Source organism: Hetaerina americana, unplaced genomic scaffold (assembly GCF_022747635.1).
Source record: "Hetaerina americana unplaced genomic scaffold, ioHetAmer1.1.p SCAF_12, whole genome shotgun sequence".
Taxonomy (NCBI): Eukaryota; Metazoa; Arthropoda; class Insecta; order Odonata; family Calopterygidae; genus Hetaerina; species Hetaerina americana.
The window spans coordinates 17,460,923-17,605,101 of NW_027286292.1; the positions used below are offsets into that span (position 1 = coordinate 17,460,923).

The 144,179-nt window shown below is 36.9% G+C and overlaps 1 protein-coding gene across 4 annotated transcripts; it reads left to right on the plus strand.

The window, feature by feature from the left end:
* The first annotated feature begins 8,411 nt into the window (after positions 1-8,411).
* Positions 8,412-99,997, plus strand: LOC139685880 (ligand of Numb protein X 2-like). Of its 4 annotated transcripts, XM_071583007.1 has the most exons (11): positions 8,412-8,611; positions 55,387-55,493; positions 70,399-70,521; positions 77,355-77,457; positions 78,120-78,328; positions 79,095-79,448; positions 86,126-86,248; positions 86,752-86,939; positions 97,806-97,964; positions 99,076-99,216; positions 99,583-99,997. In XM_071583007.1, exons 1-10 carry the CDS (start codon positions 8,503-8,505, stop codon positions 99,209-99,211), a joined length of 1,611 nt encoding a protein of 536 aa, XP_071439108.1. In that variant the 5' UTR covers positions 8,412-8,502; the 3' UTR covers positions 99,212-99,216; positions 99,583-99,997. The 4 variants fall into 4 exon arrangements, 3 of the variants coding, with proteins under 3 accessions (XP_071439108.1, XP_071439107.1, XP_071439109.1); XR_011700237.1 differs by lacking the exons at positions 99,076-99,216; positions 99,583-99,997 and adding an exon at positions 90,304-90,567 and having other exon boundaries at positions 97,806-97,905; XM_071583006.1 differs by having other exon boundaries at positions 99,076-99,997.
* The last annotated feature ends 44,182 nt before the right edge of the window (positions 99,998-144,179 follow it).

Below are 144,179 nucleotides of genomic sequence, written 5' to 3' on the forward strand. Positions count from 1 at the left end.
GCAAATATCTGTAGAGTAGCAATTTTAAGTCTATGATCAGATAACCACTCATTCCTTTATCACAATTTGTACGGGACTTATAATTGCTAAAGTACCTAGGAAATAATTGGGGAACTCACTTTTGAACATTTTTCTTTTAATATTCCAATTTTCACATTTTTTATGAAATGTGAAAAGCCATTGCAAGTAACAAAGTTTCTTTAAAATTTCTAAAATTCGTGTCTTCCACTTCAATATGCTCTCTGGATTAGAGCTCAAAAAAGACTGATTAAATTAAGTTACAAGTCGAGTATTTAGGTTTGCCAAATTTTTACTTTTATATAGTTATTCCGGTTCCTTTCTTGTATTAGAAGTAAACGAGTACACCAAGAGAGTTGAGGAAAATAGAAGGGCTATTTTAGTGAAAACCAAATCGCATTAAAAATAAAATTACAAATAAAACTACTTTTATATCAAATAATATTTAGAACTGAATACATAGAAATTCTTAATACGATATAAGAGTGAATCTACCCAATTAATTTCACAGAAAAAAAAGATTAAATATGTATCATTATATAATATATATAGCATATAATTCAAAGAACAAATTATATCAAAAGAAGCAACTTATAGCGGTTGATGAAAATCATCTATCAAAAAAAATCATAAAAACCTGAAGTTTATTTATATTATTCTCCTATGAACTTGTCCACAGGGCGGAGCCAGAGAAAAGAGGAGATTATTTACCATAGAAATTTGGTGCCAGATAAGATTGTTGAAAATTGATTGGGCACATCAAACGACTGTTGGGAAGGTCTCTCCAAGGGTTGATGTAGAATTTAATTGATATCTAACAAAATAAGAAAAAAAGTCTATTTGGTTACATTCGGAAGAACATCATTTATTGCTTACCATGCCTGAACATACCAGGCCTAAACATAAAAGGAAAAAATAGCGTAAATAGCAGAGTAACCAAATAAGGAGCTCTTAATGCATAAAGTTCATTAATAACGTCAGTTCAAAGAACTATTTACATATAATGTGGTGGCGGATTATTATATAGTTGGTTCGCGGGTTACATAGATCCTTTGATTTGTTTCGCGAGAAAGAATATCTGAACAATCTAAAATACTTTATACTAAAATTATTTTGGTGCAACCTCGATTTTTGCCGGGAAACATCTTCAGTTGAGTTACAGCATTATCTACCACTCAAATACTTAGTTTTTGGGGTGGTGGAAATGTGGGTAGGCAGGTAGGTGGATGTTGACATTAGAGGAGAAAAGTTGGTCGGTCAGTGCAGTGGAGACTTAGTGGAGTCTGGGTAAAGTTTGTCGAGTATTACGATAATGGACCGAGTAAGGGTGCATTTGCGAGGCTCGGCGGGAAGTTGGCCGTAGTAACGGAGTAGGGTTGATTTTTTTTTAACATTTCCTTGAAAATGTTTTTGACACCTGTTTGGAGGGCCATAGTAAATTATTAAGGTTCTGTTTACATCTTTAATGGAATCTTGCATACATAATATATCTTTGGAGAATTTCATATTTTTAATATCGAAGGAAATGAGCTAAAATACTGATAGTCTACACACAGTTGGTACTTTATTGAGGCGGCTGCAGAGACGTCTAATTACCGTGGAATGACTAATCAAGTGATATATCCTGAGAAAAAATTACATAGCGTAGTAAGTTATAGTTTTATAGCAATTTTGCGTTGTTTTGTTTCAAGAAGCCGTCGATTGAAATAACTCACAGTATGGTGAAGATAGCGGCTTGCCGTGTGACTAAGTTTCTTCATTTGAAAGGATAAAGTTCCCAGCAAATTCAAAATGAAATGATGACTGTTTATGTAAATGACCTGATCGTCATATGACAAAATTATGAGATATAAAAGAAATTTTAAAACTGGTCACAAATCTCTCAAAGACAATTCAATAAAGTGAAGACACATAGTGCCATAGTGTAGAAAGTGAAGGTTTTTCATCCTATTAGAGCGAAGAGCAACCATCCAAATTATCATAATTGAGACTGTTCTTAGTTATGCCAGTGTGTCAAAATTATACGTGCAGAACCAAATATTTATAAGGTGTCAACACACTGGGTTCCTAAAACATTGACTCGTTTTCAGAAACAAATATGGAGCGACCTGTCAAGTGGGATGTTGAATCTTTTTGGAGAAAGGCTAAAAGAATTTTTGCTGCCTGATTACAATGGATGAATCTTGGATCTACCGATATGATCATCACAGAAATATAAGATAGCACGTGATGGAGAGCCACTTTTATTCCCCCAAGGAGGCTAAGCTGCAGAAGTCTGCAGGGAGGGTCAGGCCGTCTCTTTTTGGGATTGCCGTGGAGTCATCTCGACCTGGAGAAGGCTCAGACCATCACAGTAGCCTACTACTACACTCTGCTGACCCCTTGTGTGACGTTCTGAATAATAAAAGGCGGGTTATGATTACCAAAGTATCTGTCTTCTTGCCAACAATGGACCTTCTCACTCTTCTCGAGGTGCGGAATCACATCGATGCTGCTTTAAAATATTGACGTTACTGCCCTATTCTCCCTGTTTTGACCTAAGAAGCGTTTTCTCATTCCCTAAACTCATTACTGTATGGGAAGATTAGAAAATTGACAGCCCAAATGACGTATTTTAAGAGGTGGAAAAATTGTTTTCGATGCAGTCTGCTGAGTGTTAGCATTACGGAAAATTCAAGAAACAAAAAAAAACAACTATAGACGTTAACTATGTAGAGTATTCTTAAGCATAAAAATAAAAATGAAGTTTTTAACTCGGTTACATTTTAATAATAATTTAGACTATACGATTCCCCTCACTTGCGGAACTGTATTTTGCAGAATTTTTTTTCTTCTTAGATTCGGTTTTTGAAGACAATGGAGTCTTTTTAGCCCAAAACTAAACAATCGAAATTGCAATTTACTGAGGGCCAAATACACACATTACATTTATCAAGTAACTACATCATGGCCATTAGCGGCAGTATAGGCATCTTACCAGTAACCTACAAACCCCATCCCTACATTTTCACGCAAACAAATCTTATCAATCACAACAATCGAATCTCAATCTTCACCGATGTAAAAATAATTGATAATTGAAAGAAAATGTTCGTTCATTAATGCAGGAAATGCATTGGTACGCGTTTTAAATTATTCAGAAAATAAAATGTGGACGATTTCACTAAATAGTCAGTCTCAAGGTTAATTTTTGGTTTTGTATATTAGAAACGTATGACATCTTTGATTACTAATGTCATTAGTAGTTATTAATATAATATTTCATTTTCTTTAATGTTACTCTTTATCATCTTCATGTGGAAATGGTAGTTCTCCAGATAAAACCCGTTGTAATTTGGAACAAGTATCCAACGCTATTAAAACTCCTAGAGCAGAATCAATATTAGATATAAACGTTATTTAAAATTACTGCGAGAAAAAGAAAATCCTGATGATGTGCTGTAGAAATAAAACTATGAACCACTTGAGTCAGGAAAATTACAGACAAAAGTAAACTTTTAGATAAGTACAGAACACCTGACTTTGCAAAAAATTACGAAGGATTTTTTTATGATATCACATTACTATGCTAAATTGAACCACCATGAAAAAAGTAAGTGAAGTACGATAAACTGACTGAAGAGTGACTGAGTCGAGTATTTTTTCCCCCGAAGACACATTATTATAACAAAATCCATATTTATCATTTGAAGAGCTACTTGCTACGTGTCCACTCGAATGCACCGAATATTGCATGATGTACATAAACATGCATTTATGTAGAATATATATTTTATGCGATGAAAATATGCAATGCATATTTCAGTGAATATTTTTACATAAAGGGATGGTTTGCTAACAATCCAGACTCACCCCCCGGTGGCAGCTTTCGGGGTGTATGTAGCCCAAAAATCCCTTCTGTGTACGTTTTATCTCTGGATTCAGAGTGGATTAATTCCATGTTTCACTTTCTAGAACGTAATAATGGATACACACATTATTATCTTTTCTATTTCTTCACATCAACTGAAAGGTAAAATAAAGTAGGGCAGAAAGCCTCTTCGAGAAACGTTGGTGCGACAAAATATTCCTCGGCTGATGAGTTTGCGACCCCTCGCAACAAATAATGTGTATTTGCAATGAGATCGTGAAAAGTGAACGACAGGAGTTGAATCGCATTAAGGCTCTGGCATGGACGCATCTGCCTCAAGGGGAACCCGCAATATCTTTCTAATATGTCCATCCTATAAGGTAAGAGTGTCTCCAAAGTAGTTTTATGTCTTACCGTTTCTGAGTTACCTTATTTTATCCCTTACTTTTTATAATTGGTGCCATTCATTTTTCCCCAACGTACCATTACTAAATATTTCCTCGTATGAAATCACTTAAGGTTCTGCTAATTAAAGTTCCTTATTTGATTATTTTTTTGTGATCCACGTAATAATATATTTAAGACCCCACTGGGCTGGAATTTCACATTTTGTTTCCCTTTTGAGCTTTCTGTGGCTCTTCTTTGAAGTTAAAAGAGCTTCTGGGTCTCCATAAATTTTCTTACGCTTTAAAATACAGAAACTTCTACTATATTAAAGGCATCTTGAAAGGGTAACGCCACAAAAAATTGTCTTGAATACGGACCTAAGGGCAAACAGTCGTTAAAAATATCGTAAAAACTCCAAAAAAGCATACAAGTATATTCAGCCGCTACTGAAATATCCATTGCACTACAATTTTTATGACCTCTAATGGGACACCTTCCTACTGAAAATGTCACTGCATACCTTAGATCGGAGAATTCCTGTGCACAAGTATTACACCGCTGTCAATGTAAAAGGAAAAGCGGGTGTAGCATGTTCTGTAGCTCACTCGGTAAAATCTTTAAGGTTGGAACTACGCCTGGCATCAATTTCTTTAATAATTTCCATATTAAAAGATTCCCTGAGCAGAAACGCACGCATTACGTATATATTTAATTATAGTTTCTGAAATTATCACCAGTGACCATCTTGCTAAGAGGAACTAAGTTTTTGATAAAAATGAATGAAAAAACACATTCATGCTCTAACCATAATCGACACGGCTGGGGGTAAATCGCTTTATAATCTTTTTTAGGCTGTATGCTCTAAATCTTTATCTTAGACATTAGTCCTGGAAGTCTCCTTTTTATTGGTTTTCTTATACTATAGATCATGCTGGTCCACATTTGTAGTGAGACACGAGGAAATTAAGAAAGAACATATGGTAGTCAATTTTCAATGCCTAGGCAATATTGATGCTTCAAACAACATAAGGGTGAAATTAATGGCAGAATTATACTGATCTTTTCATTAGTTATTTCGAAGCTAGCATGCGAATAAATCTAATAAATGCTGTTATTAAAGGCGTTAATTTACATACCCAGAAGTTAAAACGATTTCTTTTTATAATAATTGTTTGTTTATAGCCAAGTATAAGTAGTGGACCTCATTTTTAATATCTAAATAATGTCCTTTAATGACGGGGTAGAGTTACTTTTAAATTTTGTCATCTGCCATCTATCTACCGTACACGGTTGATTTCCTAAATGCGTTGCACCTTTTGATAAAAACACATCATAGATGCTTACTGTATTACATAACTATTCCTATTTCTGCCCATCTTTTAGAAAAAGTTTGAATTATAAGCTTCGAAAATTCGAGCAAATGTGAAATTAAATAATTGTTTTTCTTGCATGTGTTTCGTGAATTTTCACTATGGTACGATTGTGCGAGTGTATTCGTGTGTTTAAGATGTCGTTTCGTGACTCGCTGTCCCATTCCAATTGATGATGCTTAGACACTTTAATATCTAGTCAAACCTTTTACTTAATTAAATGTATATTTTGAAAAAATAATAGGGATATAAACACGAGTAAATTTGGAAATAGGACATGAAATAAAAGCAAAAGAGAAAGGCGAAAAAATTCAGGAGTTAATTGAGGAATTTTAGAATTGCTCCTGAAAAAGGGGGAAGACCATTAGCTTATACTTACAGGTACTTACCTGTAATTATCTATTATTTTACTTTCCCGTTCCGCCAGTTTTCTGATTCGAAATTATTTTCGGACTGGTTACCTTAAATTTTTCTATTTCCCCTCGTATATGTATCTTGAACACACATGGCAATAGACTGCGTTCGGTGTTTCCCACTTCAATTGTCCCTCGATTTATTCAGTACCAAAATCGTAATCCTCAAAGTTATGCCAAAATTGTCCACTATTACACTTGAGCTTAGGCTTGATGAACTCAATTCCCAGTATGCAGGGGATGAGCCCATTTCGTCCACCTCGCTCACACCTTTCATTAGGCGGACATTTTTAACTATGGTACAGTACTCCAATGAATCTATCTATCTGTACCCTACAGCTTCACCCTTCATATAATCGTTCCAATTCGCATTTCACATGTCATAGTTTTCACTTTATTCTCCAGAGTGTCTCTTTATTTCTTTATTCAATATACTTTAATTCTTTTTTATCATGAGCTTTTAATTTTCAATGCTTTGTGCATAGAGAAGAGTATTGCCAAACCTTGTTTCTTTTGCGTAATTACAACTATTTCGTCCGGAAAACATTAAATTATCCAGGTGTATTCTTACTCGGCCTTTCATCTTTCCCTCGAACTTCTTGATTGCCCTCTCAATTTAAACGTAGATATTTGGCCGAGTATGTACAATTTTAACGGTTCTTATGTGTTGAATGTTAGTTTCTTTGTGGATAGCAGAGTTAGTTTTTCAGTTGCTCTTGCAACGGCTTTCCGACATGGAAATATATCGATAGGTATACACACGTACATGCTACTTATATGAACTAGGTTTAGACATGAATGTCTCTATTCAATTGCATTGACGAATAAATTAAAGTATTTCCACCTAATTAGCAAGTAATCGGTGGAATATTTACTACTAAGACAACTCAGATATCTTTTCAAACTTTTCGTGAATATTCCTGCAAAATAAGAGATCGAAATGGATACATGCGACATGCGATGAATGCGAAATATATTATAATTATATATCAATGAAGTTAAGAGACATATGAAAGAGTGCAAAATTTGGCATTAATGTGAGAAATTCTTTTTAGTTGGACATTTTCGTCACATTTTTGCCACCATCTCTCAGTAAATTTCATCAATTGAATAAATGATTAAGAGTTATTTGTCGATTTCTTTCTCTCAATCGTTTTAATTAAAAAACAAGTTATAATACAAGATCTTTTATTCATAAATATTTCTTCAGCACACCCACATAGGGACAAGAATTAACGTATATTGCAATCACCATACTAGGATTAGCGAAAATTTAAGGGTCGAGGACAGCAAAAAAAAGGATTTTTAAAAGTTCAATTTTGTCGCTGAATGTGAATAAAATTCGAAACCGAACACGCTTTAAATTTTAAATTTTTAATTCGATTAATAATATTATAATAGCTGTTAACTTTACCCCGTATGTTTTATCCAAATGAGCATTTTTGCTTGAAGGGTAAAACTTAATGACACTTCGTGAAGTGTAAGTCTAATGATCTTGTTTTATCCCCCCCTCAAGTATATTCATGTTGTTCTTCTGAATCCAAGGGAAAATAAAGAAGCGAGCGAGCGTACAAAATAATTCCCTCCTTTATCCCGTACTGGTGATTAAACGCACAATATTATTAATGCATACGTCAGCATTAAGCCGGCAGCAAGGCCCCTTTCCAATCCTGCCATTAGTTCATTAATGTCCTTCCGAGGAAGGCGAGGCTCCTTTCCCGTTCGATGCTTTATACGTATTTTAGAAGCCAGAGCAGTGTTTCGCACATTTAATGAGATTGAGTTTGAAATTCAAATGCTGGAGCCGTCGTAGTTGTCCTCTCCTTCCTTCTCCGACTCAACCTCTTCCGACCCCACCCTCTCCAACCCTCGCACTCACAATCAACGACCCCACTCCCCCTACCCTGCCCACCCGCACACCTGCCGCTCACATATCCGCACACCCGAGAGTTTCAAATACACGTGCTATTCACTCGAAGGGAATGACAATCGGGCCGGCTCTCTCCCTATATCTCCTTCCCTCTACCCCCTCCCCCGCATTCTTCCACCCTCCCTCCCTTGCCTCCAGCCCGCACGCTGCGAGGCGTCGGGGCGCATGTGCCGCTGGAGTGGGGATGCGGACCCTCCGGCGGGAGGGGGCGAGGCGGGGGGAAGGGTGAGTGTACCGAGTCTCTCAGCATCCATCGATCCCATCGCCTCAGTCCTCGTGGCTCGGTGGTCGCGTCAGCTGCAGCCAGACGCCTTCGCCGAAACATCCCGACGCCACCCTCCCCGCCCTCCACCGTTGCCACCGCACTCGCCGCCCCTCTGTCCGTTCCCCACCCCGCGAGTCCCCTTCCACGTCAGGCTACCCCCCCCCTCTACACACACAAACACATCTACGAACGCCCGAACGACTCCCTCCCCTTCAGTCAGGAAGCATGGACGTGCCGTGAAGGCGCTCTTGGCGTGGACTCTGCGGAGAATGACAGCGGTCGCCATGTACCTCTCGGATGCTCCGTATTGGGCGAGGTCCCCGCGGGAAGGTCAGTGGGGGCAGCGGAAACAGCTGGCCATCAACGTCATCAGTGACGGTGAGTCAAGTCGCGCACGCGGCACGCCGAGTTTTGTTTATGTTCTTTCGCTTTTTCTGTCCGTCGACGGTTGGCCGCGAGGCGCGCGTTATTATTTTTTCGGTCGCGTGCCTCGCTCCCGACGCCACCCAACCTATTCACCATCGACCATCAAAAGAACCGAGCGTCTGCTTGCGAAGAGAGCGAACTGAAATTGATCCTACGGTATATCTTACTCGCGGGTGCATCGGACACGAAAAGGAACCACTGTATCGTGTCCTGTCTTTTACCCTCGGCAGTGACAGCGCACATTTTTGCATGCTTCCGGGCCTCCGCTTCGTCTTCGCTCCTAAATTTGTTATATTATGACAGTCTTGTTGTTTTGGACAGTTTTTTTAACAAACTATTTTCACATCTCGAAGAATCATCGTTTCTAGATCTGTGACTTCCCTATCAGATTTTAACAACTTTCAAAATTCTATGTACTCCCGGGTCGTATATATTCGTACCATCTATTTCTATAGCGATGAAGATTAACAACGCTATACTAAAGGAATTTCCTAACAGTAATTGGCCCTTTTATTGGTAAAATAGGCAAATATTTAAAATTTATTGTCATGACGAAATCAGGTTCTGAAAAATATTCAAGCTGGCACGAGGCATATTGTTTTTGGGATTTTAAACACCACCTTTATCAGAACCTTAGCAAAATGATTTGTTCGTGGTGACGCATTGTTTCAAAGTAGACAAGAGTCATTTGCTATTTCATCGAGAGATAAAACGTAGCTCTGCACAGCAACATCGTCTGTTTTACGACAGGGCCATAAGATTGCCTTCGCTGCCCCAACTCTACTTACCCTCTATCCCCCTTCGGCAAACTCACTCAACCCAAGCCAGGCTTACGGCACCCTCTCCCCTGCCCCAAAAAATTCCCAACACGCCCTCCCACAGTTCCTCCTCTTGGCTGACTCCCACACCCTCCTTTTACTCCCTGCGTCTCCCTTGATCCCTGAGCCCCCTAAGATTATTCCCCCTTACCAAAATTCCTTTCGGTATTCATACACGAATATCGCATTAAATTGGCGGATTATGGTCAAGAGCGGTCGGGCCGCCAAGAAGGTTGGCGCTGGGAGCCATTGATGCCAAAAGTTAGGGGTTTTCACTTAGCAGCGACAATGAATAGGCTCGTTTATGGGAATTTAAAGGATTAATTTTCGTGCTTTAGTTTAAGTTCATATGGGACCCGTTTGGCTTCGTTCACGCGCCCAAACTCCGGAGTCACTAAGCTCTTGAGGCGTTGGTAGTAGTGAATTTTGAATGAGCGGTCGAGTACTGCTCGCGTCATTAGTTATATTCCAAAAATATTTCAATTCACTGTCGGGAAATTGTTGGGAGTAGTCTTGATAAAACAAAATTTTGCAAATTTCGTTTTAATATGTTACTTTTACCTCGATTTTGATGCGTGATTTTTCAATATTTGAAGTAGCAATAGCCAGAATAAATTTTCAGTCAAGGGTTTAAAAATCAAAGTTCCGACAACATTGGGTGCTAATAATGTCATAACTGTGAAAGCCATAAATCTAGAAAAAATAATTTTCAATAGTATAAAGCATGTTATTCATACAAGATGCGAGATACTATTATAGAGTGAACTCTATTAAAATCATTTTTTGGCACATTTTTTTGTTACTTCAAATTTCTATTCAACTGATTTCTATAACATATTTCGGAGTTGAGATGGATCGTTTTCAAAACCTTGCCAAATATAACTCATGTGATATTATTCGCACAAATGTTAAAACTTTATTTGTGTCATTTTGTGAAATCCAAGGCAGGTCACGTAGGGAAAACGCCGCCAGCAGTGGAGCGAATATGCGGCGATTTCGGACAGCGGTTCACTAGAATTCAATGCACTCCGATTAAGGGTAGGATTAGGATGGAAAACTTGCGGAGCTGATCAGAATCAGTGAAGCAAAAGAAAATAACTATTATTCATATTTAAATGCGGCACTGTGATTCCATATACACTCCCGTGTTTTTATGTACTCCTAGTTTCCACGGCCAATAGAAGGAGATTAGGTTGCACACATAGCGTAAAAAGCTAATCTGTCGGCATTCGATGAGTTTTTTGGGATCACTGGACTGTAGACTTGGTTTACTCTCGAATGAAAGTATAATTTCTCATTGTGTCGTACTTCAATTCTTTGTTCTTTTTTGCTTTCCATGAGGTCTCGCGAATTGGATTACGTGGCACCAGGATTGCCTCTGAAATACTAAAGAGCCGCGTGAATGTATTGTGGTCGAGCGTTGGTTTACCACGTTCGGTAATAATTGAAATAGGGTATGGAGAGCAAAGAGAAATTGGTATGGGTTGCCGTAAATTTGATCGATGTAGCACTTCTGTTCAAAAGCGACCAATTTCTTTAGTGGAGAGGTTTGCGCACACACCATTATAGCAGCCAAAAAAATGATGCCACCTTTATCTCAAGTTACGCAATATGATCCAAAAGAATAAATCACAGTGACAATAGGATATAATTGACGTTCTATGCAGTATTTAATGATTATTATTCCTTTCATTTTGTAAGTTAAGTTATTAAGTACACTTTATCATAAAGTGAATCGGATCCTAAATTAATGGCAAATGATTTTCATTTTCCATTCAGTTAGTAAGCAAACATAGTGTATATACATTCAGTAAGTATGTTTAGTCAAAATACTTTTATTTTGATCAAATATCCTGCGAAACATGTATCTTTACATGTAATAAAAACTAAGGTTTCCTTTTTTTATCAGTTCTATTCATCAAAGCGTTTCCAATATTATTGCAAATATTAATTATTATGATTTTCCTTGGACTTTCTATTAAATATTTCCTTCATCTGTTCGAATATTTTCACAAACTGGCTGTTTTTTAGGTTGACTAAGGCTAACTCAATAATTACCTTGAAAAAAATGTTTCATTTCATTATCGAAAAAAGCATTTGTATCCCCCAGAGCACATACATGAGTCACTCCTCAAAATCCACTCGAGTGCATTTCTACCGCTCTTTCAGCACAGAACTGGCAATTTCACGCCTATTTTAGAATGAACGATATATCACCATGATTGTTTCTGTAGCAATTAATCTATATTAATGTGTTACCATTCTCTTTCATTTTCACGCTGATTAAAACATAATTTAATATATAAAAATATGAGCTAAAGAAAAGAGATAACATGTTAATAAATGTTTTTAATATGTTGTAAACTCTGGATAGTTGTGGTTCTGCCAACTTAAGAATAAAATGAGCTCGGAAAAACTCATGAACTGATCTTTATTTCATACCCTATAAATAGCGAATTCGATTTGACTATTATGGCATTACGGTTTCCCAGTTTTATTGTTAAAATATTCAATTTTTTGAAGTCAAATTAAAAATTACGATAAAATAGTGATATTGTGCATAGAATTGTATACTTAAAGCCAGATATGCACCAAAAATTTTTGTCCTGCAATGATGGATACTAATTGGTTCGTAATATAGCAAATAACTATTGAGTAAAAATACTGGCGTTCAATGTTTATTTGACACATTGTTGAAAACAATATGGTGAGTAAACTTATAGTCTATATGATTATTTCAGCAAGTAATAGCGCCGGGCTATTTTTTGCCTAACATAGGGAACTTCAAACTGCATCAACGCATTACGCCGAAATCCGCCACAAGGCCGTGTGACAGGGAGTGGTAGAGAACCAGACAAACACAATTATTAACCCTCGCATAGATTTAAATAAAAATTTGCTCATATTCAGATAGGGTTGTCTAAATATGTAATAACATGCTTTATATAATTTGATTTAATCGGCATTTCCGGACTAATTCATCCGTACCGCTAAAACTGGCTTAAATTCGTATCATAACCCTATTAGGACATGCTGGCAGTTTCTCAGCAACGGTGTCCTCAGTGACCACGCGATATTGCTGGAAAGAGAAATACCATTTGAATGCGGAGAGTTCTGAATCCATATTTCTTTCCCTCTTTGGATTTCTATAGGCAGACCCCTCTCCTCCCCAAATATGCCTAGCACTTCCTCGTTTGTTTTCCTTTCTGTCTACTTCACCTTTCCTATCCTTATCCAAGGTATCCTCCCGCCTAGGTAGATTTTCATCCGTCTAGGGCTTGGTTGTGTTTAATTGTCTGCAATTTGATGTCTGTAATGCAAGGGTTACGTGGAAGAAGGGACTATTAGTCTCAACCTCGCCCAATTAAATCGATAAATAAATAAATAAATATATATCTCCCTCGTTTGCTTAACATTTTCCCCTCTAATACAGTCTTCAACATCCAACTACCGATCAATAAACCTCTCATCCCATTTTCCTGCCTCCGAAGGATTTCTCCCAACAAACCCCTCTCTTCGCCCACCATACCAAGTACTTCCTCATTTGTTCCCTTCTCTGTCCATTTCACCTTCTCCATTTTTCTCCGCACCAACATTTCAAAAGCCTCTAATCTACGTCTATCCTCCTGCTTCAATGACTACGTTTCCGCGCCGTACATAGCTACGCTCTATAACAAGGTTTTCACGAGTCTTTTCTTAATATCCTTACTCAACGCCCCTGTCATCAAATCCCTCCTCCTTTTGAAAGCCTCTGTGCCTAGCGGAATTCTTCTCCTTACGTCCCTACTACTTTGACCGCGCTGGTCCAAAACACTTCCGAGATTCGTAAACTTCTACCTGCTCTAGTTTTTGCCTTCCTAAGTTAATATTTCGTTTAGCCTCTTTCTTTCTGGAAAATCGCATAACCTTTGTTTTATTAATATTGATTGTCATCCCATATCTATCGCACTGAATTTCCAATTTACTCGGAAATGCTTGCTACCCCTTGGCTGACTGACAAACTAGAGCCTGGTCATCAGCGAACTGATTTTACGCATTCCCCGCCGACTTTGATTCCTACCTCCTGTTCTTCCCATGCCTCTTTAATCATTTCCTCCACAAATACGTTGAACAACAACGGTGATAATGGGCAACCCTACCCTTACACGTCTTCCTAACACTGCCCCTCCGGACTCCCCGTTCCCCCCTCCCACCTGAGCAGTCTGAGACATGTACAGGTTGCGGATTAGCCTCCTTTCCCTCCAATCTATTCCTATTTTCTTTAATATTAATATTAGTTTTTACCAATTCACTCTAACAAACGCTTTTTCGAAATCTACGAAACATGCAAATACCTCCTGGTTGTATTCTATATTCCTCTCGATTAATAATCTCATTACTGCAATGGCATCACGGGTGCCTCTACCCTTCCTAAATCCAAAATAACCATCGCCTAAGTAATCATTTGCCCTTATCTCTATCCTTTTGTTGATGATCCTGAGAACAACCTTAGCTGCGAGGGATATCAAACTTATTGTTCTGTAGACCTCCCATGATATAGTCTTTACCTTTTTCGGAATAGGAACTAACACTGATCTTACAAAGTCTTCCGACCAGATTCCTTCCTCTTATATACTACGAATCAATCCATATAGACTCTTCCTAAACCTTTTAGTAGTTCCGCGGGGATGTTATCCACCCCCACGGTCTTATTTAGTTTCATCTCCCTTAATGCCGTTTCTATCTTATCGTCGAGCTCGAGTATGCCTATGCTACCTATAGACCTTAGCTATCTTTCTCAACATCATTTTCCTCTTCTATGTCTAACATTGTTGGTCTAAGTTCTTTACTTGAGAGTTATACCGATGTATATATATATATATATATATATATATATATATATATATATATATATATATATATATATATATATATACCATATAGGAGAGGAGGTGAAAATTATGTACAAATTTAGAGAGCGCAAAAAAACAAGTACTTATATCGGATATCGGGCAAAAGTACATTAAAGGACAATTCTTTCAAAAGTTTCACAATCATATACTTATTTTTCAACATAGTCACCGTCAAGGGTAATATAATTCTCCCAACGTGTAACAAGGTTTTTCATTCCATCACTGAAAACTCCTCTGACTTTTCTCGAATCCAGGACTTGACAGCTGCCTTCACCTCATCGTCCAAGTTGTAATTATTACCATTGATGTCCCTCTTGAGTTTAGGAAAAAAATCGGAGAAATAAGGAGGGTGTGGAATTGGTTCAAATTTTAGGTTTCGCAAAAGGTGTGGGCGAGCCTTGTCACTTTGCAAGATTATTGGCACCAGGCTACCTTTTACACGAGAGACTTCTTCCTTAGATTTTCCAATATGGGTTGCGACACGCTTTTGAGTATTTTTCTGGTCATTTTGCATCAAATCTTCGACGAGTTTGCTATGTTTATCGCCTATGGCAGTGATCGAACGTCCGCTGCGTGTTTTATCATCATATTTGGCTTTTCCAGGCTCGCAACCACGAAATTTTACTACCCATCGATTTACAGTAGATGGCATTGCCACCATAAATAGACTCAAAATGACAATGAATCTCAGTAGGAGTCGCTGTTTCAGCAGTTAAAAATTGGAAAACAGAACGCTGCTTAACTCACGTTGATATAGCACTAGTATACGTCTCCATACTTCCGCTTTTCGAAATACACTGGACAAATGAAACAACCTCAAACCTGCACCTACATGTTAAGGGAGAATGTTACTTCTACATGCCGCCAGGAGTTCTTCAAAATGTAATTTTCTTTGCGGTCTACAAGCATGTGCGAATTAGTTTTCAGCCTACCCTCGTATGTATATATGTATGTATATATAAATATATATAAAATTATAATATACCTTTAAATGTAATATAACACTCGCTGAAGTGTTCCCAGTTTCTCTGATTCTTTGAGAAAAATTAATGTTGTTGTAGACCTCGGTTTTAATATAACTTAGAAAATATTCCTATTAAATGATAACATCCCAATGCTAGGTTAAGTAGAAATATATATTAATCAAAAGAAAAACTCACTTATGATGAACACAAATTAAAGTTTGCATTTGGAAGAATGTCCAAAGCAGTGTAATTTAGAATTTTGTTTACCCAAGTTGCTTATTTTTGTAGCTTCATTGGCAATATTGGAGTAAATAAATCAGATTTGGCGGTGGCGAAGGTGGCTCTTTGGCGATGATGGCAATGAAAAGCAACGATGAATACCGGTGGATGTCTATTGGTCAATTACGTAAGGTAGCAATTGTGTATAGCCCGCCACGCAATGTTCTTTTGAAGGCATAAAAAGATTAGGGGCTTGGAGAACAATTTTGCCGTTTTTTGGTCCTTGAAAATAAACATAGGATAACTATTTCTCAAATTTTAAGTTGCACATCCTACATTGGCCATTCATGAAATTTCAAAAATTGGAAATTAATGAATAATTATCAATTTATGTGATTGGATAAAGGTTATTTTCCTTGTAAATATGCATGATGTATATTGATTGTGAGTGATGACGCTATTCTCCGTAGTACCATCATTTGTAATTTCGGACTCAGCCAAGAATCATTAATCAAAAGAGTTTCATCAGTCGTCAGAAATGCCCTTTCGCATGCCTTTGTAACAGTGGAGACGTACGCCAAATGGTTCGCCAAACAGATAAAAAGCCTTAATTTATATTCTAACATGATGCAACTTCTAATTTATCTTATCCCCGGTATAAAATACTTCTACGGGTTTACAGAAAATTATACAGGGCGTAAAATTTAATTGCCTTGGCGTCTTCAGCATTTTCTTTGGAATTCAGAGACAGCCGCGGGTGTGAGATGACATGAACTCGTTGAAGATGCTACGCCTGTGTAAATGCCTAGCAGAGGAACATGTATCCAACAAATAACATATTTATCACGCTGGTATGCATTTCGCTCTAATGAGTTTTAGCTCGTCCCTGAGTGAGGAATTAGCTCATCCCTCCGGAAAACTATCCACAATGAATGCCGAACTTAAATTGTGACCTCGCATTGTGCAAAGCCTTCGTAAATTGGATTAATTAATGCCCGAAGCAACGTCACTGGAACTCGTTGTAGCTGCTGCGATAGTGGAAGCATTGGGAAATGAGCTAAAGACTATTATTAATGCTTAATAACACTGAAGAAATGTTCACTACAGATTTTGGACACCTATATAATCGTTATAATTATCTAGTGTGAATGCAGTAAATTTAGAGTCACAGTTTCTTTGCGTTTTTGTTATTTTACAGCAGAGTGTTCAAACATAGAATGTAACATATCAAGCATATAAATGGAACAATTTTAAGTTGAATCTACCTTTAGCGAATAGAATTAAACTAAATTTTAACATTGAAGAATGGCATCGATTGATAGTTTGCAAATTAAGCCTGTTCACAACTTATATTTTAGTATAAGTACGTAAGTACATATACTCGTGAAGCCGCATTTATCTAATTTTGTTTGCTAGCGTTTGCTACAGTGTACTTTTCATTCTTCTTTCATGCTTGATCCCAAATACCTCACAATTTTTGCGAGCTTAGGGCTTTCGTTTCGCCTGCTGCTTTTTAATTAGACAAAATATGTAAACTATTCGAATAAAACTAGGAGTGGATGAATACGCCATTAAAAGATCTCGAAGAAATTTATCAGTAAATATTCTTTGCGAAATTTGCCCAGTGTAAGCCAATTGCGATATTTAGATTAGTAATACTCGAATACTCCCCTTCTTATATTTTGCTTTCGCTTAAGAGGAAAGTTTTTTTCTAGAGCCACACTAAGACTTTTTTTCACTCTCATCATTAATTTATGGATGTATTTATCCCATTTAGTCCAAAATTGAAGAAACCTCTTTTCTGCAGCTGAATATAAGCTCCTGAATGTATCCTATTTAATCTCTTTTGGTATCCCAGGCGTTTATAGTCTTCCTGGCCTAACCCAGAGTCATCTTGTATTGACGTCACACTTTGACATACAAGTCAAACGCCCAGCTGTACCCTTCACAATACATTCAGTTGAACTAAATTGTGCTCAGCAAATATCTTCCTACTAGGAATAAATGTTGCCCTTTTTATCAATATGTAACGAATTATAAAGTAAGCTAACATATTTACGAAATGAATGCAAATTCCTATGTACATAAATGTATTACAATTTATATAAATACTGTTAAAAAGATTATATTGTAATAGAACTCCGCCTAACTCAGCTACTATTTTATTTGCAGACTCAGCTAAGTATAAATATGAATCCAGAAGGAATAAACTACCCTAATAATCCCTTGTCATTATTACATTCTTTCTCATAAATTACTAAATAAGGTTTATGTTCTGTCTCTGGATCTGTCAAATGCAAAAATGTTGTCAGTCACATATTATTGAAATATTTCGTTATGATAGTCACCTGAAAATTGTTCAGTATTTATATAATTTCAGTCTTCATGCTTTCTTCATCCTACTTATTCCAATCTTAGTTCTGCTAAGGAATTATGCCACTACACGCTAAAAAGACATTTGCAAAACTTATGGTCAGCTTCATCATTTGGCATTTGAACATCTGGAGGGAATGTTTTGAGTGGGAATTAAGTTAACGACGTAACTCAGTGAAACAGCTTCATAATTACAAGTATTAAATTACTAATTTATTTATATTATTTATTCCACATTAAAATGTTATCATGCACTCCAGGTTTCAGCAAAACTGTCATTTGCAATACCTCTGTACATCATTCTGAAAATATTGCACAGGAAAGAAACGTCTGCCGTGAAACAAATTTTTTACTGTGGAACGATTAGGTATATTTGGCTCATTTAAATGGAGAATTTGAACAATGAGTTAGTTCTATATGATACCTTTTTCGATTGCATTCAAATTATTACTTTGAATTATCTTTTTATGTGTAAAAATTCTGGAGTCGCTTCAATAAAACCAACTCTTTTCAATAAATTTGAAAAAAGAATCAAAAAAACATTTAGTATCATTATGAGTCTGTAATATTTCAATTATTTACTAATTTTCAATTTATTTTTATGATTAAGGTTAAATAATTTAGTAATGAGAGGCTGGTGAATAAACCTAAAAAAAGTGATCGCGAATATTTTGTTACGTTTTCATACTCTTTTACATTTTTATATGCTCACGAGGGGGTCTCATTCTTAGATATTCTCCTCATAGTTACCATCCATAGTTATATATTTCCTCCAACGTTTCTTGACCTTTCAAAGGCCATCAGTGTAACACACAGCATATTGCGTGAAAAGAAATTGTTCCACCTCTCTAATGGCGTCATTCGTGTCGTCAAATTTTCAAACTTAACAATGTTTTTTTAAGTTCGAGGAATATGAAAATGTTGCATGGGGCAAGATCGGGAGAGTAGGGCGGATATGGCAAAATTTCAGAGCCTTGATTGTAGGTCGCTTAATATTTTAAAATTCCACATATAGCTGAGATATTACATAAACGGAAAAGTTAATTTACCGTAAATCCGCTTCAAAATTTGATAATTCTAAACGTGATCATTAAACGTAAATATTAAATGACTTTTATCGCACGAATGGGCTTCTGATGTCTAAGCTTCGGCCTCTGGGAAAAAATATCACTAGTGGTTCTAAGAAGCCGAACCTGAAAGCTCGAGTAATATTAGCTATATTTGGCAGCATCTTGCGACTATGTGAACATTTAGTCGCGCATCGCATCCTGATTTTATAGATGCACCATTGGTTTAAGTGAAACCACATTCCAATAAAGCTGTCATGTTTCACACTTCGGTTTAATTAGGCTGCGTCGAGGCTGGCCACAGACAGTAAATTTCACTTTACACAATTAGGAAAATGTTGTGTGTTTATTGTAATTTCCTCTGCTTTTCAATTTTTATAAGTACAACCTAATGTGAGTTGAGTTCAAGGACACTATTTGATGACTTATTTCCTGGAATTCTAATGATATTGGACCACCAGTAAGGTAATCTTCATGTTTGACATTTAATTCTTCCTTATCTGATTCTTGTGCCCAACTATATGAAACACAGATAGAATTAAGTCTTTGCTACTCTCCGGTCATTATTTATCTACTTTCTGTTCATTAATGTATGTAATATTTAGAAGATTTAGGACATTTGGTGGGCTGGAAGTCAAGAGTATATTGAACATTTCACATGAAAATTTTAGGTGATCTTTAAAGTTCGAGTTAAGTAGGTATAATCAGCAAGTAGATTTACTTGTCTTTAATCCCAGTTTTAAAACTACAATATTTCTGAATAGTAGATAAGATTTTGAAATCAACGCCGAATTTAAAATCCTGTTTGTCGTTTTCAGTTGCGATGTTTGACCTGGAGATCTAGTAATTATATCGTAGAACCGATGTTGTCTGGTCCTCTATATGATGCGCATCTGTAACTCTTTTTGACTGACTTTTAATTGAGCAACACACACTTCGTAAACGGTTATGAATAATATACTGGTGTGCATAATTTTAACTGCAATAAGCAGGCCATTTCCGATTTTATTTAAGCTATCGTTTCTATAAACTGAGGATTGTGGAAACTATTTAATTTAAGATTTTTTTAACCGTCTTTCAGCCCTAGCAATTGTTTTTGCACCTATGCTTTGGATTAATCGGTAAAAATCAGCTTTAAGCTTTAAACTTCGTCAGTTAACTAATTCTACTAGTAGTGTTTATTTAAAATTTTCAATAGAAAAAACTTGGAGGAAACTAGGAGTATTAAAATACACCCGATGACTTTCGATTTCATTTCTGTTGCATTCACATTGGCCATAAATGTGACTTTTTGGAAATTGTATGGCCGTGAGAGAAGCAGTCGTCACCAGAAAAATGACGTAGGTTAAGTACATGTACTGTTGCGTATTAACGCATGGATTTCAAAAATGTTACTGTAGGGTACTCGTTATCTCATAAATTCATCTATTCTACTCTTAGAGCTACAAATGGTAAACGTGTACATGATTTTATGATGACTTTTAAAACTTACCTTGAAAACATTATATTGTAAATTATTCACTGTAGTGCAATATTATGTAATTATTTTTCTGCAAAATGGTAAAAACAATGAACTTAACGCAAAAAGCAAACTATTCGGCATGCAAATCTCTTAAATGTCCTTTTGATGAAAGATTGATCTGGACTTGAAAGCCAAAGGCAAAATGCCTTGATCTTTTCCTGCTCAGATCTCATCGATGAATACCCTTTCTCTTTTCCTTCTTTTTTCCTCCATTTTTTTCAGTCGAAGGAAACGCATCTATCTCAATCCGTGTGTATAGTTAAGGGATTTATATTGGTGAGCGACCGACTAATCAGATAATAGGCGTGCTTCTTCTGAGTTCCGTAATTGGGGATGTCCTCATTAATGGAAGAGAGAGTAGAATTCTTGTGCTTATGACAGCCTTGTAATTTATTACCCTTCGCAATCAGTTGCATTGTTTGGCTGACCATTTAAGGCGTAGCAAAACTTATAATGAACAACACAAAGCAACTTGTTATCCATGCTTGCCTTCCGTCGGGCGGACAATTCTTGTGTTTCAAAATAATTATTTCAAGAGAAATTTATTTTCAACAGTATTGTCACTGAAAATACAACTCCTCCGTGACGGACGATTACTACCTTTCCTCTAATCCGTCACTCTGGCCCCGTACTCAAATCTATTTCTACGTTACAAGGAACCAGTGATATTAGAATGCAACATCTAGCTACGCTGAATATCAATTCTACATCTACATTTTACCCCGCAAGCCGCCGTAAGGGCGTGTGGCGGGGGGTGTTAGGTCAACACCCGTAAAATAGGATATCACCTCATGTAAAAGCAACATATTTTTGCACACCTATGCCCAAAATGGCGAATAATTTCATTTAAACCTTTTTATCATTTTCGTATGAAAATGCATAATATTATCAACTAACATACACATGCACATTAGAATGTATCCAATAAAAATTTATCCAATGCAATTTAGAATTGAAATTTAAGAAGGGTAATTTCCACTACCTCATGGAGATGAAACTCATGATCTCCGCCCACAAGGGCAAAGGTTGGGAATGTGACACACCACTGCCGGCTACGGAATCGTCCCCCAAAAGATTGAGGCTCTATTGCGCTCTCATTGCACTTATGGGCATGTCACTCGCAGGCCTAGCTCCAATTCCTGAAGTCTACATATGTGGTTATGGGTGAAGAGGCTTGATGAATGTAGTTTTGCACAAATTCTGTACCCATTTTCAGCTACGGTTTATGTCAAATATTTTAAAATTTTAGCGTGAAAATCTATTACTAGAAGAAAATGTAACTAAACTTAATAATATCAATATTTTAATATCATTGAATAGGTGGAATTGATATAGGCCATTCTTCTTCTTAACCCTTAAATATAACATTGAAGAAAATGAAGAAAATCAAACTCTGTAAGAAAACTCACCTAGATGGGAAATGACCCTGCGACATCATGGCTGGAAAGCGAGAACGTGACCCCATTGCTACAGGGATCGGCTATAACTTTGGGAATCACAGAATTATAATCTTAAATTTGTATTGAATATTCGACACAGGGTAAAAAGTAACTGGTAATCATAAATAACAAAAAGGTGGAACTATTATTCTAGGTTATCTACGATAACCAAGTGAAATGTTAATGCGACTTCTCAAAGGTATATTAATTTACATGTCACACATACGCTAAAATTCTACTGCAAAAGATCCCAAAATTTCGGAAACTATAAAACAAAAAGTTAGAGCGATGGATATAATTGTAAATAATGCTATTACTTGCTTATATTTTTCAATAGAAATAGTTAAAAATTGTTACCCTGTATAGTTTTTTTAATATCATCATACATGTTACGTTTAGACATTTTTAAACTTCGGATGTTTTCCTGGGAAACTGGGTACATCTTCAGGGCTTTGGGCAATTTCAACTTTAATGGAATATTGAATTATTCTATGAATTCATAGATATTTTGCAAGGTGATTGATGATTGAGTCAAATCATATCTGATTTTTGAGAGGCAAAGAATAGAATGTATTTGTAAAATATTTTTTAATTATTATGAATTATAAATAAATGACATTTGTGATGAAATTACGGCAAATGTGAAAGTTTTGGAAAAGAATACTGGATTAATATTGATTTCCTCCCTTAGATGAAAACTAATCTGCCGAAATATTCATTTATTTTACGCACGTCGCTAGAGCGATTCTGTTTATTTCATAGGTCTATTTGAGTCTTGAGATTTGAAACTGAATGACATACTATTTTTTTCTTATCGATTAAAAAAACTGATACATTTAACTGCTTTTGATCAAAATTAGTGAATTAATTACTAGTCCACAATTTTACAAATAATACTTTTTACAAAATCATTATTGATCAGTGCACGACGCATACGCGTGCAAGGGTAGCAATGGCTTGGTAAAACGGTAGGAAAACATAATGAAATCAAATCAATACAACATGCACTATTTTTCCAGACTCCCAAATGTGTCCTATATATTTTCTGAAGCATCTGATATGACGTTATCATCGCTAATGAAGTCCAATTGTAAAAGTTAAATGCATTTCACAAAATATATCTGCAATATATCTACAATTTATCGAATAACCTTTGATTTGGCGTCATTTTATGGTGAGAAGTACGAGTGACATTTTAAACTCATATTTTTGCCAGATTTTTCTGCTGGATTTTGAAGAAATTCTCGTGGGAATTTAAAATCTCTCTGAAAGTACTTGGTCGAGGAGACTTTTTAAAAGTAAAAAAAGAGGTGCATTTTCAAGTGTGGTGCCGAAACGGGTACCACGGGTGGATTATCATGCAGACGAGCAATTCGCTGTACTTTACTTTGCGGTCGGTGAGAAAACTCATCGGTGGTCCACGTAATGCTCCCTCAAGCTAGAGTCGTCTCCCGTAATCCTGAAAATCTGCCTTCCGAACGTTTCCCAGGTCCATTAAAGCCCACGTCCATTTTCCTCGTTCACAATCGACCCGGCATCGTAGGGTAAAAAGGACCTTGTTACTCGATCTAATGTCCCGTTTCATCCCACAGTCTCGGATCCTCCCTCGATCCCTTTGGACCCCCGCACACGGTCTGAATATATCCTTGTCCTCCCTGCATCCGCCCCCACGTATTCCTTTTAGGTCACGGCTTTAACGAATTTATCGTATAAAAATCTCGCTAATATTTTGTAACCCATTCAATTGCTGCAGTTACCAACCTTCTCCAACACATAACGAAATTGACAACAAATGATCATAAGCCATGAGGTCTAACACAAGCATAAGTAACGAAAGTAGAGTATTTAGTATCCATTGCAAAAATATCTTTACTACACTTCAAATCAAGCATGATACACATAATAAGGCATCAAATTTAGAACATGCGAGATAAGTAATAATGATTTTATTCAGATTCGGATTTGCCCTTGACGATTAACCATATGCATGCAGATATAACCATAAACACAGTAATCTACCCAAAGATCGGTTTGGTAAGTAATTTTAGAGTTCACCCAGTACTAAACCCAACGGCGTATGAAATTCGCACATGAGGGCGGAGGGCCAGATCCTTCCCCTGTGCCGGTTGTTGTTTCTCAGGAAGTTCTGCTACCCAAAAAAATACACAAAAAGGTCACTCACACGTTATTTCTTGGTCATTTCGGCGGAATTCTGCTCCGTCTTCATCGGAAGATATAGAAGTAATGACTTTCTGTCATTCTATTATATTCTGTCCAATTTATCATATATATATATATATATATATATATATATATATATATAATACCTCTTTACCAAACCAAATAACTTCGAAAAAGTCTTTCTGCCAAGTTGTTCCGTTTATGAAATCATATTTGGCAGGGCTTTGTAGGAAAAGAGAAATTGGCCGAAAGTACAGTATTCTATCCTGCTAATTTTATTCCTTATTTTTTTATTGTCCCGATAATTATAAATAAAAGTATTTATTTAATAACGAGATTTTTGAAAGCATAACGATATTTGTTGGTCGAAAACCAAATGCTCACCTGCTGTAATTGAAATATCAAACATACAGACAACAGAATATCTAGCCTACGAGCTATGCATTAATACTCGAGGTTTTTATTCTAATTCCGAAACCCAATATAATGCCAGGGACGCCACACAACTTGAGAGTTATGTACCAGCGTCAGCCCCAGGCTGGGTTGGCTAGATAAGACGAGAGATGACGCAGGCGCCTCCTTAAATCATGCTTTCGAAGTAAGGGTTGGATAAATTCTTTCCCAGTGCCACGTATGGCTTGTTCGATAAATATGGATCTCTGTAATTTATGCCCATGACCTTTTTGCCCGATATCCTCCAGAAGCGCCAGCCAGGGTTGAACAACGGAGCTCGCCATCTGAAGGCGAGTGCCGTACCCATCTTGCTACGGAGACACCCACAAATGCATACGTATGCAAAACGGAAACACTCACGGGCATACTGAACCCAGCAACCGGGTAGGGACTGCGATGATAAAATCATTTATCGGCTGCAGCAAAGCGAGTCTAATTTACAGTCCACTTGGTCTTTCCCTTGCCTACCGTTAGCATTCCTTTAATGGTTTAATGGTTTAATCAATCAGATCAAAAAACTAACAGCTGCCGAAATTCTATGGCACCTTCAACCAAATGTGGTGTTTCAAGGTTTCATTTTCGGAAACCATGGGCACAGTCAATATGTACACGTTTATGTAGACATTTGTGGTAGGTGATGACCACGAGTTTACAAATCGCCAGCTAAAAGGTTGTTGTTGGATTTTTATAGCTTTTATTTGCAATTTTACAGAGTATTCATTTAAACCAAGTAACTTATGTATATGTGAACGCTCTTTTTGAGTGAAATTAAGATTTCGATTTCCTTTTTCAAGTTGATTTTCCACCACAACAGCCATAAAAAGAGCACATACTGGTATACAGCAGAAACGCTATAGTATTTTTTGAATCAAGACGATATGAATCAAGAAATAAACAATTATTTATGACTCTTGGGGAAACCCTCTATAGGCTTGAAAAACTGAGGAAGAAAAACCAATTTGAAAGGAAGAATGATTGAAAAATCTGCGAGTAATCCCAAACAATGGAAACACCAGAAAGTAATAGAGAATCGTTGGAATGAAACATATTATTAACCTAGCAATGAACAATCAAAAATTTCCTAAAATTTCCGTTGTGAGTTTCCTGAAAGGTAGACCCATCACGTAAATAGGAGACAATTGAAACCCTAACTTGCCCTCATTGCTCAGGCCAAGCGCCTCCAAGGCCCTATTGGTCCTGTCCTGTCTCTACTCTTCAGAAAGGATTATAACGGGGATTCACAGATTAAAAATGTGAAAGTCTATTCCTTAGAATCAATGGGAGTCTCTGTAAAGTTCGGAATTGCGAAGATTCGAAAGCGGAACACTTCTATGCCTTAAAGTTTGGTATAATGGACCATTTAATATATTTCAGCAAATACATCGATAAACATTTTCCTTTTGACAGATGGAAGTTTCATTTCATATATTTTTAGCTGAGAATTCATATTATAAAATCATTGAATTTTCTGGGATAAATTAATTAGTCTAATCTTTCAAAACTTGCATTGAGCTTGAAAACAATGTACAAACTAAGTGCCGGAGGAGGTGGAAAATACATGCATTTGTGCACACGGGAAAGGATTATGGAAGTCCCAGTAAAGTTCAACATTCTTCGAACTCGATCCGATTGAATGAGATAATTCATTATATCCTTCCCAATGGGTCACCACTTTATCTTGGTAGAGAGGTTTATGTTCCTGTGCCCCTGATATCTATACTGGCAGAAGGTCCTGAGAGAACCACTCAACTTAGTCAAATGGTAGGGACGGGAAAAGAGAGTCCCCTGGTCGTCAGGGATGGAGCTTGGGTGCAGAGCTAAAAACCCCGCTCTTCATAGAACTTGATTCTCAAATGGAAGTAAAATAACAGCTATTTTTCACAGAACTACATATTTGGTGCAGGTAGTATCAACGTATTGGTGTCGTCTTCAGGTACCAAATTGAATGTTTTGTGAAAAACCACTAGCATAAAATCTTTCATTCAAAAATGATTGCCACGTAGCCCAGCCTGATACCATCGAGTTCACAAGAACTTCTTAGTTAGGAAACCTTTAAGAGAAAGTCTCGAAGCAGGAAAGTATCTGCTGATGATGAATCTGGCAATTTCTCATGTACCCTAACAGGGAATGTATTTCTGACCATGGTAACTTATAATATAGAAACCTTGCTGAAAGAAGGGAAACTGGCAGAGATTACTTAGGAGGTACTGAGGTATGGATGGATATGAATGCGAAGTGGCGATGAAAAAATAGATAAAAGGACCACTCCATGTTTTGCATCAGGTGTGAAATACGAACTGGACAGCGTGGAACAGGTCTTATAATCAGTGGTGGAGTGAAACATTGCTGCCTTCAGTTTGAGCTACAGAGAGGTAGAAATATAAATTAAGGTCAGAAGATAATCTAGAAACATGTCTGCTATTTCGGCTTATGCACCCAAAGAGGGTACCGCTAACGGAGAAATGAATAAACTCTTTAATAGGTTAGACAATGAATGTAGCCAAAATAAATGTTATATGTTAATTCTACTTGGATACTTCATTGCAAAAAATGATAGAGCAGATTTCGCACAAATAATAGCAGGAAAACACTCTATACATACATGATGAAACAAAGGAAAAAGGAAAGATGTCCGGCCAGTTGGCAGAATACAATGAGCTGATAATTGAAACCACCTGTTTTGAACATAAGGATGTACATCAAATAACCTAAGGATTGCCAGTCGTTGGAGTAGATTAGGGAAAACTGTAACGATTATAGCTTGTCACCCAGTACCAGGAGATAGTAGTGGGAAATTAGAAGAAAGGTCACAGGCCATGACTTAGAATAATTAAGTCGCTAGAGAAAGGTTAAGAATAAAATTATCATAGAAAAGGCTGCAAAAGGTAACATAGGTAGTAAAAAAGCCGATTGACTAAAGAATGGTGAGATGAGTGTAGAATAATTATAGAAACGGAGAATAATGAGAGAAATTGCAGGACTCAGAGGAGGGCAAAGCAATACATTGAGAATCATAAAGGAAGTAAGAGAAAATAAGTCAGATCATTGCAAAGGAAGAAAAAATAAAGAACCACATGAATAACATTGAAAAGCTAAACACTCAGAGCATTAGTTGATAGTATTACCAGGCAACCAAATGAGTGACAACCGAGTTCTAGCCTAGGACTGGCGCATTTTGCGTAAAATGAGAAGATAATTTTGGTGGAGAAAAGGTTTTTGGGAAGACGGCCTGAGTGTTTCACAAAACATTTAAATTTAAAAGAAGGGTATGAGGAGAGTAAAGGGACCAGTGTATATGAATGTAGACCCAAAAATTATGTAACCATCCTTAGAGTAGTTAGAGCCAGCTGTGAAACAACAGAGAGATGGGAGAGCTTCAGGACAGGATCAAATTATAGTTTTACTACTAGAGTGTGAAGAAAACTTGTAAACCAGGGGCCTGCACAGACTGGTAAGTTAAATATGGGGATACGCAAAATAAATGCCGAGGAATTAAAGACGTTTGTCAGCTGCCCTATTTACAGAAAGGAGATAAACTGCTTCTAAACTTCAGTAACTAGAGGAGTTATTTATTGCTTATTTTTCTATAATTTACAATTGTAGAATGATCTTCATCATATATAATGTACAAAGAGTTGAGACAATCAATATAACGTACAAATGCAGACAATCTTTATCATATACCATAGTGATATGATCTTCATAATATACAATAGTAGGATACATTAAAAATGCAAATACCATGGAATACTCATTCTAGTCCTGCTAAATAAGTCAGTTCTGGCTTGGCAACAGGTGCCACATTATTAACCGTAATTTACAATACCTTTCCTAGTATACTAGAGAGAAAACTAAGCATAAATTCAGAGTAATTTCTTGGAGAGTACCGATGTGGCTCTAATCTAGAATGAAGTACAAGTGATCAAACTGTGAGACTAGAAAGTCTATAAAGAAATGCTACTACATGAATACAATATTGACCGACATATGCTGTTTATTGACTTCCTGTAAACATTTGATACCAAAAATAGGCATAATTTATCATAAAGATAACATGCATAGAGCAGAACTCATTTCTTCAAAACGTACTACGGCTATTTTCGTTTATATTGCAGTTTTCTTTAAAAACAAGTAATTATAAACACCACCGTTACACCTCAGGTTATTTTCAGGCTGGCTCATCCACCATATTATTAAAATAAATGCGAATGAATATTTACCAAGAAAATGTCTTGGCTGAATTAAGGAATATTCATTTTTTCCCAAAGTGAAACTAAAAATTAGGCATATCGCCTTATCAAATTTAAATTAAGCCTTTGTCTTTATTGATCAGAGAAATAGCAACAAGTACGATTATAAATTCTTGTAAAAATTGCAATAATATGGTCTGTATAACAAAGGGAATAAAATATGAACCTTATGTAAACAAGGTTTCTGAATGTGTATAAAATAATTTTATTCTGTGTAGGATACACAGCACAAATGCTGGAACGATTTTAAAGAAATGATTGGAGTAATTTACTATCGTAAATAATTTTAGGAAATCTTTTGTTCAGGAATACTTGAAAAAATTACATGTTAGAGGCATCGGAATTGGTTTCAAATAAAGAGAGGAAGTCGATAGCATAGGGGGGCATATAAATCTTGCACAAAATTTGGAGTGTGGATGGATATGGGCTTGAGAGTACCTACGGCCTATGGAGAGGAAGAAGCTAAATGTAGAAATGAATTAAGAACCGAAGTTAATGCAGCATTTTTTTACTTCTTAAATCTTATCGTGGCTGGATGAAATCCTCCACCCTGAATGCTTCTGAAATTATTGCACAATATATATGGTATAATAAAAGCGCTCAATCTTGTGTAACATCTTTTTTATATAAATACAAATCAATAGTAAAACGAGATTTTTTTCGTATAATTCTATGTAAATATTCAATATCTACCTGTGTCAAAGCATTCATTTAAAGTAAAAAATCACAACACCCATTAAATGAAATAAATAATTCATTAAAATATAATAGGCATATATCTAAGAAAGCATTATTAAAAAATTAGAAAAAATAATAGTTAATAGCTGTTAATGTATGATGTGCACGTACAAAAACAATTAAATTCATGGATAGACAATATTATTAAGCGACCCGGGATACCTTTGATTTACACGGAAACTTAAATATGTTTTAAATATAGAAATTATTATATTAACTTTTCTCCAGTTTCCGGCTAGAATACATTGGAATACTATGGCTTGTTTAATCTATCATATTTTCTTTTAGGGAAGATATATTTATACATAGAAGTTTTTTTTGAAACTATAAATACACAATGGAAATCAACTTAGCAATATATTTTGATCTAACCGAATAAGTCAACTGATGTATTAGTATGTAGGTTAAAGATGTATTGTAGGTTAAATTTTTGCTATTATTGACGCTCATACTTCGTCTTACCATACGTGGATTATATAAAATCTGTAGGCTTTTTTTTAATTTTCGGTGCTGATTTGATCATGGCCTTTGCATTTTTGTTTTAAGTAACGCAGTTTAATTGGATATATGTGTGTTTTGTGAACAGAATTACTGGATTTTATTTTAAGATTTATGGTTTTAATTATTCCATTTCTTTTTAAACCCGCTCGTGAAATTTCAGATTATGCATATTTGTATTGAAAACACAATGCTATTATAAACTTCCTACACTCAACAAACATTTGCCCCTGAGACGAAAAATATTTTTCAGTGGTATCCCGATCCCTACTTGAGGTGCTTTGTGGAGAGCACTTTGTGTGAGTACGACCTTCATCTGGCAGGACGTTAAATTGCGGACCCCTTGGCGCCTTTCGACAAGAGTAGGCTAATGCCGACGTAAGGTTCCTCTCCACCCACCCTTTCCCATTCATTCTTAATGGCCTAAATGACCTAAGATGTCGGCCGCCTCCCCTTAAGGCTACCTACCTACGAACATTTACTGCTTACCGAAATGTTTCCAACTACGTAGTTCCCTACCTATTTTATAATCGTAAAACGAGACAAACCTTTTATCATTATTTCAATTCAACATTAGCTTGCTAAGACAAAATGGCAACGAATACCGCGAAACGCACGTACGTCCACTATCTTCAGGGAATTAGAATTAGAAGGGTTTTGTAACTCAATTGAATTTCATCTAAAAAAGGGCTGTAGAGTGGATTAATTTGATAGTTCTAGCCTATTTCCTGCCTTAAATGTTCCTTCTCTTTATTTTATTAAGCTGCAGCTTCTAGATAATAACATTCTTAACTCATAAACTTTTGTTTCGAATACAAATAGGTGTGTACCAAAGCTTTAGCCATACGTAAACTAAATTGATCTCTAAAATTTATATGCACCTGCTTCATCTGTAAATTATCTACCAAGCCAATTTATTTTGTCCAAATCCGTACGTTTAAGGTTTATGTCAACATTTGATAAATGATGTCTGCGATTTCTCTCGGATTTAAATCATTTTAGGGTTGGATTTGGGCGGTTGGAGACGTTTCATATTTACTGTTTGATTTTCCTAACGGGTTCTCGAATTTCCAGATCTGCTAATAAATTGCTCCGATTCAACGGTGATTTTGTGGAAGCGCTGGATTTCTGTATTTGTACGAAAAGAAATAAAAATGATTTGCAGATTATTTTTCTAGATTCAAATTCGGTCAATATATTCAGTGAGTCATATTTTACGAAATCTCGGACTGAATATGAGCAGGATTAAGTAATGTGTTATTTATTGAGAACGAAAAATTTCAAATAATCTTGCTTTTCGAACATTAACTACCACGAATATTCTTCCACCACATAGTGACGAATTCTGTACAGATTGAATCTGCAAGAGGGGTTAGTCAATATTCCTGAGGATCTTATTAAAGATTTAGGAAAGTGTGTAAGGAAAATTCTATGGACTGATTGGTAGCCGTTATAAGAAGCAATATGGCCGCAAGACTTCGTCAGATCAGCGTTAGTTCCTATTCTAAAAGAAGTAAAGCCCATATAAGGAAAGAACTTCAGAACAATAAGTTTGATTTCGCCCGCACCATAAGTATTTCTCAGGATCATCAACAAGAGGATAGAGAGCAGGGTAAATGATTACTTATGGATGATATATTTGAGTTTAGGAAGTGGATTGGCATGTGTAGCAATTGCAGTAATGAGGTCACTAATATGGCGGAACACAAAATACAATCAGGATAGTGAACTTGCTTTTTTGTAGATTCCGAAAAACGAATCATAGAGTGAATTAGGGAAAATTAATGAAAGTGTTCCTTAAAATAAATCTAGGTTTGAGGGATAGGAGACTCAACCACAACCTGTTTATGTCTCAGATAGCTAAGGTGCGAGTTTCTGATGGTGAGTCCGGATGGGCAATATTAGGAAGAGTAGTAAGGTAGGGGAGTCCGTTATTATCTGCGAAGTTTATGTGGAGGAAATGGTTAAAGAGGCTTGGGAATACTGAATGTCAGTGGAGAGTTCTTAAAACCAGTTTTTCTAATGATCAAGCTTCAGCATACCTAACAGCCAAGGGGTAGCAGAAACTAATGATTTCATTGTTAATTCAACGTGATAGATATAAGATGGGGATAAATAAAAGGGAAATAAAGTTTATGCGCTTTTTCATAAAGGGAAATGCTAAGGTAATCTTTAACATTAAATACCAAACACTAGAGAATTTGGAACAGTATACGTAACTGTGTTACGAAGTTTTCTGAAGCAAAACGGTCAAAGTAGTAGGTTCATGAGGAGAAGAATTACTTCAGGCAAAGAAGTTTCACAAGTGTGTGGGGATTGATGACGATGTTGAGTAAGGGTGTTTAGAACAGCCTCGTTAAAACTTTAATCTGGAGCGTAGTTTTGTGCGGCGAGGAAGCATAGTCATTGCAAACGGTTGATAGGCAAAGATTGGAGGCTTTTAAAATATGGGTTTGAAGAAGGGTGAAGTGGACTGAAAGTAGAGCAAATGATGAAATACAAACAATGATGTGGGAGGAAAGAGGGTTTTTGGGAGAAATCATAACGAGGCAGTAATGATGGATACTGAGCATTTTGATTGGCAATCGGATGTTGAATGCTGTGATGCAGGGGAAAATGTTAGGCAAGAGAAGAAGGGGCAGGAACAAGATAGGGATGTTGGATGGAAGGAAGGGAGGAAGGAAGTATACGGATTTGAATAGGGACTTATTGTAGTGTATGGGGATTCGGTATTTTTTGTTAGTATCATCGAAACATGTATAGTAGGACGCGATATCATGTCCATATTGTTATGCCGTTTATGTTTACTTACGATAACGGAAGAAATGTTCAAATCTTCTGTGCATTCTTCAGTCACATCAGAGTACATATTTACAATCAAAGTTTGGAGTAAATCAAGTATCAAAGATATACTTAAATTTCTCTTTATTGAAACAATATCTAGCTTTCCGCTATGATATTGGCAAAGAACAAGATATTAATGATATTTAAAAGTAAATCATACTCATTTTATGCAGGCATTAACTATTTTTTAATTGAAATATGATATCCGTTTCCCTTAGTGATAATTCTCAATGCTTTATCCGGATTAATTTTTATAACACTGGTAAAAATACAAATGACTGCATAAATCCATACTTAAATAACAATATTTTTGTATCGCTTTTAAAATTATTTTAGGAATATTAAAGGACTGGTTTTCAACTTCAAACCTTTGAAAAGGCAAGTCAAGGAAGTTAGTCCAATGGATATTTTAGTTTAAACGTTTCATATGAAAAATAAATCCCACGTTTAAACGCATACCTAATGTTGGGATATTGAGTTCAAGTACAATTGTAAACAGGCTACAAAACTGTACATCGATTATATTGCCTCTACTAACAAAACAAAACCTGATATCCTACACAGCAATAAGTCCCTCTCCAATTCCGCATTATTTTTTTCCCTTAAAGCCGTCCATCATGCCTATTACTTCCTTCCCCTTACTCATTTACCTAAAATTCTCCCCTGTACCTCAATCTTCAACACCCCATATTCAATCAGAATTTTCAGCATCCATCTTTCCTGCTTCCACTTCTTTCTCCCAAAAATCCCCTCTCTTTTACCACAATGCCGACTTTAAGGGTAAAAAGTTTACACAGTGAAATAGAGAACACATCTCCCCGAATTTCTCTTCCCTTCCCATTTCCACCAGCCTTCGCCAAAAAACCGGTCCCCTAATCCCCCTGCTACTCCAAATTGAACCTGTTCACTCGACCGCGGGCTGTACTCTTTTACTCTTGTCTTCCACTTTTCAAATTCTCTCTCCGTTTGGTGGTCACCTAGTTGACCGAAATATCAGTTAAGAGTTCTTAAAAAAATTATGTAATTGTAATTCAATTGAGTGTCACCAAAGAAAAGTGCTGTAAATTGGCTTCATTTCATAATTCCAGCGGATATTTTCCTACCTAAATCATTCCTTCTCTCTGACTTATAAGCAGGCTTAACTTATTGGCTTTAGGGCGGACACCTTACAAATCCCAATTTCCATAGTTTTGAGGACATCTTTTCTTGGTTCTATGAATCTTAAAAATCCTGGGGTAAATAATTGAGGTTGATTCCCGATTACTTCCTCGATAGTGTTTTGAATGTCACTCCCAGATGACATAAAAAACTCTTCATCAACAACAACATTTAGAAGAGCACTTCACAAGTTCATCTTCCTCAGGTACTTAACTTAACCAGTATACCCTCCCTCATTCCACTCACCTGCTATACAGATCACTGTGTCTACTTTTTTTTCTGCTTTTTTGTTTTGTCATCGCAAGCGGTAGGAGTTTGCATCATTATTTTTAGAAATATTACGCTTCTCATTACTCCGCATGTGTTGTCAATGTATTTAATTTCTCGATTTCAATTTCAGTAATTTAATAATATGTATACTATGTAAAAATGATTGCTACAATTTAAATGTATCTTTCCTCTAATCAATAGGGTTATCGCAGGTTTTTCACACCCCCCTTCTCATCGTGGGCGTTTTTCCTGCGTGGGTTTTTACTAGTTGAGCAATGCCACGCTCTCCCTAGTTTTTCCCTCAAACCTCATTCTTTGCTTAGACTTTCCTTATTTTATTGTTCTCTATCTTCACTGTCATTTTAATTTGAGTATGTGTGTATGTGTAGGTATATTCTTAATTTATATATGTATATGTATGTATGTATGGGTGTATATGTGCGTAATTATGTATGTATTTATGTATGTGTATGCATACATTTATGCATGTGTATGCATACATGTATGTATGTATATGTGTAGGTATGTGTATGCATATATGTATGTATGTGTGTATGTGTGTGTGAATATATGTATACTTTTCGATGTGCAAATCTGTGCTAAATGAATTTATCTCTGTCTATATGTATTTATGTGTACATATGAATGTAACTATAAGTTTAATGCCTGATATAATATGTATACGACGATGGATTAAATGGAAGAAGAGACCATTTGGTCTCCATTTCGCCCAAATAAAGACCTCAATCTATCTATCTATCATCACACAATGAACACCCCACTGGGGCCATACACCTTTGCAGCTACCTCACTTAGGAACAGATGCTGTTTACTACCTTTCATTTTGCTCCTATCGTTTAACCTATGGCTAACCCTATCACCAGCCATTATCGTTACTCCCGTGAGCACAGCTCTTAAATTATCCGTGGAAAGTGGTATCCGAGGGAATATTTTTTAATAGGGTGAATTTTTAATTAAATATGTCATTTTAAACTGTAGATATTTTTTAAGAATAAGTATTTAAATTTTAAATTGTTAAATTTCCTCTGATTAAATGCCATTTATGTCCATCCTAGACTCTTCCTTGCTTTATTCCCGGAAATATCTGGCATATTCATTTTTCAAACTAAGCTATATTAATACTCTTTGGAAGTGAAATAATTTTACATGAAGATTTATTACAAGAAGAACTTTTTCTCTTAAATTGGGTTTCCGGTTTTTGGATATTCATCTTTTCCGGAAAATAATAAGAAATGTAATCTGACATCGCAGCCATATGGTACTTCTTGTCTCCCTGTGATCTAAAAAGTCAGCTTTAACTTTAATTAGGATGAAATTTTCAATTTTAGAAAATTCATTTTCCTCGAGGTTGATGTGACATATTTATGTAGTCGAAGCGTGGATAAGCGAAGAGAGTTTTTTCCGAAAGGAAATTTTTATCAAATGAATAATTTTCTTGTGATAAAACTTTGGTATTTAAATGACATATGATAAGGCACAGGTCCAATTATCATGAATCTCTTTAGTGAACTTTTCTTTGATTTTCAGACAGTGAAATTAAATGTTAGTTTTTTCTTATTTTAGATGTTGCATTGGACAAATATCTAAAAAAAACTGTCAAAATTTTATCTTACCAAAAAATGTAAAAAATATATACGAGACATCTTGGGTTAACCTAATTTATTCATTGAACATTTAGTTACTCCTTTTTTTCACGATCTAATAAAACCCATTACATCTGAATATGAGTATTTAAAATTTTTAAGTTTTTCTGGTATTTGGAGCTTATTTTTCTTCAGCATATATATATATAATTCACAATGCCCAAATATTTTACTGAGTTTCTAAATATACATGTATGCTGTCAAAAATAACTTTAATAGTGAAATATTCATTTGATTAGTACTTAGAAACGATAATTATACATTTCCGATATTTACCTCTAATGGTATTATTATATCACTAGTCAATTCTTCTTATTAATAACATTGTTTCTCATCAATGGCAGAATTTATTCACAATTGTTTCAGTTAAAAAACTTTAAAGTTCTCTAAAAATTCGAAATGGATTCGTCGGTAGTAGTAAATTCTATCAAGTAGGAGTAACATCAAGTTTCATGTCAGTGTAGAACCTCCCAATCTCTACAGCGTAACGAAACCAGTAACTGGCAATCAGTCTTCTGCACGTAGGTCAAGTTGATGGCGTGGTCGCACGCTCGACAATGTAGGTAGAAAGGCAATGAAAAACGCCTTAAAAGATACTTTTGATTAGCGATATCTAAGGCTAGGTTTTTATCTTTTAACATATGAAGAGAATGTAGGTAAACCTTTAAAAAACTATCAGCCAGAACAGGCTGGGTAACATCAAAATGGCATGGATTAGATGAACTATAAAAAAATGCATTAGAAGGAGTCAAAGAATGTTGAGGAAGGAAAAGAATGGAAATTTTATAAGAAATGGGCGAAGTTTAGCTGAAGAAGGACAGGAGAAGGTATGTATGATTCAAGAAAAATCTTTGTAGTGAAGATTTTAAGTTATGGCATATTAGTTGAGGCTCATTAATGTAGCGGTGCTTTGTCCTAGTATCCTTTATTTACCGCATTTAATCAATAGGCTTTTATAAACAGTAAAAATAGTCTTCTCCCTAAGCAATATTTAATTATGTTAAGAAAATATAAATAATATAAATCTGCAGAGTTAAGACATGAGATTTCCAGGCTTTATCTTGATGTGGCTTCATTTCGTAGGGTTCTATTTAAGATACCTTCATTCATTGTCGAATGTACTCCCCTCTATCACTGTCTTAAGTATGCCATCGCCTATCAAAATTTTCTACATCCGTCATTCCTGCCTTCTTTGGATTTCTCCCAAGAATGCTATCTCCTCTACCATATTGCCCACTACTCCGTTTGATTTCCTATCAGCTCATTTTACCTTTTCCACCTTTCTCCACCCCTACATTTAAAAAGCTTCCAGTCTACGCATTTAACGTTTATTTGATGACTATGCCTCAGCGCTGTACAACACAACTCTTCGTATGAATATTTAAACAAGCCTTTTCCTAACGTCTTTACTTAATGTCCCCATCATCAATTCTCTGTTTATTTCCCTTATGCTTCATTTGATAGCAACAAACGTACTGAAAATAGGCGACAACATAAAATCTCATGAAAATAAAAACCACTGAGTAGTAGACGCTAAATTTTCCCCCTGTGGAATCAGAAATATGAAACATTATAAAAATATTTTCTTATATAAAAATGGTTACTATAATGTGTAGAGCATCAAGTGCGTGATTAACAAAACACTGTGGAGAGGTGGAATTGCTTACTTGACAACGCCCATTCAGCATTCAGTATGTTCATTCCAAGTAAATGTTTAATTATACCAAGGGACCAAGTCGGGACAACGCGTATGTAAATTCCAAAGTCATTAATATGGGAGAGATTAAATTCACGTCAAAATGAAAAACATACAGAATGATATCGCTGACGATGAATGGAATTTCACGATAGTAAGACACAGGGGGTGAATTCGAAAAAGGAGTTTCAAAAAGAGTGAAGCGAATTCAAAAAGAACAATATAATTAAATATTTTAACGAGAAGCAAAAAGTATTTTGGTCAAAGAAGATAGTCATTAATTAATTCACCAAGAAAAGATAAAAACGGACGGGTAACCATCAGTTAATAAAAGGCCAATATATTGAATGCCTTCTTCGAAAACATTTTAACCTAATTTTCACCAAATGCCTCCGAAAGCGCATATGATCATATCGGCCAACCGAAGCCCGGAATCGAACGTTCACATGCACAAATAAATCAAGAGTCGGCTATTTCTTTGCCTACTTGTCTATGCTTGGTAATATCTCATTTGTACCTACCTGTTTCTTCCGGAATTTTTCCTGCCTATTACGTTATTCATGATGTTTAAATAAGGTGATATTATAGGTAATTTTGTATTTTTTGTTTTGTATTAATCTCTTCTATTTCCCTGCTACAACGTTCTAATTTCCACTAAGTTCTTCCCCCTGCAGTTCTTTCAGTAATTTCTCTAATTGATTGTTTCCAATACTTCATCCTCCCGGTGGAAGATTACGAAGATTACGAAGATTACCAATAGATTTGTCCGGGCATTTTCAGTTTTGCAAATGGATATGCGTCACCCATCTCCTTGGTGTTTACCACCCACTTCCCCAGTTACATATTTATTATTTCGATTAGCCCACATATCCTCTCCTTACCCCAAAATTATTTACTCTTCTACCAATGCTCAAGTAATACCATAGACTTTCCATCTCACCTACATATCCATCTGTCAACACTTCCTTTCTCTGTTGAAACCCTCTAATTACTGAGTACTTTGTATATTCCTTCCAACGCATTTAACCGCAGAATCACTATTTATCCTTTCCAGGGCATTCAGCTCCCTTTTGCAGGATTTTTGTGTGATAGTGACCGCAGAGACCTGACCCATCTGCCAAGCTGGAAAACTTGGGCTTAGTTTCGTTGTTGTTAAGATTCATTATTTTTTTATTTCACCATCATATCTAAGGAAAAATAGGTTAGCTGGCTTTCCGATACCTTCGTCCACAGTGCTTTTATGTCACACCCTCACTTGCAATAGCAATCTCTTGGGGTAGACGCATTTTCAGTCACCTCACTGAGGCATATATTTCAAAGACACACCGCTAAAAATTCAAAACACTCGAGTCAGCATGTATTTGGCTCCTTGGAGCCGGCTCGAATGTAAGGCTGAACCTTGCCCACTATGGGGTACACTCTTCTCCTTCACATCAACCCCTTTCGATGAGCCGCAATCCCTCCCTTTCCCTCCCACGTCACGACCCCTTTCGCTCCCTCATCACGACCCGTTACCACAGGTCGTGATGAGGGAGCTTAGCAGCATTCCGGAGACCGCCTTCGCCAGAAGGCATGAGAGATGTGGAAAACACGAGGGCAGCGGTAAGTGGACGCACTAGGCTGCTATTTCGAAGACATTTGAGTGACGGTATCAATTCTGGGCATCAGTTTTTTTATTCGAATCAGTCCTGCCACTTTTGCGACAGACCTTGTATTAGGTACGCTTCACGGATGGGAATTACAATTCAAACTCTGAAGCAGAATACCGATGATCAACAATCATACAGAAAACACGTAATAATGGACACTAATGCGTATTCCGAAATTTTCGCTGGCAAGATCGGCTTATTCTGCAGGTAAAAGGAACTGAGACTGAAGGCTGTAGGAAAAGAGGACGATAAATGAAATGGGAAGTTAGGGAAAGGTTTTGGAGGGGAAGGATCGGAAGTATGGGATTGATATGGAAGGTTTTGAAAGAGGCAGGGGAATGAAATTATCTGGAGGGAGGGGTGATTAATGTCTGATATTAATCCCTGGCTCATTCCAGAAGTCGAGGAAGGAAAAGCCTGTTCTACTCTCTGGAGTTTGAGTGGATTGTCGTGGGAGGGTGGGATACTAGATTAGCGACATTTCAGCATTTGTCAAAGGAAGAGTGTTTGTGGGAGAATTTTTTGGAATTGGAAGCATAGGCAGGGTAATCTTATAGTAAGATTCATGGTGGTTATTAATCCTAATATTTTATGGGTTTAGTGCACTGCCTCGTTCAATTATTCCCTGCCTTTTCCATTTTTAATAACCCATTATCACGACCATGACTGCATTTCAGGTGGCGGGCACTATTTCGAATGAACCTTTGTGAATGATTTCATTCTATGTACTATACTTTTACATAATTTTTTTTCATTGCCTTTTTTTAAAGTTAAATAGGGAATCTTTACAATAATATGGTACATTATGTATCCAGCTGATCAAATTGATAATAAGGAGTGATCCATGTTGCTCAGTTAGAACTGCATTTTGTTCTCAATTTATATTTCCATGTTAGTAATTACTTCCGTGAACTTCACGCAACTATTTTTTAGAAGATACGACGAAATTACTCGACATTAGCAAATTTGTCTGCGCATTTCTACTACTTTTCAAGATACAATTAATATTTTTTCACTGTATGATAATTTACCTAATTATTATCTTTTTTGTATCGTGTTGGTGTAAGTAATTTCAGATTTTGGAGAGGTAAACTTATTAATAATTTTTTAGGCATATGACAATGTGAACTAGACCAGTGCCAGCAGGCGTCTTTGCTCAAGATCTTTGCTATTTTATAGTTTTGGCTGTAATATTAAAAAAAGGATAGTTATTTATAATATAATCAGGATAAGTTGGCGATGAATTAAAACGCTTACCTTAAACAAAGTATAAAGGACATTATTAAGCCTAATTTTTAGATATTGCGCCGTGTCATCTATGCTGTGCTTATACTTTATGAAATTGCAAGTGTGCATAAACCGTATTTACAAAAAATTTGGGGGACTGAATAATTGAAAAAACTTCGAAATAACGAAGAGCTAATAGCCGTAAAGCAGCATAACCAAAGGGTCATTTCCCCTCTTTGGAGATGAGGCTGAGCTGTGTCCCAATAAATGTCAGTTTGATGCTAGCTAATTTCCTCCTTGACTGATCACTCTCAGCACCACTGCAGTCGGAAGCGATTCCGAAGTTTTGTTTCCGAGAAAGGGGTATATCCTCTGACAGGCAATATTTAAACAAATGACGCCTGCTGAAATTAAACTGAGTGGACTTACTCATGGAGTGCTTAATTTGAGATTACTTGTTTTATTTCCCTCGTGAGAAGCGTATTCGAAGGTTTATTCTATTGAAACAATTCGATTGGAACTCTTTAAAAAGTTTATACATTGATACCCACATGTAGTAACGATAGCGCTGAAATAATTCATTGTGCTTTACTATGGCAGAGGGATAGTGCATTTAGTCCTATAACTTATTAGCTTTTATCAGAGAATACGTTAAATATACATGAACACACACACATACATATATGTATATATATATTAATATTAATGTGTTTAGGCCATCAAACACCGATTTTTAAAAAAGATCCAATTTGAAGTGCTGAACCAAGCTAAAATTAAGGGCAGTATCTAAGGTATAGATATTTAATTAACTGAAATAATGCAAATTGGTTGTAAAAATACTAATGGATTTTAGCTGCATTTATTGAAGATAAGTGGATAAATTCGGCAAAGACTACAGGACCTGTATTCATGAAAAGTAAATATAATAGGTAAAATTGCCAAAGCTATTTTGTAGTGGGTGTGGGGGCAATAACCTTTTATCATAAATATGAAAATGACTTAGTTCATATTAAATATTTCAAATAAAATTACCTTATTTTAGTATCTTTCAAAATATTGGCACTTCCCTGCCCTTTTCGAGCCTGGCAAAGGATTTCATCCTTGGTTTTCCTGTGCACCCTCCAGATGTGCTTTCTTTTCGTAATTAGTTTTTCAATCTTGCTTACCTTATTTAGGCATTGTTTAGTTCTTTAATTAAAACTTTCTATAATGAATATAAATATATAGTTACCCCATAATCCAGATGTGACCCCACCAATGGGTAATCACAAAAATCCTTTTTTTTCTAATTAAATTTTATCACCAACAGTCTATTGAAACGAAGCTCACTGAAAGCATACCAACCAACTTCTCAATGGTTGTGCATATTAACAGTTTGGAGGCAGGAGTGAAACCCCAGTTCTTGAATTGCTCCACGCTGCGGAACACGATCCCGTCCTTCCTACAGGCGAATAGGGGCAAATTGTTAGGTGAAGTGAGGGAAGAGGTACCTGGATTAGGTAGGGTAAGTGAAGTCAAGAGAAAGTATTGCCATTAATTTCTCCATAGAGAGATATGGCGCCATGATCTTGTTAGTAGAGTTGTTTATAGGCAACTTGATTCTGCTGATAAAATACTTGGACTCATTGCAGTCATGATCATATTGGTGGAGTATGTTTTTGGTACTCAGACTTTCCGAATTCATTTCTTCATGCTGCACATTGAAGACGATGTATTCCAGTACATCCTACAGTCCTAATTAATATCTTAAGCAACTGAACTCCCACTCAAATGAATTGAATTACGAGTATCTATGCAGCGATTAAGTGATTAGGACGGACGATTTTTAATGGGTTATATTTCAAAAGAATGCTAAGATGTTCCGACAACAACTCACTTCATGATCTATTTAGATCATAGACGATTACTTACCGTTAAAGATACACGATCAATTATATATGCATGGCGACTTCTGTTATTAAAAACTAAAGACTTAGGCGAGATATGAGAGCGAGGGAGAGAGATATGAGAGAAGAGCGAGGGAGATATGAGAATATATTTTTTGATCAGATTTTAGACAATTTTTCGCTTCGACCATAATTAAATATTTCGTCTCAGATGAGCGATATGGCATGGAAGATGTGAGAATTACTGATTAAAATAGATGGTACCTTAATGTATTACTACCAATGGTGGCGTGTGGCCTGTCAATTTAGAAAATCACATTATCCTGTAGATGTATGTAAGCTTAATGAGTTAAAATCAGCAATTTCCGATAACTATGAATTTTTTGGAGTATTGTTGTTGTATTTTTTTAACACTGCAATATCTGTGATAGTAAATTGAAAAACAGGAGTAAAAGTATTTATGTCTATCTTTGCGTGAGACCGTCAAGTCAAGCTCCGTTCTGTTTAATGTAAAGGACTGGACGGCTTCGCCAAAACTTTTAAATGAGTTAGTCTATCCTATCGTAAGTTATGGCCTGCAAAAAGGTTGAAAACAACGTGCCCTAATAAAAGATGTAACCTTTCCGAATACTTCAAATCTTGTGTTTTGGCAAACCTTAGAGTAGAATATCGTTATGAACAGGAATGTGTATGATTTTTTAAGGAGCTTGATGAAACGATAGGTGTCATTTCTGGTCTATAAGTTCTGGGGTGTCACAGTAAACTCATTTACCAAAAATGTTTTTAATAATTTTCAAGTTCAACTCAACTCGAAATAATTTACTGGTATGGGTTCCAATTCCTAAATATATTTTTAAATCGCCTGACAACAGCCTATCATTAGCCCGAGCATATACATCAATGTAAATTCCATCTGTGTCTTCAGAAGGTACTGCCGTTACACTTGATAATTAATCCGATATATGGATCGGTAAACTCTCTTTACGACAGCGTAAAGAGAGTTTTCAGACATTTTGAAATGAGTTTTTAGAGCACCTGCACTAAAGGTATCAACCCACCAAACGAACCTCCTCAATCACTCGGAGAAAGCAGGAGTAACGTACGCAACGGTGCCCAAATAAAGGAATAGACCGTCAGCTCCTTAGTATCAAGGTCAAGAAACCACCATGCCTGGAAGAAATATCTGCGAGAATATTACAGTAAATTGCTGAAGATATTGCCCGTTTTTATAAAGTGATTTTCTTAATTTGATAGAAGAACGCCCAGTACCTCGCCAAAAGAGAATTGTTAAAACTGCTACGATAAGAAGAAAAGTGTACCTGGTCTTTTCGAGTAATTAGGCTGGGAGCAAGGTTTAGAATGCATGAAAGTCAGTATAACACAAAGGGAATTAAAATCGCTCACCCTATTTACATAGGTTACCCTACAAGGATAAGTGAGATGACTCCAGTACAAATTAGATGTATAGGTTGGTTCTTTCAATGAACAATTAGGAACAATAATACTTAGAAATTAAGGACACCGAAATGTAGGAACATCTAATTACAAATGAAGACAACATTAAACGCTTTGTAGGCATCTACAATAGTCAATTTGTAGGTACATGTGCTTGTGTAAATATGTTAATCGTTCTATATGATTTAGCAGGTGTATAAGTTTAAATAAATTTTGTATAAATCAATTTGCCAGTTTCGGTCACATTAGGGTATGTTCTATGTGCTTTGCATGTAGTTATATTTTTTACGGGTACTGTCGCCCCCGCAGGAGCTTGCGGGATGTTGTGAAGATGTATATCTTTATTTGAGAAAATTTACAATAAGTTACTTGGAAAAATAGAAGTTTAGTTACATGTTTTCCCTTGGTTAATATTGATGCAAGAGAGTGTAATATTTTTAGAGAAAGGAAAGTTAAAGTCGACATAAGATTTCACTACACTATACCATCACTGCACAAGTTAATCTTTTACGTATTGCAATAATTGTGTGTAATAATTTCAATGAATCGAGTTATAGCTATAGATAAATGGATTAAAAGGATATTTGGAAGTAAATTAAAGTAGTACTTGGGATTGCAGTTTGGAAAATAGCTACCGATTATTGTAATAGTATATTGCTCTATGTTGTGTACATGTGCCAAAACCGATTGGGGAGTTGGATTTAGAAAACTTTCTCGAATAAATTTTTTTTTCCACAAAACTATTTTGACTCTGCATCCTTTGTGAACTACTTGCCCTCATATAGATATTGTTCACTAACTAATACTAGAATTAATACGATTATTGAAATGTTCGCAGTGAATTTAATTAGAACTGAAGTTGGATAATCACCTAAAAAGGGGTGAATTTAGCTAATTACCTAAAGCTGAAGTATGAGTAGTGTGCAGCATCGCAAAATGTGTTAATGGATAACCTGGACTTGCACGACGGAGTTATAGATTACATATATGTATACGCTATGGGGGAAATCTGCATATTTCCTTGACTGAATGCGATTTCGATCGCGTTCTAGTGTAAAGAAACATAATTATCTGTATAACTGCAAATATTTCATTTTGAGTTAATTTTTCCCATTTAAATTGATTTATTAAGCTCATAACTAACAGAAATATTTATTCACAAGGAGATAAATTACACTCTGTAGAATAGTCGGTAGTACTGAAAGGGAAGCACTACTAAGTCTGAAACGATAAACTTACGAGGCTATCATTTTAAGTATCAAATAACTTTTGTATCTGTCGCCACATGTGAAGAAACTCATTTAAGTACAGCATCTTGATTATCGAGCAAAAATGTTTCATGATTGAAGATACGGTACGGCGTAAGTTGATGTTGTAGTGCTTAGTATTAAAATTGATCAGTAAAATATAAATGTTTAATGTTTAAGGAGATGGATCTGTGAAATGCATTCGTTTAGCAACAGACCAGAGATAGATGAGGTGTACTAAAAGCAAACCTTTTCCAATTCTACGAGTTCAATCTCATGGATTTTTTAAGAATTTACTGAAGGATCCACGAACCTTAGAATTTAGTGAATATGTATATTCACCCACTCTAGCATAACCATTATCAGTAGGTTTTTGAGTTTATTGCAGTGTATTCAGTTGTGTGAACCGAGGCCGCCTACTCTAAACGTCTGGGTAGATTTAAGCTCTATTGAGAATAACCTTTCCCAGTGGATTTGGAGAGGTTCCGAGGAAGTGAACAACACAAATTAGGGTGAAGGGAAAAAATTGGAGCAGGACCGCAATCATGCAAATACACTCCCTCGACCATTCACTACCACAACAACCGTACGCGAAAAGTAGAAGTGGTCGCTTTCGTTATCTCGGCCTGACTTTCACGTCCGGAGTGAGCGTCCACCACTCTCGTCCAACTGGCAAAAATGATTGAAAGCAGCGAACAAAAGAAAGACGACGTGAGGTAAGACAATAACTTTAAGCTACGTATCAAAAAGTTAAAATAGATACATGCACCATGCACCAGGGGAACATCAAATCTTTCAAGCCGTCAGGTTCATTCATAACTACCAGCAAGAAATTGGTGAACGATACCGTTCTCGCGTCGAACCGTCGCGTTGAAAAATAGACGCCAGATAAAAACCATGCTTATTCTGCAATTCCTTCTACAAATTTGCGCACACCTTGCCTCCATTTCGCCCTCGAACCCAGCATTTCTCAAATAACCTTGTCTAACGGAGATAAAGGGGACATGAATGCCAGTGACCGCGCACTTTTCCCCCTGTCCTCGGACCTTCTGTTTGCGTGTCCATTGGGGTCTTGAAAGGCTTCCTCAATAGTAATGTCAATGACCTTCTCCCCCCCTCGCGAGGTCTTCAAAGAGACAGACTAATTTGTTTATCTGAAGAATCCGAATGCAGCATGGCAGCAGCCTGGAGATTGAGCAAATTCCAATCCAACCGTCATAGTATTGGAGCGTAAAAAATGAAGACACTTTACAATCTATGCCTCACACGTGCACACAAGCTCTCCTTAGAATTCATAAGTAGGCTGGAAATCATTTCCATCATGGCCAAGGACCTATGCGCAGGTGTGGTCACACCCGACCACAAGATCCCTCTACCCAGAGGGGCCTTGCTCCCAACTAGTGAGACAGTAGTTTATCAAGTGGCGACTAAAAGGGATAGTGAATGTCATAGCAACTCAGAAAACTAGTTTGTGCAAGGTTAATTTAGAAATTCCTCAGATAAGAAAAACAACTAGTCCCAAACTTTTACATAAAAAGTGTGCAAAAATTCTAAGTCCTTAGGAGAGAAATTGGCTAACAAAGAAAATCTGACTACAGAATAGTTGCATTACCTTTTATAATGAACCATCAAAAAATGGTAAATTTCTTTCATTGCAGAAATCGATTTGTTGCCATTCGTTCTAGTGAACAACGGCAACTGGCAAAGCGATCTTAGGCAAAATTCTTTTGTGTGCAAATAATAAGTCGTGTGTCGATAAAAATTTGCTCTCACACATACATTCAGGAGTAAAAATAAAAGCACACATGCCGATATACAAGTGTTGAATAAAAAGGAAAAGACAAAGTTTCGGAAAAAAGATTTATTTCAAATATTGCTACAATGCCTCGAAATTCTTCAATATATATCCCTTGAGCGTCAACACAAGTTTTACAGCGCTTTTTCCACGACTTGAAGGATCCCTGGTAGGCGGATTCCGGAAGGTACTTAAGGGTACGCGTAGAATTGTCTTTAACGGCACTTAGGGTCACATGGGTGGTATCTTTTGGAGGGAGGATTTCACTTTTGGGAATAGAAAGTAGTCTGCTGGTGCCAATTCTGGTCTGTAAGAGGGTTTGAAAATCGTCACGACGCCGTTGCAGAAGATCTTCGCAAGCAGATACGCGACTAAGCTTTTTATCAATGCCAATACGATTTGCGATCATGCGCACACTTAACCGGTCTGAATTCACCACTTCACGCACACGCTGTCGTCGGTTCTTGGCATTGACGGCCTGCCAGGGTGAGGCTCGTCCTACACAATCCCTCGGTCATCTTTAAAGACCTTTTGTCACATAAAAACTGCAGTGTGTGACATGTTTTCATCTATGAACACTTGGAAAATCATGCCGAACGTCCCCGTACCCGAATTCCCCAATCATCCATAAAATTTGATGGCGTACCGCAGTGAAATCGTTCGCTGCATTTTGCGCTGGCACTGAGTCGATTAGTGCGTGTTGAAGGTGTAATCCCTCACCACCCATCCTGTGCGGTGCGAGCGGGCTGTAATGCACAGTCATGTCAGGAAAAAATTGTTTTTGATACTTTTTATGCTAACCTTTTAACGTATGTTTTATGAATTTGACGGAGGAGCTAATTTTTATCATCCCATAAATAGTTGTGTGCATATTCTTTCATCAGATATATGTATATTTTTAAATAAAATTACTTCAATTGTTGGGTAAAATTATTAAGAACATAAGAAACCCTAAGGGCCATGCCATAAGTCTAGTTCTCATAATTGTGCGTAAATTATAGCTATTCATAATTGCCCATATTTTTCTCGCGCAGATTTACACTTGTGTGTACAAACATGGAGCTAGTTGCATGGAGTAATAGCACTAATATTTCATATTAAATTAAAAGAGAGTTGAATTTTCAAATAATCTGCATAACCGCATAACAACTCCCTGGTACGCGTTACTAAGGCAAAGGAAAATGTTTGTTTGAAGTCAGGCTCATGTTAATCATAATATCTAATGCTTATAATTTTAGCCAATAACAGTTCAGTGATAACTTTTCGAGCATTTTTTAATCAATTTTATTAAGCAAAAATACCTTAGTTTTAAAAACACCGACTATTCACCGTAATTGTGAAATTCTACATTTGCGTCACTTTCCGCGCCGTCCGAATATGTAGCCCATCTGACATATTAACCTGGTGTATCACGTTGTTTATTCCAAATATCTCGCTTCTCTATCTCAGCGCTTCACCTTTAACGGCGACCACTGCGCCGGCTCTCGTTTCCTCAACAGTCGCAGTCTTTTCATCTCTCGCGCCAGTTTCCTCATTCGTATATTCATTCATAAATACGAACTCCAATCTATATTTACTCTAATAAAAGTGAATCACAGTGGAAATCATTAAAATGATATTCCCACATTTCACTCATTTTATTTTATACGGCGAGATATCTTACGATCAGAGTTCCCCACGCTACCCAATCCCCTGATTTCTCCCTCACTTGCCATTTCCTCCAATGTCCAAAACAATTTCCTGCTCCCGTCCAAAATTATTTCTTTACCCTTCGGGTTCCGCCGGTGAAATGAATGATTGCCTTCACTCCGTTTCTCTTCGGAACCTATTCATCTGTGCTCACATTCCACAATTTAATTCCCTTTTGCTGATTCCTGGCAAAATCAATACATTGTACTCCCCCGTATTTTATCATCTCCTTTCATTCCACCTCATATTTCCTGGTATAATTTAGACAGCCGTTTATACCGTTTGTTCTTTTGAACGCTAATTCACAATCGATTGTTCCCAATGTCTTCCAACAAAAGTATTCACTGTTTTCCAAACACTTTGTTCACTTACGTGTCTTCACGCTTTCATGCCTTTCTTTGACATCCATCCATTGCCATTAATACTTAGTTGTCATTCGGAGCCTTTTACTTCCTTACTACTCAAATTATAGTAATTCATCCAGAGATTCATCACCCAGACGTATCCAAACTCGTCACTCTTTCAAGTGATCATCCCGATTTAGGCCCTTTTACATTTGGCCCACCATATTTTATAAAGTTTTCTGTATCAAAACATTGCCTAGAGCATTGAATATTAAAAAATCAAGAACAACTGTAAACGTATTATGACCTCATTTGTTTTCATACGGGATCCGGCACTTTGGTAAACACTCGTTAAAAATGCGATAGTCCGTGAAGGGTGTGCCAATAGCAGTCTTAGTGTCAGCTATTTCTTGTATTTTTGAATAGTTTCGCTGCGCTTGTAATGATGCAAATTTCATTGTAATAAGTTTTTTGATTGCAATTTTTGGAATTTTTAAACGTAGGGTTTTCTTATAATGAACCTTTGGATGGAAGGAAGATTTAAATCTCCTCGTTTTTGATTCAGGTGATCTAAGCTACATGTAAAGTGAAAAATCATGACCACAGTAATTAACCCGAAGGTCTGTTTGGTAGGCGATGGTCTATCCAATAATAATCCCGACGGCGTGCGAAATTCACACATCAGGCTAGGGGTGCTAGTTCCTTTTCCTATGTTTTCCCAGGAAGATCTGGCGCTCGCAATCACAATTCTTTGATTCCCCAGAGAGGCATGCTCGGGAATCGAACCCTGGCCCTCCGAGCAGTGGTCAAACGCTCTGCCCATGAACCCCCGCGTCCTAATGCATATATAACGAGCGATCCTAATAATTCCTTATTTCCATAATTATCTCCGGTTTAATCTGACTTACTTTATCTCGCTTTCTCTTTTTGTGTTTGGATGATTGCCTGTCCTACCTCCCTTAGTGACCTATTCCAATAGCATTTTTTATCATCGCAAAGAAATCTATTATGAACTAAATTCAACTAATTCAATATAATTGTCTCTAATGGATCGTGTAATTTTCTCAACATAACAAAATTACAGCTGCCACATGGTAGCACGTTTACCTACAACAAACTTCCCCTTAACCTAGGTCAAAAGTAAAATGAGTTACGTTTTATGAAACCCCCTAAAGGCTTGAAATGCTCGCGGCACCCATGCATTTTATAACTTTCTGACTTGAATCACTTTATCTGAGATATGCTGGGTCTCCTGTTTAATTTCCTTCATCGGAATTTCATCAAGTAACTCTATATAATTTTGAAGTTCAATAATGCTAATCCGAATCCTGTCACTTAATGAGTAGAATTAATTAGAAAATTATTTCGCCAGAGGCCTTCCCTAGTTCAGTGTTATTTTCCATCCCAAAAATAACAAGACTTCCCTCTGTCAGGACTATATAAATGAAAGTTTGATTTCACTGGCAGCTAAGGTAGTAATTAGGATAACAATTATAGATAAAGTGGGCTCATGATTATTCAGGGAAAAATGAGAATTTTTTTCAGGAAGTTGATGAATGAACGTTAAAATTTGCAATAATCAGGTCCCTAATAGAAAAAAAATAAAAATTGCTGGAATAAAATTGATTAAAAACTGCTACGGTAAGAGAATTAAGGGGATGCCCAAGGAAATTAGTTGAGAGTCACTTACATCTCAAAAAGAACTGGTAGGACTTTTAGAAAAGTAGAATTAGAAGCAGCAGTCTTATAATAGTTACAAAAATTTGGATGGTGATTTTTTTACTCATCACCGTATACATGGTGATTAACATGAAAGTAAGGACTGCGTAGATAGCGTCCTAATCTTTAACGATTTAGAACTATAATCAGAGAGGCGTAAAGAATGGGGTATACTCGTAGAATGACAGGAAATGTGCAGCGCTGAGTTATAATATAAAAATTATAATAAAAACATAAATTATGGGTTGTGAAAAACAGAAAAATAAAAGGAATGTGTGAGACTACCGACGAAGGAAGGAAATAAATAATGTAACAGGTGAAGGATCAGATGAACAACTCGTGAGTAAGGCGGCAAAATCTCTACCTCCATGGATAAGAGCTCAAATAAGAGACCTAATAGAGACAAGAATGTAAAGAATCCGAAAAAAGGAACTCAGTAAACCCTTATAAAACGTTTCGCAACCCAGTCATATAAGGGCGCAAGAAGGCGAAAGATGAGTGCACAGAAGCATGCTGCGCAGAAATCAATAAAAATATTTAGAGGTGAAACTGCTTATACACCGGTGAATAGTGAAACCCTCAATGACTTAAATGCTAATAGAAATATACCAGTAGAAGATGAAGACCTTAAGAAGAGATATAACAAATGCATTGAAGTATAATGCCAAGCAGTTAAAAGTGTGTTAAATAAAGAAGTAGACGAACGGGGCCGAGAAATACTGAGAAGCATGTTCGAAATAGCAGTGAAAGAACTGAAGAACATTAAGGCCTCAGGAGTGGATAGAATAGACGAAGAACTAATCAAGCCATTCGGGGTAAAACCAGATGATACCCTTCTTTAGAATTATCATAGATGACCACGACAGTGAAGAACTATCAGAGGACTTCAAGAAGACTACATCTGCATAATACCCCGTAAGCTGCCGCAAAGACGCAAGGCTGGAGGTGTTAGGTCACCACCCGTAAAAAGGAACAAAACCACATGCAAAAACAACACATACATGCAAAACTATACCCTCTGTGGCGCACACTCTCATGCAAAAATCTCTTTATCCCACACGTATGCAAACCTATACGCAATAAACCAACAAACAATTTCACCCCAGGATGCAGCATGAAATCCATCCAGCAACGCGCAAAACAGAATATGGAAAGTAAGAAAGCGAAATTCCACTACCACAAGAAATTGCAGCATAAATCGCTCTCCTCGCCAAAGACAAAGGTAGGGAATGTGACCCAACACTGAAGGTAGCGGGAGGGTACCCCCTTGGAGAGGGACAAGGGTTGGAAGAAGAAACTTACGGACGGACGGACAAAGCAGGTCAAGCAATACTGTTAATAGCACTACATTATTTAATGGTACTCTAATGCAGTCATCCGGAAAGAAAGGGTTTCGACAGCAACACCCACGAGGTTAGTGAAAGTGCATGCAATTTAGTAGACCTAATTATTCCCTAGACACTGAGGCTGGCAAGTGGAATTATTGCTATCTGTAACCCTGCATTTACTATCCTGTATTTTCCGTGGGAAGAAGGGTTCCTTGAGTCTCCTAGTTCTGGCATCTATTTCCCTAATTTTGTACACATGATCCAAGCGACCAATATATATTGGAGTGCGAATAATTTGCGAGACCTTGGTGCTGAAACATGCGGATCTGAATTTATTTAGTGAGTTCAACCTAGCATTTACTCGTCTTTACTATGATGATGGTAAGGGGGAAGAAGCCAAGAAATAGTAAATTCCAATAGCACAGAACATTTAACCTGATATCATACGCTTACAAATAGCTACTCGGGTTAGTTGCAGAAGAAAAGAAGGAAAAATTGAAGAACGCCGCTTGGAAAACCAATTTTAAATCATGAAATATCGAGGAACAAGAGAGGTAACACTCAGTTTATGGGTACTGGCAAAAAACATTGTTAATTTAAACAAGACACTATATATGTCATTTGTGGACTTAAAGAAGGCCTTCGAAAACGTTGGATTAAAACGTGTTTGTAACACTAATGGCGTTGAAATAAACTATAATGACAGAAATATCTACGTCCAAAAGAATCAGGTGACAACCATGCAAATAAAAAGTGACAGGAAAGTGTAAGCAAATAACACAGTAGATTCAGACCAGGAAGCATCCTCTCACCAGTACTATCCAATGCATATGTGGATGGGGCAATTAAATAAACACGAGGATGATCTGATTCGTAGATGACATCGCAGTAGTTGCAGGAACCGGGGAAGAAGTTCTGATTGTCAAGGATCAAATATTTCGTTAGCAATAATAGGAAGGCCAGTATAATCCTTTGTGTATACGAATGAGGCTGAAAGCAAATGACGTCATTCGCGGAGTGAACGTATGATAAGTGGAACCCTCCAGGTACCTGGGTAGGAGCGTAACTTAGTATTGGAGAAGTTTCACCGATGCTAAGCAAAGAATGGATCAACCTAAGAAGCCGTTCATTGAGCAGTAAAACTACAACGATCATAAAAAATTAGGTTGCCATCAAGGATGCAGTTTACCGAAATGTCCCAAAACGTGGAACATGGAAAAATGGACTAGCAAAGATTTAAACATAATGTTGGAGGTGAATGCTAAAGATTTAATGAACAGATAATATGACAAACTAAGAAAGTAATAGAAGAGCAAAGGGTGAAAGGGCATTATTTCCACCTAAACTAGTACATAAAAGAATCCAAGAAATGAACTTGAGGAAGCCCTTCACAAGTGGTTGTGTAGCCAAGTCATACGAGAGTGTCAGGAGGCCAAGTATAAGTGGATAGAATGCTTCTGCGAGGAAACCAATTGCAACACAAGGAAGGGAAACAGTAAAACTGCTTATAAATTGGTGAAGACACAAATCTCAGTAAGAAAAACAAAATCCCACAAAGGCCGAGATGCTAATGGAAAGATACTGACAGAAGATGAAGACTTTGGGAAGAGATGAAGGAATTGAAGGAAAGATCCCGCAAAGAAGGTCAAGAGACGAGTACATAGGGCAAAATGAGAAGGGCGTACAGGGTTCGTCCGGAAAATAAGTGTACTGACTCCCGCTCCAGGCGCGCCCAGCACCGCTCTGACGGGCTGCGATTGGAGGGGGGTATGTTGGCAAGCGACGCTGAAAAAGGCAGTCGGCTCTGAGCTGTGGTGTAGTGAGGAGCTCTGTTAACGCGAACCTCCACGCTCGACCCACGTCACGGAACGCGATGCCGAAGCAGCGTTATTCCATCAAATTTGCGGTAAAGCTTGGGAAATCGTCTACCGAAACTGTCGGTATGATTAACCAGGCTTACGGGGAGTCAGCCATGTCCAGAAACATGATCTTTCGGTGGCACAAGATGTTCGTGGAGGGCAGAGAAGAGGTCGACGACGAGTCTTCGAGAGGTTCCCGATGATGCCTTCGCGGGAGCGTTCCAGGAATGGGAACGCCGCTGGAACAAGTGTATCGACTCACAAGGGTCCTATTTTGAGGAATATTAGCTTAAGATATGTAAAAGTGTAATAAATTTTTTTTCCTGAGCTCAGTACACTTATTTTCCGGACGAACCCTGTAAAACATAGAACCTAACCTAAATGAACGAACACTAAATAGAGAATAATGCAAGGTTGCAGTAAACGAATGTTAGGATTGAAATACTGATGATGATACTAATAACGATTTTTTAACATGACTATTATTTATTTAAGAATCTGTGGATGGAAAAGTCCTCAGAAATAGTTTACGAATTATTTTAAAACGGGTGGTTATATTTCACAAATTTAAAAATTAATGAAGATGTTTTATAATTTAGTAATATCTGTATTTCATAAATTCACCTTGCATTTGATTGAGGTTATTTTGGCAGTGGTATGATTCCGAAACGAAATTGTAATCCAAGCTTTGCTCGTTCTTAACTCCTTTCCCGGAATTCGCGTTTCATTTGTAATGAAAATGATATCAACATTTATTTTCTCTTATATATCATTTAAAAGATACTATTTAATCAGGTTAAATTATCCCCCAGTGAAACATGTGAGTTTGTTTGTCATGTGGGCTAGAACTCAGCGGTATCAACCATCGTAAATTCCTGGATACCTAGTAAATTTACTCTGTACGCATTAACTTCTTGAATCTGTAATTATTTATTGGCATGAAAAGTAGAAAAAAACCATGAATTTTATTAAATGTCTTATCTTTAAATGCCGCCCCATGAAATAAAAATGTTCAGTACATAGGGGTGCTCTCATGCAACCAAAAAAACCGGACGTACGTAAGCAGACTTCATCTTTTGGAAACTTTTCGTATTGGAAAAGTATAGGCTCTCCACCTGTAATTTTCACTGTGGTTAAAAAATATTTAGTTTTCTCTATTTCTATATAGCATATAGAAAATAATAAGCCAACAACTGCTGCCTTGTGTTCTTCGAAATATTTACCATTATTTCCACCGTCAGTGTTCTCTTGATGACCAGCTTCAGCTTATTCTTCTGCAAAAATGTCATTTTCATTACCCGATATAATTAAATTAACAAAATCAAGAAGCTTTAGGTCCCTTGTGTATTGATTTAAGTTTAAAAGATGTTAAACCATGTATCCTGATATTTAACTCTATAAATTCGCATGAGTGACCCGTAACTGAAGAAATGCGCATGAGTGTACCCGTAAATAAATAATAGGCATTCTATCTCGTTGCAGGAATTACAAGACTTCCAGTACTGGAGGGTGAAGTTTCGCACATTGAAATACCAAGAATTTCAAGTTATTTGGGGATCACCATTGTAGGAGGAGCTGATACCGCACTCGTGAGTAAATACATTTAATCACTGATAGTTGCTAATTATTTTCCATTGAAGTGAACTAAACTACATTATCTAACTATTAAGAGTATAAACTCCCCAATGTTTAGAATAAATAAATAAATAAAAATACGTATGGAAAAAGTTGTTAAATGTCTAATATTTCTCTAATAAAATTCTCGTTCACAATATTTACCATATAATCATTAAAATATGCTAAAAGTGATTACATTTAAGAAATTTTTGAATGAATTTTTTGTCTTTTGTCTTTTTTGCTAGCGCTATCTCGTTTCTCCGATTAAATTATTGTTCATTTCTGTGAGGCTTTCCTTTAAAATATATACGTATGTATACACGTGTACATAAATATGTATACTATAAATAAATATGTCTGGCCTTCTGGCAAAAATTCATAATGCACTACACCGTTGTAATCCATGAAAACCGTCAGCATTGCCTTCTTTTTTGACTGAAAACGACGTGGTTTTTTGGTCTCGGCTCATTTGGTGAACGCCATTCACTTGCCTGATGTCTGGATTGCGTGTCGTACTCATAAACCCACGTCTCGTCTCCAGTAATGATCCTTTTGATGAATGTGGGATCGGATTCAGCCTCGCAAATCATGTCTTTTGCGACGTCAACACGGTCTCTTTTTTGCATGAAATTGAGGTCTTTTGGCATGCTACACGACGGAAACCCAAATCATTAACCACAATGTCTTGGGCGGATCCATAGGCAATGTTCAAGTCCTCCGCTATTTCTCTGATGGTTAATTTGCGGTTATTGACCAACATTTCTTTTACTTTATCAATTTTTTCACCGACTTTCGATGTCGATGGTCTGCCACTGCGTTCATCATCTTCGATTGACTCACGACCACTTCTGAACCGCTCGTGCCACTGGTAAACGACCGTTTTTTTTAGAGAATCGTTGCCGAAACACTTTTCCAACATTTCCAACGTCCGTGCGCCACTAAATCCGTTTTTTACGCAAAATTTAATACAAGTTCGTTGTGGCAAATTTAAATCCATTTCTGCAATTGTAAAAAATCGCCAACACACACAGAGATAGATGTACTCTTGGCTACGTAACTATGTCAAGTTATGACACTAAGATTTAAAGGGAATATCAACAACAGATGTACCAATTTAACAAAAAAAACAGAACTCAAATCGGAACGATGGGAGCGCCACACGGTGGTTATTCCGGGAACTTTTTGATCAAGGTAGTATGTATGTATAATCCTAAACACTCACACTGGCTATAGAGTTTTGTTGAAGAAGCTTCATCGGAACCCATTGTTTAAACTTTGCTTCACAAACAAGTATGCATAAGTTTTAAATTAAATATCATCCTATATATTCACAACAAAATTTTGCTGTACTTAAAATACATTTAAATACACGCACAACTAATATCGTTTGGTTATTTTTAAAACCATTAAAATTACTCTATTAAATTAAACATATGGACATTTCCATCATAAAATATAGACATTCACACAATTTTATCTAATTCCTTTACCATTTTTACTCTACTTCAGGATGTCCTCGGGAATAGGTTAAATTCTTGGGAAATGTTAGCAAAAAAATGTGCGTAGACGGAGTTGCACGCATGAAATTACGCAAACAAGAGTATTCTAAAATAACTTTTGCGTAGTCACCTTGAGAAAAAAATTTAAGCTGGGTGGACATGCTGTAACCATTTCACTCTTGTGGTTATTAACCACGAAAGTAGCATGTTTTTTCAATTGAATTGTGAAATTAATTAAAATTGACCCGCGGATATTAACCTTAAATTTGGGAGATGTTCACTGTTTAGATTAAAATAATAAACGAGACCCATTTTCGAATAATCGCTAAATCAAATTAATTTTCCTGAAAGGTTAATATTTTTCAGAAATTTTTCTTCAAAAATTCTTCGAAAGGCGCAAAGTTTACGTGTCATAATATAAAGAGTTCTGACTCACTTCATTAATGAAAGCCCTCATTTCTTATGATATTTTCATCGCATAGACACGGTGAACTATTCACACGGGAAGCTATACCTGCACAGACGCACATGAACACGTATGAATAAGCTTGCATGCACAAGCACAAAAGCAAACCCAACACATTAATTCAATAACGAGAGGATTTTGGATTTTAGAGAAGTTTATTGATTTACGTTGATGATTTAATAGAGAGTATGCCTCTACAGTGGTTACCCACGCCTGCAAGCTACCTTTTGTTGTTCATCCCTCACTCATCTTCGACCGCTCTTTTGTATACTATTTCATAAACAAAGCCATGTTTGGGAAAACGCGCTCTACTCCATGATGAAAATTCCTCTCATTCCAGCCGTTAATGGATTAATTTTTCATAAAAATTGTATGCAGAAGGAATTTTGGTAATAAGCCCCGAGGCTATATAACGGTGGTAATAACGAACAATTTGCGCATTTTAGGCCTTTTGAAAATTCATCGGGTATCTAGAGCCCTAGCACTAATTTCGATCCTTCCTGAGATCTAGTGAAAGGAGGGGCATTTTATTTTATCTCATCAAAATACGTATGGATTAGATAGATAATATTTATAGATTTACAAAAACTAACCATGGTTTTTTCCTCTTGTATCCCTTCTGTGCGGTGATAAACACTGACAATACAGTGGCCTATTTTGTATTAATGGCCATAATATCACCGAATCGTCGTAAAGAAAAAACATGCGTCTCAACATTAAAATAGTCTATCTCGTAGTTTTAAATCGTTTTGCCTGCTTGAGTTGTTGGCTCTTTCAACCATTGTGCGTATGAAAAACCATAGAAGAAATTACTCATTTAGGAATTAAATATGACCAGCTAAGCTTGTAGTTTTTTTTCAATCCGAAGTCACGGAGCTTAGAGAATTGGGTAATGTCTTTATACAATTAAAGAACTTTCGGAAAAGAGGTCCAAGTAAGGAGATTTTTTAATTTATAGAACACTTTAATTTTTAGCGAGGGATTGGACTCCTAAAACTCTATCCATTATTGGACCATATTGAAACCAATAAAGGGAATAAAATTCATACTCTTAAATTAATAAAGTACTCTTCCATCAAGTTCGAAATCATAATAAGTTCTAGTTGAACCATACGACGGTTTTCCTCGAACTAGCCATGATTTCCCTTGTATTTGAAAAAAGTGCTCTGGATAAAGGAAATCCAGAATTCCCTATGATGACATATTTAAGGCTTGCGCAAAAAATATTTCATGCAACCCTCTCACGTAGAATGGAAAAATATGATTAAGGGGATGTTCAATGTGCTGTCAATTTATAAAAAAATAAATAACAAAACTCGAGCACCATGTACTTCCTATGCTTCGGATTTTGCGAGTATTCCAGTAAGTCAGGGCGTATCAATACCACCAAAACGATGGCATTGGTTCGCCCTCTCTCGCCAAAGACCCCTCATCACCATGTTGAAGTGCTACGCTATTCATTTTTTTCAAATATGGAATGAATGGCAAATGGAATATGCGAGCTGCAGACGCGTTATTTACGGGTTGTGAAAGGGAAAGGTGATCTTGTTTTTCAATACAGTCGGATATCCTCCCTCGCTTATCTAAAAGTCTAAGTGCCCATTGTCACTTTCCATATTTCCCTTTTTCTTTATGATTCCTCCCACTCTTCATCGTTGGTGATGAGCTCCTCTTTCCAATCTGAAATTTCCAAGTCAATTTTACTTCTCAATGGCTCATTCTCGTGGAAAGCCGATTACCCTCTTTGCCAGAAATTCGGATGATCTCTCGTTTTTCATCATTTATATCTTTCTTCTTCCCCGTGTATTGATCATCAAATAGTTTTCATGGCCACGATGTAAATCGGAATGGAAAGGCATAGCTTGATTGATAAAACAATGAAGAGAGCGCAATCCAGAATATTTCAAGAGATTGCTCGCACAAACACAAACACACAAATATATATTTAAGCGGAAAGATCTGGTGTTCAAGTCCCAGTCAAGGAAATATTTTTCCGGTTGTGATATGTTTGATTTCCCCTTCCCCACCTCTCCTGTGTTCATCCTTTCCATGTGTTCCTATCCCTTTTCCTTATATCTATTTCAATGTGAATGAATTTATGTATAGTCATATATATATATATATATATATATATATATATATATATATATATATATATATATATATATATATATATATATGTGTGTGTGTGTGTGTGGGTCGTGGGTCGCGGTAGTCCAGTGGGTAGAGCGTTGGGCTGCTGACCAGAGGGTCCCGGGTTCGATTCCCGGGCAAGGCACTCTGGGCACCTTCAGTTCCACCCAAGTGGAACTTCCAGCTAAGTGGTTTTTCGGGTACCAGGTCTTCCTGGGAAACCATAACCGGTACAGGGAAAGGAACGGGCTCCCCTACCCTGATGTGTGAATTTTCACACGCCGTATAGGGATTAGTACTGGGTGATCTCTACCATCACCTACTAAATCGACCTTCGGGTTGATTACTGTGTTTATAGTTATATATATATATGGTTTATATATATATATATACATAAACCATAAACACAGTAATCTACCCGAAGGACAGCACCAACCAAACGGCAATGGATTACAGCTCATATAAGATTCCTCACATAGAAAAGAAGAAATACAAGAATTCTAGAAATGAACTTGAGGAAGCCCTTCACAAGAAGTTGTGTAGCCAAGTCATACGAGAGTTTAAGGAGGCCAAGTATAAGGGGATAGAATGCTTATGCGAGGAAACCAATTGCAACATAAGGAAGAGAAACAGTGATATTGCTTATAAACTGGTGTAGACACAATTCGGAGTAAGAAAAACAAAATCCCACAACGGCCGTGATGCTAATGGAAAGATACTGACAGAAGATACAGACATTAGAAAGAGATCGAAGGAATACGTTGAACATCTCTATCAAGGGCCCGAACCACTTGAAGGTGATTAACTTAAAGAAGAAAGCGTGATGAAATAAGGCGAACACGGCCCGGAGATACTGAGAAGTGAATTCGACCAAGCCATAAGAGATCTCAAGGACAACAAAGCCCCGGGAGTTGATAAAATAAACGAAAAAGTTTTCAAAGTACTCGGGACCAATGCAAAGGATACCCTTTTTAAATTAATGAAAGACATCAACGACAGTTGAAGACTACCTGAGGACATGGAGGAGAGTGTAATGATTACAATACCGAAGACACCTATAACAGATAAATGCGAAGAACACAGAATATTGAGCCTGACCTCTCACGCATCAAAAATACTTACTCGGATAATTAGCCGACAAATAGAAGGAATGGTAGAAAAGAGCCTCTCGGAAAACCAATTCGTATTCAGGAAAAACTGAGGAGCAAGAGAAAGAATATTGGCCGAAAAATTGATATTCAGCTTGAGAGTACTGGCCGAAAAATTTATCCCTGCAAACAAGTCATTATATAATACTAAGAGCGCTTGAAATAGACTACAGCGACAGAAGAATATACCATCACCTCTACAAGAATCAGGTAACAACCTTGCTAATGAAAAATGGAAGCAAAATAGAAGCCAAAATAAACAAATGAGTTCGACAAGGGCGCAACCTCTCGCAAGCATTATTTAACGTACATATATCTAGAAGAGGCAATAAAGGAAGCACAAGCATTGGGCATCAAAGGAGCCAACGTGAATGGCGAAGAAATTTACATGCTGCGGTTCGCAGACGACATCGTAGTAGTAGCAGAGACGCGAGAGGCCCCGCAAGCACACCTGATTACTGTGGGCCAAGTACTTCGGGAATATAATATGAGCCTCAAAAAGAAGAGAACGGAAATCCTTGTTTGCTGAAGAGAAAAGCTAAATCCAGATATCACGATTTGGGGAGTGAAACCAGAGCAGGTGAAAACATTCATCTATTTGGGCAGATTATGACTTGGGAGGGAATAAGCTCGACCGACATCAAGCGAAGAATAGCCCAGGTAAAGAAGGTGGTCATTGAGAAGAGGCAACTAAGTCAAATGTTCGAGTGGAGCCTGGAACTCTATGGATCGGAGACATGGAATATTGGAAAAGTGGACCGAAGAAGAACAGAAGCATTTGAAACATGGTGCTGGAGGAGAATGCTTAAGATTTAATGGACCGACAAAGTGAGGAACGATGAAGTACACAGAAGAGCAGAGGAGGAAAGGACCATGTGGAGAGCTCTACGGCAAAGAAGAACTAGATGGATTTGGCATGATTTGAGGCGCAATGGATTAGGTGGAAACATAATAGAAGGAAAAATTGCCCAAAAGATCCCGCGAGGAAGGTCAAGAGACGAGTACATAGGGCAAAATAAGGACGTAAAACAGAAACTTTCAGAGGGTGAGGGAAAGAACACTAAATAGGGAAAAATGGAGAGCTGCAGTAAACCAATATTAGGATTGAAATACTGATGATGATACATATACATATTGTAGGCTACCAAAGCAGCAAAATTTAGGAATAGGTCGTAGTTGTTAAATAACACACATATAATTTTGGTCGTTTATTAATGATAGCGTTAATGGGGATGACAGTATGATTTTTTAACTTGCAGATGAAAAAAGTAATGCTAGTAGCAACAGCTACAGGTATAAATAAAATGAATCGTGGCTAGTCAATGTGCCGTTAATAAAATAAAATGACTAGTCAATGTGCCGTTTCCGCAAGGACGATTTGAACTCTTTAGAAAATTCCTCTTATAATTTAGGAATAAAGAAATCTCATAATCGGGCGGTTCAATAATTAAGTCTGGGATAATACGTCATCAAGGCAATGGAGAAAATGTGACGGAAACGACTGGGTATTCATAGTGAGAATCAGCTTTTTAAATAATAACGTTTTAAATAATGAATTCGGTGGTGATTGGGTTTGGATTAATATGATGCGTAATTAGTTGTATATCCTCATGCATCATCTGTGGTTTACCTGTGCATGTCAAAAAACCAATGGAAAGGATTTGGGGATGGAAAACAAGATAAATGCGGTTGGAAATCCTTATCTCGTCCCGTACCGATTTAATATAGACTTGTGTCAACGAGTTACCGTTTAGTCCAGGTGCAATTTTCAACAATTTAAAACTGGCTTTAAATTAGATACAAAAATTAGTATTTAATAATTTCCCGACCAAGGTGTAAAAGAATTGTCTGTAAATTTCTCGAGGAGACAATAGGCCATACGCATTCTTCTGCAAAGAAAAAGTAATTTTTACTTGGTGAATTTCATTCATAATAAACTGAACTGAAATATCTTTTTCATAATTAATGAATTAAACTAATATATTTTATCCTTTCTGTTTAAAATCAATCCTATTCTCATAAAGAATAATCGTCTATAATCATACTTTCAACGTTTTTCGCTAATTGGGTAAGCTTTTTATCATTTGAAATTAAATATTAAATTGACTTAAATTTTTATTGATCATTATTTTTAATTTTTTTTATAACCGCACTCATCTAATTTACTATGAATACGCTCTCAAAAATACATTTAATTCAAATTATGAACGCAAATATCTAAAACATTAAATACGTTCAGAGAAAATTAGTAAACTTACTATGGTATTACTCAGGTCATCATTGTTCCATTTTTTTCATGGAATCGACATTAAAACCCTGAAAATAAAGGCAGTTAGGTGGTATGAAAGAATTAAATTATATGGAGACCCCTGGGGAACCAAAGCTTAATTGTTCACGCTTTCTATAGTTAACTCCGCATCAAATATTTCAAGTTCTAGCAATGTATAAGAAAAATTAAAAATATCTTTAAATTAAGTAATTTAAAGGCAAGTCTGAGAGCAAAATCTTGATCTGAATTCATATTCAATTCGTCTCTATTCTAATTAATTGTCTTATTGTAATTAACCATAAGACTATAATTTCACTAGACACAAATTAACTCGATTGCTACAACTTGAGAACAGAAAGTGATAGAATCTTCTAGGTGATGACATTCATGAGTAAAATTAAATAACAATCTGTGTCCGTAACAGCGACAAACTTTCTTAAATAGATAAATGAGAAAAGTAGTGATTCTTTGGTGATAGAAAATTATAGAGTCACCTTTGGAGGAATATCTTTTCTTACTGAATTCAATGGAGAAAATCATTAAAAATTTGGCAAGAGCAATAAAGTCTCCATCAACTACCACGATTAGATTCCGGCAGAAGTTAGTCACAATTTCAGAATTATACTAGCATCAGAATTTTATCATCTAAACACACTTATTATATCGACCACCATGTTAGTCTGATACAAATACATTCCTCTGAAAAATAGCTGAGACAGGAGTTTAATTTTATTTAAGCCTAACACCAAATATTGCATTCAACAGTAACTTTTTTCATAGGTATATATATATAAGTCCCCTAAATACGGTTTAAGAAGCATGTCAGTTAGGTTATTTGGTTTGTCGCCGTAATTTTAATTCAAGTTTTGTTTGAAAATAAATGTGGTGACACATGGGCATATAGAGGAGATAAATAGTATTCGTATTCTACTGGTTAAGGCAGGTTTAAAGAAACGTATTCAGCACGACGATCAGCGATACCTTTCCTTGCCCCACCTAACAAAACACAACCTGACATCCGATAGCATATTAAACCCATCTTCAGTTCTGCATGCATATTGCTTAACTCAAACACTCTTGTATAGCTTTGATTATTTTTCTCCGCAGTCCAATATTTGCCTTAAACCTTTTCCCCTTACCTCACTGCCATCTCTTCCTACTGCCGCTTTTCAGTCTTTCATTGCTATCATCTGATCCCCTACAGAAACAGTCACATTTATTTCCTTTAGTTGATTGGATACTCTGTCCACTTGGTCCCCCTTTGATTGCTTCATGTCATGTTGATCTGAACAATGGCAAAGTTTGTTGGTTCGGGTTTTACTTCCACTAAAAACATTCTATCACCCTGTTAATTTCGTTTTGCTAGGATTTTGTGAGATGACGACCGTGTAAGCCTTGAGCCCTCGCTGCTGGAGAAACAACACATGGCCCAACAGGCCTAATTCCGTAGTTTCCAGGAGTCATACTCAAATGTCTGCGTACTCAAGTTCTTTCATGGGATAAATAATTGAGGTGGCTTCCCGTTTCCTTCCTCAATAGTGTTTTTAACGTGACGGCAACACTGAAATGGTCCCCTCACTGGGGTAAATCACCTTTCCACCCGCCTCACCGAAGAAGTGACACTTCGTGGGCTACCTTTCTTCGGGCTCCTAATCTTTTATCTCTTTGGTATATTAGCCCTTTAAGGAGTCCTATCATCAAACAGCTAACATCCCACCCTTGAAATAGGAGACATTTTTATTGCTTCCGACAGCACAGCTGTAGAGGTGTTCAGAATACCCTAACCCTTTCATAATTTCAAAGTCGAAGTGCATGGGAGAGGGTATATAGGATCTATTATGAGGACCAAAACAATATTTTGAGTGGAAAAATTACGCGAATGGGACTTCTAATATTTGTAAGTTTTATGAATGCATCGTGTGAGCGTTAATAAAACTCTCTCACTGCTTAACTCTCACTCTAAACTTAAGTCTCACTGCAACCGTTGGCATGAGTGCATCGGTAATTTTAAGTCCTTGATGTTGATTATGGGCATTGTCTTATCATTGTTGAACAAGAAAGAGAAGAGTAGTTCGAGATGGAAATAATATTTCGAAGTCATCCTAAATTGGCGCCACCTGTCATCCTCAGAACTCCGAGAGTCACGGTATCGAACAGAACGCCTAAAAAACTAGAGTGCAGGTCCTAGGGTACTTTGAAGAGGGGATTAACAATTTTATCATGAAAATATTTTGAGAACATTTACATTCAAATTGTCTATTATTCTTCGCCCTCAGTCTGGCGTACTCAGCATTGTACCCTTCTTGTAGATTTCAGCATCCTATTATTGCCTCTTACAGCCTTCTACATTCTCTCAAAATGCCTTGGAAGTCCTTCCAAAAACCTCACTTCCTTAATTGCGTAACCTTTCTTCGTTTGTTTTCCTTTCTCTATCTTCTGTTCTAAATAATACTCACTACCTAAGGCTCAAACAATTAACTTACTTTTCTAACATACTTTCTACCACCGTCAATATCTTTGTTTCATGCACTTAAAGGCCTCCAAATCAGCCTCAAGCCATCCATTGCTCCAACTTTAAAAGTTCTCAATATTCAATTAACCCAAATTCAAGAAACTCTCCAACAAAAACAATTTGACAAATAAATAAATAAATAAAAAAAAATATATATATATATATATATATATATATATATATATATATATATATATATATATTAATAGGGTAAGGAAATGGCCCCCCTACCCTGATGTATGAATTTCACACGCCGTCGGGCTTAGTACTGGGTGAACTCCTCATCACCTACCAAACCGACCTCCGGTTTAATTACTGTGTTTATGGTTTTTCTATATTAATAAAATGACCGTCTACCATTATGCGCAAAGAGTTTAAGAAATGAATGCCCTTCTATGGTTCTAGCAGGGTATTCTTCTAGAACCCTAGAATAATGCTTCTCTGCCTTTTTGCATCTGTTCCTTCAGAACTGACGCACAGGGTCCGTACAATAAGTATCGTGACTGGTTCGCTGTAGCCTAAACGGAGTGGTGGATGGGGGTTCGTCCGGTCGGCTCGGTAGAGGGGTCCCCCACCACTCAGGTTGACTTTAGTTCAGTCGCCTCCGGGCATACGTTGAGACAGGAGGTGGATTTTTGTGACGCGTGATTGTTTGTGGGGGATCGGGAATGGTGCGGAGGCTATCGTACTGGCTTACCACCCAGAGGGCCCAGGTTCAAATTCCGGCGGTGTTGAATATTTTTCAGAGGTATCTCGATCCCTACCCGAGATGCTTTGTGGTGGGCACTTTGGGTGAGTACGCCGTCCGTCGGATGGGACGTTAAGCTACGGACCCCTTGGCGCCTTTTGTAAAGAGTAGGCTAATGCCGACGCCGGGTTTCTCTCCACCCTTCATCCTTTCCTGTCCATCCCCTATGGCGCAAATATCCTCAGCTGTCGGTCGCCTCCCATAAATACTACTACTACTACTGTTGTTTGTGGTGTCGTCGCGCCAGCATGGAGCACACCGCCAAGCAATACTACGCTGTGAAGTTCTGCGTTAAACTCGGGAAATCCCCCTCGGAGACCCTTGAACTCATTAAACAGGCTTATGGGGATGATGCCTTTGGCCGCACAAGAGTTTTTGAGTGGTACAAAATGTTTACGGAAGGCCGGGAGCTCGTCGAAGACGAGCACCTCGTCGGATGCCCGACGACCGCTCGAACCGATGCTCTGATGTCCAAAGTGAAAAATGTTTTTGACTCTGGCAGGCGTTTAATCATCGCCCTTAACAGTGAAGAGACCGACCTTTCAGTCAGAACCATCCACATTATTGTAACAGGGGATCTTGCCATGAGGAAGTGTGCGCGAAGCTGGTGCCGAAAGTCTTGAGCGAGGAACAAAAACTGTCGCGAGTGGAAATTTCGCAAGAAATTTTGGACTGCGTCCAGGAAGATGAAAAGTTTCTCGACAACGTTATTACCTCAAAGGATAGCTCAAAAGTAGCTCAAATGATATCGGTTCGACTCCATTGAGGCGGTTCAAGCGGCGACGACAAAGGTTCTCAACAGTATTCCGGAAACCGACTTCCAGCGGGCTTTTGACGAATGGAAGACGCGACCACTCTAAGTTTATCGATGCAGGAGGAATGTATTTTGAAGATTATTAAGCAATTGTAACGATAATTCCAACAAATTTTGATGCTTTGAACCAGTACTTATACGTATTGTACGGACCCTGTATATAATGGACCTTGAGGTAACGTTCAATTCACAAGTTCCTCGGCTATGACAGACTTATGAGGAATAAGAGAGCCCTCACATTGGCGTTACATCTATTTCCACCTATTAAACGTATTCGTATAGTAAGAAATTGATGGAAATTTTCTCTATGTAATCGAGTAGAAAAGAAATAGCATCCGTTAGTTTAAACGGTCAATATGACTATTCCATTTTTTACATTTATTAATAACATGCAAAACACATTTTTCGAAGTATACATGATGGAAATTCCTATTTTTAATAAAACAAAAGTGACCTGTGAATTAATAGTGTTTTCCATGATTAGTATAATGAAAATTTGAATTTATTCAACATTCGTGGGCTAAATTTATCATATAACTCTTCAACCAAGTGCTCCATGAATTCTGTAGGTCATTTGCAGAACCCAGTCCATACAATTCTGTGGTAGCCGGGAGTTGAAAACCAGAGTTAAGAAATTAAAATGTAACAACTTTAATACCATTTACGAGGGCTGTCTAGAAATAACTTACGTTTTGAAATAAATTATGAATCTAGTGGCAAAACAAACTTTTATCATAAACATTTGTAAGGTACATTTTAAAACTATTTTTCCACATTTTCGCAATTCAAATTGAGACATTTTTATATTTTACACTTTCAGGCTTCACTTCATGGAATTTTTTGATGCTTGACTTTGTATCAATGAAATTATGCGCCCATCTCTCCCCTCTAATTTCTGGAAAACTGACCTCGAGGGTAAATAAATCCAGAGGTTCAACGTTCTCCGTTGCATCTACGCCATGACCAGACCCTATGCGCGGTCATAACCAAGGCACTACCGTTTTTCCGTTTTGTTTTCTCTTTCCTCGACCACCAACTTTCACTTCCGAAAAATTCATTAACCACACCCCATTTCCCTCATTTTTCAACCCCCTCCCCACCCGATTTATTTCCGTCCCCCATCGCCTTCCCCTCCCTCAGAATTACTACAATTTCACTACCTATAGGTCACCTATTTCCGCGAAATGATGGTTTAACCTATAATTTCCCAGGAAATTCTGGTGACCGAAATAATCGCACAGTTTCGGTGAAGCTGAACGTGCCCAGAAAGGCGCGGGGGTTGGACTCCAGGCCCTGCGATTGCCAATTAAACGCTTCATCCACTGGATTATATTGAAGTTCAGAGCTCAATCCATCAAAAAGCAAAGAATACTTTCTCTTGGGTAATCTCCTTCACCGCAGAAGGGTCACAAAATATTTGTCGGAAAGAGAGTGTATAATTTATTGACCTCACCCTTCCAAGATTCGGTATCTATTCATAGTAACTAATTTAGTAAAATCATGAGTAGCCTAATTAGCCCCTAATTCTGTCTTCATTTCAAAAAGAATATCCTGCATACATTTTAAGGTGAATTGACGGTTAAGGTGATTTGCCGCAGTCTTAGATGCCGATACGATGAACCTCTCACAAAATTCATATTAAAATATAGTGACATACACCACTTAACTACTATGGTCAGACTTCTTATTTGTTTAAGTAGTGCTTCAAGCCAGGGTACTTGGTAGCTGTGGAAGAAGGAAAGTAGAAATCAACTGCGATCAATTTGGAACACTTATAAATGTAAATGCGGCATCGCGCAGTATTTGACCACGTAATTCCAAAAGAGTTGAGTTCTGCATCCAATATGTAGACAAGTATTCAAAAGCGAGTTATCGTACTTTTGTGTCATCTAATCGTTTACTTTGAGTTGATAATTATTTACTCTTAAATAACAGATGCTGGGAAAGTATTTGTTACATATCCCAAGCCTAAGGAGATCGAGATCAGGGTCCGTACAATAAGTATCGTGGCTGGTTCGCTGTAGCCTTAACGGAGTGGTGGATGGGGGTTCGACCGGTCGGCTCGGTAGAGGGGTCCCCCACTACTCAGGTGGACTTTGGTTCAGTCGCCTCCGGGCATACGTTGAGACAGGAGGTGGATTTTTGTGACGCGTGATTGTTTGTGGGGGATCGGGAATGGTGCGGAGGCTATCGTACTGGCTTACCACCCAGAGGGCCCGGGTTCGAATTCCGGCGTTGTTGAAAATTTTTCAGAGGTATCTCGATCCCTACTTGAGATGCTTTGTGGAGGGCACTTTTGGTGACTACGCCGTCCGTCGGATGGGACGTTAAGCTACGAACCCTTTGGCACCTTTTGTAAAGAGTAGGCTAATGCCGACGCCGGGTTTCTCTCCACCCTTCATCCTTTCCTGTCCATCCCCTATGGCGCAAATGACCTCAGCTGTCGGTCGCCTCCCCTAAATACTACTACTATCCCAAGCCTAAATTATTTGTAGCACGCTGCATTTGTGGAATTAATTTATATTTAGTTTCTCAAAGAGATAAACGATATTAGCTATACATTTATCTCATTCCCATATCAAATTTTGTATAATCACATGTACATTTAGCTAGCAAATTACTAATTGTTGAGTAACAAGTAGTCTGTAGCCCTTGTAGTTCCAACGGACAGTGGAACGTATAAGAACTGTGAACAGTTAATACGTAATTGTGTTTATGGTACATAATTAAGTACATGGTGCATAATTGTCAAAAAAAGATTTTTAATCCATTTAGTGCCATGTAGTTTAATTGCTGTTCAAGGGGGTATTGTAAAATTTAATTGATAGCTAAAAAGTTATTAAGATTGAAACTTAATTTTTACTTGTTATTCTTAATAATTCTCGAAATTGTCACTGTCTAGAGTTATACATTTCTACTAGCGTTTCTTGGTCTTTCGAAGACCAACATTTTATAGCTCAGTAAATTGCGTTGAAATACATTTTTCTGCCTCATAAATGCGGTAATTTTTGTTGGCAAATCTCCGACCCTGCAATGGTTTTTGAGTTCTTATAAGAAAAAGTATGACCAATTATGGATTATATACGAGCTTCGGATTATACCCTTAAACACGAAAATATTTGTAAATCTGTTAAAAATAACAGCCTATGTGTATCAAAAGAACGAAAATATTCAGGGTTAAAACGTTTTTTGTAGCATTCCTAATTACATTATAATCACTGAGTTCAGCTATTTATTTGATTTGTTTTAATTACATTTAATGGTGATGCATTATTTTTGTTACTCTAGCGATGCATAGTTGTGCAAGATGTGTATCCAGAGGGACTTATTGGGCAAGATGGAAGACTAAGACCTGGAGATCAGCTGGTAGAGATTAATGGTGCTGACATGACCAATACATCACATTACCAGGTATTTACTAACAGTCTGATTCATTTTTTATTCCAAGAATTTATCAGAATAAATGCATTTTACTTTTTACTCGTCCATTTGATAATATGTGTGCATGAGGTTAAGTGAATGAAGAATTTGCCAACACCAGCAAGACAAACTCGGGAGTTGTTATGAACATATCATTGGAAAGCATGGAATATTCGCTGTACAATCCTGACTTACGTCCAGCGATTTTCATCGGTTTGGGTTCCGAAAACATAATTGGGGGGCCAATTTGATGAAAATGATGATGCCGTTGGCCATTGAGGGTACTCGTTCTTTGCGACAGAAAACAAAATACTTCCTTGCTGCCGGTGATCAAGGACATGTTAAGAGGTGGAAAACAAACCGATTTTATTTGTAGAATATGAATAAAAGGAAAATAAATTTCAGGATGTCACTTAAAGCATTATAGCTTCTATCCAGTTCTGATAGTTTATTAATATACCCTCATATTTCTCATGAAATAAATAAAAAATATGATTTTCACTTTTTGTTATATAGTAAAAAATATTTAGAGTTCGCAGAGAATAAAAAAAAGTTTGATTTTTTCTCAAGAATTCTATAAAATTAAAAACATTTATCAAATATGTCAAATAATATGACACTCTTTAGAAGTAAATCCAAAAGAAATCTGTGGTTAAAATATTTTCAATTACATTTTCGGTGTATTCCTAAATATATATATATATATATATATATATATATATATATATATATATATATATACATACATATTTTATGTGTGTGTGTGTGTGTGTACATGTATGTCGCGGTAGTCCAGTGGGTGGAGCGTTGGACGACTGACCGGAGGGTCCCTGGTTCGATTCCCGAGGAAGTCCCTAAGCACCTGCAGCTCCACCCAAGCTATGTGATTTTTCGGGTGGCAGATCTTCCTGGGAATCAATAACCAGCATAGGGAAAGGCACTGGCCCTACCCTGATGTGTGATTTTCACACGCTGTCAGGCTAAGCACTGGGTGAACAACTCTAACAACACCTACCAAACCGACCTTAGGGTTGATTACTGTGTTTATGGTTGAAATATATACATATATATATATATAAACCATATATATATGGTTTATATATATAGAAATATATATTGTATATTATATGTTATACATATATATATATATATATATATATATATATATATATACATATGCATATATATATATATATATAATATTATATTATACATATTATTAGGTAATCGACCGGTTAAGGTAGGTATTTGGATGGACACAGCTACTAAATAAATATTCTGTGACTGCTCACAAAACGCACTACTCTACATCAGGTCCCTCATCATCTGTAAGTACTTTCTTCCTCCCCGCATCTCGTCCAACATCCCTATCCTGTTCCTTCCCTTTCCTCTTTGCCTAACATTCTCCCCTCTGTTACAGTCTTCAACATCCCACCGCCGGTCAATACACCCTTCATCAACTTTTCCTGCCTCCATAGGATTTCTCCCAACAAACCCCTCTCTTCGCCCACTATACTAAGTACTTCCTCATTTGTTTTCTTCACGGTCCATTTCACCTTCTCCATTCTTCTCCAAACCCACATTTCAAAAGCCTCCAGTCTACGTCTATCCTCCTGCTTCAAAGGCCACGTTTCCGCACCGCACATAGCTACCCTTCATTTACATTTTTTTACGAGTCTTTTCTTAATATCCTTACTCAACGTCCCTATCATCAACTCCCTCCTCCTTACGAAAGCCTCTTTGCCTACCGCAATTCTTCTCCTTACGTCCCTACTACTTTGACCGTGTTGGTCCAAAACACTACCGAGATTCATAAACTGTTCTACCTGCTCTAGTTTTTGCCCTAAAATTTTAATGTTTAGCTTAGCCTTTTTCTTTCTAGAAAATCGCATAACCTTTGTTTTATTAATATTGATTTTCATCCCATACCTGTCGCACTGAATTTCCAATTCAATCAGCAATGCTTGCAAACCCATGGCTGACTGACAAACTAAAGCTTGATCATCAGCAAACCTAATTGATTTTACGAATTCCCCGCCCACTTTCATTCCTACCTCCAGTTCTTCCCATGCCTATTTAATCATTTCCTCTACATACAGGTTGAACAGCAACGGTGATAATGGGCAACCCTGCCGTACAACTCTTCCTAACACTGCCCATCCCGACCTCCTGTTCCCCCCTCGCACCTCAGCAGTCTGAGACATGTACAGGTTGCGGATTAGCCTCCTATCCCTCCAATCTATTCCTATTTTCTGCAATATACTCATTATTTTCCCCAATTCACTCTATCAAACGAAATCTACGAAACAATATATATATATATACACATATATATATATATATATATACACATATATATATATATATATATATATATATATATATATATATATATATATATATATATATATATATATATATATTGGATATATATATATATAATATATATATCCAATATATATATATATATATATAATATATATATCCAATATATATATATATATATATATATATATAGATCCAACCTAAATTATTTATCCTATGACTTATGTGGTAAACAGTAATGAGAAAATCAGTCCTTAGGACTACGGGACTTGGTCAAATTGGTCTTGTGTCGCTTCTGGCAGCTGGGAAGGCAAGACTTACGAGGTTTTCATATCAGGGAAACCTTACTAGGCAAAACCGCCAGCATCAGAAAAGAATATGCAGAAGAAGAAAACCGAATTAGTTGGAATAGGAACTTGGAATGTTAGGACAATGTTGAGGACAGAAAAATTAAATACTATTAAGCGAGAGCTGTAAAAAAAGGAAATACAATTATTTTAGGTATATGTGAAGTGAGATGGAATGATAGAGGGGATTACTGGAATGATAGTAGTAGAGTATTATTCAGCGGAGAGGGCTAGAGTCAACGATGGGTTTCCATGATATTAAATTAAACGTTAGGAAGAAGCGTAGTCAACATAGCCTATGCAACAGATACTAGAATATTACTAGTAGAAATAAAAGCAGAAAAGACGAAATTGGTAATTATTCAGGCATACATGTCACCAAGTAGCATAAGAGGAAGAAGTCGATGCGGTATGCGATCAGTTAGACGACATAATCGCGTGGGTTCCTGCATGGAAACTTTTGGTCGTGATTGGCGATTAGAATGCGACGGAAGGAGTAAGAAAAGATGGTGAAGAGATGGGGACTATGGTGTAGGTACGAGAAATGACTAGGGGGAGAAAGAAATTCATTTCTGCGGGAGACAGTGGGTCGTCATCACCAGCACTTGGTTAGGATACAACAAAATGTGTAGGTATACATGAAGAATGCCAGGTTACTCAGAATGGAATTTGTTAGATATTATTATGGGTAGCACAGATATAGGAGGAGAGTGATCTATTCGCACAGTTTCCGGCAGTCAGAGTCCGCATACCGGTGAGTCATCCGCCGTGCAAATAGGAACTCTGATTACAATTTAGTACTCATAAAGTATAGTGTCCGATTCAGAAAGATAAGGCATGGGCGGCAGGTTAGGAAATAGAATTTAGAGGTATTCACTGGATTGATAAGGAAGGAGTATCGACAGGCTGTAGAGAAAATCATGAATGAGAAAACAGACAGGAGTATTATCGCGGAAAAATGGAAATAATTCAAAAATGGGTTTTCAAAAGCCGCAAAATCAATTATAAGAACTGTTAATAGGAAAAAAACGAAGAAACCATAGATCACGGATGAGTTGATTGGAAAGCTAGATGAGAGAAGAAAATGGAAGAATGTAGACACAGTCAAGCAGAAGGAAGTAACAAAAAGTTTAGGAAGGGGAGAGGCACCCGTGATGCCATTACAGTAATGAGATCACTAATCGAGAGGAATATAGAAAACAATCAGGACGTATTGGCCAGTTTCATAGATTTCGCATAGGCGTTTGATAGAGTGAATTGGGAATAACTAACGACTATATTGCAGAAAATAGGAATATATTAAAGAGCCAGGTGGCTAATACGCAACCTGTAAATGTCTCAGACTGCTCAAATGGACGTATGGATGACGGAGAATCCGAATGGGCAGTGGTAGGAATATGTGTAGAGTAGGGTTGCCCATTGTCATAAGTGCAGTTTGACGTGTATGCGGAGGAAATGATTAAAGAGGCATGGGAAGAGCTGGAGGTAGGAACGAAAGTCGGGAGGGAATTCGTAAAACCAGTGAGGTTTGCTCATGACCAAGCTCTAGTTTGTCAGTTAGCCAAGAGGTTGCGAGCATTTCTGAGTGAATTGGAAATTCAGTGCGATATATATGGGATGAGAATCAATAAAAATAATACATAGTATATTCGATTTACCAGAAAGAGTAAGGCTAAGCTTAACATTAAGCTAGGAGAGCGAAAACTAGAGCAGGTAAAACAGTTGACGTATCTCGAAAGTGTTTTGGACCAAAATGTTCTAAGTAGTAGGGACGTAAGGGGAAGAATGGTGCTAGGCAAAGAGGCTTTCATAAGGAGGAGGGAGTTGACAGGGACTTTGAGTAGATAGTTTAAGGAAATACTCGTCAAAACTTTGATATGGTTTATATATATATATATATATATATATATATATATATATATATATATATATATATATATAACTATATATATACGGTGCATAACTATATATATATATATATAGTTATGTACCGCGCGGAAACATGGTCACTGAAGCAGGAGGATGCACGTAAATTGAAGACTTTTGAAAAGTAAGTGTGGAAGAGGATGGCGAAGGTGAAGTGAGCAGAAAGGATAGGATATGAGGAAGTGCTGGGTATGGCGCGCAAGGAGAGGAGATTGTTGGGAGAAATAATAAGAAGGCTTAAAAAATGGTTGAAGAGCGCATTGATCAGCCGTGGGATGTTGAAGACTGATAAAGAAAGGAGAATGTCAGGCAAACGAGGAAAGGGCAGGAATAGGATAGGTATATTAAATGGGATAAAGGGAGGACGTATACAGATGTGAAAAGGGGTATGTTGCAGATAAGAATGTTAGGTTGAGTTTTGTTAATAAAATAAAAAGTATTTGTGTGCATGTATATATTCATATACGTGTATATAAATGGTGAGGCAACATAACTTCCTTTTCTGAAGGGGTTTTACTTTATAAAATATAAAATGTATATACCTGTATACACAAACACACGAGAGTAATTTGAAAAGTTCTCGGAATGAAATAGTTATTAACGAGTTAGTCTAGTAAAAGTTTTTATGTTTCAAAAAACTAATGCACTTGGTCCAGCAATGTCCCTTCGTCTTGATCACACTTTGACCATTAGATTCCTTCAGGAAATTACTCGTCTACTTTGGCTCTTAGTTCTTTGTTTGAATATAATCTTCGACCACGGAGGAAAATGTTGAGCTTGGGGAAAAGATGGAAAACTGATAGAGCCAAATCAGGCAATTGATGCGGGCGTGGCAACAATTTGTATCTTAGTTCACGTATTTTTGCAATATCAACCGGGCCTTTTTCTGTGTATCTTTCTGTAGTTGGTCCAGGAGGTTAGCGCAATATTTTTCAGTGGGAAGATAATCTATCAGCAGAATCCATTCTCAGAAGCCTTAACCTATCAATTTTCCGGCCAACAGCTTTGCCTTTGCTTTCTTTGGTGGTTTTGAATCAACATATTTCCACTGCTTTGACTAACGTTTTCTCTCTGGGGTATTGTGGAGGCAAGTTTCATCAGTGATTATAGACCGGCGCAGAAAATCTTTTTAGTTGCCCTAAAAACGGAAAAAACATTGTTGGGAAATTTCCATTTTGATGATTTTGTGATTCTGCGTTAAGAGTCCTGCCAGCAGATAATTTTCTCATATCCAACTCCACTGTGAAAATGTGTTAAACCCGTTCAGATAACATCCCTGCAGCTTCAGCTATTTCTTATACTTTCAGTTAACCATCCTTCATGACCATTTGATGCACTTTTTCGTTAATTTCTCGGTTAGTGGTACATTTTAGCCGACCACTACGTGGAACATCATCTAGGATGTCTAGAACAGACTCAAACTCGTTTGACCCTTTGGCAACAGTTGAATATGAAGGAGCAGAGTACCCCAGATTGTTCTGAAAGTTGACATGAATTTCCTTTGCTTTCATAAATTTCATTACGAAGTATTAAATCATTGTTCGAATCTCAATTTTTTACATATTCACAAATTACTACGCGTTAACAACTATAGAGAGGCGTCCGAACCACAGATCTCTTCTCCGAGGGCTGACGTGTTACGTCTTTACTCATTGAGGATTACTATTATTACGCGGGGAACTCGTTGCTCTAGGGCTGGTGGTGATTCTAAGAACCTTTCAAACTATCCTCGCATTAGAAAATGCATTTTTTACTAAAGTAATAATCATCAGCTTAATATTGTCTTCAGATAACTATGAAATTTCTAACTCTAATAAATGTTTTGGCAGTATTAATAATCAAATATTTTCATTAAATACACTTTTGATATATTAGAGATTTTAGGTGATATATCCTGCGCTCTATTCATTCATTATGCCAAAGAGAGGACTTAATAACTATACTAAAGATCACTAGGAAAAAAGCTGCTTTTTAAACCTAATAGATAAAACATATTCTTCATTTTTTATGATATGGTTAAGAAACGTGGGCTAATAATCCTAATTAATCAACAGATTCTTAGTTGCTCTTAATTTAATTCCCCAATCTGGAGACATCTCTGGGGAAGTATAAATAAGCATTATTCCATTTATGAAACAATATTTCCGGCATTTATTTTATTTAACCAATACTTTTAGCATTAATAATAACCCTAATTAAATCTCGTTAATGATGCCTTTTTTTCAGGCTTGTCAATCCCTGAGAAAAATCACACCAGTTCTTCGATTAGGCGTGTATCGGGAAAAAGTTGAAGCGTACAATACTCGTTCATCAGGAATTTACATAGAAGGTAATAACTCCTATTTAATATCATGATCGTACAGTACGTGACTCCATTATTTTTGTGGAATGAGTCTCCAATCTCCTAAAAATTTGTGAAAGTTTTAATCATGAAGTATTTTCTTTGATTTTTTTTATTTTCTTGGGGTAATTCCTCAGGGGTAAGTGCTGAATATGAATACATATTTATTTTTGTCGCATATTTATTTTATTGCATTACCATTATTTTTGTAAAACTAACACGGAAATTACTTTCTAAATATTCTTCGTGTTATCCTGAACGTTGTAAGGCTTTTAATGTTATAGTATTTTCCATAGTATGTGGTTATAATATAAAAAAATATAATTTCTTATTCCTTCTCGTCTCAAGCAAACAATGGTCAATATGCTGCCAGAAAACTCACTATCTATCCGTAGAAAATGGAAACATTGAACAGCTAGACAATTGTGTACTCAAATAGCTTGAATATTCAAGAAAATACCTCCAGTATAGTATTTGAGTTTCATATTGAATAACTGAACAATTGAAATATTTTTTATGAAACCGCAGTTGAAAATAAATTCTATTCTTTAAGATAAAAATCCATTAATATCTAGTATTTAAGTATTGAGTTATTTGGAAAGTGTATTGCATGTCTAATTAACTTTTGTCTTGGCACTGACTTTTTAAAGAAATCCACACCGTGCAATTAGAGGGAAATGCTGGAGGTCATATGGGCATTAGAGTTTGTGACTCATTGTTAGATGAGCCAGCTTTGTTCATTGCTGAAGTAATGGATCCCAGGCTTCATCCTCTCATACAACCGTATGACCGAGTCCTGTCAATTAATGGTCAAGATACTTGTGATACCAGTGCTCAACTTGCAACCCAAAGAATCCAGGTATATCCAATTATTCTTATACTCACACCTATGAGAGGGTATCTCACTTCAGATGCATCCTAAGCAACACTAATAAACTATATTTTTCATCCATTGTATAATCGGAATATTTTAGTATCCTAGCTGCTACTTACTCGTACTTATAAATAAATAATATATATATATATATATATATATATATATATATATATATATATATGTATATATATATATATATATTTATATTTATATACATATATATATATATATATATATATATATATATATATATATATATATATATATATATATATATATATATAAGTACGAGTAAGTACCAGCTAGGATACTAAAATAATATATATATATATATATATATATATATATATATATATATATATATATATATATATATATATATATATATATATATATATAAGTACGAGTAAGTACCAGCTAGGATACTAAAATAATATATATATATATATTATTTATTTATTTATTTATTTATATAATTTAGCCAGTAAGATAATTGAATGATAATGATATTGATTGATTATTGAATCATAATGAGCATCAAACCCCTGTCCATCTATCTAGAATACCCCTATCCATTTGCAAAATTAATGATTGTAACATTGCTAAATTTTTTACATATCTTCCGCGTTAACGTAAAAGGTGTTGCTACAATTTTTGTTTTTATAGATATATAATTATAATATAAATAAGGAAAATTATAATTTTTACTGTGAAAAATAAATCAATTAAATTTATTCATTCGCTTCAGGAGGCAGAAAGTGTGACTTTGGTGGTTTCAAGGAAGAGATTGGATACAGAAGATAGTTTTGGTGCAAATTTAAAAAATAAAGGCAATGACAATTTACTCATAAAAGAAGAAACTAGTACCTTTAAGAAATGCAACGAAATACTAAGATCCAGTGATGGAATTCATTCAAAAAAGACTTCACATTTTCATTTGACACCATCACACTCAGTTCTTTCGCATGAATTTTCGAAGAACCACCACCACTTAGCATTTAAAAATCCATCATGCAATGGCAATGATATAGTATTTGATGCTAATGGTGTAATAAAACTGGATGAATCAAACCTTAAGCAAAGGACTGTGATAATCAGTAAGGTAGGTGTATTTTAAGTACATTTTCAAAGAGAGGTTTTTGAGCACAAAATGTCTTTCGCAAGCATATTAAGATGATACTCAGTGACAAACTATGCATGCACTTTCGATATCAGATGTTTTTCATGGTGTACAATGCATATTATACTAGCAGATTTGGGAAGGGTTTTAATCACCGAAACGGAGAAGCAGTCATCAAAAGATTGACTGTAGGAAGCAGTGTGAGTAGGGATGGAATAATTAAGGAAGGTGGGAAATTTGGTGGAATATCGGTGGTTATTCATGCGGAGGGAAAGTGTGGTCGTGCATTCGTCCACGTACAGGGAAGGGCAGAAGTTACAGAAGAGGCGATGCATAATATTTTTTGAGGTACAATTTACGACCGGTTGGCAGATGGTACTAAGTGACAATCTGCTAGTGTAATAGAGGTGAGAACCCGCCAGATGGTGCATGTCTGGGTGACCCAGTCATTTAAACCGCCCGGGCTGAACCAAGCCCACTCAATGCATCATATGGCTGCCTACATATCCCCTCCCACCCCTTGTTCATTTCCTATTAGTCCCTTACCTCTCCTTCCCTCACCTCTCCCCGCACATGTCCTCTCCGCTCTTCCCTGAGAATGCCAATCTGAAGACGATGGCCGAGCCGTCGAAACGTCTAAACAACATATTGTGAGTGCCCTCTCTTTGTGTCTCTATGGTTTAAAAATCTACATCTGAATATATATATATATATATATATATATATATATATATATATATATATATATCCCTCCCCGGACTACAACCTTGACGTGGTGGAAGGGCTTGTGCGTTCCGATGACCCCTAGAGCTGTGCTGGCGGGAGTAATAATAAATGCTCCTGGTAGGGTCACCAATGCCAGATAGTTCGAAGGTTAAGAGCCAGACGAAAGGTAGTCCACGCAGCGTCTGTTCCTCAGTGAGGCGGCTGCAATGGCGTCTGACCCCAGTGGGGTGGCCAGTAAGTGATGGTGTAACGTTAAAAACACTATTGAGGAAGGCAACGGGAAACCACCTCAATTATCATTCCCAAGAAAAATATGATGGACAATAGAGATATTTTGATTCCTGGCAACTACGGGGCTCCACCCAATCGGCCGTGTGCCGTGCCCGGCAGCTGGGAAGGCAAGGCTTCCGCGGTCGTCACCCACGAAACCCTTGCAAGGAAAAACCAGCAGGACAGAAGACGCAGGAGAAGAAGACCAAATTAGTTAGAATAGGAACGTGGAATGTTAGGACAATGATGAAGACAGGGAAATTGGAGAATGTTAAGCGAGAGATGGAAAGGGGAAATATCGATATTTTAGGTATATGCGAGGTGAGATGGAAGGATACCGGGGATTACTGGAGTGATAATTATAGAATAATATACAGCGGCGGCGACGAGAGCACCGGAGGGGTTGCCATAATATTCAATAAAGAGGTAGGAAGAAGCGTAGTCAACATAGAGCAGTTAACGGATAGAATACTACTAGTAGAGATAAAAGCAGAACCGACGAACTTAGTTATTATTCAGGTATACATGCCACCGAGCAACCATAAGGAAGAAGAGGTCGATAGGATATACGATCAGTTAGAGGACATAATAGCGTGTGTTCCCACAGGGAAACATTTGATAGTGATGGGGGATTGGAATGCGACGGTAGGTGAAGTAAGAGATGGTGATGAGGTCGAGGTCTACGGTTTAGGCACGAGGAATGACCGCGGGGAGAAAGCAGTTGAGGTCTGCAGGAGACAAGGGCTAGTCATCACCAACACCTGGTTTAGACACCACAAAAGACGCAGGTAGATATGGAAAATGCCAGGTGACTCAGAAAGGTATCAGATAGATTATATCCTGGTTAGACACAGGTTTAGGAACAGTGTGATAAATTCGCAAATCTTCCCGGGAGCGGATGCGGACTCTGACCACAATTTAGTTGTTATGAAATGTAGCGTCCGTTTCAAAAAGACAAGGCAGGGACGGCGAGTTAGAAAATGGAATGTAGAAGCATTAAATGGTTTGAAAGGAAGGAATGCAAACAGGCGGTAAAGGAAATCATTGAGGATGATAAAGAGCTAAGTACTATCGAAGAAAAATGGGAAAGTTTCAAGAAACGGTTGTCTAAACCCGCAAAAGACACTATTGGAACGGTTAACGCTAAAAGGACTAGGAAACCATGGATCACGGATGAGATGATTACAAAGGTGGATGAGCGGCGAAAATGGAAGAATTTAAATACAGAGTTAGGCAAAATGAAGTACAAATAATTGAACAATAAATTGAGGCGGGCAACAAATAAGGCAAAAGAAGCATGGTGGAAGACGCAGTGCGAGGATATGGAAAGTCTGCAGAGGAAGGGTGAAATCGGTGCGCTGTACAGCAAAGTTAAATCGTTATCGGGAAGTAAGAGGAGGAAGATCTATGCTAACAGTTAAAGATAAGGCGGGTAAGGTAATAGTTGACGCAGGAAAGATCCAAGAGAGATGGAAAGAGTATATAGAAGAACTGTATAGTAAAGAACTTAGACCAACAAAGTTGGACATTGAAAACGAATATGAAGATAGCTCTAGTCCAGGCATACTGGACAACGAGATAGAAAGGGCATTAAGGGAGATGAAACTAAATAAGGCCGTGGGGGTCGATAACATTTCCGCGGAACTTTTAAAAGGCTTAGCAAAATTTGGGAGGAAGAGGCTATATGGGCTGATTCGTGGTATCTATGAGGAAGCAATCTGGCCGGAAGACTTTGTGAGATCAGTTTTAGTTCCTATTCCGAAAAAGGTAAAGACTACATCATGTGAGGACTACAGGACAATAAGTTTGATATCCCACGCAGCTAAAGTTGTTCTCAGTATCATAAACAAAAGAATAGAGAGTTGGGCAAATGATTACTTAGGGGATGATCAGTTTGGGTTTAGGAAGGGGAGAGGTACGCGTGATGCCATTGCAGTAATGAGATTATTAATCGAGAGGAATATAGGATACGACCAGGAGGTATTTGCCTTTTCGATATTAGATTTCGAAAAAGCGTCCGATAGAGTGAATTGGGAAAACCTAATGAGTATATTGAAAAAAATAGGAATAGATTGGAAGAAAAGGAGGCTAATCCGCAACCTGTTCATGTTTCAGGCTGCTCAGGATGGGGAACGGGGAGTCCGGATGGGCAGTGTTAGGAAAAGGTGTAAGGCAGGGTTGCCCATTATCACCGTTGCTGTTCAACCTGTATGCAGAGGAAATGATTAAAGAGGCATGGGAAGAACTGGAGGTAGGAATGAAAGTGGGTGGGGGTTCGTAATATAAGTTAGGTTTGCTGATGACCAAGCTTTAGTTTTTCAGACAGCCAAAGGGTTGAAAGCATTTCTGGGTGAATTGGAAATTCAGTGCGACAGGTATGGGATGAAAATCAATATTAACAAAACAAAGGTTATGCGATTATCTAGAAAGAAAAAGGCTAAGATAAACATTAAAATAGGAGGGAAAAAACTAGAGCAGGTAGAACAGTTTACGTATCTCGGTAGTGTTTTGGACCAACACGGTCAAAGTAGTAGGGACGTAAGGAGAAGAATTGCGCTGGGCAAAGAGGCTTTCACAAGCAGTAGGGAGTTGATGACAGGGACGTTGAGTAGGGATATTAAGAAAAGACTCGTAAAAACTTTGATATGGAGCGAAGTTATGTACGTCGCGGAAACGTGGTCATTGAAGCAGGAGGATAGACGTAGACTGGAGGCTTTTGAAATGTGGGTGTGAAGAAGAATGGAGGTGAAATGGACAGAGAAGAAAACAAATGAGGAAGTACTTGGAATGGTGGGCGAAGGGAGGGGTTTGTTGGGGGAAAACCTATGGAGGCAGGAAAGTGGATGAAGGGGGTATTGACCGGCAGTGGGATGTTGAAGACTGTAACAGAGGGGAGAATGTTAGGCAAACGAGGAAAGGGAAGGAACAGGATAGGGATGTTGGACAGGATGAAGGGAGGAAGATAGTAGTCAGAGATGAAGAGGGACCTGATGTAGAGTGGGATGTTGTGTTTCGCTGGAGGTCACAAATTGTTGAGTTAGTAATTTTGTCCATCCAAAAACCTACCTTAACCGGTAGATTACCTAATAATAATAAATTATATATATATATATATATATATATATATATATATATATATATATATATATATGTATGTATATATATTTATGTATATATATATATATATCATATTGGGTCGCGGTAGTCCAGTGGTTAGAGCGCTGGAGTGCTGATCGGAGGGGCCCGGATTCATTTCCCGGGCATGGCACTCTGGGAACCTGCAGCTCCATTCAAGCTATGTGATTTTTTGGGTACCAGAGCTTCCTGGGAAACCATAACCGGCACAGGGAAAGGAACTGGCCCCCTTACCCTGACGCGTGAATTTCACATGCCGCCGGGCTTAGTACTGAGTGAACTCTACCATCACCTACCCAACCGACTTGTGGGTTGATTTTTGTGTTTATGGTTTCTATATATATTATAAAATCATAAACATCATAATTCACCTAGCCCGGAAAGGTCAGTTTGACAGGTGAGGTTAGATTTTACCTGCTAATAAGGCTGATGGGATGTCAAATGAGAGGGATTCACAGAATTTCCTGGAAAGTTATTCCTAAAAATATTCCCAAATTAATCATTAAAGTATGCAACTTAGTACATTTAGATATATCTCACTTGTGCTGCTGCAGAAAAACGTATGCACCTTGGACTAACAGGGTTTTCATCCCTCTCCAAGTCCTTGTATCCCTCCTGACAATCTTGAAAGGACATAGAAAATGTTTACCTTTTATTTCATTAATATTTAAATAATAACAGAAAAAAAGCTTTGCATAAAAAGTTAAAATTAGAATAACCTCGTGGGATCTAGATATAAAAGATTGCCACAGAGTATGGCATTTAAACTTGAAGTCATAAAATGTGTTCAGAACAGAGGAACTTGACAGCTGAAAGACATTATGAATTTGAGAAGAAGATACGAGAATGGAGTAAGCAGAAGATGGATCAAGTAAAAGCAGATATGAGTTTCAAGCTGTACATTTAATTACTCCTAAATGGCAAAAGATTGGGGAGCATGATGTACCTCAATTATGTATCACAAGGAGGATAGGTTTGCTGTTTAAACAAAAATGATTTTCATCAGGCAAAAATTATCAATAGATTGTTTATGGTCAATTTTCTGGGACAACATCATGTTTCAAGAGTTTCATGGTGAGAAATAACCTGTGTATACATACCAGAGCTACAAAAGCACTAAAACTGCCACTGGAATATTAATGTAGGATTATAAGGCACCCAACTCATTATGTCATCCTGAAAGGAATAATGAAATAGCAATCAATTACTGATTGATTTCATAACTGTGGATTTTTCAATGGTCTAGATGGAATTGATGATGTGATTTGCATGAGAAAAGTTACAACCCAGGTGTAAATACTTGCAGAAAAGATTAAGCATCTGTGATGATAAATTTCTGCATTTCTATATGGAATAAATGTTTATGCATATGCTATTTTTTAATGCAACAACTTCAGTTCCTAAACATTAAGGGTTGACACCAAAACACTTTCATGCTCTCCTGTCTGATCCCAGCATTTTCATAAAGTTTAAGCTGAAAAAAACGGATTACATCTTATGCAATGGTCTCATTCTTAAGGAAATAAAGTATTTGGTTCTTTAATAGTAAATATTTGGGGATGTACAGCTTGATTGACGATTTAATTTATTTTAAGCAGTAATTTTTATGAAAGGCAACCAACAGCTAAGGTCATTTGCGCCATTAGAGATGGATGGGAAAGGAAGGGTGGAGAGAAACCTGGTGTCAGTATTAGCCTACTATTGTCTAAAGGTGACAAGGGGACCATAATTTAACGTCCCATCCAATGGACGTCATACTCACTCAAAGAGCTCTCCACAAAGCACCCCAAGTAGGGATCAGCATACCCGTTAAATATTTATTGTCTCCAGGATTTGAACCCAGGCCCTCTCAGTGGGAAGCCTGTATATTAACCAATGCACTATCCTGATTCCCTTATTTTTACACCTGCATGTTGAGCATAACTTAGAGTCCTAATATGGAAAAAAGTAATTGGAGTCCTAATATGAAAATTACATTCTATTAGATTATAAACTGTAATAAAAAACAAAATTTTGCTAAATTTAAATTTCCTTGTAACTTTGTGCCTCAGGATCCAAGCTTAATTCATGCCAATAATAAAAACACAAGTCAGAGGAAGACATGCTGGTTATAATATTTGCCTAATAAAGCAACTGAGTTTTGCATTTTAGGTCATATGGCTATCAATAATTTTTAAAAAACCTATTTTATTTTATGCTCAAAATTTGATACACCATGATGGAGAGTTCAGAAATTACAATTTAATGTTTGAAAGTCACAACCTAATATTGAGGAATGGGACCTTCATATGTGCATTCAATTTTGTATGTACCAATAACAACATTGCTAGTAACCTCAGCTTTTTCTGCTGTGACATTCTGGTAACATTGCATTAGTGTTTTCTGCCACAAGAGGATATTGTTATCATCAGACTATTCATTTAGTTTTCAGGAATTGTGCATGCATCTATAGATTAAAAACTATACCGATAAAATTGATAATTAATGCATTCAAAAATTGTTTATTTCTTCTAAAACCCTCTTTTTAGAGTGTGAACGAAAGCCTTGGAATGAGAATTGGAGGAGGAATGGGTAGCAGTGAAGGCAATATACCAATTTATATTGCTAATATTCATCCTCAAGGCTGTGTTGGAAGGACACAAGAGATTCTGGTGAGTATATGAGCCAATTCAATTCAATTGATACCATCAATGCTTGAACAAAAATTGAATTGGTTGTGATTAAATGCAATTCGATGATTATTTCACCGATCTTTATGAACTTAAAAATAAGTTCAATATTTCAGTTAAAAAGGCCTAAGCTCCTGAATTTTTAGAAAAATTTTCGAAGTAATATTTCAAATGCCCATCCAAATGTTTATAATAAAAATTTTCTGAGTCAATGAATATTACATTGGACTAATTTTAAATGTCAATATTTACTAAAACCCTGCACTGCCACAAGAATTGAGAAATAACAATTCAAGGCATTATTTTTCCAAACTATTGGCATCACAAGAGGCACATACATGAATAGAGGCACCCTTAGAGAAAAATTTAATAAGCAAACTTTAGCAACTTTATTTTTTTAAACGATTCTTAATGTTGGCTTTTTCTTGCATAATAATATCAATTTCATTGCTTCCCATTGAAGGATATTTTATCATTTATTGCAGAAAGGTGACATTCTGCTAGGTGTTTGTGATACAAGTTTAATAGGGCTAACACACAGCCAAGCTGTAGCCACTCTGAAGGCAACTGTTGAGATGCCACGGGTGAAGCTGACTATTCTTGAAGGACCAGAAACATCATTGGGGTCATTTAACTTTATACCCTCCTGGCTTTACTGGCAATCTTTGCCAAGGTATGTATATTGTAGAGACCTTTCTAAAGGAGAAGGGTTCAGTGCAGATTGAGTAATACTTATATGGTTAGATATTTACCAGTTACGGTGAAAGTATGTTGGGTATTAATAAAATATCAAATATTTCAATTTCATTTTTCTCACATCTATTTGTAAATGCCAGTAATGAATTTTCTCTCTTGATATAAGTTTAGAACTACTGAGTGTTGACAACAGAATTGGAAAAATGTGCTTACTACTGCCCTGCCATAATTCTGACAGAAGTTTATTTATTCATGAAATTCAGCTTTTCTGATTTAATATGTGTACTTAGGTATTTGATTCACAACAATTATCATTTAAAATTTCTTTTGCCTAATGTGGCTTATGCAAATGATATTTGAAAGGAGGATCCCAGCTTAAAATGTAAAGTAAAAAGGTGGGTAAATAGTAATGAACTTATAGCCATTTTATGCATGATCTTAATTAATTATGAATAGATAGATAAAATAAAAATATAGGAAATTGGGTTAGTAAAAAATGTACTTGATATTACTAAAATTCCTTATCTGTACTTCTCCAATAAATACTACCTCCTAGATTCAATACTTATAAAATTACTGGTTAGACACATTTTTGTGACACAATTTTTAATAAACCACATGGGATTTTACCGCAGGAACCAAATCCTTTGTTTGGTGCCTCAAATGTAATATCACTTATTTCCTCTAATCGTCTAGCATTAAAGGGTACTTCTATATGATACTTTTGCACAAAATGTTTGATGGTGATAATCATGTTTTTTCATGAGTATATATTCACCAAATTAAATGCATTTAATCTTAACAATAATTAATTGTAAAAATTTCCTCTTTCCCAATGAGCACAAAATGTGTAAAATTTTGCAAATACATTTATCAAAATACCACATGTTCATCTTCTAATAAATATTGAAAATTGCACGTCCTTATCATTAGCCTGTATTACTTTTCACAGTGTTAATTTATTCAGGTCTTCCGTTTAGGAATAAGTGGCAAGAGGGAAAACAATTGTAAACCACCTAGTTGAGAATTAAATAAATTTTCAGAATCTGAAACCAAATCTATAAGTTATTTCATGTGATATTTAATATTTTAAGATTCATAAAATGCCATATGTGTATCAGTTAGATAGATTAGAGGACAAAAACCATGGAAATGTGGTACCTACCTACTAGCGCATTGTGAAGTACAAGTGCTGGTAGTCATTGTTTTAGTTGATATGATGATAAGGTCACCATTCACTGTTTATTAGCCAAATAAAACTTAGATAAAATGAATAGAATGGTGCTCAGGAACGAATTTGCTTCTTGTATTATAAATATGAAAATTCTTTATTCAATGGAGTTCAGTGGCCCATGATAGGTATAGGGCAAGTTACAAGTTAAAATGTGCAATAATTAGATAACTTTAAATTGTTTCTGGATAATTTAACACAACAAATAAAATAATTAATTTCATCTTCATGTGGGTCCATAGCAGGGCAAAAGTTGGCTAGTAAACGTATCTTCATAAATATTCCTAGGGAGGTACCTTGAGGAAAAAGCCAAACTAATTGGGCAGAAAGATTATATTGTCAAGTAAATCTTTTATATAATAATTTATCCTATCCAGATACAGAGACAACACCTATACCCAGCTATTTTTTTTATTAAAGTTGCACGTGAACATATATTCTTTGCAGATTAAGGACACACTATTTAGAAATTTTCAAAATATCAGAATTGCTCTTTATATAATATTAACATTTTTTGAATTACCCATAATGAAATCAGTGAAATGGTACCATTAGGATATCTATTTATTCTGAGTAATAACCTAAACATTTCCCAATCCTGTGATTTTCTTTTTGTATAAGTATTTTTGAATGTTTCTAGGTCATTAATCAAAACTTATTTGCCTAGCAAAAAAATTAAGATTTTCAGAATAGATTTAAATTGTTTCATCAATGCTATTTTAAAATTTGGTTATTTTAAATGCTCATCAATTGAAAATTTAATTGTCAGAAATGGTTTTTGGCTATCATTCTGAATGAAACTTGCATCATGAATTACTCAGTCATAACAGTACAGGTAGCTGTTTCCTTATCTAGAGCTGACCAATCATAATATCACCTAAATCTCAATAATTCTGTAATTAGTGATCACAAGAAAAACAGATTAGCAGCCTTTGAAATGGGACTTTTTAAACAATCAATGCGAAATCAGTATCTCTTTAGCAAAGAAAAAAATTTGCGTTATAGAAATAATATAAAATAGATGTAATTAACTTTTCATACTCAAATTTCCTCACTGAAATATAACTTTTATTGCCTACTATAATAATACTATTTGATATGATAGATGGATAATAAAAATACATGACCTGCATGGAAATTTAAAGAGTACAGTTAACAAAGGGATTGATTACCAATGTTATTATTTTTATACAGAACTCCACTTTGGGCCCAGTATTAATCATGTCAGTATAAATTATTTTGATATTATCAGCATCAATATTTCTACTCTTCAGATAGTATATCTAATAACGAATAACAATTAAATCATCATCGAGGCGCAAATAATGGCTAAGTCATGAATTAAGATAGTAGGCTGTACCTATGGAATCCTTAAGTCTTAACCATGATCATTGGAGGAGAAAATTTGAAAGTGCGAACCAGCAGCAAAATATTGTATATCTATGTAAGGAGCGGGAGCATAGAGTAATGACAAATGTATGCATGGTGATCGGTATCAATTGGGGACATATTTTAAAATTTCAAAGTTTCAATAGAGAACTTTCTGGAGAATTAATCCTCCCCTCATGGACATGATTTTTTATTTCTCCTTATTTACATAGAGTCCATAAGAGCCTACATGTGGAAATTTATATTTAAACATACATGTATTAATGTTACATGTTGTCTATAACAATGTTTCAATTTAAGCATGTTTATGCCAAATATCATTAAATATATCCTCTACAAATATTTATTCTTTAGAAGACATCTTCACATGGACATCTCAAGGCTAATGATAGCATGGAAAATGTGAAGTAAATTCAAGCCACCACTGGGTGTGCAAAAGAAGAAATTATCCCATGAAAATGAGCGTGCTTTGTTTGAATTTCCATGCATAGTTATTTTCATTGTACATACCTGTGTAATGTTGAAAAGAATTCAAATATTTGCCTAGGGTGAACAAATGTTTTTCCACATCTATACCACTAAAACTTTCAAATTAGTAATGTTATAATTTACAGTATGCTCTTTTTAACTTCACACACAACTTCCATCTTTGATGATCTCTTTCTTTAGTCCTCTCCCTTCTTCAACATGTGCCTTTTCATGCCACCTGATCTTCTTTCAGGGATGTTTTTTACTAGGAGCTCGCTGTGAAGGCCCTTCTACATCTTCATTTGTGCCATCATGGGAGAAGTCATGATTTTTGTTGGAAGCATTCAGCCCAATCTTTATCAGCTTCAGCATCAAAATTTAAAAACTCTGTCAGCTCATTTCTTTTAAATGGTTCATAAACACTAAGTATAGTAAAGCAAGCAGAGTCTGTGAACCACGGATTTGATTCTTCTGTCCTCTTCATAGTCTTCTGTAGTTGGAATGCCTACTGTGACAGGTACACGTGGCCCTATCAACTGCCTTGGTGTAATATTTTTTTAGAAAATATTTAATGGCTTTTTTACTCTATATCCTGTCACTCTGCTTGCTTTGATGTCATCTATGTTAGCTCATACATTGTTTCTATAATTTTTACCTCTATTATCTTATTTACTCAATCAGAAATCATTTGCCATTGCTAAAATACAAGCATTAACCTCCTTCCAAAGCTAATTTAATTTACCATTTATTTGCTAAATGGAAACCTGTAACATATGTGGTTCCTTAATTTTTTACTTAAAAGTGAGAAGTCCGAGCCTGGAGCATTGTTACTAAAACATTTTTATTTATTTATGGGTGTTTACGTTTAAAATTTTGGGCAAATTTTTAAGCTTTGAAAATGATATATATGTGAATGGCTAGATCCAGAGTAAATTTAGATTTTGAAAGCCCTTCTTTCACACAGCCATTGCAGAAGTTTTATAGAATAGCTTGTATTTTATGTTGATAAGTATATAATAGATGTCAATACCAAAATCTCAATGAAATTATGCAAACTATAGCTGAAATGTCTGAATTATTGTCCATTATGAAAAATAAATTTGTAGTTTTGAAGTAATTTATATGAATACAACATTATAGAAGAAATATGTTGCAGTATTCTCATGTGCTTGTGAAAACCAAGCATAATATTTATGCGCATAGAGAAGGTAGGGGAGGCCGGGAGTTGAAGTTATCAGCGCTATAAATACAAGGGAGTAGGAGGCATGTACATTTGAGACAAGCTGGCCATCACCATGAATATTATTCCTATTTTTGTAGCGAGCAAGTAATAGGACCAGGACCTGAAGGATAAATGTGTAATTGGGAGTAGTAAGAGAATGGGGGTTGAGAGCATATTCTTCACATGATTTACAAAGAAAAGAATAATAAATAAGGGAAGGTAGCATTGGAAAAAACTTTTTATAATTACAATTTAGATAATGGAAGGGTTCTGGACAAGAAAAAACTGATAACAATTAAGTTGTCAGACTGTAGCTGAATATATTTGTGTGTAAAAACATTATTTTACATGATGAATATAAAAAATCTCTAAGAAGTACCTTACATTTCAAAATCGTTACTTCAACAAGTCATACCTTAAGGTAACACTTGTTGACTTTTTGGTAAGATAAGGGACAGCTAGAAACTGTCCCTTATCTGCTTCTACCTCATAGACCATAGTTATGGCATCATATTTAGGAAAAAGTAAGTAAAAGGAGAAAATGTGAAATGAAAGTCCACTGAAAGAGGGAGAATATCTTGTTTGCATGGATATGCACTTGCAGTTATGGAAAAACATAATAATATTCCTTGTTTTTAAAATTATACCTTCTGAACTTTCCTCTAGAGGGGTCCACTGATTTGGGCAGAATTAAAGATTTGCAGAAATTGATTAGCATCTAATGTACAGAAACTGGCATGATATGACTGTCAAAATGTCAACATTTAATGTAGCCATTAATTTCTCTAATGTTTCCTTATTTTACCCTGTGAGTGGCATGCATGGTTAATACTTTCAGATTTCCTTCATTTGGCTATTGGCCTCATTCACAAATCAAATGCCAGAAATATAGAAAGAATGGCAGGAGTTCAGAAAGAGGATTCAAATTCCTGATTGCTTTTGATAATACAGGTATATGGCAAAAATTTAATCATCATTTTATGAGAACATGAAATCAGTATGCTGAGTCTGTAACAAGCAGAGTAGCCCAAAATAATATTGATGATACATATCTTCTTTGGCCAATCTTTGTACATCCTTGGAGAGAAATGTCAATTTTCAATATTGAAAATAATGTTCCCATAAATATGATGCATTTTTAATGGCATTTGATTTTGTAATTGTGTGGGTTACTGTTCAGGGGTAGACCGTTGGACTGCTGAACGGAGGGTCCTGGGTTCGATTCCCGGGCAAGTCTCTGGGAACCTGCAGCTCTATCCAAGCTATGTGATTTTTCGGGTACCAGATCTTCCTGGGAAACCATAACCGGCACAGGGAAAGGAACTGGCCCCCCTACCATGATGTGTGAATTTCATATGCCATCTGGCTTAATACTGGATGAACTCTACCATCACCTACCAAACCGATCTTTGGGTTGATTACTGTGTTTATTGCTTTTTTTGTAATGGTATGCTTCCATTATGCATCCGATGTTCTAATTGTGCCTTAATTTTAGATTACAGTATGTAATTCATCAACTGCTATGCATTAAATTTAAGATACTATTTAAAAAGATAAGATTACCAATATTTTTAATTTTTGAATCTCCCAAAACCATTTGATGGCATTAAAAATTTGCATTCAGACAAACTACAGATCCTTTGGTTTTAGAAGAACACATGGCTTTCAAAACATTTACTATTTCACGATCGCTAATTTTGTTCATTTATGAGTGTATGTGTGTGTGCATTTGGGCACAAGCTACCAAATAATTCATTTATCTTGCTCTACAATACATAGACCAACCATATTATACTAAGCATATTTTTCTATAGAGAACTCAATCCAACTCTATAATAAACCTATCTCCAGCTTCATAGACTTGTTTCCTCCCTAACTCTATCCAGCATCCCTATCCTGTTCCTACCCCTTACTTACTTGCCTAACATTCTCCCCTCTATAGCAGTCTTTATCATCCCATCAAAGGCATTGACCAGCTACATGACTCTCTCAGGAAATGCGGGTACCTTGAAAAACTACGGAACAGTAAAATTTTCAAACCATCGTCCCAGTACACCCCTCTCTCCAAACCAAACCACCAAAAACGCCCTAACCTTGTCACCACTTTCTTCCCCGGAACCCACAAATTTAAACAAACTCCAAGAACATATAATCCATTATCTGTTTGTAGTTATTAACAACAGTCAGTCCACATCACTTTTCTTCCCCATTGTCCCTTTGTTTGGTTTAAACTCCTGTCAAACTTGCGAGACATCTTTAAGTCCACATAACCACATGCGGGCACCTCCATCTCTTCTCCACCCCTGTCCGCACCACGCCACTGCCCATGCTGCAATTGCTGTCATTTTTTAAGACCCGCCACCTCCCTTACTACCGATTCCCAACCAGATGCCAATTACACCTCAAAAAACATTATGTACCACCTCTCCTGAAACTTCTGCCCTGCCCTGGGCTTGTTTTTATGTGGTGTTTACCACACACACCACATAAAAACAAGCCCATATCTGACGCAGGACTCAGCCTTTGTAACACCTATTTCCCTGGATTCAGCCACAAATATAGAGGTGAGAACTCAAGAATCCGCTTAAATAGTAGCTTTTCGATCTTTTAAAATTCCCACCCTTAACTGCCATCTTTAATTCCCCTTCCAGCATTCCCTGCACCTTTCCCTTTTCCCCCCCAAGATGAATAACATCTCTCTGAAATTTTCAGTCTTGCTTGAAGAAGGCCTCTGAAAAGGCCGAAAGCTCAAACAATCTACAATGTGTCCTTTTTAATGTTACTATTTTATGTGTTCTATTGTGCCGTCCAAATATTATACTGCTTGTGTGAATCTATATCATTGATATATATGTATATATCTGTGTGTGTCTGTGTATGTATGTATATATATATATATATATATATATATATATATATATATATATATATATATATATATATATATATATTTATATATAGATAGATATAGTTTTCCTCTGGAAAGTCTAATTCAAAGGCGATGGTAGAGTTCTAGTAAAAGGCAATGGGAACCTATGTCAATATTTTTCCCAAGGATAGAATGAAGGATACTCGAGTGACAATTAGTTCTGACTATTACCGGAATTGATAGAGTGAATTCTTCTGTCATGAATACTGCAAATCAATCTGAAAAAATTCCTCTCTCTGCTTTCTCCTTAAACTTTATTAAGATCCACTTGAATGTATTTTGCATATGGCCTTATTTGATTTCAATTTCCTTAATACCCTTTCCATCTCCTCATGGAGTAACCCAGACCTAAGCTGATCTCATCTACACACTTTTCTCCATCACTTCTAGCCTTATTGATGCCATGTCTTTATGATATTGCTCATCCATATATTCCTTTCATATCTCCTCAAACTCCCTGGTTGATTTAATACTGTTCCTGAATTGCCAAGAATAGTTAGCAAGGTTTTTAACCACCCTACTTCCTGAAAGTGTATTTGCCTTCCTGTGTAGCCTACAAATTTCATTATTACTACTTAAAGGTTCATTATCTTTGCTATTTATTTCCCACCATGCTTCATTTACCTTGTTTGTTTACTGCCTCAGTTTATTATTTAGCTTTTACTTCTCACTGCCTTTCTCTTCAATTAGATTTTTCAATTTCCTTTCCTAATACATATCTTTCTAGATATTTCATCTGTCATCTATGGTGTTCTATTTCATCTTCCTATAGTTTTATTTGCAACTTTTGATACCTCTTTCCTGATGTTCCCTTTTCTATATTGCCTATATCTCTAGCCTCACCCATCATTTTCTCTAGAGTTTGCAGATACTCCTTATTTGTTTTAACAGATGATGCATCTACCTTTATTTGTTAAATCATCTTCCATATTTTATCTATTTGAATCCAATAGTACACATTATCATTACTCATTTTTGCCTAAATCCAAATCTTTTCCCTAAAATCTGTGAACTAATCACATCATTCGAATATCTGCTTGTAGCCATTATTTATTGTAACTGATATATTTCAGAATACCAGGGAATTTATCATGCATATATGTGCCTGGTATTGTGTCTAAACCAGTATTAATTATGATAACACACCTTTCTGACAAAGCTATTTCTTTCTCCTTTTGGTGATTCCTTGTTCCTAAACAGTAGTCGCCTACCTCAATAACAATTTTTCCTCTGCCTTCTGGTGTGTTTTGTTGTGCTGAACAAGAACTAAGTCATTTGGTTTGGATTTTATTTCAACTAACAATTATTTATGAGTAATATGCTCTTTGTTTACTGCTCCTCTTCCTAACTTTTCATTCAACATCATTACCACCCCACGCAGTCCGCTCACTCTTCTGCATACTGCACATTTAGGTAAAACTATCACTTTCCTCTCTCCATCTCTCTCTTATTACTTTCTAGTTTTCCTGTCCTCAGCATTGACCTAACTTTCCAAGTCTTAATCTTAGTATTTTGGTCACTTTCTGAGTCCTTAGTGGTTCAGCCAACTCTCTTGCACTGCAAGGATTTTTTAAATGAAAAATTCAGAAACCTTTCTTAACCCACTGCCAGGCACAGTACATGATCAATGTCAGTGGCTAGCGTTGAGCTCTGTTGGTTCAAAATTTTTAAGAATCTTGTTTAGAGCCAAAACGTGAAGATGTAGACAGCTTTGTAATGCTTGTTGAGATTGGAATGAGTCTGTCTAAGGAACCATAATGCAGCACCTGTGTTTGATAAAATGACATATTGTCTAATGCTACTTATATCACTCCTTTCATAAGGAGAATATTTCAACGACCCTTTTCCTCTGGAAGAATAAAAACCACAATTCCAGCATATCAGCTATTTTCTATTATTACGGCATTGCTATTCAATTTGCTTCCCACGGTCGACAGTGTTTCTGTTACTTCTGTCTCAATTGCTTAAATTCAGTTGTAATTCACAAACAGCATGAAGAAGAGAAGTTCCAAGATGCCACACATTCAGCCATTAACTTTTCAACATCACATGATGAACACCAATAGTGCCAATCCCTCCTCCACCTCACCTCCCATCTCCTGACTATTACACCTCTTCCCCTTATCCATTCTCTCAACCCTCTGCCTGACTCAACCTTATAAGTAATGTTTCCCTGAGTCTGCTGATCTGTGATTGACAAAGGTGGCATGACTGTTTAAAATTGAAAACTTTATTGGTAATTTTCTCATTATGAGTTATGTGTATCTAATTCAGGTTTTCTTTTGTGTCAGCCCTGTCCATCCAGTAATCTCTTGTTTACAGTCTTCCACAAACATGAAATATTGTTATAAAATTATATCTTCACAGTAACTACTTCTTTTCCTTTAAGAAAAGCTGAAAGTTTGCATTATTTTCACCCATTTAGAGAGATTTTTCTCAAAATTATCCAGGTTATTAATGTTATCTTTAAACTGATATGAGTGAGGTATTCCATCCATAACTTCAGAACACATTCAATACTGCATGCAAGATATATCCCCCAAGGCTCAACACTACTCTGCATTTCATTCTAAAACACACAGTGCACTCATTGTTGTCAGTCAAATAAAATTATTATTTATTTTTTATCATATATTTTATAAAATTATTATTTTAATTAATCCAACATATGAATCCTCATAAGATATATTGTTACAATGAATTTTTAATCTAAAAATTATAACCATGTGTAACTATTGAATGGACCTATGCATAGAATTTATAACATGAAAACTAATTGATACTTAATTTGTGCAGAAGTAGGCATTAATTAGAGTGAATCAATGTCTTTAATCCAGTATTTTTTACATTGCTATTAGATGTAAATGGAGCAAATGTAAGCTCATACCCTAGTCATCAAATTATGTTTATGTAGTGCCTTAAAATAATGTCTAATATGTATTGCTTCTTGGGCAAATTGCTGGTAGTTGGTAGTCGTTTTTTCAGTAGGTATTGCAGCAGGTAAAACATTTTTACATTGTCTGAGTTGTATGAAAATATGCTTAGAATATTCATTGATAATTAAATTACTTCAAAATTTTCGTAGGTAAATGTTACTACCTTAATCTACTACCCAGACCGAGAACTTTAGATGCAAATGATATACCTAGTAAATTTTTGCTAGAAGTCTCTATTATCATTAGTTAGGATTAACAAACTAGTATGGTAGTAAGGTACCACATTTCTAGTGACTTATTTTGTAGTAAATGCAAAAATCTCAAGTGAGGTGTTACTAAAATAGAGGCTGATGTTTCATGTTCCAATCCTCTTCATTTTTCTTACATATTTATTCTGAGATTTAACAAAATCTTGACAAGGCCAATAACAGTTCATTAATTTTAAATAACTAATTTAGAGAAATTGTATTGTAGATAAAAATACAATGGCATGGCTTTAATTTTCTATATCTTTTCATCCAAACATAAATTGATGTGTATTTGGATCAAATTGTACTTTCTGTCTTACTAATATGTCCTGTCAGCATCACTGTAGGCATATATGAACTCTGTAGTTTAAACAGAAAATAACATTTAAACTAAAACATTCATTACTCTCAAATTTACAGATGCCTTCAGTATCCTAAAACTGTTATTTTGCATAGAAGTTCTTCTGAAAGCCTTGGATTTAGCATAGTGGGAGGTGAAGATCCAATCCGTGGTCCAGAGCCCATCCATGTTTTGTATGTAGTACAAGACTCACCAGCATCTAAGGATGGAAAACTCAGGTGAAGGAATTCAATTTTTATGATTATTTTGGGAGTAAAATAATAATATTTAAATGTAAGTGGACCAATAAAATATTTCACTATAATTTGTAATGAAATAATAATGCATTGAAAAAGTCAGGATTAGCATTCTGTATTAATTTATTCATAAAAAGTTACTAGCATATTTATTTCACCATAAAAGAATAAAAATCTAAATATAATCTCTTTTTCATTTATGCTTTCAACAAAAAAAAGCAAAGACTGAAGTTTAGCTGTGAACTAGAGTCTTGCTATTTTGAATGATATGAGCTTTAATTTTATAAATTCTAAAACTGCTGATATGGGAATGGTTATAATAATAACCACTTGCCATAAGTCGTGCATTTTCCAATCCTTAAAAAAAATAGAAAAGTTGAGAAAAAGCAATATCAATGAAGTCAACTTTTGGGTTAAGTACTTCATATTCATTCACTTAGTATTTCATAGGATGCTTCAATATAGGGAATTGTGTTAAAGTGAACAAAAATAAAATTAAGTATTTTAATGCTACTTGGCACAGCACATGCAATGAATTGCTAAAAAATGAATTTTAAAGTCTTAGAAATGACTAGAAAAATGAGTTAACTTGCAGTGGTGTAGGTTTATGAGATATCAAAATTTTCATTTGAAATGCTTTTTAAAATTACCTACTTTCAATTTTTCCTAAATTTTTTATTGTCATATACATTATTATTTACTTGTAGAAAGTTCTGAAAAAATAAAATATTTCAGTCATTGATTCATATTTAATGGCATTATATCCATTAAGAAAAGAAAATCAATCCATTTCACTCCATAATAAAAGTATAAGGACTTATTCCAGTTGCTATGAAATTTAATTAAATATAATTGTAGCAGCCTTAAAAAGCTTAAAATTACCTTTTAAGTAAATTAATAATTAATTGTGCTTAGCAATTTAAAATAAATCACTACCATTCATGGATAATATTTTTTGAGATTTACAGGAAATTTTATTGATATTCATCGGATGACTCAACTGATTCATTTTGCACAGAATTACTGACTAGCATTGCACTAGTTTTACTTTCTTTCCCATTTCATTTCATTTAACAGGATTTCTTTTCTTCAGGAGTGGTGATCGCCTTATAGCTGTAGATGGCCATAGCTTAGCAGGTGTGAAGCATTCCACAGCAGTTTCAATGCTCAAACAAACTGGTTCATGTGTAACTCTTCAAGTTGTGTCATGGATGGGTACTGAACTTTAGATGAGGTTGCTGTACTACATAAGAACAAGTTACTATTTTTATCAGAATATTAAATATTACTTCAAACAATGGTTGTTACAAGATAAAAAGTTTATTTTTAGAATTGCAAATTCAAGAAATTTCATCACATCTGTCTATGATGTTGTATATTTTACCATCTGTTCATTTTCTTACTTCACTGCTATGGGTTTAAAGTGACTCCAAGCCTGAATGGTGAACGTGTTTCAACTGAAATACTTGCCATACAATATTTGCAAGAGAAATTTGAAAATATTGTATATCAATCCTTTCAAGCCAATAACTTACATTTAAAACTACTTATGTACCTACAATGAAGGAGTCAATTAATTTATGATCCCCAATTTTTACAGGCAACCCTCATTTTTGTGGAAAAACGCTGCAGATAATACCACAAGAGTAGTGATTACAAACACTTAGTAAAGTCTCATTGAGTAGAGTATACATTTTAGCTTACAAGGCTTCCTATATTTTGGTTATAAAATGATGAAAATGTCTTTTGAATATTTTGTGCTCGCTAAACATAAAAAAATTTTGATGCACCAGAGCTTACGTTTAACATCACAGTTCAGGAATTTTATATTTGCCCCTTTGAATAAAATGTAATGGAAAAGAGATAGCTTGATTGTATTTTAATAATTAAGCCAATATAAACCATTTTCATTCCACAATTTCCTTTAAAATATTGAAAGTAGTGTGAAAGTACTGCTGGAGCTTGAATTTTAGCACACATTATCATAAGCACACCCACTTCCAGCATTCATTTCATAAAATAATATTTGGCCACATATGTATTTCTACTTATTAACTTTATATGCAAAATAATTATATTCCATATAGTTCAATCATAATCATTGTAATGATTTTTTTTCCATAGGATATTGTAAATATCTTGTCCTTGCATCAGTATACTAGTATAAAGGCATAACACTTTTTGTGGGATATTTTACATTGGATAAGCAAGAGTTACGATTTGAAACATCTATTATTTTTGTATTTTCTAATGAGCAGAGATTGAAAATTATCTCAGTAAACTGGGCATAGGTGATAATTTTCTTAATAAAACTCATAGTTTGGCTCTTATTTTAGAGGTCCCCTTGGTCAAATAATGATGTAGCAAAAACATGTTAACTTAATAATGACTGCAACTACTATGGTGCAATTTGTGCAAAATAGCATTATTCATAATTAGATCCATTGCATATTTATATACCTACTTCATTGAAAGCTGTATTAATTAACAAGTGATGGCTCCCAGAAAAATGGACTTTTAGTGAGTTGGTATTGAAATAGAAGCACATATATTAGTTGTATTGTGAATATTGATCATTAACTGATCATATATATTGAATAGTAATTGAAGATTGCCTTACCTTTGTGTGTTCTAACACCAATAAGCAAGGGTCATGGAAGAATAGTTTATGGTTTAGGAAGCCAATATGAAAACACATACCAACTGGTAATTTCATGACAAATCGTTAAGTGCAAAATATTTTGCTCTAATCCTGTAGATAAATACAATGTCTTGGAAACGTATGGTGATATTTCATCACTTTCATCATGCCTGGCTTAGAGGACCCGAATAAAGCAGGTCAAAATTGGTACCTAATTTAAGGATTTTATTTTCTTAAACTGGTGAAAACTACTTGGTTAATTCCTTCGGTTTTTTTCTGAATACATTTTTTGACTAAGTTTTATGCTTTATTTCATTTCTTAAAAAGTCTCTCTTCAATGTTTTAAATTCTTCTCCCCTGTAATTATTGTTGCAAGGTATATTCTCAGCCTCAAATTGGAGACTTCTCCCATTCAATTATTTATCATATATTTAATATTTAAGTTCATGTGAGATTCTCTTAGTAAAAAATGATGATGCCACTTAGACCTGATGAAGAGAATGAAACTGAAAATGAAACTGAATTATTTCATTATCACTCAGTGACAAAAAATAGGAATGCAGGTATTTCTTGGACACAACCTTCATAATCTAAGAAGTGAAAGAATCATCCTTATGGCTACTCTTTATTACTAAAAAGAGATTGACACCTGTTGAAGCAACAGTATTTTATCAGGATGGGATTAAGTCTTTAAATAGGATTAAAAATTATGTTTATAACAAAAAGACAATGAACTAAATTTAGGGGAGCTCAGTATATGCGGCTCTTAAAAGATGCTTCACTGAAGCTCAACATTGAGGAAGTGATTAGTTACATATATTATCCTTAAAATATCCACCTTTTGGATAGCCAAATATAATAAATGATTAAAAACCATTTATTTTACAAAAAAAATAAAAAAGCCATTTATTTTGTATTTTAATTACTGATTTTAAAATTAATAGTGCTAAGAATTGTTTCATGTTTTATTATTTATTGAGATTTGATTTTAATATTCAGATCCCTAGCACAAAAATGAGAGTATTTTCTCCGAATCAGAGAAAGTAGCTACCTTTTTAGATTAAGTTAAAAATAGAATGGGTAAGAAAACAGGCTATAAATTTCTCAAATATATTTTTTACAGCGTCCATTGCCATTATGCAACTGATCACTCGTGAGCAAGAATGACAATTGTCCCACCATTTAATCTTTTCTCACTCGTTTTTTTCATCTATTTCCATCTATGTACAGCAATGATTGACAATTTCATAGCTCTCTCAGCTTGAGCAAAAATAGTTTGATGTATCTTAAAAAATTATGGGATAATTTTCAGGAAAAAATAATATTAATATACCGAAAACCGTGGCATACTTCCCTGAAGCTGAAATTATGTTTGGGCACCCTGACTTGTCACATGCGACAGTCCCCCGCCTAAGGGAAAGCCAGTGACATTGGATTACCTTAAGTAGTGATTCTGTGGTGGTGCTACCATTTCTTTCAATAATTCAATGATCAAAATTAACTTCATGAAAATAAATAAAAAAATATTGGCTTTCAATTAGTGCTGCTGGTAATATCATTTTTTTCCTGAGTTGTAATGCAAAAGACCACTGACTAATTGAAAGTTATTATTTAAGATATTGGTTTGGAATCAAAACTATTGTCATCAAGTAACTGTTAAAAAAGTAGGAAGGTGCCTAGTTTACCAGTTCTTGCATTTTCTCTTAAAGTTGTAGTATATTGTGGACTTTGGTTCATGAGCAGCAAAATTTAGTTTGACCCATGAAATATGGATCATTACACTTAATAAATAGTGTGAAAGTTAATTTGATGGTAAAGTTTTCTAAGCATAAATTGGAAAATGGTAGGGAGGCACCATTGACTGATTTCCAGCATTTTCAGTTGCTAAAAACAAGAATATACTTTTTACATTACTGATTGGTCAGGTGTAAAAGAAGGTCACTTTTAAAATTATAAGATTGTTTCATGGAAATAATTCAATGAGAATTTTCAACTTCTAATAATTAAATTATGTAGGTAACTTATTTAAGGGAATGCTGGAGCTTAGGTACTCATTCCATCCAATTCCACAGCATTATTTCAATATCTTCTCTCATTAAAAATGGTGATTGGCTAGAGCCAACTCCACCCTTCGCTAATAATTCACCCATGGCATAGTTTTAGGGAATGCTGTTATGCTCTAAATTCTTATTTTCAATCTAAAAAATATTTTTGTCACATCAATCTTTTGGTGAGGAATATTAATTTTCAAGGATTTTGAAAGTAACTTTAAGTAGCTGCCTCTTTTTTACTCACATATAATTAATAGACTCTCTGCCACCAATTCTTTAACTGTCTAAAATCCCTGACAGCTTTTTCGTTCCAATGATAAGCTGTATTCTAAAATCAAATAGGATAAATGAGCCTTGATGTGTGACTTAATACGCATGGTCAAACTCTCCATTCCATTGCTAGTTCATAGATCCATTCATATGACATTATAAAGTGTATGCTCTGTTTTGTGGCCTGCAGCTTCAGGGGAAGTAAGGTGAAAGATAAAAATTACACTTAGATAGTAATATTTTCCTCTCCTTTCGTGGAATTAGTAATTAAATAAATGACACGTGTATGAAATCATATCCTCAGAAAAAATGAATGAAGTTAACGAAAGTTATTCACCATTTTAACAGACTACTGCTCCAATATTAATTGTACAATTTGTGTACATATAACAAATTATCCCTCTCCATATATTGTAGCATTGCAATACTGTTCAATGACTTAAACTTCATTAATGAGGAAGTATTATAAACTATTGGGTTTTCTGTTAACGTTTCCAGTGATGAATGTGAGTGAGGAGTATAAGAAAATCAATCAGAATAATAGTTTACCTGAGAAATTCCATGACAAATTTTGAAGCATCCCTCTTTAAGTTCCTTGGAAAATTAAATAACTTCTTAGAGATGTGTCTTCAGATACTTCATTTCTGAATAAGATTATACAATATTCACAGGGAAGAAGAACAAACAGATCTCAAGTACTATGTTCTTTAGAATATGAACTCAATAATAGTTCATTTTTTAAAGAAAATAAAATTGGTGGTAGCAAATGAAAATTTGTTTGGCCACATGTTCTATTTTTTTAAATATTGAGTATTTATTCTTTTTGCTTTGATTGGTTGACTACATAAAATGCATGAATTTATTTTGCAGACTCTTAACGGCCACCTTAATGTAACCCTGGATTGTTTTAAATGTTCCCCTTACTGTTATACTGTGGCTTGGTGGGATTTCAGATCCTGTCTTGCATGCATTTTTATAAATAAATATTTTTTCCCTATCACGGAAAAGAAAATAACAATTATGTTATATACTCTTACATTTATACACCCAAAACTTATCGATAAAACTATCATCCAAAATTATCCTATCCCATGCACTCCACTTGAAGGTTAAAAAATAAAGTCTTTATCCCTTATATATTTTAGTGCTGCTGAATATGATCACACAAATAATGAAATTATCCTCTGGACTAAGTGACTCATGCCTGTATGAGTCATTTTGTCCAGAGACAGAGACACGCACATATATTTGCTGATTGCTAATGAATATTATATATGGCATCTGATATTATCCAATAAAATATTGATAGTGATGCAAGATAAATACCAATAAAACTTTGCAGTAAATTCTACATATTAAACATTTAGGTATTTTTTATGCCTATAACTATAGGTGCTGCTTTTTGCACTGTGCTGTGATTATAAAAATGACACCAATTTAATTTGCCACAATACTAAAACTAATGAAAAAATTACTCCTGATTAGTCAAAAATAATGATAGCTGTGCCTTAAAAATATGGGGACATAATCGCAAAAATCTATTTCCAAAATTCATGATTGCTGTAACATTTATTTGGCTCAAAGAGAAGATTTACATGTTCCATGTTGATAGCTGAAGAAAAGGCCTTGTTGATAAATAAATATTAAAGAATGAATGAGCGGATCTGGTATGAGGCTTCAAATAACTCTTCTGGGTTGACTGCAACAAGTGGAAACGTTGATGGAATGTGAAAACTGTAGGAAAAAATTTTTTAAACTTCATTAAAATAACAACTGACATTTCATTTGTCAAAAGCACGAAATATTTAGTAAAATAGCCCATGGCATGAACATCAGTAGCCTGTATTGGGGAAGGTCATTAATTATGCATTTGTGCTTTTTGTGCAATGAGAGGTTACACGGAGTGTTATTTTTCTAACAATGGAGGATAAGCAGTACGATGTAATGAGCAGCTGAATAATCTATTTTGGTGCTGAATTATTGAGTGCACATACTGTGGAATTTAACTGAAATTTCAAGTGTGGAAATATGCACATTTCTCAATGATGATCCTGGAGTCATAGCATCATGATTTTTAGCTGGGTCAGACTTGATAGTTACAGTCATGTCGAGAGACGTACCAAGACATTATTTTTTTTAATGAATTGAGATAAGGTTTGGAAAAAGGTGAAATATTGCATTTTGTAATTAATAAATTTCCTCTTACCCATAAAACACCATTTTATGGTTTTAATTAGCCCATTAACCCTCAGTATATATGTTGCTGCATATTGAAATTGGATCCCAAAAATGAAAAATGAAAATATTCGATTTGGAATTTTTTGTAAACTGAGGCAGCAACCCTAGTTGTAGTCAAACTTATTGTAAAACTAAAATCAAATTTTTCCATTGAAATTGATTTGCCATTATGTTATGGGTTCTATGTGGCTAAGGGAGTATGGTAGCTCAGGGTGTAAATTTTTTTTGCTGTCAGATGGCCAGGGTCCAAATCTGGATGACTCACTGAAAACCCAGCTTCATTTAAGTTCTTTGGCTTTTGGGTATCATATCTACCCGGGAACACACAAAAATGCATAAATTTCACTTGCTATTGGACTAAACAATAGAAACGTTCTATCCTCTCCGATCAAATCAACCTCTTGTTTGAATAGTTGCCTTATTCTTTTAAATGGGATTTAATGAATATTAAATTAAAAAATTTTAACCATTTATAATTTTTAATCATTGAATGCTTTGACAATATTATTCACCAATGTTTCAGGATCATGTGCTAAATACATTACACATGTATTGCATGCATCATTTAAAACAAAAAACAATTATATTCACTTTTGTTATTTGGCAGTGCAAAAACTTTTAAATGCTATAAAGCGACTTTCATTATCTTAATGATTTATTAGCTACCATGAATATGGCCAACTAGTGAAGAAAGAAAGCCTTTTGTAATTGGTCATTATTCAATTTAAATATCAGTTTTTACATGATTGAGTAATTGGAGTTAACAATCTTGTTGCATGAATTGAATTAGTCCATAAAATTTTCTCTCTGAAGTTGACAAGTTTTTGCACCGATTGGCAAATTATCAGTTATCTACTTATTATTCAGTGTATGTCACCTATGCATTTCTATTCATGCATAAAATCAATCACAAATGCACATAGGTTGTAGAATAATTTCAAATTGTAATATTAACAGAAAAGTAAGATACATTGTTCCAGAAAATGTAATAATACTAAATGGTCATGTATCATTGTTAAGAGTTCTTTGTAGAACATGTGATTTTTAAATTGGTGCCTACCTATTGTTTCAGTATTTATGGCACTGAAGTCATTTTAATTATTCTGTGCAGTGTGATACATAAACTTCCCTCAGTTCAATGGCTTGTAAGATATCACAAAGAAGTAATAATATCTAATCTTAGTCACAATTCATAATGTATAGCTTATAACCTAACTAATGTTTTGTATGTTTATGCTTCTTGGCTTATCTCTGGGCAAAATAATAACATACTTGCCTCATTTGCGCTAACAAAATTTCATGCAAAGTAGAACTGTGTGACAGCCAAAGTCATTACAAGATGTTGGCAATAAGCCTTTGTCTTATTGCCAACATCTTGTAATAACTTTGGCTGTCACACTGATAAAATGGCAAAGGTGCAGCAAGGTCCTGCAATTTTTCATACAACAGTCACTTCTTCACTTAAATTTAATATTTTAAGAAGTTTCTAAAAATCTCACAGCGAGAAAGTCTAAAAAGGAAATGATAACCTTACCCTTTAAAGCATTTTCTATCCCAAGTGATGATATGCAACAGATGAAAAGATATCCCAATTCAACTTAAAGCTAGATTCGTGGGATGATCCCTTCTATATTTAAAAGGGATAAAATCTATTATTAGAGAAGTTTTTAATAGCCATTTTTCTGCATTTATACTTTTTATGATTGAAATTTCTAATACGTCATATGATCCTTTGATAAAAACTCCTGGACATCATCAGGCATAATTTTAGCTGCCTATCTAAATATTTGTTTTCATATTTTTAAGACATCATCTTGCGATGCCTAACGTTTGAAGACATTGTGCTGTCACATATAGACACACTGTCACATTCTAATATCAAATTGATGATGAGGAAAATTTTTTAATGGCATTGTAGAATAAATGACCCAGGAAATTATTGTACTATGTATATAAAGTAACCATACCTGCATGAATAGCTAAATGTATACATTCAATCAGAGCTTTACAGTTGTAGGTACCCAGAAAACTTTGCTGATTCATAAAAAAAAATTTAATAGTTTTTACCAGAAATAAAATAGAGAGAAATACCTATCAACATTATTCTTGTGCATTGTAAATATTCACCATTGCACAGTAGGTAGAGGGTTTGTTTAACTGCACTGAAAAAAGTCATCGGTATGAGAAACAGGAAAACTATAGAGTCATATTGACAGTTGAAACTGTTTAATCAATGACAATGGTCTCAATGCTAAAAATATTATAGCTTGGTTTTGAAAAATAAGTAATTTTGATGCAAAAGATATGATTTTTGTTATTGGTAGAAATTTTCTCCTTACAGAGTTGTGGCAAAAATGGTAGTATAGCAAACAGTCATGTAAATAACTATTTTAATGCATAAGTGAATAAGTCCGCAAATCATTCTTATTCTAGAAATAGAGTAAGATAATTTTTGGCACAAAAGGTATTTTTTACCAAAGTGAATGTCTTTCTGAAGTTTGTAGAGAGTAGAATATATTTTACTTATACACTATAGTAGATGTAAATGAATTTTTGTAATACAATGTAAATAACTAATATGCACATAGCCTGAAATGGCATTTGTATTGCTGCAAATTGTTCATTATAGATTATTGAAGGAATAAATAATGCTTTTATGTACTCTATTTTCTTTATTACACAGAGACAATCATATTAAATTCCAGTGGCAAGTACATTATTAAAATTTATGTAATTTTATAAACTAAAGGTTACAGGTACTTTTTCTTTGTTGTTTTACTTTTTCTTGTCCTTAGGGACATGTGTCAAATATTCCCATTTTTAATAAAATACAAAATATTATATAGCGTTATTATTGCTAGTTTATATGCTGATGAAACTGCATTGAAGTCTGAAAAATGACTTCACATGAAATATGTTTTTACTCATAAGATTGCATTTTGAATCAACCTCTCAAAAATTTTTCAGCTATAATCTTAAAATATTGATCTTATTATTATGCTCACAAATTTTAAAGAGGAAAAATTTACAACCTAGGGACTAAGTTGGTTATGGTTTAATATAAATATAATGTTAATGGCTATTAATTCATTAGATATATTCAGATAGATTAGATGTATCAAATGGATTCATTAAATAATTGAACCATATTCACTTGCCCGATTTAGAATTTTCTGGCTTCGAATATGAAACCATTATTAATTCATTCATGTAAAAACATTGCTTTTATTATTGGTGTTTCATGGGAAACTAATGGCACGTGTTTTCATTCATTCTAAATATTACATTAGAAGTACTGATTGAGCATTTTAAAGCATGAACTAGTTAATTGATGATTTGATTATTAAATAAAAATACCTACAATATAGTCATTTAAATTTATTTTTCTGCTGGTTAGGGTAGTTTTTGGATGGACAAAGCCTAGAAAGTAATAAAACTATATGTACATTTACTTGCATCACCCAACCAACCAATTCATTACTTGGTATCCAAAATTAGAATATGTACCTATTCAATACTGCACACTTCTTTCATCTCTTCAGTCGGTCCAACATGGCTATCTGGATTGGCATGTTGGGCAGACATGTATGTGTCTGCTATTTCTACCCCGTCCAGGTTTACTCAATTTTCTCCCTTTTGAGGTCTCCAAATCCTATTCCCAATCAATATTCTGCATCCTTCTTTCCTGCTTCCATTTGATATCATCCAACAATCCTCTCCTTCCTGACTATGACTAGAGCATCCACGCTTTATTCCTCTCTGAGCATTTCACCTTTGTTCTCCTTTTCCAAACTCCTATTTTGATAACCAGCAATCTATGCCTGTCTTCTTGCTTCATTGACCATGTTTCTACACTGTACAAAACCATGTCCCATATCAAAGTTTTGACAAGCCAATTCTTATCGCTTGTATTCATCATCCATACGAAAGATCCTCTGCCTGATGTAATTCTTCTCCATTCATCCCCGCTATTTTGACCATTGTAGTCCAGAGCACTTCCATAAAAAGCACACTGTTCCACTTGCCCCAGTTTACAAACTCCTGTTTCAATATTTAATTTAGCCCTCCTCTTTCTCAAAAGCCACATAACCTTTGTTTTGTTTACATTTATATTAATCCCATACTCGCATGGTTTTTTGATGCACTCAGAAGCATTTGCTGACTGAAAACTTAAGCTTGAGCATCCAAAACTTCACTGATTTTATGGTTTTCCACCAAAATTTATTCCTTTCTCCAATAATTCCTTGCGCATTAACCATTCCCTCCACATAAATGCTCAAAATCATAGATGATTAACAACAACCCTATCTTCCTAACACTACTCATCCGGACTCTCTATCTTCCTATTACCCCTGAGATTTCTTAGATATATTCATGTTGTCAGTAAGTCTCCTATCTACTGTTCTTTTCTAAAACATAGTCATTTATTCTACCTAATTAACTCTTTTGAATACCTTTCTCAAAATCGATGAAATAGGCCCTGATTAATACACCCTGATTCTATCCTATGAGTGTTTCTATTAGTGACCTTTTTACTGCTAAAGCGTCAGGCACGCCTATCGTTTAGTAAAAAAGATTTATTTCAGATACACAATGCCTCATATTTTTCCAAATATATCCCTTGAGTGTTTACACATTGTCAGCGGTTTTTCCACGCTTCGAAGGCTGCCTGGTGGGCGGATTTCGGAAGGACTTCAAGGGTACGCGTACAAGTTTCTTTGACACAAAGGGTACCATAGTGTTGTCTTTTGAGGAAGCATTTCACTTTTGGGATAAGGAAATAGTCTGCTGGTGCCAAGTTGGGACTTTAAGGGAGCTGTGGAAATGTGATGTCGTTGCAGAAGACCTGCTCTTGGTAGAACCGTCAAGCCCTTCGGGACGAAGTTAGCGCAGATCTTGGCATTGGCAAATTTTCAGTGATAATGGTATTCACTGTCATCTTATTAATGCCAATACCATTTGCAATCATGCGCAAACCTAACCGACGGTCTGATTCAGCACTTCACGCATACTTCAAGTAAATATTGTTCGGGATATCATTTATACAAACCATGAATTTATCCTACTGTCCAACCTCCTATTGATTATCCTGAGAACCTTATCAGTTGAATGTGAGATCAAACTTAATTTTCTGTAGTCCTCACATATGCCTGCTTTTACGTTTTCTAAGTTCCCTCTGTTTAGGTTCAAGGATAGGACAACCTTGATCCGAGGAAATCTTACGAACAAATTCCTCTTTAAAGAATACCGATGGAAAATAAAAACTACTGTGGAACCTCGCTTAACGAGCACCTCCGACAGCGAGAAATTCGCATAGCAAGCAAAAATATTGGTTTCGAAAACGACTGGCTTAACGAGCGACTTTTTTGCATAACGAGTGGCGAGGAGAGGGGAATTCCCGGATTCATTGCGCACCTGCTGTTGTAGTTTGTCCCTAGCACTCGTTCCGCTGGCATCTTAGCGTGGCTAGTAATCACAGAGTTTTCCAAACTTGTGTTCAAACATATTATTGGTGATTTTTTTGTGTAAAGTTGAATAATTTTTCGTACATTGTTTAATTTTGACCCTGAGAAAAATTTCTAAAATTTTGGTTTTAAAATTAACCCTAAGAAAAATTCGCAAGTAGAAAGTCATAAGAGAATAAAAATAAAAAAATAACAATAGAAATTATAAGCGAAATCATAGAAAATCGGGAACAAGGCGCGAGCGTGGCTTATGTACTCGTAGTACGCACATCAACAATCGGTCGACATTACGATTGGTTTTTCTTCAAGGACACGGGCAAGACTAGGGAGATAGCTGCTTCAAATAGTGACGAGTTACTACGCAACGGATACGTATTCTCAGCGATTTTGAAAGGTAACTTACAGGCATGAACGAAAATCAATTGCAATGCGATACCATTAACGAGAATATAATTTAGGAAAAGCGGAAAGTGGTTTTCGCCAACCTCGTTCATAAAATGTCTGAATTATTAACGGCCTAACAAGTACCTAAGGGGGCTCACCTTAAAACTGCGTGGTTTGAGAAGTTAACGAGAGGAGCCGTAACTCACGGTGTTCAGCAATCTCTGAGTCAATGTAAGCAGAGAACTTCTTCGGTGACTTAAACAAGCTGGTAGATTTTGAGGGCTACCTGCCACAATATGTGTTTAATTGTGGTGAGACGGTCCTCTTCGGAAGGAAGATGCCGAAGCAAGCATATATTTGTTCATATAACAGTAGAAGGGAATGCATTGCCCGACCAAAAGGCAATGAAATGCCATCTCACGATGTTATTTTGTACAAATGCGAGCGGCGATTTGCAAGTAACACACCTGCTTGTTTACCATTCAGGTACTCTACGAGCCTTAAAAAGTTTTAAGTTCAAAACAGCCAAGGTGGTCTCCTTGTCCTCCTCTATCTTTCTTGTTTTGCATTTTTTGACATCTAAACTACACTTTGCGAATGCTAAATTTTAATCAGAGACCACATCCGCTCCCTGGAAACGACGAATTGAACACGCTGTTCCTAAATTTGTGCCTAAATATAATATTCTCTCACTAATACGTTTCTGAGTAACCTGAAATTTTCGCTATACCTTTTCTGGCCCTTAAATCAAGTGCTTTAGATGATTACCCTTATCTCTTGCACAACTCAGTTGGTTTTCCCCCGGGTTTATTCCTTGTTCCTCAACTGTATTTCGCGGCCTATCCATCATCTCTTCCGTCACCTACCGTCGCATTCCAAGACCTCATCACGATTAAGTGTTTCCCTCCAGGAACTTCAATCTTTCCAGCCGTCGGCTATCTAAAAACTTGGTTTTTTTCTCCGAGTGGGGGCCACTCTAGACTTCATACTTGATGTATTTCGTTAATATTTTAAATTTCCTGATGAGGGTCATATATTTCACCCAAATACTCATATCTGTTTCACAACACTCATTTATTATTCTCTTACTGCAAAGCATAATTTATACTTGCAATACCTGGATGCAGGAAATGCAATATAACTGTCGCGCAGTTATGGAAGAAGTTTGGTATAGCGTAATATGCTGGTAATTCACGAAGCTGCAGTAATGCAATACAAAACTGGCTTCGAGAAAAAGTACATCTAAGCCTTCTCTGGTGTGAGAAATGAGGATGATGGCAAAAATAGATGAGGGCGTTCAGAATGGCTTTCGAAAGGAAGATATTAGTAGCTCATTCTCGAAACTAATAAAGCATGCATGCAATAATAAGTATTTAAATAGAAAAGATGTCCCCATATCTTTCTCTCTCATTCTTCCTATTCTTCTTTACTATGTGTTCCTCCCGCATGAGTTATCTCTTTCACTCGATTCCCCACTCTATACTTCAATCCCCAACTGCCTCCAGTAAATTACATCAATTTTTCGCCAATGCACTTTCGTTGGACCCTTTGACAAATATATAGAAAAGGAAAGAAAGAATAGAAGAAGGTAATTTTGTGAGAAAATTGAAAGAGAAAATGGGCAAGGTCGTAAGGAGTAAATAAAAGAGAAAGGGAGGAAAGATGTAGGATGGAAAATAAATACCAATGGAAAATGTAATTAGATGAGAAGATATTAGTACAGTTTGACAAGAGGTATAGTTCTCTCTCCTTTGTAGACATAAGTACGGAAATTAAGATTAATAGATCACATTACAGTGGAGTATTGACAGTAAATGAGGAATTGCCTTCCGAAGGAACGTGAAATAAACTGCCGATAACAAGCGAAGTTCTGGCACTAGAAAGAGTAAATGATGCAAAAATTGATTGAAAAACAAAGCGTAGCAAAATAAAGGTAAATTTGAATTCCTAAATAATACATCACTGGTAGATTATTATTAACACACAGTAGTTATTTTCGTTAGTGGATAAGAGTTAATTTCATATTTAAGCAATCCAATTATTCGTTACACAGAATTTGAATGTATAGTTATAAATTTACGTAAGAAATCATAGAAAGCAATGGAAAAAAAGGAAAAATTTTTCAATTGGATCAAAATCTATATTACGGAAGCCATACCAAGTTCACCCCATCAGTTGTTGTAATCTAGAACGAAGAAATCACTACTCCCAAATTTTACTCCTGTGTAAATATTGAAGTACTGAATTTACCCACTCCAAATAAAACCATATTCCATTATTTTACCGTCGAAGAAAAGCAGGCAGTTCGTTATTTGTTCATCTTTAAGAAAGATATTTGCGATCGTTTATGCAGTTTAAGTTTACCCAGCGCAAATCACGGTGAGATTGCCATCTCATACACATAAGATCATTGACATAACATAGTCAGTAAAATTTTATTTCAAAAACCTAATTCTGATTTTTGCCGTGAAATCTTAATTTGAAACTACTGCAACAATTTGAAGGATACGTGAGGGAGATGATAATGGCTCCTTGGTCCTACAATTTCATTTGCCATTGTGAAAAACTGATCAACGAGAATTAGGGTTTCAATAAAATAAACGCATGAAATTATTTAATTAAATAATCATTTGACAAATACCTACAAGGCCTGGCCCAAAATTAGTAGGACTGAGTCGATTAAAAAATTTAATGCCAGAATGTATACATGCACTCAAAAGTGTTCGAAGTAGCACCCTTGTGGGCCCACACACCTCTGCCAGCGGGTTTTTTTACGCCTTATATGCCCTCTGGAAGGCGGCACCCGGAATTTTGCTAAATCCGCTCGTCACTACCTGTTGTAACACTTCCACCGACCCGTAGTGACGTCCTTTCAGCACAGATTTGAGCCGGGGGAAGAGGAAGAAGCCCGGTGGGGTATTGTCTAAAAAAATTTGGATCCCCACTCAAATGGTCGAGAAGCACTTGGCAGATCTGCGTGCGAGTTTCCTTTTGTTTGTCGGAGAGCGTTTGCGGCACCAAGTATTCACACGCCTTTCTCATGCCCATGTTTTTGGTCACAAGTCCATGCACATTACTTTTAGGGATGTCCACTTAATCAGAAGCCATGCAAACACTTAATCTGCGATCCCTGCCCAAGAAAACCTACACTCTTGCAAGATTTTCGTCACTTTTTGAAGTCGAAGGGCATCCTGAAAGTTCAGCATCTTCTTTACCTTTCGAAACAACTTATACCACTCAAAAACACCCCATCTACCCATTGCGTTATCACCATAAACTGCCTTGAACATGTTATCCGTCTCTTTCCCGGTTTTACCAGTTTCACGCAAAATTTGATGGTGCAGATCTGTTCCAATAACCGGTTCATGAACGAGCGTAACGAGGTCAGTTACAGAGGTTTCACAAACGAATGATTCGCACCCCGCAAACACTGGAAGCCAACTGTTACCGGCCTCCAGCCTTTTCTGGAACTCCCTTCCATCAAACCCAGCCAGGGAAACCGCCGCCCGTCGGTCCGTCTATCTGGGAAAAACAAGTTCCACGACTATTCGGAAAGACTTTGTATACTTAATTCATGTGCATACGATTATGGGATTTAACGTCAATGTGGTAAGATATGTATGTAAGTTTTACGATTTCATCAAGGAGTTACAGGTATTTCATCGTAGAAAAGAGCACTGCATTATCTGATAGTGTCTGTGCACAAATGTAATAGTTAATGAAAGGTCAATACCCTCAACTCTCATTTCGTCATGCCATATTGGCATACATTATCACAATTCTTAGCGAAAGCTCCAAAGTTCTTTTCGCAAGGAAGATGGAAGCAAAGAAAATAAAGTTTCATTCCATGCCTAGGAAATAAATGAATTTGAAAGGGTAGATAGCAGATTTAATATATATGTACAAAATAAACCGTTTTCGCCCATCAAAATGCAAACTCACACCAGCCTAACTAGCTAGTTATCTTCTACAAATTAGATACTGTTTTTGAAATAAAAAATAATACATACCGCCTTTTGTAAAATACTGGTTCTTACGTCACTCGTAGACTAAAGGACGTTTTTTCTTAAACTTAGTCTATGAAAAAGGGTCATTACAATTTTAATGCATGGATACTTTATTTACGGAAAGATTCTTTAAGCATAATGTGGTGAGCAATCAATATAAGTGCAATATTCATACAAATCACCTGGGAACAAGTGAAATGATAATATTACAAAACATATTCATAATTATAGTTCAATTATATGGATATTTATAACTCAAATTTTTAAATAATACCGACATTCAACAACTGTGTTGATATTTGGCAACAAACAACCGATGAGTTTGTAATCTGGAACAACCAAATTATATTGTTTATTTACTGGAACAGATTTGAGAGGTCAGATTAAATGAAAGAAGTTACCTCTGCACTGTCCTATAATGTTTGTCTTTGTCTCTACCTCAACGTAGGAAGGAATTGGGTTGATGCCTATAAAAGAACCCATAAAAAATTTACAATGATGAACAACTTGTTTTTATAGCATGCAAAAAGCTATCCAATTTCCCAAAAAATAGGTACGTTTGCGCAGGATTCCAGATTGCCAAGAAGAGCAACAATTTTTAAAGTAAAAGTATCTACTTCATCTACATCGGCTGCCATCTTGCTCGTTTGCACCGTAGATGATTCGCTTGCAGTAATTAGTAATACCCATAAACTATTTACTGCTCGGAACATAAATGATAATTACTGTTTAAATGGAATGGATATCTACAATCGTAAAAAAACAGGTTGAAGGTAGGCACGATACAAAAACACTGCACCATTGCTAAGGAAAACGTAGGGATTCGGTAATCCAAAAAAATATTTGAATATAATCTTTAATTCTTCCGCACAATCGTGCATAATGGCTTTCATCTAACTATTCATAAAATGCGAAAATTAATTTCACAGGTCCATATCGTGGCTCACCATTACAGGAAGAATGGACTAATAACCGTCAAAATACACATTTCCTCCTAGGAGAAAACTGTAAGGACCGTCTCTCTGGACCGACATGATACATTATCCCGGAAGTCTCTCGGAAGTTTCTTCGCGAGTTACTGACTTGGGATGGGAGGGTCATTTTCTCCCAGAGAGATTCATCTTCCCCGTATTTCGGGATAAAACAAGTTACAGACTTTGGTTCGGAGATTCTCCCGTTTTCGGAGATTCGTAAGCACCTTTTATGGAAAAAAAGAAGTTACAGGCTTGATTGGGCCCCTGGTCACCACATTGGCCAATAAAAACACCACGGTAGTCGCTCTTAACACGGTAGACTGTATAAACAAAGCAGGAAAACAATTATGTGACACCTATCCCTACGAACCCATCCCTAACGACCACAACATAAGGTTCCAGACAAAGATAATAACTTTTTTTCCGAGGCAAAGGCCCCTCTGAGGGCCCACCAGGGCTCCAGTAACATTTCCATCCTCGCAAGGCCTGACCCAGGTAATCCACACTTTTACATTCTTCCCTAACTACATAAACCCGAAATACTAGGTCGACCAATTTTCTTCCAGGAACTCGCCGACAGAGGCCTTGGTGACCATTACCTCCAACCGCTGGCACACTCTCTGCAGGCCCATGCTATAGATTTCTACCATTTTCTCGACCATTTCCACTCAATCTCTCTGCCTCCGGGTACCGGTCATAATGGTCACAATGAAGGTAGTATCCCTCTACACCTGTATCCCTCACTCTGAAAGTCTCACATCTCTCCATCACTGTTTACACGAGAACCCCTCACCAGATATTACCAGTGGTGAGTTTCTTCTGAATTTCTTACACCTGAATTTCTTCTGAATTTCTAACTATTTCTTACTCTATTCTGAATTTCTGACCATAAAAACTCATTCTCCTTCCGTAATAAACCTAATCTTTAGGTAAAAGCCTACCCTCGTCACTCCCTGGACACATTCATCCTCAATTTATAGATCGCCCTTCTCCACCGCAGTTACCCTGAGCCACTTCTCAACAAAAAACTACGACACTTTCACCCCCCCAAACCTTCCAAAGATACCCACCGCACTCGCCACCCTTCCTCCATACCAACTCGCAACCCTCTCCATTTACAAAACATTTTTCCCAGAAATTCAGTCCCTCTAATATTCTCTAAGACCTCTTCCCCATTCTGACATACCAAACAACCTCGGGAAAAATAACTTATACGTCCCTCTGTTACCTTAAACGACCGACCGATATATCAAACATATTTCAATACAACAACTTTTATCCAAATCCTCTGCGGTGTAATCTATTAAATTAGCCGTGAGCTCTCTCCCTCCGTCTACGCTTGGCAGTGCAACACCCCTCCGCAGCAACAATCACCTCATTGTACACCTTCCGAATTAGTCTCTTCACCAGGGTCTAAATATACCATCTCCAAAATGCTAACACCGCCACCACACGTCCTTGCGGCGGCTTGCAGGGTATAATTTATGTGTAGATGATTCAACGATTTTTTAGATTTAGTTGATAGATGTAGATATAGATATACATTTAGATAAGTGCATACATAGATATGTTTAAATACGAGGCGGACCAAGAGATGGTGCCAGCATATCTAATTTTATGTCTCAATAGCCAGTATATAAATTTTCAGGTCGTTTACTTTGTTAATATACACTTGAGAGTTGACTGAACAAGACGACTTGATTGCTTACGTTGAAATGGAAAAATCAGAGAAGCGCGTGGCCATCAAATACTTCTATTTAGAAGGCCTAACACCACTTCAAATTCAAGAAGAACTGGAGTACACACTCTTTTCCATCATATTCAACGGTTAAATAGTGGGTTTCTGAATTTAAGAAAGATCGTACGAACACTTCTGATGAGCCACGTTCAGGGCGCCCCGTTGAGGCCACAACTCTTGAAATGATTACAAAAATTCATGATATTGTGATGTAAAACCGCAGATAGAAAGTAAGTGAGATAACTGAGACTGCTAGGATGTAAAGTGAACGTATACGCAATATTTTACATTAACATTTGGGTAACGAGAAGCTCTGTGCTAGGTGGGTGCCGCGTTAGCTAACGCGGCATCTATCTAGCGAAGGGCTTCCGGGTCAATTTTTGCTATCAATAATTAACCCGGAAAACTGTTTCAATCGAAAATTTGGTGCTTTTAAAGCGAAAAACCAGCGAATTTTGGCGCCAATTTATAGTTGTGGATAAAACTTAGACTCACCACAGCACTCCTAAAAGTAAACAACCGTCGAAACAATGAATAGGACCACTTGAATTGAACCAAAAGAAGGAAAATACAATTTTATCGGTGAATAAGGTTTTGGCGGCTGTTTTTCGAGATGCGTAAGGAATTATTTCCATTGATTATCTAATAAGGGTATAACCATTGAAGGTAAATACTATGCAGAGTCATTGCGTTGTTTAAAGGACTAAGTGAAAAATATACGATGTCACATCGCGAAGAAAAATATCTTGTTTCACCATGGCACGCAGCTACCCATTCGTCGATCGTTGCAATGCCTAAAATCTTCAAATTGACGTTCGAATTGTTCTCCTATCCACCATACTGTAGCCCCCAGCGACTACCTTATCTTTCCTGGCTTTAAAAAATGGCTCGGAGGTGAAGAATTTGAGAGAAACAAGGAATCCACCGATGATGTAAATGAGTGTTTTGAGGGACTTCACGCATCGAATTATAAAAATGGCATCACTGCATTAGATCAACGTTTCGAAAAATGTGAAAATCTTGACTGAGATTATGTTAAAAAACAAAGCAAAAGAAATGTAAAAAGTAGTTTTTCTTTAGAAGGCCGGAAATTTTCAACCCACTCAAGTATACGAGATATAGATGATTCAACGATTCCATTTAACGGTTTGTTTTCATGCATATATTATTGCCTCCCTTCCCCGGTCGAACACACCTCTATATCTCAAAACACTCGAGTCTGCTGGACTCTCCACCGACGCCCGAGCAGGTTCCTAGAAGCAAGCTCGACAGTCGATCATGGCCACTAAGGGTATACACCCTTCTCCCTCCCGTCGACCCGCACCGTTCTACTTCCCATCACCCTCACACCCCTTCCCCTCCCTTCTCCCTCTCCGTCTCCAGGCCTCGCTATGCCCGTCCCGTTCATCACCCGTATCCTGTTATCTACCTTCCTTCGGGGAAGGTGGATGTGCCAGCTAAATATTTAAAAAACTTGAACTGTGAGTGTCTATTCATTTCCTGCTCTTATCTAGCTCCTTTGTTTGGCAGGCGTGTTATGACCGACTACAATTTTTCTGTAAACATTGGCTTTCCAAGAAGGCCTGATGCCAAATTGATGTGTACCTAGTGAATATTCCAGATGTGTAAATATGTTTAGTGTAAATATTACTGCGAAATAATCACGTAAGTTATATATAAATATTACTAATCATGAGTGCTATTAGTAGGCAATGAAGGGTTGTCCAATGAAGAGTGACCGTTTATTTTTTCTTTGTTGAATTTTTTGTGCAAAGCTTAAATTTTTCTCATGTTGTTAGCTTAATATACAGAGTTAATATGTGGTTAGAGTTTCAATGAATGGACTCCAGGACTCTGTCAGCAGTAGCCGTTTCAATTTGAAAGTCAGTTCACCCACGCTTGCCCTCTTGATGACAAACTCTTTTCATGAAGGCGTATAATTTCATTGTAAGTCTTATAGGTCCAAATCACGACTATAGGGAGGATAAGAAACACGAAACGCTTGTACTCTGACGGGCTAGTGCGCTAGTTCTTTAAAGGACTCTCTGGGTCCACCTTCCTTTGAAATTATTTCTCTCATGAAACATTTCAAGCCATCATTTTTAACAATTATTTTCATCAAACAACAGGAAAAAAGAGATCCTCCTTAAGGCATTTTTTTAGCATTATTAGGATCTCGGCTGACTGTTTGAACAGGTGAATGTAAAAATGCAATGTTGCCTTTAAATCCATCGCTGTCCTAGGCAAACTGAATATCAACTCTGCTTCAAATTGCAACGGGTGCCACTGAAGAGAAACATGGGGTATTTCAATGAAACGGGTACCAAACATTCCTGAGAAGATAAGCTACCTTTAAAATAAATAATACATTTTTGCCCTTTTAGTAAGCGAATAAAAATGTTTGATCACTCTTTATTAAAAATCCCACTTGTGTCTACACTGGAGTGTGTTCATTTGAAAATATAAAATAATTTGTCCATGTTACCGACGTCTGTTGTTGTTAATGAAATGTAATAAAAATTAATTGGTCTAATACCAATTTTAGGCCGAGGATATTCACTGGCGAAGGAATAGGACTTCGTAAGAGTAAGCAAACTATACTCGGAATTTCAAATCGTGAGCATGATGTACGACCATGCAAAACAATCGAGTAGCTGCATGGGAAGAATTGAGTGGGTTTTAACACGAAGAACCGGAGTTTGGGGAGTGGTCGAAAATTGGCCTCCTTTCAGCCTAACACACTTGCATCCTTCCTCAGATACTCATACTGTTGGGACTTTCTGACATAGTGAAAATCTGTGAAGGTAAATGTGAAAGGGAAAATTGACAGATTGTGACCGATTCTTTTATTGTCCTCAGAAGTACATAAAGAAGCAAACTTTCAAGTGAAATGCCCATCAGAAAACACCTGAAATGGTTCGCTACAAACAAATACAAGGAACAGACAGATTAATTAAAGGGTGAGGTGTGAAAATTAAGATCCCTCTTAAACACGCTGCTTTTTTACATGTGTTAAAGCTGCTTCATCCTCAGGATTATTAATGTATAAGTAAATTACTGCATCGCGGGCAAGTAAATGTATCTTCCGAAAAACTGGAATGAAATTTAAGTGGCCCGACAACACTTCCCTGAGGAGCACCTGAAGTAAATTCTACAGCAATAGAGCAAACACCATCTATGACTGCTCTTTGTACTTAACCACTAGAAGCCTCTTTAAACCAGCCCAGGATATTTTTATCTATGCCATATGCTTCCAGCTTAGCGAGTGGTACTTTGTCAAATACCTTTTTAACATCTAGAAAAACCCTGTCCACAGGGACATTGCTCTCACCTGACGAAGGATATCATGAAGAAAAAGCGCCAGGTGTCTCATAGGATATACTCTTCCAGACACCGTGCTGGTTAATCTTTAACAAGTCCTAACTATTAAGGTGTCCTACTATCAAACTAACAACTACATATTCCATGACCTTGCACAACATGGATGTGAAGGAAATAGGTCTGTAATTGCACGGTTTCCCAATCAATGGGAGCCTTGTGATAATTGGCGATGCGATATAAGGTTATCATTTTTCAGAAAACGTTTTATTCCATTACACGAGAGTTCAATTTTGGAAACCTGATACTTACTGAAACGGTCCATTATCGAATGGGTGAATAAGTCGCAGGATCCCATAAATCAGGCATCTGAAGCAAGTTGAAGGAGAATGGAAGTTTTTCTGAAAAAAAATGTATTGCTCGGAAGGACGGTGGGGACAGAGGAGGATTGTGGAGAAGAGTGGGTCGAAGAGCGGCCGCCCTATTGCAGCATGTGTGACTCGCCCCTGCCAAAGTACTATACGACACTCACGCGTTCAGATTTTCCCCCAACCCCCGGCCATCTTCCCGTTTACGACACGCGCCGACCCTCCCGGACGGCCAACTCCACGCGCCAACTCGCCCAACGAACCCGCGGTTTTCTTTAAGCTTCCCTCCGGAAGGAACCACTTCCCCTGAAGTAACCATCACCCAAGCCACGGCTTTCAAAGCCGTTGTGGTCAGTAGTGAATTTTCCTCAGCTGAGGACCTTTCATTCGCTGGCATGGTGTACAGCGTTCTACATAAATCATCTACATATACACAATACCCCGCAAGCTACCGTAAAGACGTGTGGCGGGGGGAGTTAGGACGCCAACCATGACACAAAATGAAAGTACATAGTAAACAAAAAATATGCAATTTTACAAGCACACATAACGTATATGTTCATGAAAAACTTATTTTAACTTACGCTTATGCAAATGCATATTCTAGCTATTAACATACACAACCACATGAACCTACTAATATACCTAATGTCTACGGATCGTTTAATCTTGTTCTCGCTAGTGACTCGAATGCCTTTACAATTATATAATGGCTTTGATTTCTTATTATTATGATTCCGGTTTGTTCGGAGAACGAATAAATATTGAATACATCTATCCTGGAGTCTATCTCTCTTATCTTTATGGTCTAACTTATCCAAATAGTGTGGGACCACAATAATATCCTTTGCGTTATTGTTAAACTCGTCTACAGTGAAAATTCCTCGAAAAGGACCTGTCACTCTCTTCTCCCAATGGCAACAATTTTCGGCGAATATATTGGATTTTCTCTGAATATTACCCAACTCTTAAATCAAATACTTGCATTGTTTTTTAAACGGGGACTAACTAAAGCGAAATAACACCTCTATGTATTTTATCATTACATATCTCCACACCCGTTAAATGAAGCAGGGTTTTTTTTAAAAGGCGGATCCGCATATTCTCCTTGAATGTGCTTCCCATGAAAGACGTGAAGTTATGTGGGCCTACCCCATTCGGAAATCGAGGAGGTGCAACGCAGGGCAGCCCATATCGTTAAAAACTGTTACAAAAAAACGAAAAGCGTCATATATATACCTCTAGAGTTGATTTGGAGTCATTAGAATGAAGAAAAATTAATGCTAGGTTGAACCTTTAAAGAAATTCAGAGCCGAAATAGACAGCAGCATTAGCAGACTCAAGGAATCCTTCTAACACGGAAAAATATGGGGTAGTAACTGTTGTGTTGGAGCTGACAGGAATGCCAATTGACGCCCCCAGCGTCCATTGAATATCTAAGTTTATGTTTCTTTATGAATTTTACACTAATATCGTGTTTTTTGTTAACAACTCCCGCCCCACATGAGCGATTGAGACTGACATTCAATGAACGAGGCGCACTTACCCTTGTCGACTTGTATTGTAGTTGTAAGCTCCTTCTTCCATTCCTCGTCCTCTTCCAGTGATGCCTCAGGCAGTCCGCTGCCAATAGCTGGGTACGTGGGATAAGCTGTACAGAAACTAACCTCCGTTTTCGTGTAGCGTAAAAATTAGCGGAGAGAGCCGATTGGGTGCTGTATTGACGCAAACGGTAGGTCAGTTCACCTTCAGCCGCAGTCGTTTGAAGGTAGCGCCACTAGTCGATTGTTTACAATAGCGAGTCCAAATGAACAATATAATTTGAATTCCCGCCAAATGTAAAGTTCGTTCAGTGATAAGAGTTTTACCAATTCAAAACTTGAAAGCATTTAACGGCAAATTTGTGCGATGTACGGACTAAATGTGATGAGTGACAAGAGCTGTGTGTCAGTGTTGTCGTTCGTTTACGAGTGATAAATGTATATAATGATGTCAGAAGAGCCCGCCCGTCTAGAGTGAATAATGAACTTCATCTGAAAATTGACGTACGTGAAAACCGGCGTTTTGCGATATTTGAAATATTAATGAGCTTATCCACAGATTTATACAACTCTCTTGGATGAAAACACGACTGAAAAATTAGACTACCTCATGTTTTGTGCTCTTCGAGACGAGTAATTTTAAGATGCCTTCATAGGTTGGCTGCGGAAAAATTTTATTCTGCAGGATTTTAAGAACTAGTTCATAGATATGACAAATGTTTAAATCTTTTTTGCGAATATGTATAAAATAGTAGGGATATGTACTTCTGAGATAAAAATAATAAATATTCTGTATATACTCCAGGGTATTTTTATTGCATAACGGAGGTTTCTTTCTGGGCACACCTCGTACTGGTACTCGTACAACATTTTCCAGCTGTGGCGCCAGAGGTGGAGAGCATAAGTTGCATGGCCATGGATCAAGCTAATGTTCCCCTTTTGATATTCAGTTCTGAATGGCCTGTCTTGGTATTGTGGTAATTTATAAACGTAATTGTGTTTCATTTTTAGTCCCTCCTTTTTATATGCCTCATAACTTCTATGGACAGTAAAATTAACATACTACCTTGATCAAAAATTTCCCGGAATGTATTCAGAAAATTAAAAATACAAGTTTATTCATCTAAATCTATATTGTCCCCTTCAAAGTAATCCCCATCGACTGCAACACACTTATGCCAGCGCTTGATCCAATCCTCGAAACATTTTTTATATTCGGTTTTCGGTATGTCCATCAGTGCTTCCTGCGATTTTTCCATTACTTCCTCTCGGCTGCTAAAACGCGTTCCCCGTAATGGTTTTTTAACTCGATTGAACAGAAAGAAGTCACAGGGAGCCAAATCAGGTGAATTCGGTGGCTGTTGGATGGTATTTGTTGCATTTTTCGTCAAAAAATTACGAATAAATATAGCACTGTGCGACGGTGCGTTATCATGGTGCAAAATCCACGAGTTTTCTGCCCACATTTCTGGTCTCTTTCGGCGAATTGCTTCACGCAAACGTCTCATAACGCCCAAATAATACTCTTTGTTTACTGTCTGGCAAAAATTCATGATGCACTACACCGTTGTAATCCATGAAAACCGTCAGCATTGCCTTCTTTTTTGACTGAAAACGACGTGGTTTTTTTGGTCTCGGCTCATTTGGTGAACGCCATTCACTTGCCTGATGTCTGGATTGCGTGTCGTACTCATAAACCCACGTCTCGTCTCCAGTAATGATCCTTTTGATGAATGTGGGATCGGATTCAGCCTCGCAAATCATGTCTTTTGCGACGTCAACACGGTCTCTTTTTTGCATGAAATTGAGGTCTTTCGGCACCAACTTTGCTGCTACACGACGGAAACCCAAATCATTAACCACAATGTCTTGGGCGGATCCATAGGCAATGTTCAAGTCCTCCGCTATTTCTCTGATGGTTAATTTGCGGTTATTGACCAACATTTCTTTTACTTTATCAATTTTTTCACCGACTTTCGATGTCGATGGTCTGCCACTGCGTTCATCATCTTCGATTGACTCACGACCACTTCTGAACCGCTCGTGCCACTGGTAAACGACCGTTTTTTTTAGAGAATCGTTGCCGAAACACTTTTCCAACATTTCCAACGTCCGTGCGCCAATCCGTTTTTTACGCAAAATTTAATACAAGTTCGTTGTTGCAAATTTAAATCCATTTCTGCAATTGTAAAAAAATCGCCAACACACACAGAGATAGATGTACTCTTGGCTACGTAACTTTTGCAAATGTCAAGTTATGACACTAAGATTTAAAGGGAATATCAACAACAGATGTACCAATTTAACAAAAAAAACAGAACTCAAATCGGAACGATGGGAGCGCCACACGGTGGTTATTCCGGGAACTTTTTGATCAAGGTAGTATTTATGTGACCAAGTTTGCCGCTAGCATATTCGTAGGTTTTCATTACCATGCACTTTTTTAAGGTTTTTTGGATGTTTTTTTCCCTTTTCCTAACCATTTAACACCCTACCTCTACCTTATCACTTCCTCTTTCCAATTGGTCCTTCTACCAATCGCCACACACCTTTGGATGTATCGTAGGGCATTTGTGTAGATGTTCATGTAACGTCTCCTCATTCGTTTGTGTGTCCTTTTGTAGTCGCTTCTCTTTCAGGCAAAATAAATTTTGAGAGATTTTACATTGAAAGGCCCCAATTATTTTCTTTAATAATGATATCCTCTCTATGAACTTCAACCTTGACGCAGTGGAAAGGCTGGTGCAATCAGAGGAGCCCTAGAGGTTTGCTGGCGGAAGCAATGATATTTACTCGGGCATGGTCGCCCATGCCAGAGAGGTCAATATGTAGGAGCAAGATGAATGGTAGACTTCGCAGCGTCTGTTCCTCAATGAGGCGGTTGCAAAGGTGTCTGACTCTATTAGGAGGCCTTTGAGTGACTGTATGACGTTAAAAACACTAATACGGATGGCAACGACAAACCACTCCAATTATTTATCTCAAGATTTTTATAGCGGACAGTATGGAGAAAATCAATCCCTGCAACTAAGGGACTCAGCCCAATCGGCTGTTTATCGCACCCGGCAGTGGAGGAGGCAAGGCTTCCGCGGTCGTTATCTCACGAAAACCTTTCAAAGCAAAACCAACAGCCCCAGAACAATGTATGCAGAATAAAACAACCGAATTAGTTAAATTGGGAACTTGGAATGTTAGTACAACGTTGAGAACCGGAAAATATGATAATATCAAGTGAGAGCTCTAAAAAAGGAAATAATGATATTTGCGGAAAATGTTAGGTGAGATGGAAGGATAGCAGGGACTACTGGAGTGATAGTTATAGAGTAATATACAGTGGAGGGGACGCGATCCACCGAGGGGTTGCCAGAATATTGAATAAAAAGGTAGTCGAGGTAGAGCAAGTAACGGATAGAATATTACTAGAAGAAATAAAAGTAGAGTAGACGAACTTGGTCATTGTTCAGGCATACATGTTGTCAAATCCATAAATCTGTTACTCGTCATCTGTTATGATCCTAAACAAGGTTTCATCCACTTCAGCTCGATCAAACGGTTCCAGGAAAATTTGAACTCGATGCTGGTCTGCTGTCAATATTTGAGACACGAATTTGGCGGCGACTCAATGCTTCATCAAATTTTCAGTCAGGATTTTTTAGCACAAACCTATCGAGACGCCACACATTTGAAAGTTCCCCGACAGTCAAAAGTTGATTTTCAGGAATGAAATCGTTTTCTTTCTCGTTTTGGAGGTCATCATTCGATGTTGATGGCCTTCCGGAACGCTCGTCGTCTTCCACTGATTACCGCCCCTTTTCGAGCTGGGAAAACACGTGGTACGTTTCATAGCATCCTCACCATAACCCTTGATAACCAACTCAAACATTTCCATGGAGGATTTTAAGTGTCCCACGAAAAGTTTTACAGAGACCCCTGCTCCTTCGAAGGGCTTGTTATACTTTTAAATTTATTTTCAAATTATTTTTTAAATTAAAAATTATACGTTAAATCTATCTGTTCTGCACTCAATCTTTCGAATTTTATTAACATTATCTCTCCTACCGTAAAACGAAGGAGCTAATAACACATTTTCAAGATCAACACTAAAGAAACATCCTTCCAATATATATAGTATTGATTTAATCTAAGATTCAGCCTTCGCTTCGTCAATGATTCCGAGCACAGATGCTCGAATCATTTTGATACGCTACTTAGTTGGTCTTGGCAACGTTTCAAAAATCCAGCCCCACAACGCTGCACGCGATTCCATTCGGCACCAATTTCATGAGGATCCCTTATACTAGCAGTTAATGGAGTCTATCGAGTGAAAAATTCCCACCGTGAGGGCGCGGGTTCAAATCCCGGCGGTGTTGAATATTTTTCAGAGGTATCTCGATCCCTACTTGAGGTGCTTTGTGGAGGGCACTTTGAGTGAGTACGCCGTCCGTCGGATGGGACGTTAAACTGTGGACCCCTTGGCGCCTTTCGTAAAGAGTAGGCTAATGCCGACGCCGGGTTTCTCTCCACCCTTCATCCTTTCCTGTCCATCCCCTATGGCGCAAATGACCTTAGCTGTCGGTCGCCTCCCCTCAAAACTACTACTACTACTCGAGTGAAAAATATCATTTTTATTTAACTTTTCATCACATTTCTACAACACTCTTCTACTAAACCCTCATTTTTTGTAAGCTTGTCCACATATTCTCCATACATGTATTGCACATACATGAATACATGTACATCTACATTTAGATGTAATTGAACATGTATTGCCTAGGAGAGGTCGTGAGGGTGGGTACGCCTAAGTATTTAACTGAGTCAACACTTACCATTTCAGTGTTTTTCATGAGGTAGACGGTCAGGAAATAATTGTTTTTGCCGAAAATTCATCACTCATCACTATGCACTTTTAAAAGTTTAATTATAATTGCCATGTGTCGCATCAGCGTTGTATCGCATTTTGGACATCTGTTAAAGCTGCTTCATCCTCAGGATTATTAATGTATAAGTAAATTACTGCATCGCGGGCAAGGAAATGTATCTTCCGAGAAACTGGAATGGAATTTAAGTGGCCCGACAACACTTCCCTGTGGAGCACCTGAAGTAAATTCTACAGCAATAGAGCAAACACCATCTATGACTGCTCTTTTTACCCAACCACTAGAAACCTCTTTAAACCAGCCCAGGATATTTTTATCTATGCCATGTGGTACTTTGTCAAATACCTTTTTAACATCTAGAAAAACCCTGTCCACAGGGACATTGCTCTCACCTGACGAAGGATATCATGAAGAAAAAGCGCCAGGTGTCTCATAGGATATACTCTTCCAGACACCTTGCTGGTTAATCTTTAACAAGTCCTAACTATTAACATGTCCTACTATCGAACTAACAACTACATATTCCATGACCTTGCACAATATGGATGTGAAGGAAATAGGTCTGTAATTGCACGGTTTCCCAATCAATGGGAGCCTTGTGATAATAGGCGATGCGATATAAGGTTATCATTTTTCAGAAAACGTTGTATTCCATGACATGAGAGTTCAATTTTGGGCATCGGTTGACAGGAAAGAATCGGCAAGCTACAGCTGAAGCTATTGGAAGCATTCGGTGTGACTTTGGTGAGGACGTTTTGAAAAAAGGAATTTTATAAGTTAGCCTTTTCGTAACTGATAGTTACTCTATCACGTTTATCGTTTTTGAGCGAATTAACTGCTGACATAATTCCCTGAACCTCTCAGACGTAGGATCAAAACTCTTTCGGATACTCTTTCAAACTTTTCGCTAATCTCTTCCTTTGGGATTCGTTTAAAGCTTACCGAAACCCCTTCTTAACATTCTCCCTAGATATCTTGTAATCATTAGTGATCTCATTTCTTTTGTCACCAGTGGTATCATTTCTAATTTTATTCATCTTGACGTTGTAATGAATTTGTAACACTTGCGTTGTACAATCTATGTTCGGCGTTATTTTTATAAATTTACATGAAATGAACCTGTTGACTGCTGAGCGCATGATATGAAGGAAGTGATCCCATGATTCCAAAATATTTCGGTGTTCACTATCTCAATTAAAATTATCAAATTGACTTCGCAACACGTATTTTTTGCCAGTATAACCCCTTTTTTAAAAAAGCAAATTTTCCTTTGAGTCTTTTCATCTGTAGCAACAAATCTGTGATTTCTGTTATCACTAGTTCTTTTAATAGATTCTATCAAAATCGATGTATCGAAAATGCCAAATGTTCAAGCCATCAGGGTGGTTTCTACTGGGTCTTCTGTCTAGATACGCGACTGTGACGTCGAATTCGTAGCTCTTAGGGCACGTCACGCTGCGTTGGAGGGTATTGCGCCTAAGCTCCGATCAATTGTTTAAGGGATGGTTACTCTTCAGTGGAAGGATATGTCTCTGGATGGAATTGAGAAAACTTGCCGTGCCTATGGGACTGCTCGGGCTCGTCCAAATGTAAAAGGCGGCAGGGAGATCGGAAGGCTGCCCATGGCCTGGTCTTTTTATGGGTGGGAGGCGCCATTCCTTAAACCGGAAGATTGGAAGGTTGTCTCGTGCAGTAGCGGAGAGAAGTTAACCTCATCCCCGTCCAACATATATCAGGTCCTATCAGAGGATGTGTGGTCTACAGCCCCTACCTCCGCCCCACTGAGAGCACCTCCGAGAAGAAACGGCCAGAGTGGGATGGGGGGATTTTATTGATAGGTGGTCGTAAACGCCGGGCGTGTCATGGCCCCATTGCATGAAACGGCAGATCATGAGGGTGTCAACCAGCGCCTTACGGCCTGGGGAATTTTAAGTGGCGGCATTTCCCAGGTGACGAAGGCGGTTGCAGCGGCGGCTACGGGTCGTGGCTAATGTTGACGTCACGATGCCATGGAACGTGGATCTAAAGAGATTTTACATTCCTCAGGGAATTGAACTCAGAATTCAAGAGAGTGGGCGGTGTCGAGGGTTTTGATGCGACTCTAGCGATTTGCAGCCTTGAGCCGGAAAGCGATCGTGGGTCTCTGGTTTGTAGCCAAGTGGAAGACATTAGTCTGAGGTGGCGTAATTTCTACAGAGATATTGGGACCTCCTTCGTCGTCCTGCCACCCGCGATCTAATCGTGTAGAAACCCTCCGAACCATTCTTGTTTTCATTACACGTCTGAGGCCTCCAAGTGTGTAGCTACTAGGATAACCGAGCACGGCAGGGCTTTTCTAGATCAGATATATAGGTCAGTGTTTAAGTCAAAAAGTGGGTATCTCAAGTCTTCTTTGCCCAATATTAAGGCTTTAAATGAAGTGTAGTTTTTATGATAGAAAGGCATTTAGTTTATTACATTTAGCTTCATTTCTTGACACTATTAAATTAAGTTCACATAATGCGATTCAGGTAGCACCGGACGGAAAGTTTTACAAGGGATTAAATAATAATAGGAAAGCAATCCCCGTTAAATATTTAAGTAAGAAAATAGTTAAAGTTCAGGGAAAAATTATCGGTATTAGTAGTTTATAGCCGAAATGTAAATTACATAGTTGCAGAATATCATCTCCTTACACAAGCGTAAATGTAATTATTGGAACAGAAAGCAGGATATCAATTAAGATTCCCGACGCCGAAATTTTCCTAAAATCCTTTTCCGTCTATAAAGTAAAAGGAATCGGGGGTGGTGTCTTTATTGCAGTGAAGAAGATTTGCGTCAGCAGGGCGGAGGAATGCCAGGTAACAGTTTGGAAGGCTGAGCAGTTAAAAGGCCACGCCGCCGGCAAAGAAAAGTCTATGGCTGAAATAGATCAACAACTGAAACGTTTCTCAATCCAAAACATCTATAGATATTATTATTATATGGAGTGATTTTAATATCCCGTCAATTAATCGGATGACATATAGTTTAGAAATTGGAGGTCAAAGCAAAGATACCTGCAAGCCGCTATTATATTCTTTTATGTTGAACTCATGAATCAACTTTTCACTTCACCAACCAGAGGCACAAAAATTCCTCTATATTCGACAGATTATACCTATTATTTTCTTAGCTGTCCCTCCTTTATTGTTGTCACCAATAATGCGCGGGAAAAACAAATAATTGAAACTATCATTTCGACAGTTAACTCTAATTTGGTGACAATTGTCGGCCCTGCCAATGTAATTAGTGGACATAATTATATCTCCTCGGTCGATTGTGAAACCACACGCTTTACATATTTGTAATAAGTTTAATCTAGCCCTATATCTTCGCATATCTAAAGGTTGCCACCCTAGATTCTGTATTGAATGTGTGGCGCATTGTGTCCTTTGATACGAATTTTGCATATAGTGGCCTTTTTCTGTAGCCTATTTAATTCTGTAATCAATATCATTTTGAATTGATCCCAAACACTCACCACATATTCAATGTGAGGCCTTACTAAAGAAATGCGGCACGTTTCCTATATCCTCCACTCCAATTAAATAATGTAGTAATTTACGATCCCAGCCGCAAAGCGTATATTCAAGCGGCTCACCTGGAGTTCATCAAGGACGCTGGTCCCGCTTCCTCTCCTGCCGATCGTAAAATTCGTTGATTCCTTGTCAACATTCTCCCGAATTCTCCTTCCCTTCCCTTGATTACGTCTTCGACCGAAATCAAGGCTATCCTTGCTTCACTCTAAAACAATAAGGCGCCAGGATTTGATGATATTTCAAATCGCGAGCTCAAGCTCGCCGCTTCTGTCCCCACTTTTCCTCTTTTTCTTCCATATTTCATTAACCATTGTCACCTCCCGTACCATTTGCCTTCCCCTTGGAAGTCAGGGAAAGTTATCCTCTTCCCGAAACCAGGGAAAGACGCTACAATCCCGGAAAATACATACTATAGTCGTCCGATTACTCTTCTTTCGAACGTCTCGAAAATTTTCGAGCCAGTCCTTCTAACCTTCCTGGGCAATCACGCCCGCGACCGCGGTATTTTCCGTTCTAAAAAGCCTTGCTCTCGTCCACGCATGTCCGCGTGTCACCAGGTCCTTCGCCTTTGCGAACGTATTTCGCACGACATCAATCTACGCCGTACGTTAGACGACGTCTTCCTCGACGTCGCCCGTGCTTTCGACCGCGTGTGGCACAAAGGGCTTCGTATACAAAGTGGATATCCTCGATTTCCGCCCTCATCTAACCCCTCTCATTCGAAATTACCTTCCCGATCGTATGTTCCATGTGTCGTTGGGTGATTCCCTCTCTTCTGTAAAGAGAGCCAAGGCTGGCGAGCAGCAAGGCTCTTTCATCAGTCCTATGTTATTCAATTTGTACGCCAATGGTCTGCCATAAATACCTCACACTTCCCTTTACATATACACAGATGAAACTGCCATCGACACCATATCTCGAACACGCTCCGCGAACATCAGACGACTTACCACACACCTTAAAAAACGGCACCTGTGGACACAGTCCTGGAAAATACGAATCAATCCTGACGAATTCATACATACTAATTTTTTCCGCAGACGAAGACGCACACCCCACGTTTCTCTTTTTTCTCAGTAGGACATCATGCCGACATCTTCTTCGCACCGATTTCTTGGTGCCATTCTTGACAACTAGCTAACTTTCCAACCGCCCCTCGACTTCTGCCGTCAGAAGGCAATGGTCGCAAGGAGCCGCCTCGGCTACCTTTCTACCCATATTTATCCTCTAGGTCACGCTGATAGGATGCGACTTTACAGGTCGACCATCTCCCCGCAGTTTCTGCACGCTTGCCTCGTGTTTGATTCAAGGAAAACGCTCTGGCGTCACATTGAGACCATCCAATATTAGGATGTTCGGGTGCTACTCCAAGTGAGTAGATTCACCTGAATAACTGACGTACGAGCGGTGCATAACCTCCCACCCATCGTGGAGTTCATCCGCTCCGTCCTCCATGTTGTTTTGACATCATTTTATCCGCCTTAGTCTTGCTACCACCCTCTTCCCCTTGCCCAAGTGTAATTTCCCGCTGTGAGAAATGGGTGCTCCATGCCGCCGTTATCTTTTTGTACCGCTCTATTCTCAGAGTTTGCCGGAGGGCAGTTAGTACTGATAATGGTAATCTTAATTGCACTTGTTTATTAAAAGCCATTCCCTGTCGGCTTTCCTTTCTTGTTGGGTAAAGATTTCATATATTAATTCCTAAATTTAAGTTTCTTTTTCTACCAAGAAACCACACTTCCACTTCAGCCATGTTTATTTCTTTCAATTCTATGCGTTTTTTATGTACAATGCCTGGTAAAAAGGTAATATGTCACTCAACGATTTCACGGTTTATACTTGCCCGTTCGGGCAGTCAATAAACATTTCAGATCGTTTCCTTCACTTTTTCGACGCCACACATTCCGACTATACGTTTGAATAATGCCAGCATTTTTAGCGCCCCTCCGCAAATAGTGCGGAGGGGCGCTAATGTTTTCCCTAAGGAAGATCTGATGCAATGGTGACCCCCTAGTATTTTACTTTATCCGCGACGCTCATCCAAACACTTCAAAGTGTGTGAGTCGGTAAAGTTTGGCTGTTTTTTCTATTGTTTTTGAATTGCATGACGGTACATTTTTTCGTATTAATTCCAGCCCCCATCCTTAATACCATTTTTGAATGTTGTTTAAGTCAGTTTTTAGTGATTTACGATCTGCAACAATAGCTATTTCCTTGTACATTATATTATCGTCGGCAAAGAGTCTTACGACGCTTTTTATTTAACAGGTGATATCATCAATGTATATGAGAAATAGTTATGATCCTATGACGCTAACCTGTGAGAACCCGGATGTTACTTTCGTATAATTAGAGCTTGAGCCATCCTACACTACCTTTTGTTTGCGGTCTGAAAGGATTTCATTTTTTCCAGTTCATTACCTTGTCCTTTATTCCATTGTTCATTATTCCGTACCAATGCAACTTGTGAATCAATTTAGTGTGTGAAATTTATTGAAAGAACAATTTGAAATCCAAGAATATCGCATTTACTTGTTAGTTTCTTTCCCCCGATTGTAGGACGTTGAGTATATAAAGTCCCAACTGCGTTTCACATGATCTCTCCTTTCTGAATCCGTTTAATATGTAAGACAATAGGTCTTGTGGGTCGAGGAATTTCATGACGTTACCAAGATTAATATGTTCCAAGACTTTACAGGAGAGGTAGATTACCGATATTGGCCGGTAATTATCGGGATCTTGTTTATTTCCGCTTTTAAAAATAGCTGCAATGCTGGTTATTTTACACTCCAGGGGAATGACGCCATTTGAAATGGATTTATTAAATATCTTTTCAAAAAAGGCACAATTACGGGCGCGAGCTCTTTCAGTACCCTTGCAAGAATATCCTTTGGTCTGGGCGATTTATTGCTTTCAATGTGTAGGAGTTATTTCGTGATTCCTTTGTGCGTAGTTTTAACGTCATTTATCTTTGTGATAGGTGCGGCGTGCCCTTCACTGCGTATATTTCTATCATTAGAGTACCCGCTTCGAAAGAAATTATTTCAAACATTCGTTTTTTGAGTGTTGCCTGAATGTGTGTTACCGTTGCCGCTAAGGGGGACTCTGTGGTTAGACGTTTTCCCTACAAACTCGTGCCTAGGCGTTAGCTTCACTCACGACCTCTCCTAGGTGAAACAAAAACGGAAAATATGTGGTCAAGCAAACAAAAAATGGGGATTTATTAGAAGAGTACTGGGTAAATGTGATGGTAAGGCAAAGAGAAGGCCTAATTTAGATTAGGCTGCTAGTACATGGGATCCTTATGAAGCTGGATTGATTGCCGAATTGGATCGCATGAAGCGAGAGCTCGATTTGTAAAACGTTGTTATGGTAAACTTTGTGGCGTATCCAAAATAATCGAAGAACTAGGCTGGGAATAACTCACGGAGCGAAGGTTATATGGCAGATTATATTTATGAAATGTATTGGAACGATATTTCTTTAGGAATGACGTTGAAAATGTATCATTATCCCCAACGTCGGTAGAAGAGATCATGCCACTAAAATTTGAGAGATCAAGGGTAGAACAGACAGATTTCAGATGTCATTTTTTCCACGAAAGTTGAGGGATCAAAATAACCTGGTGCAACCGCTGTAGAGTTATATTCGGGTAAAAATCAGTCAGCTAGCTTATAAGGCATTAAAATCACTAAAACAAAAGTATTTGAATGGCCAAATACAAAGAGAAGTTATATATGGTGTTTGCTTAAATGCAGTAAAATCGACTTCAGATGATGTTAAAAACATAAATATTAACTCCGTGGTTAAGGGCAAGACATGCTAATTTGCCAAAAATGCAGTGGCTTACAGAGATATCCGTAAACCTGATGATTTAATAATTTTAGCAGATGCCCTAAATGCTACACAACGGTGATGCGATATACGTGGGTGGTATTACTCGTTTGAAAATTAGAATTACTTACAAAAGTGCACCTACTGCCTTAGGAACACCAAAATAGAAGGTGTAAGCTCAATTAAATACTTAGCCGTTAGCTTCTCTCAAGACCTCTCCAGGTCGAATTATGCACAGGAAATATGTGGAAAAGCTTGCGAAAAATGCGGAATTATTAGAGTTTTGAGGAAATGTAATAAAAAAGTTATTAAATAAAATCTTTCGCTCGATAGGCCCAATTTAAAGTATGCTTCTATTGTATGGGATTCTCATGAAGTTTGATTGATTGCTGAATCGGATCGATCCAATTGGATTCAGCGTAGTGCAGCTACATTTTCGAAACGTTGCTATGATAAACTGAGTAGCTTCTAAAAATTTTAGAGGAAGTGTGTTCGAAGTCACTGACAAAGCGAAGGTTAAAATCGAGATTAAATCTCTAGCATAAATTGGAAGGATGCCTCTTAAGCTGATTTTATGTATCAGGTAATCTACCGGTTAAGGTAGGTTTTGGATGGTCATAAACTACCATATAAATATTTTGTGGCTCCTAACAAAACACAACCCAACCTCCTACTCTGCAACAAATCCTTTTTCATCCCTATGTCCTTCCTTCCTCCCTTCATCCCGTCCAACATCCCTATCTTGTTCCTGCCATTTCCTCGTTTGCCTAGCATTCTCTCCTCTTTTTCAGTTTTCAGCATCGCACTGCCGATCAATACGCCCTTCATTCATTTTTCCTGTCTTCTTATCATTTCTCCCAACCAACCCCTCTCCTTGCCCACCATACCGAGCACTTCCTCATTTGCTCTCCTTTCTGTCCACTTCAACTTCCCCACCCTTCTTCACAGCCATATCTCCAATGTACGCCTATCATTCTGCTTCAGTGACCTTGTTTCCGAGCCGTATATAACTACGCTCCATATCAAAGTTCTTTGTGACCCTTTTCTAATCATCCTTACCCAACATCCCTGCCATCAATTCCCCCCTTGGGAAAGCCACTTTGCCTCGGATATTTCTTCTCCTTAGGTCCTTACTAATTTGATAATTTTGTCCCAAAACACTTTTCAGATATAGAAACAGTTCAGCAGTTCTAGTTTTGTCCCCGTATATCAATGTTAAGCTCTTTCTGGAAAACCTTAGTTTTATTTACATTGATTCTCATCTCATTTCTGTCGTACTGAAATTCTAATTCACCCAGCAGTGCTTGCAACCTCTTGAATGACTGACAAACTAGAGCTTGGTTATCAGCAAACCTAACTGATTTTACAAATTCCCCCCCACTTTCATTCCGACCCCCAGTTCTTCCGATGCCTCTTTAATCATTTCCTCCACATATAAGTTGAACATCACTGGTGGCAATAGGCAACCCTGCCTATAACCTCTTCCTAACACTTCCCATAGGGACTCTCCGTTCCCCACTCGCACCTGAGCAGTCTGAGATATGTAAAGGTTGCGAGTTAGCCTCCTGTCCCTCCAACCTTCTCCTATTTTTTGTGATACACTCAATAGCTTTTCCCATTTCACCCCATCAAACAACCCCTCATTTCACCCCCCAACCGAGTCTTGTAGTTACAAGGACTGATTTTTTCTATACTGTTTTACATACAAGCCTCGGGAAAAATAATTTAGGTGGTTTCTCGTTGCCTCCCTTATTTGTGTTTTAGCGTGATAAAATCACTCAATGGCCTCCCAATGGAGTTAAACACCTATGCTGCCGCCTCATTAAGAAACGGACGCTGCGTAGTCTTCCATTCTTCCTCTTGCTCCTACATATCGACCCATTTGACATGGGTGACCGACCCATGTCAGATGGGTCGGTCACCCATGCCACCCTACCAAGAGCAGCTGCTGCCAGCACAGCTCTAGGGATCACCGGAACGCACAACCCTTGCACCAAGTCAAGGTTTTAGTCCATTTGTGAGTCTTCAGTAATGATTTTGAAAAATGTGCTATAAGCCCCATCGTATTGCGGTAGGAGAGATCATGTCAATAAAATTCCAGAGATTAAGTGCAGAATAAATAAATTTAACGTATCATTTTTCCCAGTGAAGCAATAGGAATAAAATGACCTGTGACCAACCACGCTAGGAGGAAAAGTGGTTTTGGGTCAAGGATAATCCGGTGAGTAAACGTCCCTATCCACACACACCAGTGCAATAAATTAAATATTTAAAAATTGAAGAGCCACAGATATTAATAAATCTTCATTTTATTCTTTACGAAATAGTACTATTTTTTTGGATGGACTACAGAAAAGGTATTCTGGCCATTACTAATTTGAATCATGCTTAGAAAAGAATGTTTGGTTGGAGTTTAGACTGGGAATTATTCGTTAAAAATTGTCCGGCATTCATTATAAATCCATGCGAGACATTAATTTGAAAGTATGTCACGGTGTGTTTCAGTTTCTATTTCAAAGCGAAGAACTTCTGCGGTGATTCGGAGATTCCTTCAACATTTACCGCATCTTTCGGACCATTAAACGCACATGTTTTGCTTTTGTTTTACAAGGTGTCCTAAAATCAGCCTGCACTCTAATGGGCCGGGAATACTATATACCGATATAACTTTCACCCATAAATGCAAGCCGATTTGCCGAATAAATACTTACTACTAAGTAATTCTTCCCACATCAAGCATATCAAATGTTTGCTTTGAATACGAAACTCCATGATATCAGTTTTTAGTCCGCAATAATCAACAGAATTTTAATATTTCGTTAAACGTACATCTTAAAAAAATCCCCAATAAATCGTAAATGTATTCAATGAAGCGCGTTTAGTATCTTCTAACATGTGTTTCTGCTGTGAAACTTACCTGTAATACGCGTTGGGCCAACGCGGATTAGTCTTCTCTGCTTATACGTACACACAAAAGATATCTGTCCCAAAAAACTCGGGATACGAGTAGAAAGACATTCAACCTCAGTAAAATGATAGTGTGTGGACAGTTCCATCGCCAATATCGCATAGCCATTTCTATTTGACTTTTAATTAATACCGAAATCTCAAATATGCAATTTCTCTCTTTGTAATTTAGCTAACCATGAAGTCGTATTCGAAAAAGTATCATTAACGTAACAGAATGTAAACGCATTTGCATCCATGTGACTATCGAAAAAGCTGTTTAATTTTTTTGCGTAACTAGAAATGGGAACAAATCCATGGTGTGCTCAACGGAAGAAATATAATAAAGGAAAGAAAAGGATTGATGCATGGTTATTAATTCGGGAAAATTTTTTTATGAATTTTATCATCCCGTTACGTATTTTCATTCTGTTTACGATGTATCCTGTAATTTATAAATATTTTGAAAAACGCGCCTAATCATCGCTATGGCCGCCGAGCGAGGATTTTCCATGCAGGGAGTAGGTTCAGCACACATGCCGTTTTCAGCTTCATTTGCAACTTTCCGGTACGTTGAATGAATTGGCACTCTGCACAGGCGACATGGCGCTCGTTTCAAAGTCCTCAGAAAGAGTCAAGGGTGGATCACATATCTGAGCGCCACAAGAACGACAGTTTTTAGAACTGTTTGCTTGGCCACATTGCAAGTGCCAGATCAGCGATCAGCTGCGCGCGCCTTTCCATCCCATTTGTGCCAAGACGAGAGAGACGTCTCTTATCTTTGCTACCAAGGTATATGCACGGCGTGCGCCTTACTTTCTATATAGATATTGTTTTTAAAAATGGCTTAGCATAAAATGGTATTGCTTGATTAAAAAACCATGAAATATTTAACTTGTATTCAAAAGAAAAAAATAATAGCTGATATGATGGTTAATTGCTATATGTAATCTGAGTCAAAATCGGTAATGTTATGTGAATAAATAAAATCAGAAATAAACATAATTACAAGAGTAGCCACGAGTTTTCGTCGAGAAGCTATTTGTTTATTGGTCTCCTGCTTGAAATAGCTATGGTATTGTTGGAAGGATTAAACACTTGGGCGTCATCCGTGCATGAGATCTCCCTTGATTGATATTTATATTGGTAATACTTGTTCAAAGCGACAAGGGATTAGTTTGTCTTGGAGTATATTGTATAACCGTAACAAGAGTGTCAAAAGTGTTTCTCTTTTGCTAATAATGTCTTATTAAAAATTGCTCACTGCTGAAAATTGGAATCATCAGCATTTTATTTAATCACCGAATTAAATCGCGTGTAGAAAACACGAGAAAAATTTGCAATACGTTCTTGCGATAGCATTGGTAGTTATGATTTCCCCATAAACAATTATAATAGTTTCATGTGACCGCACTTTGGGGATGGTAATATTATTTTCATTCTACGTACGAAGTTGTATTTTCTAACCATTAATTGTTTTTTTTTACTGCCACCTCTTCTTACATACATTGAGAAGTATTTTCAATGAATATGAGCTGTAAATAGACTATCTGCGTGTTTTACAAAATTATTTATTTAAATATTTTATGCAACTCAAGCAACATGTAATTGAGACAAAAATTGCATTATATTGCATGTCAGGTGTATAATACCTACACATCCCAGCGGTAGCTTGCAGAGTACCAAAGAGAAGTAGATAAAGTTCTTGTATGGGTGTAGGAGGGGTGAGTCCCTTCTATCGTGCAGCAGCGGTTTCACATGAAGATCTATTCTCTGAAATAACACGTTTCTTAGGTAAAACCTTTTGTGTAGCAATACTCCTCAGATTACTTTTCTACTTCTATACCCGCAAGGCTAAAACACCTCAGTAGTGCGGCGCAGGAGATACTGATATTAGTTTTAGGGGAGGCGACCGACAGCTGAGGTCATTTGGGTCATTAGGGATGGACAGGAAAGGATGAAGGGTGGAGAGTACCCCGGTGTCGGTATTAGCCTACTCTTGATGAAAGGCGCCAAAGGGTCCGACCTTACGTGCCATCCGACGGAGGGCATACTCACTCATAGTGCTCTCCACAAAGCACCTCAAGTAGGGATCGGGATACACTGAAAAATATCTGCCGCCGCCGGCATTTGAACTTGGGCGGGCGATACTGATTACTATATAAAAAACAAGTATTGTTATAACTTGATAATGTAATAATTTCTAGGGAGAAGGATTGCGGTGGGATAGTGGCTTTGTCTCGGCCGGATATAAATGTCTTAACTAATTCTTTTAGTCATTCCGTACATCATCTCATTCAGGGTACCTATAGTACGATTTCTAATGATTTTTATGGCATGTCCATCAGCTTTAGATAACCTATTCCGGAAGGAATCTGGTTTATAGTTCGGGTATGAAGATTTAACGGAGAAAGAAGGCTATGTGTCATTCTTGTTATAGAAGCAAACAGTAAATGATAAACTTTTTCACAACGTAATATTGAGCGCCACACCATATTTGGGAGGCAACTGAAAAAAACCATGCTGTACTTCTGAATATCCGGTACATGTAACGAATAAAATATTTTAATAGTGGCCGAGACACTAATATTTTCTTTTTGATGAAGTCTTAAAAACCTTTTTTACCCAGCCATCAGTAAAATTAGCTGCTTTTTTGTTTTTAATGCTATGTTTTGTTTTGCTCTATGTAGAAATCCTGCAAAATCTACCACTACATCCTTAGAACAAATCTTCCAATACGGGTAATCTTACCGTAGCCTAGAGTTAATGAATTTGTTCGTAATACATTAGGATGTCCTGGGGAAGGTCAGGCAAAAAATACTTAAGAACTTAACACGCCTTTGGGTGGTAAGTTAGAGTTAGGATCACTTTTTAGTGTAGTATTTTTTGGATTGACTTGGGAGCCGAAAGACGAGGGAAAATGTTGGAAGACTCTTTTAAGTGGGTGTGCCGCCGATTGGGAGAATGGGAGTTCCCTCTTCCCGCCTACTATGTCGCCTGAGACCAACCGGATTCCCTCTGTCACTATTCTTAACTGTCCCTAAACCTTTACCTGCTACCCAACCGACTGGCCACAAACCACATGGCCCTCAGTCAAAATGAAGTTTCATACCCGGGACAGCGATCGCATTTCTTTATCGGATGGCCCCCGTCTATCACTCCTGACACTGTATAAAGTGTAAGTACTATGTCTCGGGGATTCGGATAACTGTGTTTTAGGAGAGTTTTGGATAACTAATGGATATATCCATATGTACTTTTGGAAATAAACAGGAAAGCATAAAACAAAATTTAGTTTTTATAATGCTTCCAGATTCAATATCACTCATCTTGACATCGATCATTCTTCAAAATCATTTCCGTTAGTATTTGAAAAAAAACATCATTAAATAGTGAAAGTTTCGAAAATAACGACCTCCTGCCAGTAAATGGGTGTTACCCACGCTGTGCTTGTCACCGCACCCTAAAATAATAAATACTCCAGGCCACGTAGGATCTTTCAATCTGCCACTCAGTCCCAAGATATAAAGGGGATCATGTTTCAGCTCAAACACTGTTAATAATCCACTTTTTCGTCGTAATTTCCAGGTTTATAGATACATACTCCGATAAGAATTAGCACATGGTTTATCCCTTCTTACTTTACGGTAATACTTAAAATGACAGGATCAACCCGTTTATCTCATCAGGAGAGGAAAGTAAAGCTTTGTTACGAAGGTACAAATTTCAAACCTTCCGCTTTGCAAGTAGTTGTTATGCACCATATTAAGTCCGTATTTGTCGTTATTCCCTCGCGCGCTAAAATTATGTTATGACCTATGCTATGTCGTAATAATTATATTATCACTTTTGAGAAGTATCATTTTATCTCGGAAACCGTTATCTAACTCCCTCTCTAAACTTACACTGTGATCACTCTAGTGCTAGAAGTTTGGCGGATTTTACACTTGACTTTTATTGCTGAGTTTCCAAGAAAATATGATCAGAATGCAAGAACCTGTCTTGTAAATTTGTGGTCGAATGAAGGAAGATCTTTGAGATAAAGTATCACAGTAGGATATATTTTATTGAGATTTCAGCTTTATGTGATAGTATGTGAATGACATATAAGAATTAAATTGATGCATACCAATATCAGTAACATACTATATATATTATTTATTAACTTATTTGACTCAAAATAGGCTTCACAATAATATACTTAAAATGTTTTTTTGGGAAATTGTTTTTCTCTAGTCTCAAATTTAATTGTGAGATATTTCCCTATATGCCGTTTTCTTTCCTTTGTATTGGCTTTCTTGTTTTTTAAGCCAACTCTCCGTATGCCGAGGGGAAGTACGTGTGGCGTAGTCGCGTAGTTGCGTTAAATGAGGGGAAGAAAGAGGAATGGAGAGCGGGGAAGAGTGTTGGAGGGGCAAGAGAGAAAATACGTTGTTAAGAGGCAAGCTAGGTTCGGAGGGGGCGAGGGGGAAATAGGAAGGGGTAGAAATGAGGGGAGTGGGGAGGGAGAGGCAATGGGGGGGAGTTGTGAGAGGGATGGAGGGGAAGGCTAGTGAGAGAAGAGTCAGCGAAGCAAGTCATCACTTGGTTGCGCTCCGTCATTCGGTAAGCATGGGAGGAGTCTTAGTGACTGGGATAAGGGTATTTTTTTTCAAAATCCGAGAGATGATTACTCGTAGGGGTAACGACGTCCATGTTATTCATAAAAGCAGCCCCAGTGTGCCAAGTGCCAGTAGCAGCACCCAGTATAATATCCCAGCCAGTCAGTATGGTACAGGCTTGTCTCGGACTCCAACCGCCGTGATTACTCCGAGGGTGTCTGGAGTTGTCAATCGACGTCGGTATCAGCTTAGAGACACACGCCCAGCTCCGGCAGGAGATCCAGCTGTGCTTCAGCCGCAAATCAAGCCCGAAGCCACCAAAACTTCTAGCCGAGCAGCCGAGCCGAGAGCGGAACTCCGAGAGTCATCATTGGACCGTGCTGCCAAAACCAAGCGGCAGACAGTATGCTACTTCTGCAAATAAGAACAAGCAGCCTGGAACAAACGATATGCAGACAGCTGTTCTGCCATATTTCGTAAGTATCAAGGACATTTGTCGATCCTAGTTGCACGTACCTTGGTGTTTAGGAAAAGGATAAAAAATACTAGCAGATATAATTTGTAACATCTTCAAGTAAAATCAATAACCTCGTGAAAAATAGGTGTAAAACTTTATTCAAAATTACAACATTGTGATTGTTCCTTAGAATATGTTAATGTATGAAATGAGGTCTTGCATGCATATTACATCTTTGCAGCTCGGATTTGGACTGTTTTGTCTCAAAGTAAGCCTATACTTGCTGTTGGAGAATGCTCACGACTCGGTTCGTGCTACATTGTATTACTGTTAAGGCTAGTAGGCACTGGGATTCTTTGTTTGGACACTTTGTCGCGCGAGCGGCGTGATTCATTTCTAGCATCCGGGACGCTCCGCGACAATGTTGTGTTTTATTTTTTTTTAAATGTGTTCGGATGGGATTCTTTACACAATGTCGCGCAACATTGAGTCTCGTGCGTGAATCTTATCTCTTAATATATTTTATTAAACACGACCTAGGTTTCGACTTACTAAGTCATCATCAGGTGATGATGACTTTGTAAGTCGACAGATCGAGGGTGCCCTGATGATGACTTTGTTAGTCGAAACCTAGGTCGTGTTTAATAAAATATATGTGGAATAACTAAGTATTTCTTTTCTTTTCCGAAAGAGTCCGAACAAAGAATTCCAGTGCGTACTAGCCTTTACGCGATAAAAACAAGCAAATGGAATACACCCTCACTTTCTCGAGTGATTTCTTTTTTCATAATTTCACAGTTACCATTCTTTTCTTAGCCCACATTTCAAATCTTTCTATCAACGCCTATCACCTTGTAAAACCACGTTCAATATTAGAGTTTTGATGAGTCTTTTCTTGACATACTTTACTTGACGTCGTTGTCATCA

Coding starts and splice junctions, on each gene's coding strand:
- LOC139685880 (XM_071583006.1), top strand. CDS start 8,503: ATGACAGCGGTCGCCATGTACCTCTCGGATGCTCCGTATTGGGCGAGG. Junction 55,494..70,398: donor GAGGAGCTGATACCGCACTC/GTGAGTAAATAC, acceptor TTGTTACTCTAG/CGATGCATAGTTGTGCAAGA. Junction 70,522..77,354: donor CCAATACATCACATTACCAG/GTATTTACTAAC, acceptor CCTTTTTTTCAG/GCTTGTCAATCCCTGAGAAA.